This window comes from Nomascus leucogenys, chromosome 4 (assembly GCF_006542625.1).
Source record: "Nomascus leucogenys isolate Asia chromosome 4, Asia_NLE_v1, whole genome shotgun sequence".
Lineage (NCBI taxonomy): Eukaryota > Metazoa > Chordata > Mammalia > Primates > Hylobatidae > Nomascus > Nomascus leucogenys.
The window spans coordinates 77,063,592-77,183,422 of record NC_044384.1 but is presented as its reverse complement, the minus strand read 5'-3'; the positions used below and the strand labels follow the sequence as shown (position 1 = coordinate 77,183,422).

The 119,831-nt window shown below is 46.6% G+C and overlaps 7 protein-coding genes, 1 long non-coding RNA gene and 2 pseudogenes across 15 annotated transcripts; 5 read left to right on the top strand and 5 right to left on the bottom strand.

Moving 5' to 3' along the window:
* Positions 1-4,910: 4,910 nt before the first annotated feature.
* Positions 4,911-13,203, top strand: BTBD18 (BTB domain containing 18). Its single transcript, XM_003275327.2, has 3 exons — positions 4,911-5,168; positions 5,471-5,642; positions 10,572-13,203. The coding sequence occupies exons 2-3, from the start codon at positions 5,519-5,521 to the stop codon at positions 12,587-12,589; spliced, it is 2,142 nt and encodes a 713-aa protein (XP_003275375.2). The 5' UTR covers positions 4,911-5,168; positions 5,471-5,518; the 3' UTR covers positions 12,590-13,203.
* A 466-nt stretch (positions 13,204-13,669) lies between these two features.
* Positions 13,670-15,903, bottom strand: SELENOH (selenoprotein H). Its single transcript, XM_012497014.2, has 4 exons — positions 15,264-15,903; positions 15,029-15,174; positions 14,751-14,881; positions 13,670-13,845 (listed from the first exon to the last, which is right to left on the bottom strand). The coding sequence occupies exons 1-3, from the start codon at positions 15,383-15,385 to the stop codon at positions 14,781-14,783; spliced, it is 369 nt and encodes a 122-aa protein (XP_012352468.1). The 5' UTR covers positions 15,386-15,903; the 3' UTR covers positions 13,670-13,845; positions 14,751-14,780.
* Positions 13,841-27,798, top strand: LOC115834763. The gene is made up of 3 exons (XR_004029668.1): positions 13,841-14,274; positions 16,162-16,164; positions 27,763-27,798. It is a non-coding gene; the product is annotated as an uncharacterized LOC115834763 (long non-coding RNA).
* TMX2 (thioredoxin related transmembrane protein 2) lies at positions 16,005-38,444 on the bottom strand. Of its 4 annotated transcripts, none has more exons than XM_030810843.1 (8): positions 38,160-38,444; positions 19,401-19,461; positions 19,041-19,233; positions 18,539-18,615; positions 18,199-18,305; positions 17,928-17,993; positions 17,708-17,837; positions 16,005-16,870 (listed from the first exon to the last, which is right to left on the bottom strand). In XM_030810843.1, the coding sequence occupies exons 3-8, from the start codon at positions 19,120-19,122 to the stop codon at positions 16,724-16,726; spliced, it is 609 nt and encodes a 202-aa protein (XP_030666703.1). In that variant the 5' UTR covers positions 19,123-19,233; positions 19,401-19,461; positions 38,160-38,444; the 3' UTR covers positions 16,005-16,723. The 4 variants fall into 4 exon arrangements, with proteins under 4 accessions (XP_030666703.1, XP_030666701.1, XP_030666702.1 ...); XM_030810841.1 differs by having other exon boundaries at positions 19,041-19,154; positions 38,160-38,438; XM_030810842.1 differs by lacking the exon at positions 19,041-19,233 and having other exon boundaries at positions 38,160-38,438.
* Positions 34,178-35,248, top strand: LOC105737810 (annotated as a pseudogene).
* A 199-nt stretch (positions 38,445-38,643) lies between the features above and the next one.
* MED19 (mediator complex subunit 19) lies at positions 38,644-47,233 on the top strand. 3 transcript variants are annotated; one of them, XR_004029667.1, is made up of 5 exons: positions 38,644-39,003; positions 45,716-45,972; positions 46,130-46,226; positions 46,310-46,643; positions 46,842-47,232. XR_004029667.1 is itself a non-coding variant. In XM_003275329.4 (5 exons), the coding sequence occupies exons 1-5, from the start codon at positions 38,736-38,738 to the stop codon at positions 46,908-46,910; spliced, it is 786 nt and encodes a 261-aa protein (XP_003275377.1). In that variant the 5' UTR covers positions 38,644-38,735; the 3' UTR covers positions 46,911-47,233. The 3 variants fall into 3 exon arrangements, 2 of the variants coding, with proteins under 2 accessions (XP_003275377.1, XP_012352460.1); XM_003275329.4 differs by having other exon boundaries at positions 46,549-46,643; positions 46,842-47,233; XM_012497006.2 differs by having other exon boundaries at positions 46,310-47,233.
* A 2,522-nt stretch (positions 47,234-49,755) lies between these two features.
* ZDHHC5 (zinc finger DHHC-type containing 5) lies at positions 49,756-83,940 on the bottom strand. Of its 2 annotated transcripts, none has more exons than XM_030810838.1 (12): positions 83,592-83,940; positions 78,291-79,454; positions 68,926-69,047; positions 62,507-62,664; positions 60,954-61,126; positions 60,720-60,822; positions 58,563-58,654; positions 57,371-57,503; positions 54,924-55,047; positions 54,097-54,209; positions 51,506-52,365; positions 49,756-51,066 (listed from the first exon to the last, which is right to left on the bottom strand). In XM_030810838.1, the coding sequence occupies exons 2-12, from the start codon at positions 78,392-78,394 to the stop codon at positions 50,901-50,903; spliced, it is 2,148 nt and encodes a 715-aa protein (XP_030666698.1). In that variant the 5' UTR covers positions 78,395-79,454; positions 83,592-83,940; the 3' UTR covers positions 49,756-50,900. The 2 variants fall into 2 exon arrangements, with proteins under 2 accessions (XP_030666698.1, XP_030666699.1); XM_030810839.1 differs by lacking the exon at positions 83,592-83,940 and adding an exon at positions 83,539-83,557 and having other exon boundaries at positions 50,498-51,066.
* Positions 83,941-87,338: 3,398 nt separating this feature from the next.
* Positions 87,339-87,641, bottom strand: LOC105740323 (annotated as a pseudogene).
* A 3,463-nt stretch (positions 87,642-91,104) lies between these two features.
* On the bottom strand, positions 91,105-100,884 carry CLP1 (cleavage and polyadenylation factor I subunit 1). Its single transcript, XM_030810837.1, has 4 exons — positions 100,848-100,884; positions 95,100-95,641; positions 92,883-93,510; positions 91,105-92,206 (listed from the first exon to the last, which is right to left on the bottom strand). Exons 3-4 carry the CDS (start codon positions 93,486-93,488, stop codon positions 91,535-91,537), a joined length of 1,278 nt encoding a protein of 425 aa, XP_030666697.1. The 5' UTR covers positions 93,489-93,510; positions 95,100-95,641; positions 100,848-100,884; the 3' UTR covers positions 91,105-91,534.
* A 2,453-nt stretch (positions 100,885-103,337) lies between these two features.
* YPEL4 (yippee like 4) lies at positions 103,338-108,176 on the top strand. 2 transcript variants are annotated; one of them, XM_030810835.1, is made up of 5 exons: positions 103,338-103,597; positions 105,973-106,297; positions 106,470-106,513; positions 106,859-106,967; positions 107,190-108,176. In XM_030810835.1, the coding sequence occupies exons 2-5, from the start codon at positions 106,157-106,159 to the stop codon at positions 107,277-107,279; spliced, it is 384 nt and encodes a 127-aa protein (XP_030666695.1). In that variant the 5' UTR covers positions 103,338-103,597; positions 105,973-106,156; the 3' UTR covers positions 107,280-108,176. The 2 variants fall into 2 exon arrangements, with proteins under 2 accessions (XP_030666695.1, XP_030666696.1); XM_030810836.1 differs by lacking the exon at positions 103,338-103,597 and adding an exon at positions 103,613-105,792.
* The last annotated feature ends 11,655 nt before the right edge of the window (positions 108,177-119,831 follow it).

Genomic DNA, 119,831 nt, shown 5'->3' with positions numbered 1-119,831 from the left:
GTGTGTGTGTGTGTGTGTGTGTGGTGCTGTTGTTGCTGCTACTGACAACATCTAAAATCTGTCCTCCTTCTGCTAAGTTTCATGTCTTTCACTAATTGCTTCTTCTTCAAAGTAAGACAACGGCAACCAAAAATGTTTTCTGTTCTTTGTTTATTTCTCCATCTCAACATCAGAGGCCTCCGCCTCGGGGAAATAGTACCTGACTTGGAAATGCACTCCCCACACCACCATTTCAACCAACAACCTCAAATCCTTTTTGAAAAGGTGTTAGATATCAATAAAGACATTTGGGCACACTGTACCCTCACCCCTCTATGTTTTGTCCCTTTGCACGTTCCCCTTGTCTTAGGCATTTTTCTTCCTTTCTACCTCCAGTTGGCCTCAGTGGGAGCTGGTTCATTTCAATTCACCCCAGTTTGTCACCAGCGGCTTTGGATTCAGCCATTCTCACCCAGAGCTGGACATCACGGAGCATCTACTGAGGGGCAATGACTGAAGCCACGGCCCAGGTCCTAACATACACAGGGGAAAGAACTGCTGTCCAGAATTATACCATGGATTGGCATTCTCTGTAAATATTTAATCTTGAGATAATTAGGCCAGGCACGGTAGCTCACACCTGTAATCCCAGCACTTTGGGAAGCCGAGGTGGACGGATCACCTGATGTCAGGAGTTTGAGACCAGCCTGGCCAACATGGTGAAACACTATCTCTACTAAAAATATAAAAATTAGCTGGGCATGGTGATGAGTGCCTGTAATCCCAGCTACTTGGGAGGCTGAGGCTGGAGAATCACTTGAACCCAGGAGGCGGAAGTTGCAGTGAGCCAAGATGGTGCCACTGCACTCCAGCCTGGGCAACAGAGGGAAACTCTGTCTCAAAAAAAAAAAAAAAAATCTTGAGATAATTTAATTTTTAGTATCATCCCTGAAAACAGCTGATTCCAGTCAGGAACTAGGCTAAATAAATTGTCTCTGGTCTGGGCTCGGTGGCTCACGCCTGTAATGCCAGCACTTTGGGAGGCCAAGGTGGGAGGATCGAGTGAGCCCAGGAGTTTGAGACCAGCCCAGGCAACGTAGGGAGACCCTGTCTCTATTTTTTTTTTTTTTTTTTTTGAGACGGTGTCTTGCTCTGTCACCCAGGCTGGAGTGCAGTGGCATGATCTCGGCTCATTCCAACCTCTGCCTCCTGGGTTCAAGCCATTCTCCTGGCTCAGCCGCCCCAGTAGCCACCCCAATGTGTGCCACCATGCCCAGCTAATTTTTTTATTTTTAGTTGAGACAGGGTTTCATCATGTTGGCCAGGCTGGTCTCAAACCCCTGACCTCGTGATCCACCCGCCTCGGCCTCCCAAAGTGCTGGGATTACAGGCATGAGCCACCGCGCCCGGCCAACCCTGTCTCTATTTTAAAAAAGAAAAAAAAGAAAAAAACAGCGAAAGAATGAAAGAAAGAATGAATGAAAGGAAGAACACACAAAAGAAAGAAAAAAAGAAGGAAGGAAGGAAGGGAGGGAGGGAGGGGGCAGAGGAGGGGAGGGGAGGGAGGGAAAAGAAAAAAGGAAAGAAAGCAAACAAGAGAAAGAAAGAAGGAAGGAAGGGAGGGAGGGACGGAGGGAGGGAGGCAGGGGGAAGGAAGGGGAAGGGAGGGAGGGAAAAGAAAAGAAAGCAAACAAGAGAAAGAAGGAAGGGAGGAAGGGAGTGAAGGAGGAAGGGAGGGAAGGAGGGAAGGGAAAAGAAAAGAAAGAGAGGCCGGGCGCGGTGGCTCACGCTTGTAATCTCAGCACTTTGGGAGGCCGAGGCGGGCGGATCACGAGGTCAGGAGATCAAGACCACAGTGAAACCCCGTTTCTACTAAAAATACAAAAAATTAGCCGGGCGTGGTGGCGGGCGCCTGTAGTCCCAGCTACTTGGAGAGGCTGAGGCAGGAGAATGGTGTGAACCTGGGTGGCGGAGCTTGCAGTGAGCCGAGACTGCGCCACTGCACTCCAGCCTGGGCAACAGAGCAAGACTCCGTCTCAAAAAAAAAAAAAAAAAGAAAGAAAAGAAAGAGAAGAGAACAAGAGAAAGAAAGGAGGAAGGAAGGGAGAGAGAGAGGGAAGGGGAAAAAGAAAGAGAAGAAGAAGAAAAAGAAAATCAGTCCAAGTGCGGTAGCTCATGCCTGTAATCTCAGCACTTTGGGAGGCCGAGGTGGGTGGATCACCTGAGGTCAGGGGTTCGAGACCAGCCTGGCCAACATGGTGCAACCCTGTCTCTACTAAAAATACAAAACTTAGCTGGGCATGGTGGCGCATGCCTGTAATCCCAGCTACTCAGGAGGCTGAGGCAGGAGAATTGCTTGAACCTGGAGGTGGAGGTTGCAGTGAGCCAAGATCACGCCTTGCACTCCAGTATCGACAAAAAGAGCGGAACTCTGTTTCCAAAAAAATAAAATAAAATAAATAAAAGAAAAACAATTAAATCAGCCAGGCATGGTGGCACTCGCCTATAGCCCCAGCTACTTGGGAGGCTGAGGTGGAAGGATTGCTGGAGCTCCAGAGGTCGAGGCTGCAGTGAGCTGGGATCGCGTCACATCCTGGGCAACATTAATTACCTTTTTTTTTTTTTTCTTAGACTGAGTCTTGCTCTGTCACCCAGGCTGGAGTGCAGTGGCGTCATCTCGGCTCACTGCAACCTCTGCCTCCCGGGTTCAAACGAGTCTCCTGCCTCAGCCTCCCGAGTAGCTGGGATAAAAGGCACGCGCCACCAGGCCCAGCTAATTTTTTGTATTTTTGTAGAGACGGGGTTTCACCATGTTGGCCAGGCTGGTCTCTAACTCCTGACCTTGTGATCCGCCCCCCTCAGCCTCCCAATGTCCTGGGATTACAGGCGTGAAGCACCGCGCCCGGCCTAATTAACATTTTTTTTTAAATCGTCTCTGTGAGGATAATGGAGACAGTTCGTGGGGGCGGGGAGGGGGGAATTTCTGCAAAACCCCTGGGTCATTAGTTCTCCAAGATTTGGGGCTGGAGTGGAATCAGTGAATTAACTGAATTCAGAAACTGCCCAAGGACCTTATTCCAGAACATCTCCGGACTTAGGAGATTTCTAAATTAGCGATATGGGGGACCTGGTGTTACCAGACCCATCCAGAGACTTCCTCCACGAAGCCTGAAGCGCTCCAGGCAGAGCCAAGGGCATCTACTGCCTCTTCAAGGGGAAGACGGACATGACCCTTAACCGCCTTGGCGCCTGCTCTACTACAGCATCCCTACCCTCTTTTTCGGTGTGTTTTCATGGAGTGCTGAGGGAGACGACGGCTTTCACAAGTTTCACAAGAATTCCTGGGAGACGACGGCTTTCACAAGTTTCACAAGAATTCCTCCCTGGCGGGCCCATCCCCTGCCTCTTGCAGCCCAGCCATCTTCCCTCAGCCCTCAAGTCCCTCGAGACTTAGCCTCCCGCCCAAAGCGCTCCTCCTGCTCTGATTGGTTCTTCTGGGAGCCTTCGGCCAATGGGGATGACGTATGCCAGTGGACGTAGGCCCGAGGGCTCGGGAGGAGGAGGGGCGTAGGGCTCTGCGACGCGCAGCGCTCTAGGACGGTGGCACGAGGTGTGTGGCGCTGGCCGCGTGGCCTCACAACCCTCGCTATCACTACCACCCAGTGCATGTGGGTGCTGAGGCCCACAGGGATACAAGGGCGCCAGGGGCTGCCTGCAAAGTCTGTGCTGACGGAGGTGGCCGTGACGGGAAGTCCTGAATTTGGGCCTGCCGGATCCCCACGCTCCATTCCCAGAAACCCTTGCGCCTAGAAGTCTTTCTTCAAAGGAGTTGGGCCAGGGCACCCAAGCGTGCGGGGCACCCCGCTTTGCAGGGCTCTCCCTGAAGCCCTGCTTTCTCCGCCAACACCGATTCCCTTGCTTCTGGACAGAGAGGTGAAGCACTCAGCCCTTGGCCCACCTGTGCTTCTTTGCTCAGCCTCCCGACTCAACGCTGGACATTGAGAGGAAGCAAGGCAGGCTGGACAGAGGACAGGCACAGAGAAGGCAACAGGAGCAAAGTCTACCAACAAGCTATTTCAGGTTGGGTCTGGGGGCAAGGCCAGGCGCTTGTGGATTGAGAAGCTTCCCCAGGGCCCTTGCAACAGCTGCCATCCTCCATCCACATCTCTCTTACTGGGATGGGAATTTTTTGTTTTTGTTTTTGTTTTGAGACGGAGTCTCGCTCTGTCGCCCAGGCTGGAGTGCAGTGGCTCTATCTGCAACCTCTGCCTCCCAGGTTCAAGCGATTCTCCCACCTCAGCCTCCCGAGTAGCTGGGATTACAGGCGCCTGCCACCACGCCCGGCTAATTTTCGTATTTTTGTAGAGACGGGGAGTCACCATGTTGGCCAGGTTGGTCTCAAACTCCTAACCTCAGGTGATCCACCTGCCTCGGCCTCCCAAAATGCTGCGATTACAGGCGTGAGCCACCTCGCCCGGCCAAGCCTGCCTTCTCTTAATTTACCTTTTCACTCTTCTTTCCTGATAGTTTTGACGTGAACTGTTCGGACCCTCAGTGCTGATAGAAAACTGCATTCCAGGAAAGGAACACAGCTGTGCAGTGAGTGGGGGGGTTTCGGAGCTAAAAAGCTGTACATAAGCCTGAAGTCAGAATACTCAGTTTGTTTTGGGAGGGGTAAAATGCTTAACTCTTCTTGCTCCATTGTTAGCCTGGTAATTAACTATACAAACGTAAAGGCCAAATTCTTTGCCTACCACCAGGGTCAGTCAGGCTCGCTTTGGTCAAGTACACCCAGCCAAGGGTGGCAATGTCCTTGGTTCTGTGAGAGACCTTCCCGCAGAGTCAGAGGCTTCTCTTCTTTATTGTGCACCCTCTGCTGGTTAGTGTGATACAGTGAGCTCAGAGAAAAGAAGGCGCATACGATTTACTAGATAATTCTATACCCAGTAATGTTTCCTTAAAAGTGTTAAATTGAAGATTATACCTATGGAGCTGGGATGTGGTGCTCAGAAAGAATATAAGTAGTCAGCATTGTAGCAGTTGAGTCTCAGTGGTAATGGAAATGAGGAAGGTTGAAGGATAATAATAGTTACCATTTGGGGCATGGTAGTTATTTTGTGCCAGGCACTCACTGTGCTAAGCAACTTTACCTTCACTGACTCATTTAATCTTTAAAACAACCCTACAAGGTAAGTACTATTATTCCATTTCATGGATAGGAAAGTGAGACTCAGAAGTTAGGTCAGCTGTGTGAGATTATACAGCCAGGCTAATAAATAGAGCCAAGACCCAAACCTAGGCTTATATCTGAGTTCCCACATGTAACCACTATGATAATTTTCTTTCTTGAGATATCCTTGGCACAATTTCTGGGCTGATGTTTCCTCAGCTCATACTATTATCTCTCACTTTCAAAATTCCCCTGCCATTTCAAAGACAAAAAACAAATTAGATATAACCATGCCTCTGAAATGTATTATCTCACCTACAGGAGTCTGATCTGTGAAAACCTAGAAGGTTTGTTAAGACTCTTGCCAACATGTGCTCTCCTGCCAGTCCCAAAATCCTATACAGGAACCCCCGGTTCCTCAGGTTAGCTTTTCTGCAGCTTCATCACCAGCAGCAGAGTGATGTGTTCTGTGATGTCCTTCTGCAGGCAGAAGGTAAGAGAGTGGTGGGAATTCAACTGAAAACTCACCATAGAATAAGATAAAATGAGTTCAGGGCCAGAGGGTAAAGGACAAAATCAGCAAAATGTTATTGCCTATGACCACTGTAAACTATTTGGTAAAGGGCTGTTTGTTTCTAGGACAATTACTATTGTTTTCAAGAGTGAAATTGTGACTTTGCTTCCTCTTAAATAATGAATCTAATTGTAGTTTTATAAGCAGATACATTCTATGTAACATGGATAATATTCCAATGGGAAGGTTGTGAAGATTAAGAGTTAATGTGGGTAAGCACTTAGAATAGTGCTTTTAATATACTAATCACAATATGTGTTAGATGATACTATTATGTTTTCCTTTTTTTGAGAGTCTCACTCTCTTGCCCAGGCAGGAGTGTGGTGGCAGAATCACAGCTCCCTGCAACCTCCACCTCCTGGGTTCATGTGATTCTCATGCCTTAGCCTTCTCAAGTAGCTGAGATTACAGGCATGCGCCACTACGCCCAGCTAATTTTTGTATTTTTAGTAGAGATGAGGTTTTGCCATGATGGCCAGGCTGGTCTCAAACTCCTGGCCTCAAGTGATCCACCCGCCTCGGCTTGCCAAAGTGCTGGGATTATAGGCATGAGCCACCCCGTCCGACCCTTTTCCCATTTTCTTTTCTTTTTTTTTTTTTTTGTTTGTTTCTTTTTGAGACAGAGTCTCACTCTGTCACCCAGGCTGGAGTGCAGTGGCACAGTCTCGGCTCACTGCAACCTCCACCTCCCGTATTCAAGCAATTCTGCCGCCTCAGCCTCCCGAGTAGCTGGGACTACAGGTGTGTGCCACCACACCCAGCTAATTTTTTGTATTTTTAGTAGAGATGGGGTTTCACTATGTTGGCCAGGCTGGTCTCGAACTCCTGACCTCATGATTCGCCTGCCTCAGCCTCCCAAAGTGCTGGGATTACAGGCGTGAGCCACGTCGCCCGGCCTGCTTAATTTCTTTAATCTTCAAATTGATGACTTTTGTTGTTTGTTGCTAGAACTAAAAATGTATAGATTATTTCCACCCCTTCACTTCACACTGGAAATGTTAATTCAGCATAAAGTAGACCCTGATATATAATGTACAAGGCCCAAGATTAGGAGTCAGAGTTACTAAGTAGATCCTGATTTATAATGTACAAGGCCCAAGAAATGGGCAGGTAACTTCATCTCTCTGTGGCTCAATTTCTTCATTTATAAAAAAGAATTATGATAACCAATACTGTATACCACTCTACAGTTTGTGGAGTATATATAGTATAGTGTCTCATTTGATTTTTTTTTTTTTTTTTTGAGACTCTTGCGCTGTCGCCCAGGCTGGAGTGCAGTTGCGTGGTCTCAGCTCACTGCAGTCTCCACCTTCTTCTGGGTTCAAGCGATTCTCCTGCCTCAATCTCCTGAGTAGCTGGAATTACAGGGATGTGCCACCATACCCGGCTAATTTTTGTATTTTTTAGTAGAGACCGGGTTTCACCATGTTGGCCAGGCTGGTCTTGAACTCCTGACCTCAAATGATCCACCTGCCTCGGCCTCTCAAAGTGCTGGGATTACAGGTGTGAGCCACAGCACCCGGCCATGTCTCATTTGATTCTAACAGTCTTGTAAGAGGAGCCTTAGCTACATGGTTCCAATTCTACGTATGAATGAGTTGAGGACTACAGTTAAGTGATTTGCCTGCTGCTTCTCTTAGTAAGTGCAGAGTTGAGATTGACTATTTAATTCCAAATAAAGAAAAAAAGTATCAGTTGCCTGTTGTATGCTAAACACTGCTAGAGTGGTCATACAAAAGTTCCTCTTCTTAAGGAAATCTTATAAGGGGAAGACATTCAAAAATCCAGTGCATTCAAGTAACTGTACAATATATTAAAAATATAATTGGGTAAGTATAGGCAGACTTAAGAGGATAAAAAAGGAACATCCTTCCCAGACTTGAGGAGACTGGGAGACAAGGGTTAGGAAACTTTTCTTGGAATAACCCCTTAGGTGAGATCTGAAAGACAAACAAGTGGGAGGAAGCAGGGAAAGATTTTTCCTGGCAGACAGCAGCATGTATACAGGTTCAGAGATGTGACCACGGGTTTGTTCGTTATTATTAGAGCAGACTGTAAAAGGTGTATTGACCAGAGAGGAGAAGAGAAATTAGTAAACATGTGAGGTCTGAAGTGTCATGCAAAGGAAGTAGGTATTTCAGGACACTGGGAAACATACTGAACAGTTTTATGCAGGAGGTTATAATCTGATACCTGCTTTAGAAACAACATTCAGCCTGTTGTTCAGAAACAACATTCAGCCATTATTGGTTACTGAGCCTAGATAGGCAGCTGTTTCATAATCCAGGAGAGAGGGGATGATGGCCTGAATTAAGGCATTGACAAGATAAAAATAGGAGCTATTAAAGAGAGTTTACAAAAGTTGGGGAAGTGGTTAAGGGCATAGACTCTGTAGCCAGACTTTCTGGCTCAAAATCTTTTCTTTTTTCTTTTTTTTTTTTTTTTTTTTTTAGAGACGAGATCTCACTGTTTTGCCCAGCTTAGTCTCAAACTCCTGTGCTCAAGTGATCCTCCCGCCTCAGTCTCCCAAAGTGCTAGGATTACAGGTGTGAGCCACTGTGCCCGGCCTCGAATTCAACTCTTGTCCCTGCTACTTTGCAGTTGTAAGCATGTTACTTAACTATGCCTCAGTTTACTCATTTATAATAACAGTAGCTACTTTACAGGGTTACAGTGAAGATTAAATAAATTAATATTAGTAAAACACTTAGAATAATGCCTGATGGCACATAATGACTCAACAATATTAGCTTTAAAAAAACCTGATGTTTAATTAGAGGCTGGGCACAGTTGCTCATGCCTATAATCTCAGCACTTTGGGAGGCCAAGGAAGGAGGATCACTTGAGGCAAGGAGTTCAAGACCAGCCTAGGCAATGTACTGAGACCTTGTCTCTAAAAAATAAAAATAGCCAGGCACAGTTGCAATCCCAGCACTTTGGGAGGCCAAGGCAGACAGATTGCTTTAGCCCAGGAGTTTGAGACTAGCCTAGGCAATATGGTAAAACCCTGTTTCTATTAAAAATACAAACAATTAGCTGGCTGAGGTGGTATATGCCTGTAGTCCCAGCTACTCAAGAGGCTGAGGTAAGATAATCACTGGAGCCTGGGAGGTTGAGGTTGCAGTGAGCTATGATTGTGTCACTGTGCTCCAGCCTGGTTGGCAGAGCAAGACCCTGTCTTAAAAAAACAAAACAACCCTGGCTGGGCATGGTGGCTCACGCCTGTAATCCCAGCACTTTTGGAGGCCGAGGCGGGTGGATCACCTGAGGTCAGGAGTTCAAGACCAGCCTGGCCAACATGGGGAAACCCTGTTTCTACTGAAAATACAAAAATTAGCCAGGTGCGGTGGCAGGCACATGGGAGGCTGAGGCAGGAGAATCGCTTGAACCCAGGAGGCGGAGGTTGCAGTGAGCCAAGATCGCACCATTGCACTCCATCCTGGGCCACAGAGCGAGACTCCGCCTCAAAAAAAAAAAAAAAAAACAAAAACAAAAAACCGTGATACTTAATTAGATGTGATGGGTAAAGGAGGGAAAATTAAAAATGACTTCTGGTTTTCAAGCTCAGGCAACTGGATGAATATGATGCCTTACTTTGAAATAGAAAATCAGAGAGGTTTTTTGGGGTGGGGAATAAGTTCATTTTCTGGAAAAGCTGCATTGAAGGTGCTTGTGAGGCATATATGTAGACATGCCAGCTGTGGTATGTTTACTCCCTCAGGAAAGAGATCTAGGCAGAGGTATGGATCTGGGAATCATCATCAAGCCTTTTGTAATTAAAGCCATGGAAGAAACGGAGTGAGATTGCCTGGGAAGTACCCATTAAATGAGGTGGCTCAAAACAGACCACTGCCTGGTAGGCAGTGGCTAGAGCACAGCAGATCGTCCGCCTCCATAGCTCTTTCTGGTTAGACCACAAGTTGCTTCTATAAAAGTTTTTGAACTCTTGTGTGAGTCAAATTAAATTCAGCAAGAATGTTGATCCTCTATTTTGTGTCAGGCACTGAATATATCTCAGTGAGAAAGACAGATGTGGTCCCTTTCCTCACAGAGTTACAGCCTAGTGAAGGAGATGGATAATTACAATACAGATAGCTAAGTGCCATGATGGCTACAGAGTACCTCTGCCCAGGAACACCTAACTCAGACTTGTGGTGGGGTGGAGGAAGGCTTTTTTTTTTTTTTTTTTTTTTGAGACAAGGTATAACTGTGTTGCCCAGGCTAGTCTCAAAGTCTTGGACTCAAGCAATCCTCCTGCCTCAGCCTACCTAGCAGTTGGGATTTCAAGCATGTGGCACTGCACTCAGCCCTAGGAGGCTTTCTGAAGGAAGTGATGATAAAGGTAGATTTTGAGAGTAAAGAAACAAGTTAGCGGGCTGGACACAGTGGCTCACGCCTGTAATCTCAGCACTCCGGGAGGCCGAGGCGGGTGGATCACCTGAGGTCAGGAGACTGGCCTGATCAACAAGGTGAAACCCTGTCTCTACTAAAAATACAAAAATTAGCCGGGTGTGGCAGCGTGCACCTGTAATCCCAGCTACTCTGGAGACTCAGACAGGAGAATTGCTTGAATCCGGGAGGTGGAGGTTACAGTGAGCTGAGATTGCACCACTGCACTCCAGCCTGGGCAACTGAGCGAGACTGTCTCAAAAAAAAAAAAAAAAAAAAGCTAGGCAAAAGGTAATGGCAGAAGGTTCCGGGCAGGCAGAATAATTTTTTTCTTTTACTTGAAGTCCCATGAAAGGAAAATAAAAGAAGGGGCAGTACATTGGGGTAGTAATGTCTATGCTTACCCCATGAACATGCCAGTCTACCTGAGATAACAAAAGTATTTGGGTTTCCCTTCAGGTGAGGCAGTTCCAGCTCACTGCTGCATCCTGTCGGCTTGCAGCCCCTTCTTCACAGAGCGCCTGGAGCAGGAGAGGCCAGCTCAGGGTCGGAAGGTGGTGCTGGAGCTGGGTGGCCTGAAGATCAGCACACTTAGGAAGCTGGTGGACTTCTTGTATACCTCAGAAATGGAAGTATCTCAAGAAGAAGCCCAGGATGTGCTATCTGCTGCCCGTCAGCTCCGTGTGTCTGAGCTGGAATCCCTTCAGCTTGAGGGTGGAAAGTTGGTGAAGGCCCCACAGGGCCGAAGACTGAACCGAGAGTGTTTACAACCAACAAGTGCTGCACCAATCTCTGCCAGAGTGGTGACACCCAGCCACCACTCTCACACCCCACTGCCTGCTACTCAAACCCCTTGTCCTCTTGGGGCAATAAGACTGAAGTCCTTGGGGAAGGAAGAGGGGCCCCAGGAGAACAACCCACAGAATGCAGACAATTTGTCTGGCACTCTTCTGCTCAAGAGGAAGGCCAGAGCCTGCCCAACTCCACAAGAAAAAAGCTCTTCACCATCAAGCCATAGTCAAGAGCCTAGAGAGAACAAGAATGACACTGCCCTTGATCCTACAGTGCTCTCCCCACCCAGCTTGTACCCCTCTGTGGACAAACACCTGTTGCCCAGAAAGATCAGGCTCAGTCGCTCAAAGCCATCTCCTGATATATGTACATCAAAGCCTTCCAGCATTTTAAGTGGATCTAGCTCAGTGCCTGCAATCCCTGGCCGGCGTCTTTGGCGGCAGAGGAGTGTAAATAAAGAAGCACCAGAGGACAAGCCAAAAACAGGAAGAGCTAGTCCTCTACAGAGCACCCCAAGCCCATCTGGTCTGGGAAAGACAGGTGGGAGCAAGAAGCGGAGCCCTGACCTCAGGACACCTAACTCAGACTCTGCAGAGGAGGGGCAGGTTGGGAGAGTTAAACTTAGGAAGATTGTCAATGGGACTTGCTGGGAAGTGGTACAAGAGACTCCCCTCAAAAACTCTCAAGATAGCCCCCAGATCCCGGATCCCGGAGGAGACTTCCAAGAGCCTTCAGGAACTCAGCCATTCTCCGCTAATGAGCAGGAAATGTCATCTACGAGAATAGAACTGTGTCAGGACTCCCCCGTGTGCACTAGGCTACAAGACATTTTGGTCTCCGCTAGCCACTCCCCAGACCACTTAGTGGTGAAGTCAGAGTTTGGGTCCAGTCCAGAACTGGTAGAGAAGGAACCTATGTTGGCTATTGACTGCAGAGAACCCTATGCATTTGACACAGCTCTGCTGGAGCAGCCCTGTGAGGCTGAGGAGTACCGAATCACAAGTGCTGCTGCCACCAGTGAGCTGGAGGAGATCCTGGACTTCATGCTCTGTGGCTCAGACATTGAACCACCTATAGGGTCTCTGGAGAGTCCAGGGGCTGAGGGCTGCAGAACCTCTACCTACCATCTGACAGAAGCAGGAAAGAACTGGATTGAAGGGGAAGAATGGTGTCTACCAGACATGGAACTCTGGCCCAGGGAGCTCACAGAATTGGAAAAGGAACCTGCTGGTGAGAACAGAGAGCCAACTGAGCTCCTTAGCCCCCTTGTCATGCCCTCTGAGGTGAGTGGAGAAGTGCTTTCAGTAGGAGGCCGTTGGACACCAGACCTTGAAATTACCAGCTCCCAGCCACTGGATGGTCAGGAAGACAAACTTCTCCATGTCAGCTCCCTTGATACTCCCCAGAGGTCTTATGGGGACCTCTCATCTCCCTGCTCAAACTGGGTGGAGACTGGGCTGGAAGTCTCCTTGACTACAGATGAGTTATTATACCCTTCTCCCAAGGCAGGCAAGGAGGTATCTGGTCACTCTGAACTACTAGGCTCAATTCCTGCCAGCTCTGAAGAGGAAGAGATTGATGTGGTGGACTGGACAGCAGAGGGGAGGCTGGTACCCACTAGTGTTCCTTCCGTGTGGCCTGACCCTTCTTCAGAGTCAGAAACAGAGGTAGATATACTAACATAGTGGAGGGGGGAGGGCAGGTTAGGGGCCCTGGGAGGATGGGAAGTGTTAGCTAACAAAAGGCTTACTGGCAGAGAAGCTGGCACGTGCCCTAGGCACAAGAGGCAGGTGTACTCTGGCTCTTTGTAGGTCCCTTCCTCCCTTCCCTAAGCCTCAGAAGCCAGGCAGAAGCCAAGGGTACCATAGATAGAAAATTATGAACTTGTACCATCTTTGTAATCTATTTTCCAGTTAGTGACAACTGAAACAAACTGTGTGCTCCCCAATTCTAGTGGGTCATAGGTAACAGCCAAGGCCAGGTCTCTCAGGTCATAAGGTATCCAGTCTCTGGTAATTTAGGAAAAGCTGAGAAAGAACACCCTCTGTGGTGGGGTATTGTTTAAGAAAATGTTCCAGAGGAAGGTGTGAAGCAGTGTTGGGTGGAATACTAAGTGGGTGGGAGTGATGGATGCTGTCCAGCACCTAAAGTGGGGCTTATTCACTGCCAGTATTAGGAAGTCTAGCTAAAACCTCTGCAGGGGCCAAGAAGATGTACTTCCATCATTACTTCCAAAAAGTAAGTTGAAAAAGATACAGTTGCTTTTTTAAAAAATAAATTATTTACTTTGCTCCCATAATTTTTACAAATATTTCTCATGTTTTACCAGAGACCCTAAAAGTTCCAGGTCAGGCCAGGTGCGGTGGCTCATCATGCCTGTAACGCCAGCACTTTGGGAGGTCAAGGCAGGCATATCACTTGAGGTCAGGAGTTTGAGACCAGCCTGGCCAACATGGTGAAACCCCGCCTTTACGAAAAATAAAAAATAAATTAGCCAGGCATGGTGGTGTGCACCTGTGATCCCAGCTACTCAGGAGACTGAGGCAGGAGAATCGCTTGAACCTGGGAGACAAAGGTTGCAGTGAGTGAGATAGCACCACTATACTCCAGCGTGGGTGACAAAGTGAGACTCTGGCTCTTAAAAATTTTTTTTGTTAAAGTTCCAGGTCACATGGCTATCTTGGGCTATGAAAAATAAGGACTCCCAACTCAACAAGGCTGGCTTTGTCCATCCCTTAAGATTAAGTTTTACTCTATTACTCAAATACTTTATTTCAACTTTTATTAAACCAAATCCAGTAACTTTTACAATGCCTTACTAGAGGGTTGCCTCATAACTGAACCTTCATTTCTGGTGGGGAAGAAACCATGGCTTCAGGCACATGACTGAAGTTTAGGCATGTTCCATCATTAATGTTCCAACATCACCAGGGACACAAAGCTGCAAAAATGAGAAGGGAAATAAGGTTAGAGAAAGGATCCAGGCAATCATAAGGACTGAGGAAGACATGTTCCCCAACCCTGGAACTCACAAACCCTGAAGCTCAAGGATTGCATCCTTCCTCCAAATCTCACTCAACATAGTAAGTGCAGAACATGCCAAAGCACTGTATGAAACACTAGGGACAAAGACAAGGTCAAAATCCTTGTAACCACATGTGATGGTATTGTAGTGTAGTGTTAACACAGGGAACAGTAACAGAACACCCAAGAACCAAACAGAAGAGTGTAGGGATAAGCATAAATGACGTAACATGAAATAAACTTCTAAATGGAAAACTTGTCCATACCCCCAGGGCAACAGTCAACTACAGTCTTCCAAAGGACATAAATTGCACTTAGGGCACACTAGACAGAAAACAATACTGTGGTTTTTTTTGTTTTGAGATACCCAAATTTTATTTGTATAATTATGCTTCTTTTCTTTGTTCAATTGACATACTTTCTATAAGCGATATGTAGTCAAAGTTTTATTTATTTATTTAATTTTTTTATTATACTTTAGGTTTTAGGGTACATGTGCACAATGTGCAGGTTTGTTACTATGTATCCATGTGCCATGTTGATTTCCTGCACCCATTAACTCGTCATTTAGCATTAGGTATATCTCCTAATGCTGTCCCTCCCCCCTCCCCGTTTTTTTTTGTGTTTTTTTCTTTTTTTTTTTTTTTTTTTTCAAATAGACGGGGTCTCCCTATGTTGGTCATCCACTCCTGCCTCGACCTCCTAGAGTGCTGGGATTGCAGGCGTGAGCTACCCACGCCAGGTGGGTACTTGTAGCCACACCAAGATCAATGCCTTCTCTTCCTCAAAAGCGGTCGCACCCCCCCACTTCCCATTTCAGACCTCAGCATGAGGACTTCTACCCAAATCTCCCTACGACAGGTACTTCTTCAACTCTTCCACCACCTCTTGAGGCTCAGGGAATTTGAGTTTGCGTGGGGGCCCCTTCTTAATCCCAGTCCAGAGCTCCGCACCTGAAAGGACAGAATGAAGCGAAGTTACAATACTTCGGAACCCACGAGCGCGTCTCTGAAGTCACGAGACTGCCGCGGTTTCTAAGAATAGCGCTTCCTCTCTTCGGAACCCACGTCCCTTTCCCCCACACCCAGGTCCCCACTCACTGCTGCCGTCCGGGCGCAGCAGCGTCACCTCGAAGCTGCCCCTCCGGGGCTTCGTCGGGTTCACCTTTACTGGAAGCTCTGGGGCCTCCAGGCGCAGCGCCTGGCTCAGGGCCGCGGCGTTGCGCCCATAGACGCGTCAGCTCGTGCTAGGGAGAGACGGAGAGGTTAGAAACCGGAGCCCCTGGCCCCGCGGCGCCACTGTTCCCTCTACCCCGTTACTCTCCAGGCCCCTCACCAATGCTCGATAACAACGGTCGCCTCCTCCATTCCCTCCCCGCTGTTCGCCAGCTTCTCTCGCTTCTCGGCTACGGCGACCACCGCGGCCTCAGCCTTCCGCTTCCTCCCGCGCGGAGCCATGGCGCCTAGAGCCCGGCCGAGAATGCAGCGGGACTGGTGGGTGGAGGGCGGAGACGCGACCACTGAGCGGGAACTGGGCAGCGAAGAGCGCAGCCCGGAAGCTCCGCTCCTACAGCGGAAACCTCTCTCCAAGCAACGGAAAGCGTGGCCCGCAGCACCCACGTGGCCTGGAGGCGGACCTTGGGGCACAACCACTTTGCAAGCAGAGAGCGGGGAAGTGTGGGAAGCGCCTGACGGAACCACCCATCACTTCGGGTCGACGGGACAGGGGACGCTGGGATGGTGAACACAGCAGGAAGGGGCGGAGACTAGGTCCGACTGCTAGCCTCGCTTCGCGCAGTCTTTTCTGTACCTTTGCGTCGCGCTAAATGTTGTGTGCCACCATCCGCCGCCAAACGCCCCTCCCTGGCAACCGCGGGCCAATTCCAAACTAAACCCACCACCTAACATGTGGCCCCTATTCCAGACTTATGGAAACTAGCCTTCTCCAACTCTTGCCAGTCCTGGGGATCAATGCCCGGCATTTGGTGAAACCAAATAGGATGGCCTTTGCCGTTAAGATGGGCAATTCCTCTGCAGTTGCCAGGCATTTCTAATACAGAAACACACAAAGGCGCAATCAAAAGGAAATCCCAATCATTTTATTATGGAAAGCCATCAACTGGGTGTGGGGAGTAGGTCAGAGGGTTAGTGAAAGTCCAGAGAATTTCTCCAAGTCCTACCACACAAAGGAAAGTCAAGCCTCTATTCACCCCTTCTCAATCCCCACAAAATAGGGGGTTGTTCAATATTGTCTTCAATGATAAAAACTTTGTGGTTAAAGGTTTCTCCTTAGGACTAGTGACAAAGTTAGGCTTATAATTTTAATGAAGACCATAAACCAAGCCAGAAGGGCTTAAGGAACCAAAAGTCCTTGGGGGAAAATTCTTAGCGTTCTATACCCCAGCATCTTACCTTAGGGTTAAATCTAGGTCTAACCAGGCTGTGCAGGTCGACTAAGAAGGAATAATGAAACCACAGTTTCATGGAGAAGCCATGGAGATGTCTGAATAGCTGATAAGCAGTTAACACACTGACTCAAGCTCGGAGGGAAACCATTTCCCCCTCCATCGTAGGATCTCTTTCTTGCTCCAGTGAAACAGTTGGCCACAGCATGGCAGGCCTTTCTGTAGGGTGCCGGACAATTCCCTAGATGCCTCTTTAAAATCAGAAGCCGCACCCTGCCCCACCCAGTCACAGCCAAAGGGAAAATATAAATAAAAGGCTGTAGCCTCAGGCTTGTGGTTATGGAAGGAGCCTGGAATTGACAAGAGAGGAAGCAGTGCCAAAGTGAGGATCTTATTTATCCTTCTTGCTTTCCCCATCTGACATTGTGGTGGGGGTTGAAGCCACAGGCTGCTCCTCAGGGATATTGTCTCCAGCCTTTGATAGCTTCTTGGCCCGCTGGTATAGCTCATTTAAGTTAAATTCTCGGATCACATTCTCCTGCACAAAAGAGATGCACACATCAGGATCTGGGTTGGAAGGGAGAGTAAAGAGCCTGGGAAGTAAGAGGTATTTTACACAAAGTCTGGGAAAGGAAGGAGTAAGCAAAGGACAAAAATCTTCCCTAACCTTCCTCTTTTTTAGGTACCCAGAAAAGTCAACTAATAGTTAAATACCCATTATGTGCCAATCACCGTGCCAAGAATTATACCTAAATTATTTAATGTAATCTGCAAAACAACCCTGTAAGCCAGGGGTTATTACCTCCAATTAACTGACAGGGAACCTAATACCTACAGACAATATGTGCAGCGGCCTTCGAGACAGAATCTTTTTTTTTTTTCTGATGGAGTCTCTTGTTGCCCAGACTGGAGCGCAATGGCGCAATCTCGGCTCACTGCAACCTCCACCTCCCGGGTTCAAGCGATTCTCCTGCCTCAGCCTCCCAAGTAACTGGCATTATAGGCATGCGCCACCACACTCGGCTAATTTTGTATTTTTAGTAGACACGGGGTTTCTCCATGTTGGTCAGGCTGGTCTCGAACTCCTGACCTCAGGTGATCTGCCAGCCTCGGCCTCCCAAAGTGCTGGGATTACAGGCGTGAGCCACTGTGCCTGGCCTGAGACCAAATCTTAACTAATGATTGTTCCCCAGTACTAGCAGGTCTGGCACATAATATATATTTGCTAAATGAATTAATACATGAGGTCTAGTAACTAGTCCACACCCTCAAAGCTAATGGGCAAGTGGCAGAGCTGTGAATCAAACCCGGGTAGGGCTTGAAAGCCCACCTACTGTTCTACACCCTTCATGCACCTGCCTTTCCTTTCAGGTACCTCAGAGAAGGTCCATGAGACAGCCCGTCCTTTCTTGTCAATCTGTGGCCGCCGCATTACCTCCTTGCCACCTTGGAACAGGATCAGGGTAGGGAGTTGCTTGGTGAGGGGTGATGTGCTCACTTTGTACCTGCAGGGCCCAGAAAGTTCTCTAAATGTTCCTGTATGTATCACTCAAAGTGATTCCCTGCTCAGACCCTCTGCCCAGGTCTTTACATACCGCGTACTAACATCGGTATAGCGTCCAACATCCACCTTCCCAAAATTTAGCCCTGTACAGTTGTACCTGAAAAGAATATATTATTTAATATACTGAAAAAAAAATGGATCAAGGAAAGTGGAAGTATAGATATTTAAGAGGGGAGAGGGAGATGCCTTTGGTTGCCATGTGTGAAAATCAAGGCCAAAAGAAAGAAAAAAAAAAGCCAAAAACAGTGAGAGGGAAGGCACAGCATCTCCATTTCCACCATCCCTCCCTTTGCAATACTCACTTAAGGGAGAGGTCAGCATAGATAGGGGCAAATGATTGGCAGTCATTAGACCAATTGGCAAAGAACTCCACAATCCAAGTGACCCTCTTGTCCCGTTCTAGTTCCTCCTGCCAAATACAGGGAAGAAAAGTGAGCTGGATCCACATAGCCTCCTGGGAAGGTTCAGACTTTAGCATCTAATTCCTCATCCTGGCGTTCCCTCTCCCCCGGCTCTCATAATGAACCACAGTGCCCTTGACATCCATTTTGAAGCACTGTTGTTCCTCCTAGTGAATGGAGAGCACAACTACAAAATCACCCACAACGGACCCAAGAAACAGAAAGGGGAAAGAGCACTCACATCAATGGTTTTATCACTGAAGTACTTGATATACTCAGGGCCCATATATAGAGGGGGTTTGCACGTCATCAGGAACACTAAACACAGAAAGAAGATGTCGAAGGAAACATAAAAAGCCTTACACAGGGTATTTACTTCCAAACCAACCCAAGCATTTCAGCCCCCAAAGAATATACACTTGTGGATATATGTAGACCACCAACACATTCTACCTCTACAAATACAGTCTCTGTAAACTGTTATCATCTGAGCTACATACCCCCAAAGATTATACACTTGTGGATATATGTAGACCGCCAACACATTCTACCTCTACAAATACAGTCTCTGTAAACTGTTATCATCTGAGCTACATATATAATTAATTAGGTATGAGATATGGAAGAAGGGTATGGAGAAACATGTTTGGGATTGCAACTGTTGGAACTGTGGTTTCCACAATCAAGTCTATCAACACAGTCTTACAAAAAAAGAAAAAAAAAAAGAAAGGCAGTTTCCTCACCTATGCAGAGTGTGATGTAAAGTAGGCCCATGCGAATATCCAAGCGGAAGAAAAGAATTGCGTTGGCCACTTTACTAAACATGAAAATGTTGCCTATATGTTGCTCCACAGTGACTGAAACACAGAGATGTCACACAGGTCAGGCTGGGCTGTGCACTCCTATATCCCATTCTTTGTCCCTCTTCATGGGGCACTTTGAGATAGGAGACAGGGAGGGGATAGAAGTCCAAGTTCAAATTCAGCCTTGGAATTAAACGTAGGACAAATTTACCAAATGATTGCCACTCTCTTAAAATGAAGGAAAGCACCTCCAAAGGGCGTTAGATCTAACCTTGAGACTGAGAAGTGGGCTAAACTTACTGGATCTGCGGTTCTTCATCATCACAATGGCACTTAGAAACATCAGGATCTCCACTTCTCTCTGGAACAGAATCGAAGTATTATAACAGGAATGCAGTGACTAGAGCTAATTTAGGTGGAAAAGGGAACTAAATATGTAATAAAAACCAATAGCGATCCAAACTGGGAATGGGAACAATAAAGAACTGCAGTTAGGTAAGGTGTACAGGGATAAACATCAGTCAGAAGACCTGGATTCAGGTTCTACTCCTGCCACAAACTTGCTGGTGCTTTTCTTTTTTCTTTTTGAGACGCAGTTTCACTCTTGTTGCCCAGGCTAGAGTGCAATGGCGTGATCTTGGCTCACTGCAACCTCCGCCTCCCGGGTTCAAGTGTTTCTCCTGTCTCAGCCTCCCGAGTAGCTGGGATTACAGACACGCCACCACACCCGGCTAATTTTTTGTATTTTTAGTAGGGACAGGGTTTCACCATGTTGGCCAGGCTGGTCTCGAACTCCTGACCTCAGGTGATCTACCCGCCTCGGCCTCCTCCCAAAGTGCTGAGATTACAGGCGTGAGCCACCGCGCCAGGCCTGCGGTGCTTTTTCAACAAAGCACTTAATCCCTTAGCTTTGGTTTCCTCAACTGAACACTATTTCAAAATGCTACTGGGGGATTAAATGAGATAATAGATTAAAAAGAGTTGTATAAAGCATGATACTGTATAAAATCGTAAGATTATTAAAATCAACTCAGTGTGACACTGGTAGAATAAAACTTTTCCAGGTAAGTTTTCTTGATAATAGCCCATTAATATAATATCTAGCTATTCTATATGTTTAATTTTTTTTTTGAGACAGTCTTGCTCCATCGCCCAGGCTAGAGTGCAACGGTGTGATCTCGGCTCACTGAAACCTCTGCCACCTGGGCTTGTGTTTCTCCTGACTCAGCCTCCCAAGTAGCTGGGACTACAGGCGCACACTACTGCACCTGGCTAATTTTTGTATTTTTTGTAGAGACCGGGTCTCCCCATGTTGCCCAGGCTGGTATGGAACTCCTGAGCTCAGATGATCTGCCCGCCTCGGCCTCCTAAAGTGCTGGGATTGCAGGTGTGAGCCACCGAGCCCAGCCCCCATTACTTAATCATTCCTCCCCACCCAATATCATCGTGATAATCCATGTACTTTTGATATAATTTGAGAGCTGAAAGGGGCTTTCAGAGCTCTCAAAAGCCCTTTCCAATACTCTTGTCTTACAGTTTTCTCACCTTCTAGAACAACCTTCTTGTCCAACCTGTGGCTCACATGCAGCCCAGGATGGCTTTGAATGGGGTCCAACACAAATTCATAGACTTTCTTAAAACATTATATTTTTGATTTTTTTTTTTTTTTGCTCATCAGCTATCATTAGGTGTTAGTGTATTTTATGTGTGCCCCAAGACAATTCTTCCAATGTGGCCCAGGGAAGCCAAAAGATTAGATACCCCTGTTCTAGAATGTAACCACCAAGTGAGCAAGTGAGACAGACAATAAACATGACAAAGACACTGAGAAGTAATACAATTCTAAGCCCTGAAGTGACTGAACAGACTCCCTCTTGGCTAAGGGGACCCCAGAGAAACCTTGAAAACTGAGTTCTCGGCCATGACAGGGTGTGAGGTCAGACACACCTCTTTATATCCCTTCCGTCACTTACCAACATTAGGCTTTCTTTAACAGAAAGTTAAACAGAAACCAGCCCTCTGAAAAGACTTGCTCCACCTGACATCAACCAACTGCCTGACACTGCCCCTCCCTTTTGCAGTTAGGACAAAACAACTAACCAGCATTGCCTCCTGATAAGAAACCAGTGACCATGCAGTGGATCTGGCCAGGCTAAGGAGAATGCAGAGAGAGTTTGTGTCCTCTGCTTCACCTTTTGACTTGAGAGGGCTGAAAACTCCACCTCAGATCATGGTAACATTACCACTTTTGAACATGGGTCTTTTGGACAGATATGAAGCTCAACTGAGCATGCACATGTTTCTCCTTTCATAAATATTCATGACTCTGCCGATAGCTTATTAAATATGTGTATTTGGCCACCCTGCTTAGCATAAATTCCTGTTTCCTTTACCCCTCACTCCAAGTGTCTGTTTTTAGCTTCTGAGCGGAGGCTATGCTTCCCTGCCTGACAGGATAGCCTGCAGGCTGCAACTTTTTATGAGAAATAAAGCTCTCCTGGCCAGGTGCTGTGGCTCAAGCCTGTAATCCCAGCACTTTGGGAGGCTGAGGTGGGTGGATCACCAGAGATTAGAAGTTCAAGACCAGCCTGGTCAACGTGGCAAAACCCCATCTCTACTAAAAATACAAAAAAATTAGCCGAGCACGGTGGCATACACCTGTAATCAAAGCTACTCAGGAGGCTGAGGTGGGAGAATCGCTTGAACCTGGGAGGCGGAGGTTGCAGTGAGCCGAGATCGTGCCACTGCACTCCAGCCTGGGCAACAGAGCGAAACTCCATCTCAAAAAAAAAAAAAAAAAAAAGGAAAATAGGGGTGAGGGAGTATGATAGACTTTAGTAAATATTATACCTGAGGCAGAAATTAGGAAAGTTTTTTTTTTGACAGACTCTTGCTCTGTTGCCCAGGCTGGAATGCAGTGGCATGATCTCGGCTCACTGCAACCTCTGCCTCCCAGGTTCAAGCGATTCTCCTGCCTCAGCCTCCCGAGTAGCTGGGACTACAGAGGCCCACCACCACGCCTGGCTTTTGTATTTTTGTAGAGATGGGGTTTCACCACATTGGCCAGGATGGTCTTGATCTCTTGGCCTTGTGATCTGCCCGCCTCGGCCTCCCAAAGTGCTGGGATTACAGGCATGAGCCACCCTGCCCTGCCAGGAAAGATTTTCATGAATGAAACTAGGTGGGTTAGAACTGGGAATGAAAGTTGTGGAAAGATTAATTTTATTTATTTTTATTTTTTATTTTTTTTGAGACGGAGGAGTCTTGATCTGTCACCCAGGCTGGAGTGCAATGGCACAACCTCGGCTCACTGCAACCTTTGCCTCCTGGATTCAAGCAATTCTCCTGCCTCAGCCTCCTAGTAGCTGGGATTACAGGCACCTGCCCCCATGCCTGGTGAACTTTTGTATTTTTAGTAGAGATGGGGTTTCACCATGTTGGCCAGGCTGGTCTTGAACTCCTGGCCTCATATGATCCACCTGCCTCGGGCCTCCCAACGTGCTGAGATTATAGGCGTGAGCCACTGTGCCTGGCTGAAAGATGAATTTTAAAAGAGAGTTGTAGTTAACCAGGAGACCAAAGGTAGGACCAAAAGAAATTCTCTAAGGACAGAAAATGGTCTATGGAGGGACTAGCTATTGCTACTGCAAACTTCATTTCTGTTCTTCCCAGGCATACTGCAGCTAGACTCTCTCCCTATCTCTTTGCATCCAGGTAGAACTGTGTGACTAGTACTTGAGAATGGAATGTGAATGAAAAGTGATTTACCACTTCTGGGTTCAGGCAGTTAAGAAAGGGTGTGCCCTTGCATTCCTTTTTTTTTTTTTTGAGACGGAGTCTCTCTGTCGCCCAGGCTGGGGTCTCGGCTCACTGCCTCCGCCGCCTCCTAGGTTCACGCCGTTCTCCTGCCTCAGCTTCCCGAGTAGCTGGGACTACAGGCACCCGCCACCACGCCCGGCTAATTTTTTGTATTTTTTAGTAGAGACCGGGTTTCACCGTGTTAGCCGGGATGGTCTGGATCTCCTGACCTTGTGATCCGCCTGCTTCGGCCTCCCAAAGTGCTGGGATTACAGGCGTGAGCCACCGCACCCCGCCTGCATTCCAGCTTTTCTTCATTTGCTGGCTGGATGATGCTGGGATGACCCAAGGCCACAGGTTGAAGACAGAATGAGCCTTGGGTTCTAGGATGACTCTATAATGCAGAGCTCTTGGTTGTTCTATTTAATTGTTTTAAAACTTTTTATTATGGATAATTTGAAGCATACAGAAGAGAGGATAACTGTATGAACCTCTATTACCCAGCTTCAACAGTAACCAACATTTTGCCACTGTGATTTCCAATTCATATATGCCACCCATTTTTTCTTCTTAGAGAAACTTAAAGCAAATTCCACCTATATCATTTCATCTGTAAATTCCTCACTATCAGCTGCGTGCAGTGACTCACGCCTGTAATCCCAGCACTTTGGGAGGCCGAGGCGGGTGGATCACCTGAGGTCAGGAATTCTAGACCAGCCTGGCCTACATGGTGAAACCCGTCTCTACTAAAAACACACAAAAAGTCAGCCGGGCGTGATGGCAGGCGCCTGTAGTTCCAGTTACTAGGAGGCTAAGGCAGGAGAATCGCTTGAACTCGAGAGGCGGAGGTTGCAGTGAGCCGAGAAAGCGCTATTGCACTCCAGCCTGGGTGACAAGAGTGAAACACCATCTCAAAAAAAAAAAAAAAAAAAAAAAAAAAAAAAAAAAAAATTCCTCACTGTGTCTTACACATGAGGACTTAAAAAAAAAAAAAAAAACACAACCACAGTTATCACTGACACACTGTTATGCTGTGAAATATATAGTCATGTGCCATATCATGACATTTTGGTCAGCAATAGACCATATATACAACAGTGGTCCCATAAGATTATAATACCATATTTTTATTGTACCTTTTCTGTGTTTAGATATATTTAGATAAATACTTACCATTGTGTTGAATTGCTTACTAGTACAGTAACATGTTGTGTAGGTTTGTGCCTGGGAGCAATAGGCTGTGCCATAAAGCCTAGGTGTGTAATAGGCCATCTAAGTTTGTGTAAGTACACTCTTATGATGCTCCCACAAGGACCATATGGCCTAAGGACACCACATGATTAGCAGGTTAGGACTTTCGGCCCCACCCCCTCACCACCAGGCTGAAAGTTCAGCTGATCACCAATGGCCAATGATTTAATTAGTCACACCTATGTAATGAAGTTCCACAAAAACCCAAAAGGATATGTTCCAGGAACCTTCCTGTGTTCAGCTATCTAGAAGCTCTTAGAACCTAGTCCCAATCAGCAAGGTAAATAGATGAACCATGCATTTTCCAGAAAAACAAAAATTGGCTATTAACCCTAAGCATTTTTTTAAAATTCTATCAGAGTAAGAATAAAATATAAAAACTTCCAGCATTTTGCATATTATACAGATAAATGAACTTTATAAAAGGTCTCCTATACTTATTAAAAATCTTTATTACTATGCACTTACATTTTGGGGTCCCATTTTCATTGAAGTGGCATCAAATATCAAATGAAAGATCCTTTGAAATAGCAAGGCTACATTTGAGCTAATTAATTATACAGTTTGGGAAAAAGAGGAAGCAGGAAAAGGAAGGAGGAAAAAAATAAGGGAGTGGGTTCTGATAAAGGTAATGACTCATTTTGGGGGCTGGAAAAAGTACAAAAATTCTGGATGATGCGCCTTCATCTGAGCACAGATGTTGCTTATAGGGACACAGGTAGCCTCCCCTCCACCTTCTAAAGGTTTGCTGAAAATGAGCTGACAAAAGGCAGATTGACAGGAGAAATTAACAACGCACATGGAAACACTAGTAAAAAGAAAAAGACACAACAAAGAGAGAAAAACCACTGTTGGTCTCCTTTTCCTTTCCAAATTTAAGATTAATGGGAGAAGAACATTTGTATGATTAGTCTTAGGTGTAGCGACTTTGATATGTTTTTGGTATGAATATTCACATTGTCTGATTCTTTTTCTCCCCAAAATAGTCTTTTTCTCTTATTATATCTTCCTGTGTTATTTTGTCATAGAGTAGGGTACCATAAAGTACAACATCAGAATAAAGCCCCTGTAAGCCTATTGGTCAAGCTGGCCCTCCAGACTGGTGGGTGAGTTTTAAAATTCTTATCAGAATGGCATACAAATTGTGCTGTGGGTCCCCAAAATAAAAACCAGATGAGGTTTCCTTCTCATCTTATGTCCTTGGAAGCTTGACTTGTGACCAAGTGGGAGCTTCTTGGTCTCCACCACTTGGAGGCCTTATTTTTGGGTGAAGTCCAGTGGCCAGTGTTGACGAAAACAGTCAAACTCTGTAAAATGTTTTAAGAGATTTATTCTGAGGCAAATATGAGTGACCATGGCCTGTGACACAGCCCTCTGGAGGTCCTGAGAATATGTGCCCAAGGTGCTCTACAGCTTGGTTTTATATATTTTAGGGAAGCACGAGACATCAAATACATTGATTTGATTTTTTTGGTCTCAAAAAAAAAAAAAAGGCTGGGTGCAATGGCTCACCCTTGTAATCCCAGCACTTTGGGAGGCTGAGGCGGGCAGATCACCTGATGTCAGGAGTTCAAGACCAGCCTGGCCAACATGGCAAAACTCCGTCTCTACTAAAAATACAAAAATTAGCCAGGCGCAGTGGCACGTGCTTGTAATCCCAGCTACTCGGGAGGCTGAGGCAGGAGAATCGCTTGAACCCGGGAGGCAGATGTTGCAGTGAGTGGAAACTGCACCACTCCACTCCAGCCTGAGCGACAGAGCGGAACTCCATCTCAAAAAACAAAAAAAAAACAAAAAAAAAACAAAACCAGAAAGAGTGGCACTTTTAAGATATCAATCTGACGAATGTTAAAGGAAACACATTACAGAATTTAAAAATTTCTTGAATTAAAAATAACTCAATATTTGTAATAAAATCTTGTTTTAACTAATTTTTGTGTTAGTGCATTTTTTAAAATATTAAAGACTAATCTCTAGAAAGATATGATTTCCTTTAATCATAGCTAACTGAATTATACAACCCCTTTAAAAATTCCTTCTTACTAACCTTATTATGACTTACACAGATCATTCACAATGGTTAGGCTGTTTTACCCTAAATATCTCTCTCTCGAGCAACCCAGTTATTTTATTTGAGGGCAAAAATTCACTCTTCAAGATTCTTGTTTTTTTTGTTTTTATTTTTGTTTTGAGACACAGTTTCCCTCTTTTTGCTCAGGCTGGAGTGCAATGGTGCGATCTCAGCTCACTGCAACCTCCGCCTCCTGGGTTCAAGTGACTCTCCTGCGTCAGCCTCCCGAGTAGTTGGGATTACAGGTGCCCACCACCAATGCCTGGCTAATTTTTGTATTTTTGGTAGAGACGGAGTTTTGCCATGTTGGCCAGGCTGATCTCGAACTCCTGACCTCAGATGATCTGCCTGCCTCGGCCTCCCAAAGTGCTGGGATTACAGGCATGAGCCACCATGCCTGACCTTTTTTTTTGTTTTTTGTTTTTTGTTTTTTTTTGAGACAGTTTCACTCTTGTTGCCCAGCCTGGAGTGCAATGGTGTGATCTTGGCTCACTGCAACCTCCACCTCCTGGGTTCAAGCGATTCTCCTGCCTCAGCCTCCCAAGTACCTGGGATTACAGGCGCCCACCACCATGGCTGGCTAATTTTTGTATTTTTAGTAGAGAAGGGGTTTCACCATGTTGGCCAGGCTGGTCTCGAACTCCTGACATCAGGTGATCCACCCGCCTCGGCCTCCCAAAATACTGGGATTACAGGCGTGAGGCACCGTGCCCGCCACATGCATATATATATATATATATATATATATATATAATTTTTTTTTTTCTTTTGAGACAGAGTCTCGCTCTATTGCCCAGGCTGGAGTGCAGTGGCATGATCTTGGCTCACCACAACCTCCGTCTCCTGGGTTCAAGCGATACTCCTGCTTCAGTCTTAGTAGCTGGACTACAGTACATGCCACCATGCCTGGCTAATTTTGTATTTTTAGTAGAGAAGGGGTTTCACTATATTGGCCAGGCTGGACTCGAACTCTTGACCTTGCGATCCAACCTGTCTCGGACTCTTTTTTCTTAATGCAAATGTGCACAAAGACCATATTACTTCCATTTTATATCAACTCTGGTAAGTAGAGGTGCCATAAAACCTATGGAGGACCCGAAAAGGGGACATTCTCCTCATTTTCTCCTTATTCTTAGATTTGTTTCTTGCCTTTTTTTTTTTTTTTCTCCTTAGAGGAGCTGAGCTGTAGCCTAGGGTTCTTGTGTGGTGGATCGATGCGTGCTGCTTGCGGGCAGGACTCCACAGTGTCACCACTGAGTTGCTTCTGCCCTCTTAAGTGTCTCTCTCCAGAGGTCTGTGACCTCTGAGAGGGCTCAAAACGCTGGGTGATCAGCCCTTATATGCGTTTCCTGGATGAGCCATTTTTTAAATTAATTGTTTTTGGGGGATTTCCCTTTAGGGCCGCTGTACGTCTTGGGGGTCAACCCCCTGGACACTCCCACGAGGCCCCCAGTCACCCAGGGACACCTATCAGCTGGGAAGAGCAAACACCCTTTCTCTTCAGAGCTGAAAAACTCAGTCTCTGTGAAAACAACAGTTCAGCCGGGCGCGGTGGCTCATGCTTGTAATCCCAGCACTTTGGGAGGCCGAGGCGGGCGGATCACGAGGTCAGGAGATCGAGACCACGGTGAAACCCCGTCTCTACTAAAAATACAAAAAATTAGCCAGGCGTGGTGGCGGGTGCCTGTAGTCCCAGCTACTGGGGAGGCTGAGGCAGGAGAATGGCGTGAACCCGGGAGGCGGAGCTTACAGTGAGCCGAGATTGCGCCACTGCACTCCAGCCTGGGCGACAGAGCGAGACTCCGTCTCAAAAAAAAAAAAAAAAAAAAAAAAAAAACAAAAAGAGTCAAACTCTGTAAAATATTTTCAGAGATTTATTCTGAGCCAAATATGAGTGACCATGGCCCACGACACAGCCCTCAGGAGGTCCTGAGAACATGTGCCCAAGATGCCCTGGGTACAGCTTAATATTTTAGGGAGGCATGAGACATCAATCAAATACATTTAAGAAATACATTGGTTTCGTTCAGAAGGGCAGGACAACTCAAAGCGGGGCTATAATAGGTAAATTTAAACATTTTCTGGCAGACAATTGGTTGAGTTTGTCTGAAGACCTGGGATTCACAGAAAGGAATGTTCAGGTTATGATAAAGGATTGTGGAGGCCAAGTTTTATTGTGCAGAGGAAGCTCTCAGCAGACTTTAGAGACGGCAGGTTGTAAATCGTTTCTTATTGGACTTAAAAGGGTGCCTATCTCTTAGTTGATTATTTCCTGGATCTGGGAAAGAAAGAAGGAAGGAAAACAAAGGCGAGAGGGGATTCTCTATACAATGTGGATTTTTTCCCAGAAGAGAATTTGCAGGGCAATTTCAAGGTATGGGAAGGAAACAGATTTTGGGGTAAAACATTTTTAGTTTCTTCCTTGTTATGCCAGAGTCAGATTGGAAAGTAAGTCACAATGGATATCCAGGGTTAAATAAAACCCATCTGATGAGAATTTATGGTTTTTAGGGCATGATTCTCCAGACCCCTTAGAAAGGAATTTGGGCAAGATAAAAAAAAATCACGGCTTAGTCCTCACTCCCCTCTCTTGGCCAAAAAGCATTCCACAGAATGTATGTGTAGGCCAACAAACACCAGCAAGTCCCAACGTACTAGGAAACCTCATTCCTAGAGTTGTCTGATTTGGCCATCTGGCAGGGTCCCACAGGACTAGGAAGGCTTGTTTCTAGAGTCCTTTGATTTGATGGTAATAGTTTTAAATATTAGCGATTTGGATAATGGGGGGAGGACATGGTCTGACCTGATGTAATAGTCAATTGTTTAAGGGGTGAAATGGAGTCAGGCTTCGTCTAAAAAAAATCCCGGATCAGATCTATTTTCTGAGCTATTATGATCCGGGTCTTTAACTGTGCCTTTGCCTTTTGCTGTATCTAGCATAATATTTACAAGAAATGCCTAATGCTAATATAATAACAAATATCATAAAGACAGTGAAGATTTGGGCGTTCAGAGTTATAGGTAGAATCTGAGGGCAGTAAATAACCCAATCAGCCAGGAAAAACCCTGCATGCATCATCATAGTCTTTGAATAGACTTACAGTGTGTTTATACTCCTTAATAAGGGTTATTTAAACCCTGTGATAAATCTTATTTGAAAATTGTGATACCAACATTATATTAGAATGTAATAAATTTAATCTCTCTTCTGGCCAATTTATCTCCATAGGTATAGCATCCTGAGGGAGGATATAAATTAAATGGGAGAAATGCCTGGTCCTTGGTGTTTAAATTGTTACAGACTTATTAAAAGTAGAAAGCTATTTTTCCCACAAATTTTGTATTGCACCATATACTGGTATCTGGGAGAAAAGGTTTTGTCACCGGAAAAGTCATATAATTCTACAGTGTTTTTTCCTCAGCAGGACTCCCTATGGCTGAGGGCCTTAAAAGTCAAAAGACTTATAGTCAATTAATTGTTTTAGGCCATATAGGAATGGATGTGGACAGGCATTCATTACTTCTTAAAATTATTAAGTAAAAAACAAACAAACAAACAAAAGCTGACAATAAACCCAAAAAACAAAGTTACAAGACGACTTTTTTTTCTTTTTTTAATCTTATTTTTTATGGAGACGGAGTCTGGCTCTGTCACCCAGGCTGGAGTGCAGGGGCATGATCTCGGCTCACTGCAACCTCCACCTCCCGGGTTCAAGCAGTTCTCCTGCCTCAGCCTCCCAAGTAGCTGGGACTACAGGCACACGCCACCACGCCTGGCTAATTTTTTGTATTTTAGTAGAGATGGGGTTTCACCATGTTGCCCAGGGTGGTCTCGAACTCCTGACCTCAGGCAATCCGCCCACCTTGGCCTACCAAAGTGCTAGGATTACAGGAGTGAGCCACCACGCCCGGCAGACTGACTTATTTTTAACTTTTATGTGTTGAGCTACTATAAGCTTGGTTTCTGTTACAGACTTATAGCAATTAGCTATACAAAATATAAGCATCACTCTGAAAAATGATTAAAAATATGTATATATACATATCTATATCTGTAGATATATTTATCTTCACAACTTATAATTTGGAGTATTATACCCAGGAGGCTTTGTTCCATGGTATTTTATAATGTTAGTAAATATTTTTCCTTAATTTTATAGTAAGCAGAAAATTTCTATGGTTGGGGTGGATGCAAAAGTGACACATAATAGTTCAGAAAGCAACCAATTTTGTTTTACCAGCTGTTTGGGCATTTTTAGAACCCCCTTCTTGATTTGGAGGGTTTAATCTTGACCTTTTTTTTTTTTTTTTTTCTTCAAGATAGAGTCTCGCTCTGTCGCCCAGGCTGGAGTGCAGTGGCACAATCTCAGTTCACTGCAACCTCCACCTCCTGGGTTCAAGCGATTCTCCTGCCTCAGCCTCCCAAGTAGCTGGGATTACAGGCATGCACCACCACACCCGGCTAATCTTTGTATTTTTAGTAGAGACGGGGTTTCATTCTGTTAGCCAGGCTGGTCTCAAACTCCTGACCGCAAGTGATCCACCCACCTCGGTCTCCCAAAGTGGTGGGATTACTGGCGTGAGCCACCTCGACCAGACAATCTTGACCTAATTTTATCCCTCAAAACCAGCCCTTATAACCTCATGAGCCCTGGCCTAGAGGGAGGCAGCTTGTATAGTTTTAGCAGCAGAGCATTAGCAGTGAAACAGATCCAGGGTCAGTGGGATACCAAATGAGGGAGATTCATGTTTCTAGTCTTCAGAATACCATGATTTCGGTTTCCTTGGAAGTAAAACAGGGAGAGATAAATAATGGCTTAATCTGCACTTAAAAAGTTAGGGCTTAGTTTTTGGCATCAGCCCCGATAAATGCTCCACACAAAAGGCTATGCAATGGAGGATTTACATGAGCAGATGTACGTCTTCGGTTTTACAGTACTAGAAAGGGGAAAACATCCCTCAAATCCCCCAATTAGATATAGAACCCATTTTCTTTTTTTTTTTTTTTTTTTTGAGACACAGTTTCACTCTATTGCCCAGGCTGGAGTGCAGTGGCGCGATCTCGGCTCACTGCAACCTCTGCCACCCGAGTTCAAAGTGATTCTCCTGCCCCAGCCTCCCGAGTAGCTGAGATTACAGGTGCCTGCCACTGCACCCAGCTAATTTTTGTATTTTTAGTAGAGACAGGGTTTCACCATCTTGGCCAGGCTAATCTTGAACTCTTGACCTTGTGATCCACCCGCCTCAGCCTCCCAAAGTGCTGAGATTACAGGTGTGAGCCACCACACCCGGCCTTATAGTACCCATTTTCATAAGACATTTAGGTAAAAGGGGTTACAACTACCTTAGATAAAGCTTGTTTAAACATCTTACATTTTACAGTTCTATTAACCTGTATGTTTTTATGTTCTGGTCCCAGGAAGCCTTTTTTTTTTTAATCCCCAGACCATTTTACCTTTTCTGGTGCAAAGGGTTTGGGTTCCCAGCATGGGGTTGCATCTGTAAGACCTATGAGGGATAGGATATTTGATAAGGCTTCTTAAACAGACCTATGATTCTGTGGGGGGGCACCCATGTAAAATGGGCCCTCTTAACCTCCAAATTTACCATGACCTGGGTAATAGACATATTTTGTGGGAGGATATCCCAGTTATCATCAAGCTAGTGCAACATGGCTTGTATATGAAACATACTAACTGCTTCATCTGGGGTACTTCACTTGGTATTTTAAAGGGAGAGTTGGGCAGTTCCCTTCTCAGGGCAAACAGACCTTATAATGGCATTATCTGGCCCACTAGGCTGATTGCTTTTTCAGGAATAAACCCACTGTGCGTTTGGATCATATATACTCAGTGACTGTTCAGTAATGAGTTGTGGGTCCTGCGTTAATCCAAACAAGCTCTTAAATTCTGTAGCATTTAAAATTAAGAATTTTGTCCTTAAAGCAGTTATTTTTACAATCCACTAAAGTTTTTTTTAAAAAAAGAAGCTGAATGATACCAATCTACAAAATGGAACAATTCCTTTACATTACACCCTTTGGTTTTAAATAGTTACTTGGTTTTGCCCTTCCCCTATATTGACTATTTTCTTGGTAACCACAGGGCTCAGAGTTTTGCTGCCCTGGCTTGTTTTGTTTTGCTTTAAAAAAAAAAAAAATCCATTTAGTTTTATCTGTATAATTTTCTTCATTATAAAGCAACTCTTAGCTTATTATTATTATTTTTTGAGACAGAGTCTTGCTCTGTCGCCCAGGCTGGAGTGTAGTGGTGTGATCACAGCTCACTGCAACCTCCACCTTATGAGTTCAAGCAATTCTCCCATCTCAGCCTCCCGAGTAGCTGGGATTACAGGCACATGCCACCACGCCCAGCTAATTTTGTATTTTTGCACAGATGGGGTTTTGCCACGTTGACCAGGCTGGTCCCGAACTCCTGACTTCAGGTGATCCACCTGCCTCAGCCTCCCAAAGTGCTGGGATTATAGGCTTGAGCCACTGCACCCCAGCCAATGAAATTTTAATGAAAGCATATTTTATGTTTCTACTATCTTAACTTCTAGTAACCCAAATTTCCAGTGGGGAAAAAAAAAACTTGAGGGTTTAAACGTGACTTGAAGATTTTTAAATTACTGGAGAGTTTTACCAAGGTTATGTAAATTAAAAGGCATCTGAGCTAGCTTTTACCAATGTGATAAGCACTTACATTTTTTAAATTACTTGATTAGAGCTCTTTCAAGTAGAGTTTGGTAGTGAAGTATCACTTCTATATGACACACATAAAGATACAGATATAACAGGCATGCAGAATAAAAGCCATGTTCAAAAGATACTTTGCCTGTTTTCAAAAACAATTTTTCTCTCTTACTTTAGATAATTAGTAAAAGTTACAGGACACAACAAAAGGTGAAGGAGAGAGACATCTTTCAAGGCCTTTTCAAAAGAGAAAGAGGGCCGGGCGCAGTGGCTCACGTCTGATTTTATTGTCTCAACTCTTTTATCTTTTTCTTCTCCTTTTTAAAACATTCCTTCACTGAAGCTGGGCACAGTGGCTCACACCTGTAATCCTAGCACTTTGGGAGGCTGTGATGGGAGGATTGCTTGAGCTCAGGAGTTCGAGACCAGCCTGGGCAACACAGTGAGACCTCCTCTCCAGAAATGATTTTTAAAAATTAGCTGGGCATGTAGGTTGGCACATGCCTGTACTCCCATCTGCTTGACAGGCTCAGGTGGGAGGATGGCTTAAGTGCAGCGGGTTGAGGCTGTAGTGAGCTGCGACCATGCCACTGCACTGTAGCATGGGTAAGAGAACAAGACCCTGTCTCCCCCCTCAGTTTTTAAAATTAATTTAAAAAATAAATAAATAAAATTACTTCAGTGAGAAGGAAGAAGTCTCAACACTTATTGCCTGGTTAGTCCTGGGCAAGTCCAATCCAGGGAAGGCCTACCTGGTGTCTCGAATTAATAGGTCTATGATTAGCAGCCCCCCACGTATTGGTGGGATACTACAGGAACCACACACATAAACACCATCCTTAACTGTCTATGACAACAAGAGTCTTTCGCTATCTTAGCCTATTTTTGAAAGTGAATATTTTGGGGGAATGTGAGGGTTATATCATCTGGTATTCTGAACCTAGAAAATTACCTCTGAGACTTTCCATGAAAAAGGCTTATTGGCTTAAGTCGCTAAGTAAATTGGCTTTATTTAAAAAACATTTTAGGCCAGGCATGGTGGCTTATGCCTGTAATCCCAGCACTTTGGGAGGCCGAGGCTGGTGGATCACCTGAGATTGGGAGCTTGAGAACAGCCTGACCAACATGGAAAAACCCCACGTCTACTAAAAATACAAAATTAGCTGGGCGTGGTGGCACATGCCTCTACTCCCAGCTACTCAGGAGGCTGAGGTTGCGGTGAGCCGAGACTGAGCCATTGCACTCCAGCCTAGGTAACAAGAGCAAAACTCCATCTCAAAAAAAAAGAGGGGGGGTTGTTTCAGAATAAATGAATGGAGGATAACAATGATATAGATAAAACTAAACAGACATAAAAAGTTGGGCAAAGAGGCTTTGCTGCCACCACCAGGAGCCCTGTACTATCAGCCATGGTCAACCCCACCATGTTCTTCAACATCACCGTGGATGGTGAGCCCCTGGGCCGCATCTCCTTCGAGCTGTTTGCAGACAAGTTTCCAAAGACAACAGAAAACTTTCGTGCTCTGAGCAATGGATGAAAAGGATTTGGTTATAAGAGTTCCTGCTTTCATAGAATTATTCCAGGGTTTATGTATCAGGGTGGTGACTTCACATGCCATAATGGCACTTGTGGCAAGTCCATCTATGGGGAGAAATTTGATGAGGACTTCATCCTAAAGCATACAGGTCCTGGCAAGGTCCATGGCAAATGCTGGACCCAACACAAAAGGTTCCCAGTTTTTCATCTACACTGCCAAGAGTGAGTGGTTGGATGGCAAGCATGTGGTCTTTGGCAAGGTGAAAGAAGGCATGAATATCGTAGAGGCCATGGAGCGCTTTGGGTCCAGGAATGGCAAGACCAGCAAGAAGATCACCATTGCTGACTGTGGATAACTCTAGTAAGTTTGACTTGTTTTGTCTTAACCACTACACCATTCCTTCTGTACTCTCCTCTCAGGAGAGCACCCCTCCACCCCATTTGCTCGCAGTATTCTAGAATCTTTGTGCTCTCACTGCAGTTCCCTTTGGGTTCCGTGTTTTCCTTGTTCCCTTCCATACCTAGCTGGATTGCAGTTAAGTTTATGATTATGAAATAAAAACTAAATAACAACAACAACAAAAAGCTGGGGAAAGAAAATAAAGAATGAAAACAAATTCTAAGAGATTATAAAAGGTTTATGGAAATTTTATCTTGTGTAGTCAAAGCTGATCAAGATTAGACAGATTTGTTTGTAAAGTTTATTAAAATCAGCTTTAGTATTAAAAGCGCATTAATACATATATAATATATATATAAAATAAATATATTTTTATTTTATTTATTTATTTATTTTGAGACAGAACTTTGCTCTTGTTGCCCAGGCTGGAGTGCAATTGCATGATCCTGGCTCACTGCAACCTCTGCCTCTCGGGTTCAAGTGATTTTCCTGCCTCAGCCTCCAGAGTAGCTGGGATTACAGGCACCCACCACCACACCCAGCTAATTTTTTGTATTTTTAGTAGAGACAGGGTTACACCATGTTGGCCAGGCTGGTCTCAAACTCCCGAGCTCAGGAAATCCACCTGCCTCAGCCTCCCAAAGTGCTGGGATTACAGATGTGAGCCACCACACCTGGACAAATGTCTTATTTTCAAGGAGGCTCATGGAAAGCATGGGAAGAATTCTGACAAATACAGGTTTCTGATAACTTTGAAACTGTATAACTGGACTGGGTAAAAATTTCCAAAGTCTAATGAAAAAAGAAAACTGGACTCATAAAATTGCTAACCTCCAGACTAATGTTTTCCATTTTTCACCCACTCTTCTGACTTAGAATCACTAAAAATTAAGACTGCCTTTTTTGGCTTGGCGCAGTGACTCACACCTGTAAATCCCAGCTCCTTAGGAAGCCAAGTCAGGAGGATCCCTTGAGCTCAGGAGTTCAAGACCAGCCTGGGCAACATCAAGAGACCCCCACCTCGAAAAAAAATTTTTAAAAATTAGCCAGGTGTGTAGTGCATGCCTTTGGTTCCAGCTACCTGGGAAGCTGAGGTGGCAGGATGGCTTTGCCCGGGAGGTTAAGACTACAGTAAGCCATGATCACACCACTGCACTCCAGCTTAGATGACAGAGCAAGACCTTGTCTCAAAAAAAATCCAAAAAACTAAAAACCTTGCCTTTTTCCTAAGGCCTTACCAGCTAAAGCTAGTCAACCTGGCTTTGAAAAAAAAAAAAAATCACCACAATAGCTTATATTTGGACAAACTTTACACACAACCTACAATCTAGGAAAATAGATTGCTATTAATCTTCCCAACTGACTGCCCTCCAGACTCTAAAGAAACTAGTTTATAGACTATACCAGATATTAAGCTTTGTCTTGTTCCATAGAAATGTCTCTCTTATTAAATACCTGTTTGCCTACATCATATACAGAGGCCTAGCTTTGAGAACTCACCTACAATGCCATCTCCTGAAATGAGACACAACAATTTAATTGAACTGGCCTATCCCCCAAAATGAGAGACTGGTTTAATGCGATCCTTTGCCGCTCAATTACTAGCCCAATTTCTCTCTCCACAGACACCAACTCAGCTTATAGTGAAACTTCTAAGGAAGTTTCAGACAAAGGAAATAAAGGAGACCAGGGACTCACCCCAAAAGATGGCATCCTGTATGCTAATTATCTTAAATTAAAGGTCCCTGGATACCAGCAGATACTGGAAGCAGCTTTACTCTGATAACTACCTTATCTGCCTAAAGTCCAGACCTGTCACAGAACACAACAATTACTCTGGTCTCTTTCCTGAGTTTTCATTAACTTATCTCAGTACAAGAAGAAAGACTGAAGCCTGTCAACACACCTGGACAGATTTTTGTCAGAAACCATTGTCTGCTCTGCAGGCCCAACAGTCATTGTTCCAGGCCACTGTATGTTCTCCAGGCCACTGAATCACCCTAAAAATCATTTACGATCCACCTTAAAATCACCCACATTTTCCCATTTCCCATATTACTATGAAGAAGGGTATATAAGCATCTGTACCCCACTGGGTCATTCTCCTGCAATTCCCTCATGCTATGCACGTTAACATAAGATTTCTATGCCTTTCTCCTATTAATGTGCCCTTTGTCGGTTGATTTTTCAACAAACCCTCAGAGAGCAAAGGGGAAGCTTTTCCTTGGCCCCTACATGCTATATGGCAGAGGGCAAAGTGCTTTAAGTTCATGTTCCGAACAGTCCCTCCACCCATACCAAGGAAGCACAGCAAGGAGCTTGGGACACTTCCCAAAGAAATCCCAAAGATTTCTTTACAACGTATTTTTTACAATTTCTTTACAGTAGCCCCCACATTTTATCCACTTTCGCATCCTCAGGATCAAGCAGAGTGCCTAGAGTGTATACTCTAGAAATGTTTATTGAATTAAGAAGCGGCTGACAGTGTTGTGCAGGTAGTGTGGCCAAAAGAGCAGTTTCAAGTCCCAGGCACTCATTAGTTGTATGACCTGGGGCAAGTCGCCTAAATATACCGAGATCCATTTCTTTTTTTTTTTTTTTTTTTTTTTTTGAGACGGAGTCTTGCTCTGTCGCCCAGGCTGAAGTGCAGTGGCGCGATCTCAGCTCACTGCAAGCTCTGCCTCCCGGGTTCACGCCATTCTCCTGCCTCAGCCTCCAGAGTAGCTGGGACTATAGGCGCCCGCCACCACGCCCGGCTAGTTTTTTTGTATTTTAGTAGAGACGGGGTTTCACCGTGTTTGGCAGGATGGTCTCGAACTCCTGACCTTGTGATCCGCCCGCCTCGGCCTCCCAAAGTGCTGGGATTACAGGCGTGAGCCACCGCACCCGGCCGAGATCCATTTCTTTACCAATGAAACAGGAATACTACTACTTGCCTTGTCTACCTTACTGGCTCCTCAGGAGGCTTTACATAATAAGCGGCACTGTAAAACGTTATACACGTGTATGTACAGTTTTGATAGGGCTGTTTATTAGTCTCAATGGTGAAATGGAAAGAAACCTGGACTCAACAGTCAGAAGCTGTTGGGCCATTGTGCAGGAGCTACCACTAACAGGTTCCGTTTTCCCATTTTAAACACAAAGTTTAGACTCGACGACGGTTCGGACCCTGCACTTAATAGTCTCTAAGTCCGCTACAGGCTCGGAACCTCAGGTGTCCTCAGAGAGGTAAACCCCAGGGTTCCCAGATGCACCTGCAAGGGCAGGGAAAGTCAAGGTCGCGGGGTACTAAGACGCGGGAGGCTCACCCAGTCAAAGTCACACGGGTTACCATCTTCGCGTTGGGTGGGCAGACCGTGGCAGAGCGGCGGCAGTTTCCTCACGAGTAGGAAGGCAGCAGAGAGCAGGGCCGACAGAAGGTAGTAAGGTTGTGCGAGCCATCGTGAAAGTCGCGGCACCGAATACACCAAAGCAATTAGAGGTGCCAAAACCGCCATCTTTTCGGCCGTAAGGGCCACTGCTCGCCAGCGACGTAGGTCTGGCCCCGCCTCCCCCACCATAACGACTGCTATTGGGCTATATCGCAAACGTACGGCCTCTAAACCCGGATGTAGTTCTCTAAACGCTGTGGTAGGTCAGAACCCAAAAAAGAACTTAATATCTCATTGGTTAGTCTAGTTGTCGCTTTATCCGCCTAAGTCATTTTATTGGACTGTAGCAAGCGGAGTTAGCAGAAGACTCTAATAAGGTTAAATAGCACTTTCTGAACGTTCTCATAAGGCGACGGAAGTAGTTGTAGAAACAAGGTAGGTGGTGCCTGAGGCATCCAATGACAAGCGGCTCCTTGAGAAAGAGGCGGGGGTACTCCTTGAAAGCATTGTCCAATGAAAATTACCAACGCCAGACACCGAGACAGCGCCGGGGCGGAGGGTACGATGGAGAATTTCACAGCACTGTTCGGGGCTCAGGCTGACCCACCACCGCCCCCAACCGCACTCGGCTTCGGACCAGGAAAGCCTCCACCCCCGCCACCGCCTCCTCCGGGCGGGGGACCCGGCACGGCCCCGCCTCCCACCGCGGCCACGGCCCCTCCTGGCGCAGACAAGTCAGGAGCTGGCTGTGGCCCTTTTTACCTTATGAGGGAACTGCCAGGTGAGTACTCGGCCTTGCCAAAGCCAGCCAATCAAATCTTAGAGAGGCGGTGATGGGCGTGGCTCTCAGCCGGCTGGCGGAGGTGCGAGGTAACCTAGGCAACGCATACCCGGACTGTGGAGCCCTAAGTCGGAAGGGCTGTTAGGATTCACAAGCAGAGGGATGACTTGAATTCAACCAGGATAAGTTGAATTCAACCAAAGGGATGAATGGCGGGCAGGGGCGCGGTGCATCTCCGTTACTGTCTTTTGCACCATGTCCAGGCTCTGTCCCTGACACTGGTTTACGTCTCCCTAAAAAATGACCTAGGGCTGGGCGCGGTGGCTCACGCCTGTAATCCCAACACTCTGGGAGGCGGAGGTAGGCGAATCACCTAAGGTCAGGAGTTCGAGACCAGCCTAGCCAACATGATGAAACCCTGCCTCTACTAGAAACACAAAAATTACCTGGGCGTGGTGGCGTATACCTTTAGTTCCAGTTACTCGGGAGGCTGAGGCGAGAGAATCGTTTGAACCCCGGGAGGCGGAGGTTGCAGGGAGCCGAGATTGCTCCACTGCACTCCAGCCTGGGAGAACAAGACTCTGTCTCAAAACAAACAAACAAAATCCAGGGTTTGAGTTTGGAACTCGAGAGGCCTGATTTAATATCTTTGGGGACCCAAAGTTTTAGTTACAAGTCTCCCACAGACTTGCTATTGGTTTGGGGCAAGTTTCCATTCTTCCTTCTAAGGTTCTAGCATTTCCTGGTCTGATCAAAGGAGGGATAAGAATCGAACCAAACTCTTTTCATTCAAAAAATTATTTTGTTGAGTACCTATGTACCAAACACTTTTCTAAATGCTGGAGACAGTTGTGAACAAGACTGACAAGATACTTGCCTTTTTTGGGATGTACATTTCAGTGGAGGAGGCATTGTAAACAAGATAATGTCAGAAAGTGGTTAATGCTAGGAAGAGAAAACATGATAAAGAATTGAAGGTGGCCGGGCGCGTTGCTCACACCTGTAATCCCAGCGCTTTGGGAGGCCGAGGCAGAATCCCTTGAGCCCAGGAGTTTGAGACCAGCCTGGGCAACATGGCGAGACCCAGTCTCTACAAAACATACAAGATTAACCTGGCGTGGTAATGCATGCCTGTAGCCCCACCTACTCAGGAAGCTAAGGGAGGAGAATCGCTTGAACACAGGAGGTCGAGGCTGCAGTGAACCAAGATTGTGCCACTGCACTCCAGCCTGGGCAACAGATGAGACCCTGTCTCTTAAAAAAAAAAAAAAATTGAGGGGCAGAACTACTTTAGCTAGAGCGGCCAGAGATGCTCTCTTCACATAGCTAACATTTGAACTAAAATGTAAGCATAGACAAAGGGCCAGCCATGTTTGGACAGGAGGGAGAGATAATTCTAGATACAAGAAATGAGGTCAGAAACCCTGATGTGAGAAAAAGCTTAGAATATCTAGGGACAGAAAATCAGCTGGACTCCAGTGAAGTGAACAAAAGGAAAGAGTGTTAGGGAGAGAGATGAAGCTGGGAGAGTTAAGCAGAGGCTTTTATAAAGCAATAAAGGCATTTAGATTGTAAATACAAAAGGAAGCCATTTTAAAAAAATTTTTTATAGACACAAGGTCTCACTGTGTCACCCAGGCTGGACTGCAGTGGTACAATCATAGCTCACTGTAACCTCCAATTCCTAGGCTCATGCTGTTCTCCCACCTCAGCCTTCCAAGTAGCTAGGACTACAGGCATGCACCACCACAGTTGGCTAACTTAAAATTTTTTTGTAGAGACTGGGTCTTACTGTGTTGCCCAAGCTGGTCTTGAACTCCTGGCCAACAGCAGTCCTCCCGCCTTGGCCTCCCAAAGTGCTAGGATTATAGGTCTGAGCCACTGTGCCCAGCCAAGGAAAGCCATTTTAACACAGGAACTTGGTCAAATGTACTTATTTATAATCATTTAAGCAGCCACATGACAAGTGGGGAAATTAGTCAGAAGTTACTGCTCAGTAGTCCAGGAAAGATAATGGTTTGAACCAGGGCATAGCAGGGCATAGAGAAGTAAATGGATATAGGATGTTAGAGGTAGAGCTGACAGGGTTGAAAAGTTGAATATAGGGCCAGGCGCTGTGGCTCACACCAGTAATCCCAGCACTTTGGGAGGCTGAGGTGGGAGGATTGCTTGAGCCCAAAAGTTTGAGACCAGCCTGGGCAACATAATGAGACCCCATCTCTACAAAAAATAAAAATAAATTAGCTAGGGATAGCAGCATGCACCTGTAGTCTCAGCTACTTAGGAAGCTGAGGTGGTAGAAATCACTTGAGCCCGGGAAGTTGAAGCTGCAGTGAGCCATAATTGCGCCACTGCACTGCAGCTTGGATGATAGAGGAAGACCCTGTCTCAATTAAAAATATATATTGTATATAGAAGTGAAGGAAATAGAGGAATTGATGCCTTTTTAAGTTTTTGGCTTGAATAATTGGGTGTATGGGTTCGGGGACTTGGAAGATGAGGAAGGAACAAGTTTGAAGAGGTGGAAATCAAGAGTTATTTTGGACATGTTTGGTCTCCAAGATGCCTTTTTTTTTTTTTTTTTTTTTAAACAGAGTTTTGCTCTTGTTGCCCAGGCTGGAGTGCAATGGCACAATCTCAGCTCACTGCAACCTCCGCCTCCCGGGTTCAAGCAATTCTCCTGCCTCAGCCTCCCGAGTAGTTGGGATTACAGGCATGTGCCACCACACCCAGCTAATTTTTTATTTTTAGTAGAGACGGGGTTTCTCCCTGTTGGTCAGGCTGATCTCAAACTCCCAACCTCAGGTGATCCGCCCACCTTGGCCTCCCAGAGTGCCAGGATTACAGGCGTGAGCCACCACACCCGGCCTCCCAGATGCCTTTCATTGTCTCAAGTCTTATTTCTACATCATGACTTGAGGGAAATAGCAACAAATATTGGTATAGTACTTTGAAGTTCACAACACACTTATATGCAGTAGTATTTAATACTTAGAATAGCCCTTTGAGGTAGCATTACTATCTACATTTTATAATTGAAAAAACTGAAACATGGAGAAGTTGACATCCCTTTGATTAGTTAGTGGTTGATGTCCACCAGTGGTTTCTTTTCATCTTTCTTTTGCCTTCCCTATTCTGATTGTAGCTATTTGTTATCAGTCAGTTGACAGATATTGATTATCTGTTCTGGGCAAATGCTGGGTGTATGAGGCGGGTGAGATGGAGAGAGAGATTAGTAATGCTGGTCATTGCTTTTCAAGGAGTTTAGTTAGGAATGTAAAATTTGTGGTTTAAGGATAGTGACTATATTTCCTGTCAACTCCATCTCGTTTTGTGCTCATGCCTCACAACAGCAATTAACAATATCTTAGCCATCAATATTAAGAACTGCCTAATGGTTTTCAAAGTGTGTTGCTATCCACAATGACAGTGAGAATAAGATGTCACTTGAGCTAGACCTCAAATAATTCATGTTGGTGAAGAAAAATTAGGAAGAATTTTCCTAAGATGAAATAATGTGAGGGGTGTTTTTTTGAGGCGATAAGGAGATCCATTTGGATGGATTAGAAATTTTGCATAGAAGAGTAGTGGTTGATGAGGCCCCAAAGCTAAGTTGGAGTAAGATGTAATTAGCCTTGAGTGCCAGTCAGAGGAATTTGAGCTTTCTCCTGAGGGCAAAAAGAAACCATTAAGATTTGTGAACTGAGGAGTACTGCTTTCCAAAAATATCTGGAACATGTGGGTGCCATGGATTGAAATAGAGAAGCCATGAGTGATGTTGGCAAGATTTGGAATTTCAAAACAACTTTTTTTTTTTTTTTTATCTTGTTGGGCAGGTTGGTTCACGCCTGTAATCCTAGCACTTTGGGAGGCTGAGGCAGGCAGATTGCTTGAGTCCAGGAGTTCAAGACCAGCCTGGGCAACATAGGGAGACCCCTGTCTCTACAAAAAATACAAAAATTAGCCTAGCATGGCAGTGTATGCATGTAGTCCCAGCTACTTGGGAGGCTGAGGCAGGAAAGTAGTTTGAGACCAGGATGCAGAGATTGTAGTGAGCTGAGATCGTGCCATTACACTCCAGCCTGGGTAACAGAGCGAGACTGTCTCAAAAAATAAATAAATAAATATAAAAAGTAATCTTTGTAGAATAGTCAAAACTGGAATTTGAACTCTCAAGTTAGAGTTTAGAAAAAACACAGACTGCCTTCTCACCTGAGCCTTAAGGATAACCATCTGGACAGAGGAGAGCTGGTGGAGGAGGGGAAATTCAGAAGATTGTAATGGCAAGAGGCAGTGCCCAGAGTTACGAGGAGAGATACTGTGACATTGGGTCTCCTGCCATTACCCTCACTCAGTCTTCTGAGTTGTTTGGTAGTAAAGGGAAGGAAAAGGATGAAGTAAGGCCTAGAGGTATACAGGGAAAGTGCCTTGTTTATTTAATAAATATTTATTAAGCACCTAATGTGTGTACTGTGCTGGGTACTAGCGATACATGAATGAACAAGACATTGTCTGTGCCTCCAAGGAGTTTACAGTTCAGTACCTCAGTTTTCCCAAGTGAATGATTATAAACAAGCCATTTTTGTCATTTGTACCCTCTGTGTCTATCGTAATTACAAATGAAGTTGTAGTTAGCCATTTCTACCCTTGCTACTAGGTCTTTATTAAGTTACTAACAAATGTAATTTTTTAAAAAAGACTCAGCCATGCAGTATTTATATAGATAGTGCCTTGCGTATATATAATACTTTTTTTTTTTTTTTGAGATGGAATCTGACTCTCCCACCCAGGCTGGAGTGCAGTGGTGCAAACTCAGCTCACTGCAACTTCCACCTCCCAGGTTCAAGCAGTTCTCCTGCCTCAGCCTCCCGAGTAGCTGTGACTACAGGCGCATGCCACCACAACCAGCTAATTTTTGTATTTTTAGTAGAGATGGGGTTTCACCATGTTGGCCAGGCTGGTCTCAAACTCCTGACCTCAGGTGATCTGCCTGCCTTGGCCTCCCAAAGTGCTGGGATTACAGGCATGAACCACTGTGCCAGGCCTGATACTTTATGCTTTTCAGCATATTTTCATTTGAACCTTGGGAGAAAATTATGTGTATGTAAGATAGTTATTATTCCATTCCACAGATAAGAGGAAACTGAGGCATGGAAGACAGCCAGAATAATTCTAGTTGCCTGACTTGTTTTTTTGTTTTTGTTGTTTTGTTTTGTTTTTTTGAGACAGGGTCTCACTCTCTCGCCCAGACTGGAGTGCAGTGGCCTGATCTCAGCTCACTGCAACCTCCGCCTCGCAGGGATTACAGGTGTGTGCCACTACTGTCCAGCTAATTTTTGTATTTTTAGTAGAGACGGGGTTTCACCGTGTTGGCCAGGCTGGTCTTGAACTCCTGACCTCAAATGAGCTGCCTGCCTCGGCCTCCCGAAGTGCTGGGATTACAGGAGTGAGCCACCGCGCCTGCCCATTAGTTGACTGACTTCTAATCAAACATTTCTTCCTGGACACACGCTGTGGCTCACACCTGTAATCCCAGCACTTTGGGAAACCAAGGGGGGCAGATCACTTGAGGTCAGAAGTTCAAGACCAGCCTACCCAACATGGTGAAACCCCGTCTATGTTAGAAAAAAATTAGCCAGGCATGGTGGTGTGTGCATGTGATCCCAGCTACTTGGGAGGCTGAGGTGGGAGAATCACTTGAACCTGGGAGGCGGAGGTTGCAGTGAGCCAAGATCGTACCCCGCTGCACTCCAGCCTAGGCAACAGAGCAAAACTCCCGTCTCAAAAACAAAAAACATTTATTCCTTTTAGGCAAGGCATCATACTCAGTATCATGAGGAAGAATAAAGATGTTGGTAACAAGTTAGGCAGTGGTAGCTAGAAAAATCTCCCAGTTCTTTTCTTATGTAAAGGTGATTAGTGTTTCTTGCTAGTAAAAAAAAAAAAAAAGTCCTTGACAAGACCCTTAAGTCACTGGGTCACATTTGGCCTTCTGAGCATGGTTGTAGCTGAGCCGCTAGGTCGTATTTTCCTGGCTATGTCAGAGAATATAATTTTTCAGTAATACATTTTATGAGAAGCACTCAGAACAGCATTTACCACGAAGCAAGCATCATGTAAATCAACTCCAGTTAATCTTAAGAGAGTGGAGTGTCTCCTTCATTGGGCTAGAGCAGTTCCTGTCTCTGCCCTATTGGATTTTTGCCTGTTTTTCCCCTTCCCATTGGAACCTACCATTGTGTTGTATTATATTTTTCATGTTATTTACTTTTGCTGTTTTTTTTTTTTTTTTTTTTTTGAGACAGCGTCTCACTGTCATCCGGGCTGGAGTGCAGTGGCGCAATCTCAGCTCACTGCAACCTCCACCTCCTGGGTTCAAGTGATTCTCTTGCCCCAGCCTCCTGAGTAGCTGGGACTACAGGCATGTGCTACCACACTCGGCTAATTTTTTGTATTTTTAGTAGAGACGGAGTTTCACCATGTTAGCCAGGATGGTCTCGATCTCCTGACCTCGTGATCCACCCGCCTCAGCCTCCCAAAGTTCTGGGATTACAGGCATGAGCGCCCGGCCTGCTCTGTTTCTTTAAAAATAAATTTTAAATTTTAAAATCTGCACTTAAAAAATTCCTTATTTAGGTTAATATATAGTCCTTCACTCCCTGGGTCTACTTTGAAGACTGATCTTTTTTTATTTTTATTCTGCGTTGTCTAGGTAGCACAGAACTGACAGGCAGCACGAATCTGATCACACACTACAACTTGGAACAAGCCTATAATAAATTCTGTGGGAAGAAGGTGAAGGAGAAGCTAAGTAACTTCCTGCCTGACCTGCCAGGGATGATTGATCTGCCTGGTTCCCATGATAACAGCAGCCTCCGCTCTCTCATTGAGAAGCCCCCTATTCTCAGTAGCTCTTTTAATCCTATCACAGGGACCATGCTGGCCGGCTTCCGCCTCCACACTGGCCCGGTGAGTCCTGTTGGAGGAAGAAGGCAAATGGGGAGGCCTAAACATGGAGATGGTTTTTCTCTCCAAGTCTGTTCCTACATAATGGAGCAGAACGGACGATAGGAGCAGGAGAGATTTCCTCCCTCTACTCACCTGGACCTTCCTTTGGTTCCTTCAGTTGCCGGAGCAGTGTCGTCTGATGCATATTCAGCCTCCCAAGAAGAAGAATAAGCACAAGCACAAACAGAGCCGTACCCAGGATCCTGTCCCCCCAGGTAAGAAGCAGTTCTATTCAAAGCAAAAAAAAAAAAAAAAAAAAAAAAACCTGACCTTCTGAATCTGGTTTGAACTTCCATAGGTAAACCCAGTTAAGTTCCGTATGGAGCTCTGGACTCCTAAATTCCCCTGAAGAAGAAACCAGTGTACTGTGGTCTCTTGGGACTTGGGACAGGGACTCTAGCAGCACCTCTGTATCCTTTCTGGCCATTTGGACAAAAGCAGTTGCCCCAACTTGGGATTTTCCTGTAGTCTTCAGTGGTTCATAACAGTAGAGGATTTTGAGCTTTACAGGTGATAGGTACCTAATGTCTCCTACAGAAACACCATCTGATTCAGATCACAAGAAGAAGAAAAAGAAAAAAGAAGAGGATCCTGAACGGAAAAGGAAGAAGAAAGAGAAGAAGAAAAAGAAGGTAGAGTAGAGGCCTATTGCCACAACCCAGTGAGTTTCCCCAGATCTCACCCCTGTCCTAAATACCCTAAAGAGTTCTTTGCCTCAAGTTGGACCTGAGATTGAAAACCCAAGGCAGGTTGCAGGTTTCTCCTGTACAGCCTGATCAAAGCCAAGGCTAGTTCCTAGTTGTTCTTACCCTTCCTTCTTTCTCCCCCAGAACCGACATAGTCCAGACCACCCAGGTATGGGCAGCTCCCAGGCCAGCAGCAGCAGCAGCCTACGCTAACGGGACCACTGGACTCTTTGCCAGGATGGCTTTTCCTGCTGTACTGAACCTGCTGATAAAAGCTGCCTTCCAGGCTCTTGGACACTGCCTTGGGAGCATCCTGCAGCTGGGACAGAGGCCAGCTCCTGTTGGGCTCAGTTGAGACTAAGTAAATTAGGAGAGAGAGGGACATGCTTTTGTAGGCTCATCCCAGTTGGTTTTCTCATGGACATCTCTTCCTCTCCCAGGAAGCTTACAATTTTCTTCTCTCTCTTTTGTGCAATTTGTCTGATTTAGGACTTGTTCTTTCCTTAAAAAAAAAAAAATTACATATATCAAACTGGCTGAAGTGTGACTGCCTGTTAAGAGGTATGTGTCTTTCTGTGAATCAGGATTTAAGACAAGGCATTGCTAAGACTTGAGGGGATTTGGGTCTTGTCATTACATGATCTCACTAGCAGGCAGGGAACCAGCCAAACTGAAAAGTGACCCAAGCTTACTAATACTCCACAGCAGACACGTGACACTCTGCCCATTATGTTAAGAACCAAGCGCCTTGGTGATCTCAGGCTCCATCTGAAGAGCTGATCCAGGTAGGGCTCAACAGTGTATTCTACGTCAATTTTGTGTCAAAACAGAATAGCCAACAGAATAGCCAACTGAAAACCCATGTGTTTCAACAAGATTGGTTCTTAGGTCAGAAGCCTGTGATCTTTTGAGATGAACTTCTGGCAAGCAAAGGTAAATGCTTCTCTTCTCTTTACAAGAACTTTTGACCTGCTTCGGTCCTTAGTTAAGATAATAAAGTTACTTAGCTGATGTGAAAACATTTCTAAAACAGCAACAAAATGTAGCCTAAACTATCAAAATGTAAAAAAAAAAAAAAAAAAAAACAAAACTTTTTTTTCCAGCTGGTTAGGTAACTGAAAACATCCATGAGAAAACCTGAATTAATGTAATCTGACTTTAAATTTAACACACAGTTAAAATCTGTTGCCGTGAAAGCCAAAGTTGTTCCTCAATCAGTGGGTGGAAAACCACTCATTCAGCTGGTTTAAATCCAGGATTTCAGAGTAAGAGTTTGCTGGGTTTTTTTTGTTTTGTTTTGTTTTTGAGACGGAGTCTCGCTCTGTTGCCCAGGAGTGCAGAGGCATGATCTCGGCTCACTGCAACCTCTGCCTCCTGGGTTCAAGTGATTCTTATACCTCAGCCTCCCAAGTAGCTGAGACTACAAGTGCGTGTCACCATACCTGGCTAATTTTTGTTTATATATACATATTTTTAATTTTGGAGAAAGAGTCTTGCTCTGTCACCCACGCTGGAGTGTAGTAGTGCAATCTCAGCTCACTGCAACCTGCGCCTCCTGGGTTCAAGTGATTCTCCCACCTCAGCCTCCCAAATAGCCAGGATTACAGGCACCCATGACCAACGCCCAGCTAATTTTTATTTTTAGTACAGACGGGGGTTTCACCATTTTGGCCAGGCTGGTCTTGAACTCCTGACCTCAGGTGATCCACCCGCCTCAGCCTCCCAAGGTGCTGGGATTACAGGCGTGAGCCACTGCACCCAAATAAGAGTTTTTATATATATATATATATATATATATATTTTTTTTTTTTTTTTTTTTTTCCTGAGACGGAGTCTTGCTCTGTCACCCAGGCTGGAGTACAGTGGTGCAATCTCAGCTCACTGCAAGCTCCGCCTCCCAGGTTCACACCATTCTCCTGCCTCAGCCTCCCAAATAGCTGGGACTACAGGTGCCCGCACCACGCCAGGCTAATTTTTTGTATTTTTAGTAGAGATGGAGTTTCACCGTGTTAGCCAGGATGGTCTCGATTTCCTGACCTTGTGATCCGCCCGCTTCGGCCTCCCAAAGTGCTGGGACTACAGGCGTGAGCCACCACGCCCGGCTAAGGGTTTATATTCTTAAATTTTGAGTAATTAAAGGGTTCTGGTCAACTGCTTGAGATTTAGCATCTAAGGATACCTATTTAAAATTAGAGCACAGCTTTTGTCCAATAAAAGGCAATATATCTAATTGAACTGACACCAGTATCTAGTTAACCTGCTTTCAGCAGGCTTTCATACCTGTTACTATTCTCACCTTTGGCTGTTTCCAGAATTAGCTTTACTTTCCAGAGACTAAATCCTGTATTAAAAAACTGTAGCTGGGCATGGTGGCTCATGCCTGTAATCCCAATGCTTTGAGGCCAGGGCAGGAGGATTGCTCAAGGCCAGAAGTTTGAGACCAGCCTGGGCAAAATTGGTTGAGAGTCTGTCTCTACCAATAAAAAAAAAAAATTAGCTAAGCATGGTGGCATGCAGCTGTAAGTCCTAGCTTCTCAGAAGGCTGAGGTGGGAAGATCCCTTGAGCTCAGGAGTTTGAGGGTATAGTGATCTGATTGTGCCACTGCCCTACAGCCTGGGCAACCAGAATGAGGCCCCGTCTCTTAAAAGAAGAAAGAAACAACTTTTAAGAGTTCTCTAAGCTTTCAAATAACAAGCAGTTTTGGTGATTTCAAGAGACCTTTTTTCAGGAATTTTTGAATTAAATCACCCAAATAAAAACAGGACCTGTTGTTTTTAGAAATGGGGTCTCTCTCACTATGTTGCCCAGGTTGGTCTGGAACTCCTGGGCTCAAGTGATCCTCCTGCCTCAGCCTCCTTCAGTGCTGGGATTACAGGTATGAGCCACCGCACTGTGTCTCTTTTTTTTAGTTGTTAAGTGGCTAATTTCATTATAGTCTTGCCTAAAGATGGGCTGGGACCAAAGAAGTTTATGAGGTTGTCACTGATAACTTCTTCCCACCAGAGATCGTTCACCCTGCCTCAACCAGACAAAATAACACAAGTCAGGGGGCGCTGGTTAGATCAGGATTTCTTTTTATTCCTCGTTGGTTTAAAATGGCTAATCAGAATAAAAAATAAAAGGGCCTCTTTGTGGAGGCTGGGATCTCCCCTATTTAGAGGTTAGAACCCAGGTATCCCCTCTAACCAGCACCATAGTGAGGTGGGCTGAGGGGTAACCCCCAAGGGACAATTGGAGGGGCCTAGACCTGCCACTCCTTCTCTCTATCCCCCGTTTTTGGCATGTGATGAAAAATATTGCTTTTTGGATTCTTCTCTCCTGGCCTTGGATTTTAAAATCAAGTTAACTGTGTAAGCTAGGGGAGGCTCCAAGGGGCCAGTAGGAGCCCACTCTAATCCCTCCCCCAAGGAGGGGATTATCCAATATTGTTGAAGCTAGGCCAAGTTATTTTCCTGATCTCCCACCACCACCAGTGTCTTTAAGTTTTGACCCCTTTCCTAGGAAAACTAAATGCCAATGAGCCTAGAAAACTAACTCTCCTCTCCAAGTCCTTCCCTCTTGTGACCCAAATCCCAGACTTGCCTCTCCGCAGGCTTCTTCCTGATCATACTTAGCACCAGCAGAGGATGCTATTTCCTTAGTTAGTAACTGGGACAAATGAGAGGGAACCACAGGGAATAGACTGACTCTCCCCTCTTTTCCTGCTGGTCCGAGGAATGGGAAGAGTAAGATCCCCCTCCATATATGTATCCCTCCCTCATTTTCCCATCCCAGGATAGATATATAATTTCTTTGATATTTATAATATATATATATATATTATATGTACACACACACCTGGTAACGCAGAAGAGGAAAAAAATAGAATCCGTAACAATAATAAAAAAAATTATTTCTGGTTTAAAAATGATCTGGTTCCCTCCAGGGCGAGCAATTGCACAAATGTCCACTGAGTCTGGTCCAGGGATCAAGGAAGGGAAGGTCTTAAAAGATAAAAGGGGGGTTGCTACCCCAGTCTCAGGGCCCCAACTCTCCGACTCCCCAAGCCCACTGCATTTTAGAAAACACTCCTCATCCTCTTGGAATCGGTGGTTTAAAAAACGTCCATGCACAGGAGGGGAGCCCCTTGAGGGAAGGAAGGTGGCCACCTGGGGCCCTTTGGTGTAGGCGCAGAGGCGTTGGGGAGGGGAGGCGCCGAAGGCTCACACCGAAATCTCATAGGTGGTACCACCAACCCCTGACACCTTCTTGACTCCTCCCCTCGTGGGGCTACTGAGAGGTGGCTGGCCTGGGCCAGGGGAGGCTGAGCCTAAGCTCTTGGGCTGCCCGTTGGATTTGCTGTAGGCGGTCTTCAGCTGTACTTCATCTCTGGAAAGAAGAGACGAGACAGTTGTCAGGAAATGGGACACAAAACGTCGGAGGCAGTTTCAAAGGTTCAGAGAAAAAAATGATGTTCTTTTCTATATCCATACTTTCTTATCCAAATGTTCCCCTTTATTGCCCTGCTTAAAATAAGCCTGATTCCCAATCTCTCCTATTTACTACTACTCTCTAGTAACAGCTATCACATGTACTTACTCCCAAGCAAATACTTTTAGGAAGATAGCATTATGGAAAAAGTATTAATCTTCAGTCTCTTAACAGGAATTGCCCATGAAGGCAGGTAGAGTCAAAGTGAAAATAAAGAGCTACCAGGATACCCCCGGGTCCACCTACATTAGGATGTACAACAGAAGCCCTGATAGCTTTTGCAGAGCAGTATGCTAATTTGAAATTATCTAAGGGTCAGGACAGTACTAATACTTACTTGGGTGTCAGTAATGGCTGCAAGGCCACTTCTTCTGTCTCAGAGACACCAGGTTGGGCTTTTTGGCTGCTGTAAGACATCGATCGGCCCAGGTATGGGGCTGTTGGGCCCGGTTCAGGGGACGCTACTCCCCGGCCCCTGAGCCCATCTGGCTTGCCAAAACGGGGGACAGCTGGGCGTCCCAGTGGAGTCTTGCCCAAAGGTGATCTCTTTGAATCATCTGAGGAGGAACTAGTACGAGGGGCATGGCCTGAGCCTGGTGTTGACTGAATGCCTGAGTCCCCCAAGCCTGGTTCTTCCTCACAGCCTGGGAGTGGGGGTGACTGGCGCAGCAACTTCTCTCGTTCCTGGAGAGAGGCCACAATGTGGCGTGACAGATTGTCGTAACGGACTGGTGAGGGCTCTCGGTGTGTTGGGCCAGTTGGCACCAAACGTGGGTGCCTCTCAGCTTCCCGTTGCTGGGCCAGCCTGGCTGACAGGAAGGGAGAGGTATAGCCTAAAGGTGGGTCTGGCTCAGGCCCTGCCTGCACTGACTCAAAATCAGGGCTGTCTGAAGGTGTGAGCAAGCTGTCATAAGACAGGCTTCCATTGCGTGTCTGGTTGGCCAGGCTCTTATAGGAGGTGGAGGTGGTGCCCTCTGAACGAATGGATTGCAACTGGCCCAGCTCAAAGCCTGTGCCCTGGGCTGACTTGAGGCTGGAGGAGCGTGAGCCACTGGATAGTGGATCGAAGTGAAAACTTTTGCCAAAGGTAGGAGAACGGAAGCTCTCTGGTTCCAAACTGGGCTCTGAGCGGTAGCTGGGATGACGGCTGCTCTCTGCAATTGAGGTTGGCTCCTTCAAGCTGTCCCCACGACTCAACTGAGGAAGAAAGCAAAGCAGGCTCTTAGTGCTCCTTTTGTGACAGAAGCTAGACCCCAGAGCTCAAGGAGTTGGTCAAAAAGAGAATTATGTGCCAGTAATATGCTTAGAACTCTTCCATGCATTACCTGGGTTAATCCCTCAAGAAAAACTGAATTCAGGCAAATATCGTCTCATTTTCAGATACAGAAAGCAAGGCATAGAAAGGTTGAGTATCTCGCCCGTGGGCAGAACTGGGTTATAAACTTGAATCAAGCACTAATCTATTATGCTATATTGCCCAGTCTGATGAAGGACACAGTATCAAGGAGATTCAGTTCCACGAATGCCAACAATTAGTGAAATGTCCTTTGTTTTCTTCTCTTCCCTTCTGCCTTTCCTTCCCCAATCTTATTTTTTTCCCATAACAGTTGGCGTGTGTGTGTGTGTGTGTGTGTGTGTGTGTGTGTGTGTGTGTGTTTTGAGACAGAGTCTCACCCTGTCGCCCAGGCTGGAGTGTGATAGTGCAATCTTGGCTCACTGCAACCTCAGCCTTCCAGGTTCAAACGATTCTCCTGCCTCACCTTCCCGAGTAGCTGGGATTATAGGCGCCCGCCACCATGCCCAGCTAATTTTTGTATTTTTAGTAGAGACAGGGTTTCACCATGTTGGCCAGGCTGGTCTCAAACTCCTGACCTCAGGTGGTCTGCCTGCCTCAGCCTCCTAAAGTGCTGGGATTACAGGCTTGAGCCACTGTGCTTGGCCTTTTTTTTTTTTTTTTTTTTTTTTTTTTTTTTGACGTGGAGTCTCACTCTGTCACCAGACTGGAATACAGCAGTGGGATCTTGGCTCACTGCAGCCTCCGCCTCCCAGGTTCAAGCAATTCTCCTCCCAGGTTCAAGCGATTCTCCTTGCCTCAGCCTGCCAAGTAGCTGGGACTACAGGTGCATACCACTATGCCCAGCTAAATTTTTTTTTTTTTTTTTTTTTTGAGACGGAATCTCACTCTGTCACCCAGACTGGAGTGAAGTGGCACAATCTCGGCTCACTGCAACCTCCACCTCCCAGATTCAAGTGATTCTCCTGCCTCAGCCTCTCGAACAGCTGGGATTACAGGTGCCCCCCACCACGCCCAGCTAATTTTTGTATTTATTTGTTTTTTTGAGATGAGGTCTTGCTCTGTTGCCCAGACTGGAGTGCAGTGGCGTGATCTCGGCTAACTGCAAGCTCCGCTTCCTGGGTTCACGCCATTCTCCTGGCTCAGCCTCCCGAGTAGCTGGGACTACAGGCACCTGCCACCACGCCTGGCTAATTTTTTTGTATTTTTAGTAGAGACAGGGTTTCACCATGTTAGCCAGGATGGTCTCAATCTCTTGACCTCATGATTCACCTGCCTCAGCCTCCCAAAGTGCTGGGATTACAGGCGTGAGCCACTGTGCCTGGCAATTTTTGTATTTTTAGTAGAGATAGGGTTTCACCATATTGGCCAGGCTGGTCTCGAACTCCTGATCTTGTGATCCACCGGTCTCGGCCTCCCAAAGTGCTGGGATTACAGGCCTGAGCCACCACGCCTGGCCTAATTGTTGTATTTTTAGCAGAGACGGGGTTTCACCATGTTGGCCAGGATGGTCTCAATCTCTTGACCTTGTGATCTGCCCACCTTGGCCTCCCAAAGTGCTGGGATTACAGGAATGAGCCACTGTGCCCGGCCAGTTGGCATGTTATTACCCCACCTCTTAGAGTACTCAGTACCTTGGCGCTGGAGGAATGCGGCATGGCAGCTGACGTACTGCTGCTACTGTAACCCGGCCGATACTTGTACATGGTAGGTGTCGGGGGGCTGTCCTTGGCCAATAAGCTGCTATCTGCAAGAAAAAAGGCCAAGGGGGCACTACTTTACAAGCGATTTTTTGGTTTAAGAGACAGGGTCTCACTCTACTGTCCACGCTAGAGTGCACTGGCAAGATTATAGCTCACTGGAGCCTTGAACTCCTGGGCTCCCACCTCAGCCTCCTGAGTAGCTGGGACTGCAGGCATATGCCACCATGCCCAGCTAATTTTTTTAAATTTTTTGTAGAGACAGAGTCTTGCTATGTTGCCCAGGCTGGTCTTGAACTCCTGGGCTCAAGCAATCCTCCTGCATTGGCCTCCCAAAGTGCTGGGATCACAGGTGTGAGCCACTGCATCTAGTCCATGAGTTGTTCACTTTATCTGCCTACCTTGTCCTTAAGTACGACAAGGTAGGAATAGATATACCCTTCGCTGAAATCAAGACTTTTAAAGACTCACACCAGCCCAGAAATCAGGGTGGGTAAATGCACCAAAAAGGTCCTGTGATGTTCTCTGGTCTGCCTAGAGGCTGACCATTTTCCCGGCAAAAGTCCCATTCACTGCCAATAGCTAAATGGCATCTCTTCTCTTTCAGTTGCAAAGTGTCACAAGTACCAACTGTTGGGTGTTTAAAGTCACAACACGAGTAATATCTCCCAGCCCTTGCCTGTCTTCTACAGCTCATACGCAACCTTCTCAATCCTGCCCCTAGTTCTAGTATCTTGCAAATCAAGGCAGCCCTTACTTACCCTCATTAGTAGCCAGGCCAAGGTGTGTTCGCAGCCCCGTGTAACGGCTCAGGTCTGGCTTAGGAGGAGGTGGAGGTTCAGCATCTGCAGACTGGCTCTCTGTTATCTCCAGGCTTCCCTTAGACTGGATTGATGAAGGGAGGGAAAATCAGATTTAGAAACTGAGCATTATGGCAATTCGAAGTATTAAATTGGTATAAGAGAGAGGTATTTGGGAGTCAATTCTCATGTATTTTTTTTTTTTTTTTTGAGACAAGGTCTCACTCTGTTGCCCAGGCTGGAGTACAGTGGCACGCATGATCATGGCTCACTGCAGCCTGCAACTCCTAGGCTCAAGTGCTCCTCCCACCTCAGCCTCCCAAGTAGCTGGGATTACAGGCACATGCCACCACACCCAGTTAATTTATTTTACTTTATTTTGTAGAGATGGGGGTCTCGCCATGTTGCCCAAGCTGGTCTTGAACCCCTGGCCTCAAGCAATACCACCCCGCCTTGGCCACCCTAAGTGTTGGGATTATAGACATGAGCCACTGCCTATCATATATTTCTAAACTATACTGGAAGACAAGGCACAAGAATCAGTTTGGGTATAGTATTAGATGAAGAAAATTTTTTTTTTTTTTTTTTGAAATGGAGTCTTGCTCAGTCACCCTGGCTGGAGTGCAGTGGCTTGATCTCGGCTCATTGCAACCTCTGGCTCGCAGGTTCAAGCGATTCTCGTGCCTCAGCCTCCCAAGCAGCTAGCATTACAGGCATGTGCCACCACGCCGGGCTAATTTTTTTTTTTTTTTTTTGAGATGGAGTTTTGCTCTTGTTGCCCAGGCTGGAGTGTAATGGCACGATCTCGGCTCACTGCAACCTCCGCCTCCTGGGTTCAAGCAATTCTCCTGCCTCAGCCTCCGAAGTAGCTAGGATTACAGGCATGTACCACCATGCCCAGCTAATTTTGTATTTTTAATAGAGACAAGGTTTCTCCATGTTGGTCAAGCTGGTCTCGAGCTCCCAACCTCAGGTGATCCACCCACCTCAGCCTCCCAAAGTGTTGGGATTACAGGCATAAGCCACTACGCCCAGCCAGAAAAATTTTCTATTTTTTATTTTAGTCTATTTTAGAGATGGAGTCTCGCTATGTTGTCCAGGCTGGTCTTGAGCTCCTGAACTCAAGTGATCTTCCTACCTCAGCCTCGCTAAGTGCTGGGATTATAGGCATGAGTTACTGTACCTGGCAGAAGAAAGGGTTTAAAAAATGTTTTAGGCCGGGCGTGGTGGCTCACGCTTGTAATCCCAGCACTTTGGGAGGCCAAGGCGGGCGGATCACGAGGTCAGGAGATCGAGACCACGGTGAAACCCCGTCTCTATTAAAAATACAAAAAATTAGCTGGGCGTGGTGGCGGGCGCCTGTAGTCCCAGCTACTCGGAGAGGCTGAGGCAGGAGAAATGGCGTGAACCCGGGAGGCGGAGCTTGCAGTGAGCCAAGATCGCGCCACTGCACTCCAGCCTGGGTGACAGAGTGAGACTCCGTCTCAAAAAATGTTTTAATTCTGTCACTTATTTGCCCATTTAAACCAACACCTACTTGTTTAGCTCCTGCCATCTAGCTGTAAGCTATTAAGTCCTATGGAACTTAATAAGACATGGAAATGAATGAATTCATTTTCTATTGTTAATGAACTTAAAGTCTAATGTAGGGCCGGGTGCAGTGGCTCACACCTATAATCCTAGCACTTTGGGAGGCTGAGGGGGTTGGATCACTTCAGGTCAGGAGTTCGAGACCAGCCTAGCCAACATAGGAAAACCCTACCTCTACTGAAAATACAAAAATTAGCCAGGCGTGGTGGTGCATACCTGTAGTCCCAGCTACTCGGGTGGCTGAGGCAAGAGAATCGCTTGAACCTGGGACGCAGAGGTTGCAGTGAGCTGAGATCATACCACTGGAGTCCAGCCTAGGTAACAGAGCAAGACTCCCTCTCAGAAAAAAAAAAAAAAAAAAAAAAAAAAAAAAAAAAATCTAATGTAGAAAACAAGATTTGTATTTAGGTAATTTTAACACAAATTAGTAAGTGATAAACACTATAAGAAATATGGGCCAGGCGCGGTGGCTCATGCCTGTAATCCTAGCACTTTGGGAAGCCGAGGTGGGCAGATCACCTAAGGTCAGAAGTTCGAGAGCAGCCTGGCCAACATGGCAAAACCCCATCTCTACTAAAAATACAAAAATTAGCCAGGCAAGGTGGCAGGCACCTGTAATCCCAGCTACTCAGGAGGCTGAGGCAAGAGAATTGCTTGAACCTGGGAGGCAGGGTTTGCAGTGAGCACCACTGCACTCCAGCCTGGGCAACAGAGCAAGACTCTGTCTCAAAAAAAAAAGGAAACTAAAGCAAGCTTCCATCTCTTTGCCTTGGGTGAGACTTCCATGTTATTTAGCTTGACTTCCCTAAATTCCTCACCTTTGTTCTCCTCAGCTCTCCCTGGATGCCATTATCCATGATCTTCACAGTTATCTGTCCATCTGAAACTTCTGGTCGAAGGAAGGGAGGTCTGATTACAATTGTCTTCTCTTTCTTTGGTCTCCCCAAATACCTAAGTGTTGAGAGAGAGAGAGAGAGCTTTCATTCATTTATTTTAAAGTATCTACTGTTTGTGTAAAGCATTTTTATTAGGTTGGTACAAAAGTAATTGCAGTTTTGGCCATCACTTACTTAGCAATAAACAGAATTGATTCTGTGAAGGTCTGCAGCAGGACTAGGCCTTTGTGAGCAGATACCTAGCTCAAGGAAAGCACTTTAGAGTGTATCTTATTCACCCTCAATTCTCAAAGATTTGCCTTAATACCTGAAGAATATCAATGGAATTCACAATGTCCACTAAAGCAGGGGTCCCCAACCTCTGGGCTGCAGACCAGTACCAGTTCGTGGCCTGTTAGGAACTGGGCCACATAGCAGGAGGTAAGCAGTGGGCCAGTGAGCATTACCACCTGAGCTCCATCTCCTGTCAGATCAGCGGAGGCATTAGATTCTCTTAGGAGTGCAAACCCTAGAACCCTGTTGTAAACTACACATGCAAGGGTTGTATGTGTGATCTGAGCTCACTGCAACCTCTGCCTCCTGGGTTCAGGCAATTATCCCGCCTCAGCCTCCCAAGAAGCTGGGATTACAGGTGCCTGCCACCTTGCCCAGCTAATTTTTGTATTTTGAGTAGAGAAGGGGTTTCACCATATTGGCCAGGCTGGACTCGAACTTCTGACCTCAAGTGATTCGCCCACCTTGGCCTCCCAAAGTGCTGGGTGTGAGCCGCCACACCCAGCCATGAGAATCTAATGCCTCATGATCTGAGGTGGAACAGTTTCATCCTGAAACCACCCCACCTCAGCCCCCATCTGTGGAAAAAGTGTCTCCCATGAAACTGGTCCCTGATGCCAAAAAGGTTAGGGACCACTGCACTAAAGGATGGGCATGTAGGTACTTACCATTCTAAGATAGAGTACTTACCATTCTAAGATAGAGTGGGTACTAACCATTCTAAGACAGAGAACCCTTCCTGAAGGCTGTCTCCCACCAGACCCCTCCTTTACCACAACAAACCCAAAGAAGATAAAAGTTCTGACCAATGGTAAACACTAGACCAAAGGGATAGGTGTACCTGGGTGCTGGAGAACTGCAGAGAACACGGCTGACATTGTTACAGCAGCCATTGGTGAAGGGGTTCACACCTCCCCGGAATTTACCCGTAACCTAGAGGGAGGAACAAAATACCAGGTTAGAAGATGAGACCTTGACTTCCAAAGGCCAAAATACAAATCTATTATAAATTATTGTGCACTCACTATCTGAGGGATATGCAAATGAGTAAAACACAAGAAATTTATATATGTTACGGTTAAGAGCAGGCAATCTACAGTCAGCGTCCTTAGTTCAAATCCTAGGTCTACGTCATGGTTGCTGACCCAAAACCTCAGTTTCCTCATGTAAAATGGGATAGCTTTCTAAATATTGAAAACTAAGATAAAGAATAAGCAATTAAGGGCTGGGCGTGGCGGCTCACACCTGTAATCCCAGCACTTTGGGAGGCTGAGGCAGGTGGATCACCTGAGGTCAGGAATTAGAGACCAACCTGGCCAACATGGCAAAACCCCATCTCCACTATAAAAATATATAAAAATTAGCCGGGCGTGGTGTCAGGCACCTGCAATCCCAGCTACTTGGGTAGCTGAGGCAGGAGAATTGCTTGAAGCCAGGAGGCAAAGGTTGCAGTGAGCCAAGATCGCAATTAAGGTTAGCTACTATTATATGCACAAAAATCATTGCACTATAAGCTTCTTGAGGGCTAGCCCAAGTCTTTCATTGTTTCTATAAACTCAGAGCCTAAATTCTCCAGTATCCAGTGGGCATATAGTAAATGTCTGTTAACTAAGAAATGGCCTCTATTCTTTTTTTTTTTTTTTTTCAGGAAGATCTTAAATATTTATATGCATATGAACATATATATACATATACATATGTCTTGCTACACTTTAAATTTAAAAATCTATTAATTTTTGACAAACTAAAGAAAGAATACTATCATTTGGATACCAAGTTCTATGGTGAGTATTGTTTGAAAAACTATCATCTTATTCTTTATGCTATATTGTCTAGTTTTAGTTTGGTTTGGATCTCTCAACTGATATTTCAGGTGATGGTGCCAAACCATCCAAGACTTTCTTTGGAGATAGACATTATTTTGTTATAAAATATATTTTAGGCCAGGCGCGGTGGCTCACGCCTGTAACCCCAGCACTTTGGGAGGCCAAGGCGGGCGGATCACGAGGTCAGGAGATCGAGACCATCCTGGCTAACATGGTGAAACCCCATCTCTACTAAAATTACAATAAATAAATAAATAAAAATAAAATAAATAAATAAAAGATATTTTAGCACTTTGGGAGGCTGAGGTGGGTGGATCACCTGAGGTCAGGAGTTCGAGACCAGCCTGGCCAACATGGTGAAACCCTGTCTCTACTAAAAATACAAAAATTAGTTGGGCGTGGTGATGCACATTTGTAATCTCAGCTACTTGGGAGCCTGAGGCAGGAGAATCGCTTGAACCCAGGAGGCAGAGGCTGCAGTGAGCCAAGATCACGCCACTGGATGCCAGCCTAGGTGACAGATCAAGACTGTATCTCAAAAAAAAAAATATTTTAGGGCAAAATTCAGCCTTTATCTCTATTGTCTTAGCATCTCTTTGAGAGTATCTTTATTATTATTATACTTTCAGCTCTAGGGTACATATGCACAACATGCAGGTTACATATGTGTACATGTGCCATGTTAGTGTGCTGCACCCATTAACTTGTCACTTACATTAGGTATATCTCCTAATGCTATCCCTCCCCACTCCCCCTGTCCCACAACAGGCCCCAGGGTGTTATGTTCCCCACCCCGTGACCAAGTGTTCTCATTGTTCAATTCCCACCTATGAGTGAGAACACGCAGTGTTTGGTTTTCTGTCCTTGCGACAGTTTGCTCAGAATGATGGTTTCCAGATTCATCCACGTCCCTGCAAAGGACAAGAACTCATCCTTTGTTATGGCTGCATAGTATTCCATGGTGTATATGTGAGAAATGGCCTCTATTCTTACATGGCCTCTACACTTACATGAGGAACTAGGACTACCTCACTCCCTACCATTAATCTCTACATAATCATGAAAAGTATTCATTAAGCATCTCTTTGTGGAAGCACTACACTGCACCCTAATCAGAAGGCTAAAGAGACATGACCTGCTCTTCAGGGGTCTCTCGTCACTTCTCTCCGTACCTGTTCATTGGTTGTGCGTCCCCTGGCCACCAGCACCACGTGAAATCCCGTGAGGCCAGCTACAGGGATGAAGAATAAGCCAGCCACACACATTACTGCCATTCTGATGCCAAACAATCAAGGAGAACAGAGCAACATGATCTCACTTTCCCCAGCCCCTACTGCAGCCATTTTCCCTTTAGCCCTCATTCCTCCCCCTTCCAGTCCCACAACCTAAAAGGCCTTGAAGGATACGTGACAGCCGTGCGGACCCCTGAGAGTTCCTCTATGTGGTAGAGGACATAAAGGAGGCCAAAGCCAAACACACCCATAATGTGGGCTGTCAGAGAAAGGAGGAAAAGGAAGAAATAACGGTAGTTCCGGCGACCAATACAGTTATTCACCCAGGGGCAGTGATGATCAAATTCCTAGGGACAAAGAGAGACAGATGAGAGGCATCCCTGGACCATAGCATTAAATTACTTCTGTCAAGAAGAGAAACAAATGGCAGCTAAGTTTTGGTTTTAGTAATTTATGATCATGGTCACCAATTAGTTCAAAATTAAATCCAGTTTATTTTGCTCTATAAATCTGCAAGGGAGACCTTCCAGAGGTTGGTCAAAGGCCAAGGCCAAACCAGGTGTAGTGGTGCACACTTATAGTCCCAGCTACTTGGGAGGCTGGGGCTTGAGCCCAGGAGTTCAAGGCTGTAGTGAACTATGATGACTGCCTGTGAATAGCCACTGTACTGGGCAACACAGCAAGACCCCATCTCTAAAAAAAAAAAAAAAATTTGGCCCGGCACGGTGGCTCACACCTGTAATCCCAGCAGTTTGAGAGGCCGAGGCAGGTGGATCACTTGAGGTCAGGAGTTCGAGACCAGCCTGACCAACATGGTAAAACCCCATCTCTACTAAAAATACAAAAATTAGCTGGGCGTGGTAGCGTGCGCCTATAATCCCAGCTACTCAGGAGGCTGAGGCAGGAGAATCAGTCGAACCCGGGAGGCAGAGGATGCAGTAAGCCGAGATTGCGCCATTGCACTCCAGCCTGGGCGATAGAGCTAGACTCCATCTCAATAAATAAATAAATAAATTAATTAATTAATTAATGAAAAGGCCAAGGCCAGCTCTCAACGTTTATCCTATGTGACCAAGGAACTCTTAAAAGTGACGAATGTCAGAAGTTTTGCAGAAACATCAAGATTCATGAGAAAAGAGGATTGGAAGGAGGATTTGGCAGATAACTGCTTATAGCTAAATGAAAATGGAATGGAAAAAGGACAAGGGATGCAGAAGGACAGGCAGGAACAGAACTACAACAAATTGAAACACAACAGGATGATTTTCTGGAAGAGAAAATGCAAAGCCAGAATAACCAAAAATGAGCCAATAGATAGAAGGCTAGAACTATAAATCTTGGTTGTCAAGAAAGCCTACACCCTGCTGGTGCAATGGCTCATGCTTGTAATCCCAGCACTCAGCAGTCTGGGAGGCCAGGGCATGAGGATCACTTGAAGCCAGGAATTTGAGACAGTCCAAGCAACACAGTGAGACCTCATCACTACAAAAAGTAAACATAAAAAAGAAAGCCTATGCCCACATTGAGTTAAAGCTTCCCTCCTGCAATAATATTTGTGCTCTGCCTCTCATGTTATGTCATTATTAACACCATTTGACAGAGCTGGACCATGTGTCCAACATAGTTAGACAGGACTATACCACATCGAAAGCTAAGAATCTATTATATGGTTAGGATGAAGACAATGAAGGTTAAGCATGAAGTCCTACCCCACCCAGGGTGCTTACCTCCACACAGTTGTCACAGACACTGCAGTGGGAACATCGAGGGGGACGGTAGAAGCGGCAGGTGGCACACCATTTCATGCGCACCTGGATGCCCTTGATCTCCACTGTTTTGTAAAGGGGAGCTCGGAAATCATCTTCCTTGTCCTCATCCTCCTCAGCTGTAGAGAGGAAAAGTCAATTAAAAACAACGATGCCAGAACTGTAGTAAGTGCTAGGGATCCAGTGATGTTTAAAATATAGCTTCTGCCTTTGAGGAATTCACAGTCTAATGAGTGAGACTAGGAACTAGGAACTATAAGACTGTGAGGTCAGGTCTTTATACAACACTATGGGAACACGGATGAGGAAGCAATTTATTCTGCATTGGGAAGTGAGGTTCGAGATAAAATGACTCAAGAGGTAGCTCTCATATGCAACAGCTGGTGTTATTTGGTTTAAGTATATGAATATATTTTAAAGAAATAGTTTACATATCAAAGCACATACATAATAAGTTTGCGTAAGAGTTCAGTATCTACATTTATATGAGTGAACTATAGCAATCCAAGAAAGGAACTAACATCAACCTTTTTTTCCAGGCAGGAATCCTTTGCCCAGCCAACCATGGTGGCTCATGCCTGTAATCCCAACACTTTGGGAGGCCGAGAAGGGCGGATTGCCTGAGCTCAGGAGTTCAAAACCAGCATGGCCAACATGGTGAAACCTCGTCTCTACTAAAAATACAAAAATTAGTGGGGTGTGGTGGCGTGCACCTGTAGTCCCAGCTACTCAGGAGGCTGAGGCAAGAGAATCACTTGAACCCAGGAAGCAGAGGTTGCAGTGAGCTGAGATCACGCCACTGCACTCAAGCCTCGGCAACACAGCAAGACTTCATCTTCATCTTAAAAAAAAAAAAAAAAAAAAAAAAAAAAAATCCTTTCCCAAAATGTCTTCCCCACTCTATAATTTTCTCTACATATACATATTTCAGTATTATTTGTTGCACAAGCATAAATGCCCTTTCTCTCAATTTTCAGCTATCAGAAACCCACCATCCCATTTCAAAACTTAAAAGACATTATTTGCCTTCTTATAGTTAGCATTTTTTTTTTCTTGAGACGGAGTCTTGCTCTGTTGCCCAAGCTGGAAGGTAAGGGCGTGATCTTGGCTCACTGCAACCTCCACCTCCCCGGTTCAAGTGATACTTCTGTCTCAGCCTCCCAAGTAGTTGGGATTACAGGCGCATGCCGCTTCGGCGGCTAATTTTTTGTATTTTTAGTAGAGATGGGGTTTTACTGTGTTCCCCAGGCTGGTCTCAAACTCCTGAGCTCAGGCAATCCACCTGCCTCAGCTTCCCAAAGTGCTAGGATTACAGACATGGGCCACCACACCCAGAGCAATTTTTATTATTAACCTAGAAAAAAAAAAAAAATGTGAGAAGGAAAAATTAAATAGATGATAGTGTGGGATTAAAAATTAAGTTTTCAAGTTTTACTGATTTCTTTACATAGCATTTTTTCATATTTACATCACAAGAAATGCTAGGTAAAGAACTGTACAGCCGGGTACAGCGGCTCATGCCTGTAATCCCAGCACTTTGGGAGGCCAAGGAGGGCAGATCACTTAAGGCCAGGAGTTCAAGACCAGCCTGGCCAAAATGGTGAAACCCCATCTCTACAAAAAATATAAAAATTAACCAGGGGTGGTGACACACGCCTGTAATCCCAGCTACTTGGGAGGCTGAGGCAGGAGAATGGCTTGAATCTGGGAGGCAGAGGTTGCAGTAAGCCAAGATCATGCCACTGCACTCCAGCCTGGGTGACAGAGTAAGATACTGTCTGAAAAAAAAAAAAAAAAAAAAAAAAAAAAAAACCCACACAAATATATACTGCAGATACATGGTATACATAAATATACACATATATTTTTTAAGTCTTCAAAATATTGCAAGGATATATACCACAATACAACAGTAGTTAGCTCTGGTCTGTGAAATTATAGGTAATGTTTTGCCTTTTTTATACTTCATACATAATGAATGTGCACTACTTATTAAAATATTTAAATAAAAGATTTCTTCTTTTGGTCCGGCACAGTGGCTCATGCCTGTAATCCCAGCACTTTGGGAGGCCAAGGCAGGTGGATCATTTGAGGTCAGGAGTTCCAGAGTAGCTTGGCCAACATGGTGAGACCCCATCTCTACTAAAAATACAAAAATTAGCCAGGCATGGTGGCACGCTCCTGTAATTCCAGTGACTCGGGAGGCTGAGGTAGAATAATTGCTTGAACCTGAAAGGCAGAGGTTGCAGTGTGCCAAGACGGCGCCACTGCACTCCAGCCTGGGCAACAGAGAGTGAGACTCCGTCTCAAAAAAAGATTTTTTTCTTTTAAAGGGAAAAAATTCAAATGCTATTTTTCTTTTTTTTTTTTTTGAGACGGAGTCTCACTCTCACCCAGGCTGGAGTGCAGTGGCGCGATCTCGGCTCACTGCAAGCTCCGCCTCCCAGGTTCACGCCATTCTCCTGCCTCAGCCTCTCCGAGTAGCTGGGACTACAGGCGCCCGCCACCACGCCCGGCTAATTTTTTGTATTTTTAGTAGAGACAGGGTTTCACTGTGGTCTCGATCTCCTGACCTCATGATCTGCCCACCTTGGCCGCCCAAAGTGCTGGGATTACAAGCGTGAGCCACCACATTTTTCTTTTAAGAGAGTCTTGCTCTATCACCCAGGCTACTGCGACCACAGCTCACTGCAGCCCTGAACTCCAGGCTCAACTGATCCTCCAACCTCAGCCTCCCAAGTAGCTAGAACTGCAGGTGGGCGCCAGCATGCCCAGTTGAAACGCTCCTTATTTTGAAATGTCTGATCCTTCTACATCATCATCTACCAGAAGTGATCTCTTTGATTACTCTTACAACTTACACAATGTATTTGTTTTTTGTTTGTTCGTTTGAGAGGTAGTCTCGCACTGTCGCTGGAGTGCAGTGGCGCAATCTCAGCTCACAGTAACCTCCGCCTCCCGGGTTCAAGCGATTCTTCTGCCTCAGCCTCCCAAGTAGCTGGGATTACAGGCATGCGGCACCACGCCCGGCTAATTTTGTATTTTTAGTAGAGACAGGGTTTCTCCATGTTGGTCAGGCTTGTCTCGAACTCCCGACCTCAGGTGATCCACTCACCTGGGCCTCCCAAAGAGCTGGGATTACAGGCGTGAGTCACCACAGCCGGCCCACAGTGTATTTGTTTATAGAGGTGTCTTCCTATCTTCCTTTCTAGTCTGAGCTATTTGAAAGGAATTACCTTTTTATTTTTTATTTACTTTTCTTCAGATGGAGTTTTGCTCTTGTTGCCCAGGCTGGAGTGCAGTGGGACAATCTCGGCTCATCGCAACCTCCACCTCCCAGGTTCAAGCAATTCTCCTGTCTCAGCCTTCCAAGGAGCTGGGGTTACAGGCACGTGCACCACCATGCCTGGCTAATTTTTATATTTTTAGTAGAGACGGGGTTTCGCCATGTTGGCCAGGCTGATCTTGAACTCCTGACCTCAAGTGATCTGCCCTGGCCTCCCAAAGTGCTGGTATTACAGGCGTAAGCCATCACGCCCAGCCAGCAATGACCTTAAATACATCACCCCAAATGGCCATCATAGTGCCTTCCATATTACATCAATAAATATTTGATGAATGAACATTAAAGGCTCATTAAAATAGCCTTCCTTAGCTTTAGGGACACAAAGTTCTTTTCCCTCACCCAATCTTTGAAGGGAAGTCACAAACGAAGCACAATGATGTAGGCTTTGGGAGCACAATGAGGTTCTTTTTTTCTTTCTTTTTGAGACGGAGTCTTGCTGTTGCCCAGGCTGGAGTGCAATAGCGCAATCTCGGCTCACTACAACCTCTGCCTCCCCTGCTCAAGCAATTCTCCTGCCTCAGCCTCCCAAGTAGCTGGGATCACAGGCACCCGCCACCATGCCGAGCTAATTTTTGTATTTTTCAGTAAAAATGGGGTTTTACCATGTTGGCCAGGCTGGTCTTGAACTCCTGACCTCAGGTGATCTGCCCACCTTGGCCTCCCAAAGTGCTGGGATTAAGATGTGAGCCACCATGCCGAGCCTACAGTGAATTTCAGAAAAACTTCATCTCACCAGAGTTGCTAGCCTGAAACTACTTGTCTCACTCTTGGCAAAATAACCTCACATTTGAGAGGAAAACTACATGTCATCAGTGACAACCTTTGTCAACTTATTTTCTTTCTACCTTTTAGTCCACTGATGATGGTTCTCTCCCCTCCTATTCCAGAAACAGCCTACTTCTTCTGCAAGCATAACCTTCAGATACGTACTGGAAAGCATCTCCTTCCTCTAAAAGTCCAATTTCAATTATCACCTTTCTTCAACCTCAGCTTCTCTCTCCTCTGGTTCCATCTCTTCACGCTACAAACAAGCTAAATTCTGTATCCTAAAAAACTCTCTCCTCCCATAAGATATCAAGCAATTCTCCTGCCTCAGCCTCCCGAGTAGCTGGAATTACAGGCATGCGCCACCACGCCCGGCTAATTTTTTGTATTTTTAGTAGAGACGGCTTTTCTCCATGTTGGTCAGGCTGGTCTCAAACTCCTGACCTTGGGTGATCCGCCCACCTCAGCCTCCCAAAGTGCTGGGATTACAGGCATGAACCACTGTGCCTAGCCAGCTTACTTCTTAAAAGAGTAATTTTGGGCCAGCTGCGGTGGCTCACGCCTATAATCCCAGCACATTGGGAAGCTGAGGCAGGCGAATCACAAGGTCAGGAGTTCGATACCAGCCTGGCCAATATGGAAACCCCATCTCTACCAAGAATAGGTATAGGAAAATTAGCTGGGTGTGGTGGCCCACGCCTGTAGTCCCAGCAATTCTGGAGGCTGAGGTAGGAGATCACCTGAGCCCAGGGGGTCAAGGCTGCAGTGAGCCGTGATTGCACCACTGCACTCCAGCCTGGGCAACAGAGTGAGTCCCTGTCTCAAAAAAAAAAAAAAAAAATTATTTCTTAGTTACCAAAAAAATGGGAAATTTGAGTTTCCATACTATTGGAGCTCTCTAATTTCTAATACTGCCAACCATCGGCTACTTAATGAATTTTCCTTAGTTCCTACTTTGTTCTATTTCTCCTCCTCCTAACTCTTCTTAATCCTTCTTCTATGGCTCTTCCTCCTCCTCTGATCGTTACAAAAATGTCAGTGCTGATCAGGTCTAACCTCAGTTCTTTCATAATCTCACAGTATTTTCTCTGGACAATCTTACTCCTGTTGTTTCAAATACCACATGGATGAAGATTATTAAATCAAGGTCTTCAAACACTGACTATTCAATTGCCCACTGGGTAACTCTACCTGGCTGATTCAAGTATATCAAATTCAACATGTCTAAGAATATTTATTCTCTGTCTTCCCTCCAAACCTGTTTGACATTCTTGTATCTCATATTCAGGTTTATAAAAATCAGTATCCAACTTATCTCCCAGTTATGAACCTTGAAACTACTCTAGATAATTCCTCCACTTTCTCTCTCTTGCCAAATAAAATCATGAAAAGTTATGAAAAATTGTTGAGTCTACTACTAAAAAATCTGTAAATCCAGCCTTGAATTCAAGTTCTCATCTGGTTTATTTCCACAGCTTCCCAAAAGGTAGCTGTAATTCTTACAAGAATTATTTTTCTAAAAGGAATTCTGCTGTTGAATCCTCCAATTAAAGACCTCTTCCTATCCAAAGGAAAAAGTATGATCTATTTAACTTAGTATATAAAGTCCTTGACAATTTGGCTCTGGGTTTACCTCTCATACCTCTGGTCACAACATGCATAACATCCTCTAGCCCCACTAAGTTTGCCATTTCATGGCTACAAGCTTCTGCATGTGCTGTTTCCTCTGCCTAAAAATGCCCTTCCCTCCTATATTCTACTTGGTAAAGTCTTTCCCACCTATTTTCAGCAGCATTTCCCCAATTTATTTGGGCAAAATATGTTCTCATATTTCTTTGTTCTCAATTTTTTGTATTCTCACAGAACCTTGCTCTTGCCTCCATTATAGTCTGCATCACACTGTTATAACTGTCTTAATTCACTGTGGGTATTATTGTACCTAAAAATAGCATCCAACCCATATGCTTTAAATAAATTTCTGCTGAACAAATAACTAAAACTCAAAGATTTGACCCAAAGTGAATCATAGGACTAGAAGTTATGACACATATTCCTGAAGACCCTGACCTGATTTTCATCATCAGAAAATGATAAAAGTATCCCAAAATCCCCGGACTTTAAAGCCCAGGATCATCTGCGTATGCTCAAATCTTTATTTTTCATATCCCAAAATCCCAGGACTCTTAAGGCCCAAGATCAACTGCGTATAGCCAAATCATTATTTTTCAAAGGCAGTGTAAGGTGCTTCTAAGAGAGAAGCAGATCTTACCTCGAGGGAAAATCCCTGGGTCCATGAAGGTGGCCATGCTGAAGTTAGCCAACACAAAGAGAAACATAATTGCATTGTAGATGGGCACTGCAGGTGACACATACAGGCTTAGTCCTGGACACCTGCACAGACAATAAAGAAAATGAGGGGTTGCCTCTAATATTTTGGACATGAACCATACATACAAAAATCTATAAAGACTTAGCCCCCTACCTATAGATAAATCTTGTGTGGTTTACCTTTGCCATCCCAAATTATTATCTTCATCTTTCCCACCAAGTGAGTCTAGTTTCCTATGGGAACTGCTCACTTTAGATAAAAGTACAAGACTCAGAATCTCTCCCATCTTAACCCCTTGCACTAAGGTCTTTGTGCTTCAGATTCATTCTTATCCTGTGGATCTTGCCACGTTTTGAGATCTGTCCTTATCTCCTTTCTAACCGGACATGAGAACCAGGTACTGACTATGTAACTGATACCAGCTACACTCCCTTCTCTGGAGCAGCCTGAGGTTTCTGGATCCCAGCCATGTCCCACTGACCTGCACATTGGCCCAAAGCATGGGATATCACCTACCTTTCTAGCCCCCGCTCCCCCTTGCCAGGTGACTCTGAACCACTCAAGTGCCTAAAGTTTCTTCATTGCATTGGATATGCCTGAGAGTTTACTCAACTAGAGGCTAGTTGTTAAGGTTGGGAAATTCTTTTAAAACACACAGATGAGAATGGATATCAAGACACAGAAGTAAACCCTTTGATGTCTAAAAATGAAGCAGGAATAGGGGAGGATAGAGACTATCAGACCAAAGAAGTCCTCAATTTTGCAGGAAAAAGAAACTACCCAAACATACCCAGTATTCCACAGCAGTCAACTCAAGAGACATGCTTTAAGGTAACTTTTCTTGACCAAAAAAACAATTCTCTAGTCCAGAATTAAACTCAGTTTCTTTCAGGATTTGAATCTACGTAGGAATGCTTCAAGAGCTCTTCCTTTCTCTGCTGATTTCCTGGGAGCTGGAAGTTTTGGAAGAACCTGATATGCTGCTTATTTTGTCAGTAGTATCAAAAACTCTCGTCTCAGCTCAGGGAGAACTTCCCACTACCAAGACGGTGGATAAATACTCTAATCTACTTTGTGGCTGAGAACTTAATCTCCAGAATGAGGACAGCATCTGTCCTTGTCCCCTTTATCTGGACTAGTCAAAGGAAAGGAAGAACTCACTGAAGGAAAGGAAGAAGAGGACAGGAGAACAAGACAGTATATGATTCCAGATAATTAAACCACAGCAGTCCGGGATTCTGTGAAGAAAAGATATCTGCACCCACCAAAACAAAAAGCACAGCCCTGAAACTGACTCAGAGCAGTGTGGAAGAACTCAGTTCCTTAAGGAGATACAAGCAAACCAAGACAAGAGACAAAAATGTCACAAAGTATCTCACAAATCTTTACCACCACATCTATTTATTCAAATTCCATTCAGCCATTCATTTTGAAAAGTTTTTAGTATTTATTATATGCCAGGCTTTTTAGATAGTAAATATCAATTAGCTGTTTGGTTCTCTTGATATGTCAGTACACAATTAGAAGACAAAATATCGAAGCTGGAGCGAGGGCATCAATTTCAGGGACTAAACAGACCTTCAGTCATAGTTCTACACTATCCTCAAAGAAAGCCCCCCATGGAAGCTTCCTCCTCTATGAGTTCTTTGGTTCAGAAAAGATGTCTCCATACAATGGCAGGGTTTGGAGTGGAATATAAGCAAAAAGAAGAGTTCCTGTACCGCCTCACCCCAAAGCCTGACCTCCTAGGTTCCTTAAGAGGGAGGGAGAGAAACTGAAAACCAGTCATCCAGGTCAGAGCCCCTCCCTAGTACTATGTTGTCACTTCAATTTCCGCCTGGGGAAGAAGAGAAAGGGTGACTCACTTGACTCCTACAGCCTGGGAAGATAATTAGAAGGGAAAAAGAAATTAAATCCTTAGAACACTGAGGTGCCCATGATTTAAAAGCCTCATTCCTACAACTGGCCATTGTGGCCTCTTGAGCTTCTGAAAGAAATATTCACCTTAGTTTCCATCTCTGAGAGAAACTGAGAATAAGAACAAGATATGAAACCTCTTGCAGGCCCATATCAATCTTTCTGACTCGACTCTTTCTTTTGTTTTTTGAGACAGGGTCTCGCTGTCTTGCCCAGGCTGGAGTGTAGTGGCAAGATCACAGCTCACTGCAGCCTCAAACTCCTGAGCTCAAGTGATCCTCCCACCCCAGCCTCCCGGGTAGCTGGGACTACAGATGCACACCACCACGCCCGGCTAATTTTTTGTAGAGACAGGGTTTCACCATGTTGCCCAGGCTGGACTCAACTCCTGAGCTCAAAGTGATTTGCCCGCCTCAGCCTCCCAAAGTGCTGGGATTACAGACATGAGCCACCATGCCCAGCTGGTTTCATTTTTAAGCAAAGCAACTCAGTTTCTTGGGGATCCTGCCAACCTACCCCTGGATGATGAACTTTACCCTACAACCCTCTGGATATCAACTTGGTCCAGATAAAGTGTGTAATCCTGGAATGGAATTCCAGTATCTGTTGCCAAAATAAAGTTTGCCCCCACAGTGCCAGAATCTAGAAATGATGCAAATAACAACTTCCTGGACAATATTTGCTCCTAGATTCACAGAACCATTGCTTCCAATCAGCACTATAAGGGAACACCCCACCAAGGAGAGGCATGTGTGAGCAGAGCCTGTTCTTGCCATATCCCAAATTCTGCTTGATTTAAGGAGAGGCTTTCCGTTGCTATGGTACTTTGCCAGATTCCTAGGTGACCACCCCAAGTGGCCTGTCTGAATCTGTTGCCTTTGATGGAAGATGAGGCCAGAGCTCAGAAAAGGAGTTGTTGGGGCTCGTCCTTAGACTATGGCAATAATCATAAAGCTCTAAAAGCCTAGGGAGTGGCCACAGCCCAGAAGGCTGGCTGACTCATTGACAGGACTACCAGACCTATACCATCTCAGGTAGAACAGGTTCTTCTGCCCATCCATTCAGCACTCCTGTTTTCAAGGCCAAATAAAATTGGGAGAGTGGGGCCAGGTATGGTGGCTCACGCCTGTAACCCTAGCACTTTGGGACACCAAGGTAAGTGGATCACCTGAGGTCAGGAGTTCGAGACCAGCCTGGCCAACATGGTGAAACCCCATCTCTACTAAAAATACAAAAATTATCTGGGCATGGTGGTGGGCACCAGTAATCCCAGCTACTGGGGAGGCTGAGGCAAGAGAATCACTTGAACCTAGGGGGCAGAGGTTGCAGTGAGCCGAGATCGCGCCACTTCACGCCAGCCTGGGCGTAAGAGCCAAACTCCGTCTCAAAATATATATATAAAATAAAATAAAAAACAAAAATAAAATTGGGAGAATGGATTCCAATATCCATACTCCTGAAACCCTGTTTCAGAGCACTCCCTAACACATCCTATTACAAAAAATGGTTAAGTTCTTAGAAAGAAACACAAAGTAGGAGTCCAGAATCTTTGGAATTTAATCCTGCCTCAATTAATACTTCTCTATGCAAGGCCTTGGGTAATCCACATGAAACTCTCCAACCTTTTTACTTCAGCTACATAGTACAAATATGAGAATGAAGGAGAAAGATCTTCATTCAAAAGACATTAGAATTCATTTTTTTTGAGACAGGGTCTCGCTCTGTCACCCACACTTGGCTCACTAAAATTGCCTCCCAGACTCAAGCAACCCTTCAGCCTTACCCTCCCAAGTAGCTGGGACTACAGGTGCATGCCACCATGACCAGCTGACTTTGCTTATTTTTTTGTAGAGACAGGTCTCACTATGTTGGCCAGGCTGGTCTCGAACTCCTGGGCTCAGCGATCCTTCCGCCTCAGCCTCCCAAAGTACTAGGATTACAGGTGTGAGCCACTGCTCCCAGCCTCTAGAATTCTTTTTTTTTTTTTTTTTGAGATGCAGTCTCGCTCTGTTGCCCAGGCTGGAGTGCAGTGGCGTGATCTCGGCTCACTGCAAGCTCCGCTTCCCAGGTTCACGCCATTCTCCTGCCTCAGCCTCCCAAGTAGCTGGGACTATAGGCGCCTGCCACCACGCCTGGCTAATTTTTTTTGTATTTTTAGTAGAGAAGGGGTTTCACCGTGTTAGCCAGGATGGTTTCGATCTCCTGACCTCCTGATCTGCCTGTCTTGGCCTCCCAAAGTGCTAGAATTCTTTTTAAACTAGCTGGCTTGATACTGAGCATTCAGTGGACAGAAGACAAAAGAAAACATTATTAACTATCACCATCATTATCATTATCAATTATTCCAGCTCTACCTTCCCCTATATGAAATACTAGGAATTCAAGGACACTTAAAACAGAGACACTAAGCTCCTAAAGAATAGCTCTATGCATTCCACCCATGCCTAGCATATTGCTTGAGCATATGACTAGTGTTCCTTGTTGATGAGAGAAGGCTGAAATGAATGTTCCACTTCCTGCCCATGGGGATCCTCATTTAGAAATGCTTTCCTCAAGATTCCATGAGAAATCAATTTCTCCCTTTAGAGGGGGGCAACCCAGTTTCTCTGAAAACACCTGATTTGTGGTACCCAGACTTTCAACCAGCTGAAGGTGAGACGTAGGACCTGGGCACTTATTCCTGGATAAGAAAACAATGTAAGAAGGAAAAGGCACAACCACTGCTCCATTAATGTGCTAAATCACAAGGCTGCTCCCACTCAAATCAGGTGCTAATATCTCTGCAGTTACAGGGGAGGGGGGACCAGAGAGAACTCCATGGAGATTGGCCAACTTCCTGTGGGTAAAAGGGTTGGAAGAGGACTGAGGCAGAAACTGAAAAGCCGCAAGCTGTATTATGGATGGGAGCCTGAAAGACCATCATGGATTTCCATACAACTCTGACTTTATCCTTCCCTTAGAAGATCACGTGAAGTGGCCAGGTGCGGTGGCTCACGACTGTAATCCCAGCACTCTGAGAGGTCGACATGGGTGGATCACCTCATGTCAGGAGTTTGAGGCCAGCCTGGCCATTATGGTGAAACCCCATCTCTACTAAAAATACAAAAATTAGCTGGGCGTAGTGGCAGGTTCCTGTAATTCCAGCTACTCAGGAGGTTGAGGCAGGAGAATCACTTGAACCCAGGAGGTGGAGGTTGCAGTGAGCCGAGATCACACCACCACACTCCAGCCTGGGCCACAGAGTAAGACTCCATCTCAAAAAAAAAAAAAAAAAAAAAAAAAAAAAAATCATGTGAAGCAGAGATCTTATCCTGCCCCCTCCCCACCAGCTTTAGAAATGGATAAAATAGGGGCCAGGCGTGGTGGCTCCCAGCACTTTGGGAGGCCGAGGCGGGTGGATCACGAGGCCAGGAGATCAAGACCACCTGGCTAACATGGTGAAACCCTGTCTCTACTAAAAATACAAAAAATTAGCCGGGTATGGTGGTGGGCGCCTATAGTCCCAGCTACTCAGGAGGCTGAGGCAGGAGAATGGCATGAACCCAGGAGGCAGAGCTTGCAGCGAGCCAAGACGGCGCCACTGCACTCCAGCCTGGGCGACAGAGTAAGACTCCATCTCAAAAAAAAAAAAAAAAAAAATCACGTGAAGCAGAGATCTTATCCTGCCCCCTCCCACCAGCTTTAGAAATGGATAAAATAAGACCTTAACTGGACTAATTCACAGTTTGATGAGACTTTAAACAAGATACAATTCAGTGATTCCAAATGGTGTTACCAGGAGCACTAGAAGGTCTCAGGGGATCCTACAGGGTAAAGAGGCAATACCAAGGGGCTGGGCCTCTACATGCCAGCCTCACTTGAACCAGAGCAGCCCTAATTTTTATGTGGTTTTTTTTTTTTTTTTTTTTTTTTTTGTATATAAGATTTCATTTGAAAAAGGGTCATGTTGCTTAAACAATCTGCTGTAGGTCAACATTCTCATTATAGACAGGAAGATCTTAGGTCCACAAAAGTTAACAGACTTTACCAGAATCAATCTCCTGACCTCCCCCAAAGAGTGCTTATCACACTTACCTAGGACTGCCCCTCTGCCAGTCAAAAAACAAGATTAAACTAAGATAGATAAACATCCAAGTAGTTATCCTAAATGAAGTCTAGTAACTAACTGGGAGGTAGAAGGTTACTTCAGCAGACACTCTCCCTCCCCAATAGTGAAAACAGAAAAGAATTAAGACAGGATCCCCACTATTCCTTAGTTCTAGTGCTGGACAAATTCAGGGAATGAGAGGGATTAGGGTTCCGGGAGGAAGGCCTCAACTGTTCTGTTCAAGATTCTCTGGGGCAGAAGATCACTATTTCTTTGACGCGAACTCAACTAGTAATTTCTGCTCATCGCTTTCCCCAACTTAACAAACATGGAAGGTAAATTGTTCCTAATTAGTTGAAGTCTACATGCCTCCACTAATTATGTCTGTTACCTGAAAGGGACTCTCCCTCCTACTCACAGTCCTCTATATCCCAAAGTAATTCTCACCTGGGGCTTCTAATAATGTAGTTAGTTGTAGCCTAGTGAAGAGAATAGGAGGATGATAGAGTAGTTACAGATTTACAGCCCCACATAGGAGCTAGTTCAGAGAGCTTTCCTCTTGCCTCTCCATTTGAAACCCTGAACTCTTTTTTAGGTTGTATGGTTTTAAACAGGGGATTCTCCAAAGAACTGAACCTCGAAAGAGGTAAAATAAATGAGAGGATAGTTTTTAAGAACAGTGGTGCCTCAGCCCAGATACATGCTTATAGAGGAGATATTCTAGTCAGATGGAGAAGAGGAGATGAGAATTTCAGAATTACCCGAGCTAGGTGCTAGAGTAAGATAAACAGGGTGTTTATGCCCCTACAAGGTGAACAGGGGAGATGCTTAGGAAAAGACGGAGCCCAGAAATTTGGTCCTGTGGAAACTAGCGCCGGGGGAAGGAACTCCAGCTATGACTTAGGATTCTTCTAACTTTGGATGAGAGGCAATAATTCCAAATAGGGTCAATATTGTCCTCCAAAATCCTCTTTCCTAGAGCTAAGAGACCATGGAATAAGGAGGGCTCCTACTTTACTGGCACCAGGGAATGAGAAAGTAGGTTAAACAGCTTCAACTATCAGTTGAGAAAATGCCTATGTCAGGACAACTCTTTGTAGGCAAACTGGTATAACCAGTCAAACACTTCAATGGTTCCAGATTAGCAAATTAAAAACAAGGATTCTGCTTGCCCTATCTCAAGAAGAGGGAGCTTGAAAGACAGAAATCACTTAATCCCCTCAATTTCCTTCTCCAAAGGCTTTGCCTCTTAAAGGAAAATAGACCCTCCCCAATTGAGCAGAGCTAAGGATGTCAAACTGGTCTTGCACATACCCCTCTTGACCCAGAACCAAAATTGCTACAGGATACTAAGATATAAATAATATAAATGTCCCTTGGTTAAAATTTTGATTCTACTTACTGGCCATATTAGCAAAAACCAAAATAAGTTCTGACATCAAAGACTCACCCCTCTTTCTGGTAGTAAATGCATGAAGAAGGACAGAACACTGAACATGTTGAGTTTAAGCAAGAGGAAAAGATTATGAAGAAAATATTAAGTCAGAGAAATGCAGGCACTGTCTCTAGATCCTTGAGAGACTGCAGCAGGTATGCTCAAGCTCAGAGCTGGGGGCCAAAAAAATCTACAACTTCTCTGCTTCAGAGGAGGTGAGAAGTAGGATGGTGTTCATGCCTTAGATAGTGATTCTTTCTCTCCTTCTTTAAAAACTAGAGAAATACATCAGTATTACTTTGCTGACTCTTTAGACAATGTGACCCACATTTTTCAGAATATCTTTTGGCTTCTAAAGCTAAATATGGGGAGTTTTCCTACCCTCCTACCTCAGATTTAACTTCTGTGTATAATTGCCTCCACCCCAACAATCTCTACTTCAATGAGCCCAAGTGTTTTTATTCCCTACCACTTCAACTCACTTCTTCCTCTTTCCAGCAACCTCATGTTGCTCTGAATAACACTTCACAACCAGGTTTGAGCCTGAACCATGACAAAGTAATTTCCCAGAAGATCCAGCATGCTCTGATGATTCCAAGAGCTGCAACTAGAGCGCTAAATCAATGACTCAACAGTATAAGGCTCAGAAGCCTGGTACATGTTAATTTATAAACAGGTAACAGCAAGGATGCTTTCCAAATGGTCAAGAGCGTAAAAAAAAAAAAAAAAAAAAAAAAACCTGAGGAAAAAGGGAAGGGTAAATCACTCAGTCTCTTCCAATAACAAGTAAATGAACAAAGTCTGAAGATCAAAGTGAGAATGATGCAGATCCTAGATCCTAAATGGGAAATTTTTTCATACCAACTGCTTTTCCCAACAGAACCAAGTAATGGGAAAATTACTGTCATTCCCTCGGCAGAAACTAACATAAAGGGACTCTTTTAGGACTCTCTTCCCAAATACAACTTACCCTTTCCTTCCTCAGTGGCCTTCACTTCTCCAGGCTTCTGCTCTTAAGAGTACAAAGAAAACATCTGGGTAACACTAAAAGCCAAAACTCTCTCATTGGTGTATCTTATAAATCAATTCTGAAATTTTCCAGTACTCCCAGTTTCCACCATCTCAAACCTTAAGCTTCAGACATCGTGGAAAAAAGCCATTAGCATTTAAAAAGTCTTTAGTCGGCCCAGCACGGTGGCTCACACCTGTAATCCCAGCATTTTGGGAGGCCAAGGTGGATGGATCACTTGAGGTCAGGAGTTTGAGACCAGCCTGGCCAATATGGTGAAACCCCATCTCTACTGAAAACAAAAAATTAGCCGGGTGTGGTGGTTGGCACTTTTAATCCTAGCTACTAAGGAGGCTGAGGCAGGAGAATCACTTGAACTCGGGAGGCGGAGGTTGCAGTGAGCCGAGACCATGACATTGCACTCCAACCTGAGTGACAGAGCAAGATGCTGTCTCCAAAAAAAAAAAAAAAAAAAGCCTTTAGTCTAGTCTAGTTCTCTTTCTTATAGAATTGACTGCTTAAACTGCTTTAAGCCTCTCTGGTGGTTTCCTCCCACTTCCTTCCTAGTTTAGGATCATCTAATGATGGAGCTGGGTAGAAAAATATGAAGACATCTACGATTCCAAAATAAAGGAGGAAAGGGTAGGTAGAAGATTCAGCGAAGTAAAACTGGTAACAAGACTGAAAGGACAGGCTTTTTCTCATTTTTCTTACATGTCTCTGGGATTTGGATTTACCTGTACCAGACACTGAGGCCTCTCAGCCACTTGGCTTTGCAAAACTCAAGAGAAAGCATATCTCCTCACTTCCCATGGAGTATCCACCCACCCAAACACCCCTGCTGGGAGAAAACTCACGTAAAGGCAAAGAAGAGTGTCGTAGCTCCCACTAGGAAGATGGCGGCTGCAGAGACCGGGACATACTTGCTGGGTTTGAATCTCTTTCCAGACTCTGCGGGCATGTTGGAGCTCTGATGGGAAATCTGCCCTGCCGCATAGCCCAGGCCCACACAGCGGCAGAACAGACAAGAAAATGGGAGGAGGGAAGCAACAGAGAGGAGTACAAAAGAAAACCAGGGAAACAGAAAACGTTATCACCCTTCCCCCTCCCAAACAAAGCCAAAGGTCAAAAGATCTCAAATGAAGGAAAGCACATGGGAGGGGGAAAGGTGATTCCAAATGATGAATAACCACCTCCCCAGAACAAGGCAGAAGGGAAGATTAAGAAACACAACTTGTACAGTTTAAAAACTGGAGACAAACAGTAGGCTGTACACATGCAAATGGTTGCAGGCGGAAAACATGGAGAGTCAGACAGGTCAAGATACAGCTCATGGATGGAGGCAGGTCTTCAAAAGAAGGAGAGAATATCAGGGTATGGCAAAAAAAACTTTGGGCAAAGAAAAATTCTTCTGAGGAGATACTATAGTACCTCCACGACTACAGTTCCATAAAATGTGAGCTGCACCTAGAAGAGGTGTGCCCTGTGTTTCTATTTCAATCCAAGAAGGAACCTGAGGCCCCTTCCAACTTTAAGGAGGAGCTGTGTTTACTGCAGTCTTTGTCTCTTTTAGGTAGTCTTCTCAATGCCACCACTCCCACAGCCTGACTTCACCAGGGCTTGTAGTCTGGCAATGGTGGTTTATTTCTCTCTTGATGGCTAAAGCTGGACAACAGCTGTTGTAAGTTTGAGCTGTAAATCCTTTTCTTTGAAGGGGCAAGGAAAACAGGGCAAGCTTGTCTGTCTTCAATCTCTTCTTGTTACTCCCAAGCCCTTTAAGGGCTCTGTTTCCTACAGAGTTCATGTAAAACTAAAGGGAAACTTAAAATCCTTGAAGCCATGTTCTTCCCAATAGGCAGAATAAGATGAAGAAATCAATTCCACTTGATGACACTTCAAAAGTTTACTGTGGATGAAAACGAAGTTCCAAAGATGTCCCTGTTTCCAGACTAGTCAATGTCTCTTCTTTCTTCAGTCTTCAGCTTTCCAGATGCAGAGTTCAACCGGTTAATGTGTCTCACCTGGAGAAAAACAAGTATCTTTATCAGAGAATTCTTTCGGGGTATTTCTTAGACACCAAGGCTAAAATTCCACAGGCTGCTGTTAAAAAGTACTTTCTGAAAGAAAGACTGTTTTCCATTTCACTTACATGTATGTGGGTAAGAAAGGACTCTAAATTGAGAGGAAAACTGATTGAGAATCCTTTGCTCTGTTCAGATTGGAAGGAGAACATGGCTTCACCTGGCCAAAGGACATCGAAGGACTAGCTCTCGTAAGGGGCCATCTCACCGGACACAGATGGTGTAACAAATACCAAGAATATCAAAATCACAAACAAGGGCACAGCAGTGAAGGGCAGTCCTAGAACAAAGATTTCTCTTTGGACAAGAAAAATTAACCTCAAAATTAGGAAAGCAAGTTTCATTTTCTTTCTCTGTGTTTCTCTTGCTCCTCTATGCTTTTTAGTTACAATCCCAAAGAGGCAGAAGCTGAATTTTTGGTCTTCTGGAACCACCCATTAGAACACTGGGTAAGAAATGTTCTTGCAGAGAAAGGCATGATGCCCTCTGAGAAACTGAATAAGCATAGGGTTGGTCCTTTTTTCCCAATTCAACAGTTTATTATTCCCATATTGGCCTAAGGTAACTGAGCCCCACCTGCCCCAATATGATTAAAAGTAACAATTATTTCTGTTAAAGACAGTAACAAACTAACACCAGCACCTTGGGATTTTATAAGATGCTTTTCATCTGGTGATCTAAAAGCATTTTACTCACATTATCTGGTGACGCAGTCCCTTATCCCACTCTTTAAAATTGAAGGCTACAGAATGCCCGAGGACAGTCCACTGAATCACCTCAGGTTCAGAACTCAAGAGGTCACATGCCCCTCTGGTGACACAAACCCTTTCTACCTTTTCATCCACTACCTGCCCAGAGATGATAACTTAGAATCTGCAAGCAAAAAATTTTAAGTTAGAATTTTAAAAGAAAGCAGTTTTATTCCCTTCTCTACTAAAAATACAAAAATCAGCTGGGCGGGCACCTGTAGTCCCAGCTACTCAGGAGGCTGAGGCAGGAGAATCACTTGAACCCAGGAGGCAGAGGTTGCAGTGAGCCACTGCACTCCAGCCTAGGCAACAGAGCAAGACTCTGTCTCAAAAAAAAAAAAAAAAAAAAAGAAAAAAAAGAAAATCAGAAGATTCAGATAACAAAATATAAATGTGCCCTATAATTTACCACTTCCTCTCTCACTTATGGCATGGAAGGCAAAAGTGCCTTCCCTTATGATTCATTTCTCTCTTTAAAATTAGGGTTTCTGGCCGGGCGCGGTGGCTCAAGCCTGTAATCCCAGCACTTTGGGAGGCCGAGGCAGGTGGATCACGAGGTCAAGAGATCAAGACCATCCTGGCTAACACAGTGAAACCCGGTCTCTACTAAAAATACAAAAAATTAGCTGGGCGTGGTGGCGGGTGCCTGTAGTCCCAGCTACTCGGGAGGCTGAGGCAGGAGAATGGCGTGAACCCAGGAGGCGGAGCTTGCAGTGAGCGGAGATCGCGCCACTGCACTCCAGCCTGGGCAAGAAAGCGAGACTCCACCTCAGAAAAAAAATAAATAAATAAAATTAGGGTTTCAGAGGGCCAAACAGCAGTATTAGAATACAGTGAGCGCCCAAAGACTCTAAGAAACTGTTATAGTCCTAGAAAACATAAATCCTCTCTAGTCCCTGATTTAATGATTATTTAACTCTCAGTTTGCTACAGGAATTGAGGCCTAACATTTGGAATGTAGGCCTCAGTAACTTTGTTAACAAAAGCAAATTCTTGATTTGTAGACAATATGTACTCTTTTTTTGAAACAGAGTTTCCCTCTGTCACCCAGGCTGAAGTGCATGGTGTGATCTCAGCTCACTGCAACCTCCGCCTCCTGGATTCAAGCAATTCTCCTGCCTCAGCCTCCCGAGCAGCTGGGATTACAGGAAGGCACCACCACGCCCAGCTAATTTTGTATTTTTAGTAGAGACGGGGTTTCATCATGTTGCCCAGGCCGGTCTCGAACTCCTGACCTCCAGGTCACCCAAAGTGCTGGGATTACAGGTGTGAGACACCCTGCCCAGACAATATGTACTATTAAAGCAAACTTTTCCCTCAAAATCCCAAAGACTAGAAAAGATGGAAAATTATACTACTTAAATTTTATCTAGAGTAGAATATCATTTAGATACTATATATTATTTCATATATTTTCCACAGGAAAAAAGTCACATGGACTAATATTGACATAGTAATAGAGAGTCATGAAAGGCCATGCAATTTTGGGAGTATAATACTGGGAATACAAAAGAGATCAGCATCTGAGATGCTTGGGGGCCACACAATAGAAGGGAAATCATAAAACCTAAGAATTCATTGGGTATAAATAAAGATGAACCAATTCTTCGCAGAAGGATGTGCTGCAGATAGTAGGATGAAACCACGAGGGTGAGTGTGGTTCATCAGAGTCAACAGTTCGAATCCATACTAGTATCAAAAAAGTATACAAGAATATGTATGCCAGCCGGGCGCGGGGGCTCACGCCTGTAATCCCAGCACTTTGGGAGGCCGAGGCGGGCGGATCATTTGAGGTCAGGAGTTCGAGACCAGCCTGGCCAACATACCAAAACCCTGCCTCTACTAAAAATACAAACAAATGAGCAGGGCGTGATGGGGCGTGCCTGAAATCCCAGCTACTAGGGAGGCTGAGACATGAGAACCGCTTGAACCCGGGAGGTGGAGGTTGCAGTGAGCCAAGACTGCAGCCACTGCACTCCAGCCTGGGCGACAGAGCCAGACTCTGTCTCAAAAATAAGAAAAAAAGTAATATGTATGCCATATTGAGGCACAGAGTAAACTATGAAATGGAAATATATATATGTAAAACAAACAATACAGGATATGTGGTCTGAAGGCTTTAATAAGGTTTAATACAGGTATTTCCTTAAATTGGTGGATACCAGCAGTACCAAGGACAACACAACTATTTTTTGTTGAAATAAGTGGTGTAACAGTACAATAGAGTAAATCTAAATACACAGTAATGGAGGTACCATGGAATAATTCACATGTCAAGGTATGGGAGAAAGAGCCAAGAAGTTTAATGTGGGTAGCCAAGAAGTTTAATGTGGGTGTTATCATTATATACCGAGGTAGCAAAATACATGGCAATATAATTTTGTAAACATTAAGTTTATACAATGGGTGATAATGAGCATTCTGAAGATATTTGATCCAGGACAAAGGGATACTGAGATAAAAGGATGATATGCAAATGTTAGATTAACTTGGTCAAGATGGCATTAACCAGGAAGTGAAGAATCCAAGGCAGAAAAATAGTCTAGCGTATAACGTATATGTGATCCTACAACTGCCTTCACAACTTTTAGCAACTTTCTTACTTCTTATTTCAGTGTTTCATTTGGCCAAGTGGGTAAAACACTTTCCACCTCCCTGCCCCAAAAAGAAATTTATATAGGTAAAATATTGACAAACGCATTCGAGCTCCACTTTAAAAAGTACAAAGTACTAAAAGCATGGAGCACTCGGCTGGTGGCGGTAGGAGGAGGAAGCGGACGGGTGAGACAGAACAGGTAACAGGACGAAGCATGAGCCAAAATAAGTATCAGCAGAGTGGAGCGATGGACTCGAACCGCAGAGCGGTAAAAGGGAAACAGCACCCGGTCCCCACCACGGGACTGGGGCAAGGAGAATCACCCGTTGGAGCAGGGCTGACGACCGCTGAAACTGAGAAGAAGGAATCCACGGCGGCCAGGCCCACCGAGGTTGAGAGAGCGGGCTGCGGGGACCGCAGAGCCCGAGGGCGCAGGGCCGGGGGCGGAAGGGGCGGCGGCTGGGCGCCAGGCACCGGGGACCGCGGTCTCGAGCTGAGTGGCCGTCTCTAACCCGTTCCGAGCCCTGGCGGTCGTGGATCCCCGGCCTCCACTCGTCGTCCGTTTCCAGGGCCCACGGGTCCCGCCGCGGTTGGAAGACCCGGCCCGGAGAAGACATGGGGCCTTAACCCCCTCCCCGTCGTCGGTCCCCCTTCCCTAGAGGTCACCCTCCCCTCCCACCTCGCTGGTCCGGCACTTCCGGTTCCGCAGGGACCGGTGTCCTCCACACTCACCCCCGAGCCCGGTGCCCGTCACCACCGCCGTCGTTGTCACCGCCGCCTCCCGGCGGTGCCGTCCTGCCTCAGAGAAGCAGCGCGCGGCCCCCGCACGCTCCACGCCCGCCCCGCTGCCGCGCGCTCCCGCCAGGCTCTCGTCTCGGAGCCGGCGCGCGGCCGTTGCCCTCAGTGCCGGGTCTCGAACCCTTCCCGCGTTCCCATTGGCTCCCTGGTCCGGGCTCGCGCGACGTCTCGCGCGGCGCACGTTTGTCTCATTCATGCGGCTCGCGCTGCCGCACCCACCCCCGCTCACTCTCCCATTCACCCATAGCCCCCACCCCGACTCCGATCTGGGGCGTGCGCGCGAACCCTGGCGACCGCGGCGACCTCGCGGCCTGATTGGCTGTAGCAACACAGCGGCGTACGCACGCGAGAAGACGAGAGCGCGCACGTAAGGCCGTGGGGTTGCGGGGACAACTAAGAGACAAGGATTGGACTAATGCACAGGAGTCAGGAATGAGGAAATGGCCAGATGAGTCTTCCCTTCTCTTGCGTCCTGTTGTATTCCCACTGAATCCAAGCAAAAACTCTCGGAAATAAGAAAAGAATTATGTGTGTGTACTAGAAGTACTCAAAAGCATGCAGCTACCTTCTCGAATTCAGCAACCCCTCTCCTACTGAGGTGGTACAGTCCAGACAGGCTTCCTGCGCAGCCAATTACCGGCGACTCTCGCCGCTTCCTGCTTCAGCCCCTTCGCGTCAGATTGGCCAACCATTTGGTGACTAGGCCTCCCTCTTCTCCTTCCCACCTCCTTTTTTTTTTTTTTTTTTTTTGATGGCAAAAACTTTATTTAAAACAATCTTGCTGGAGAAATCTTCAGTCCGGCGAGGTCGCTGGTCTGGGCAGAATCCAGGGTGATGGAATGCTCTGGGCTGTCTCCCACATGAAGGGGACGCCCGGACTTGAAGAGCCAATGTAGGGCGAGGCTCCTTCCAAGGGCCGGGGAGGGAGATGAAGAAGAGCAGGCGCCAGCCTTGGAGCCGTAGCGCTAACCGTGAGAGGGAAGCCTAAGGAGCACGCGACCTGAGGCGGTGGCAGCACCCTCCCGCCCCCGTAGTGCGAGCCGGGAAATGAACTCCCTTAATTCCATTAGTTTCCCACTGCCACACGTGGGATGGGCGCCCGCATCCCTCACCTTACCCAATCCTAGAATACAAAGCTAGAAGTAAATGGTTCTCTAGAATAGCTACTGTCCCTGGCGAGCTAACTCTGCATAGGTCATAGTGGTACACTTTGCCCTGATTAGCCCTAGACAGCTGTGAACCAATACCAATAGCAATGCCCCGTATTCTCTCCCCATTCAGCTCGAGGCTATTTCTTTTTTGGAAAGCAACTCTGGCTATTACATAATGGCCCCTCGAAAAGGTGTTTCACAAGCCATTTCCCTGAAGCCGAGGCCCCTCACCTGTAAAATCCTGAGGACTGTCCTCGGGTTTGGTCTCAAATGTCGCTGGCTTTACTGTGGTTCTGACACTTTAGCATTAGGCAGCAAGGTAAAGGATAACTACCTTCTCCTGTTTTCTGGAGTCTAGTTCCTTCTCTGACCTGGCATATATTATCAGTTCTAGTTTATTCTTGTTAACAGCGTCAATCCAGCATTTATTGCAACACACTTGAGAGTTGTTTATAACGACTTTATATTTTTAAAACTCTTTAGACCTGGCCTGTCGTGGTGGTTCACGCCTGTAATCCCAGCACTTTGGGAGGCCAAGGCAGGCGGATCACGAGGTCAGGTACTACCGAGACCAGCCTGGCCAACATAGTGAAACTCCCTCTCTACTAAAAATACAAAAATTAGTCGGGCATGGTCGGGGGAGCCTGTAATCCCAGCTACTCGGGAGGCTGAGGCATGAGGATTGCTTCAACCCGGGAGGCAGAGGTTGCAGTGAGCCGAGATCACACAACTTCACTCCAGCCTGGGCAACAGAGCAAGACTCTGTCTCAAAACAAAACAAAAACCTCTTTAGACCATATGAAAGGTAAATTATTGAAGATACAATATTGGTATTTTATTTTTTACTTTTTGAGAGGGAGTCTCACACTCACCCAGGCTGGAGTGCAGTGGCGCCATCTCAGCTCATGGCAACCTCCTCCTCCCGGGTTCAAGTGATTCTCATGCCTCAGCCTCCTGAGTAGCTGGGATCACAGGCATGTGCCACCACACCCAGCTAATATTTATATTTTTAGTAGAGATGGGGTTTCACCATGTTGGCCACACTGGTCTGGAACTCCTGACCTCAAATGATCCTCCCACCTTGGCCTCCCAAAGTGCTGGGATTACAGGCGTGAGCCACAGTGCCCGGCCTGATATTGGCATTTTCTACCTGTGAGCCATGTTTCTTTAAGATGAAGTCGGCTTTCATTTTTCTGTTGCAATATTTTTCTTGGATTTTTAGACTTTCTGATTTCCTCCACTTCACAAATTAGGCATTTTTATTTTCCTTTCAGCTGTCTAAGAACTTGTAAATAGTGGTGTCTCTTGGCTAGACAGTGTTTAATGGAAAAAAAAAAATCAGTCTTCCACCATCCAGCCAAACTCCCCTGGGATACTAGCTTGGATTGCCAAGCTTTGTTAGGTGGATGAGCACTAACAGAGGTATAATCACTATCCCAAAGTTGAAAGACAGAGATTCCACTTGTCCAGTTTTCCTTGGGATCACTCAAGGTATTTCTTGGAAAGAACGTTTAATAGAACATAAGGTTTAAAGTGCCAGCTACTTCTGAAAAGTATCCAGAGTAAAATCTAGGCTAAAACAGTGGGATATCCAGACCACCCAAACTTCAAATTAATATGTTTATCAATTAATACCCTATAGGTTTTTGTTTTTCTTTTTTGAGACTGGGTCTGGCTGTGTCACCCAGCTGGAGTGCAGTGGAGCTATCTCAGCTGACTACAACCTCCCCCTTCCATTCTCAAGCAATCCTCCCACCTCAGCTTCCTGAGTAGCTGGGACTACAGATGTGTGCCACCATGCTTGGCTAATTTTTTAAGATTTGTATAGATGAGGTCTCACTATATATTGCCCAGGCTGGTCTCGAACTCCTAGGCTCAAGTGATCCTCCTACCTCAGCCTCCCAAAGTGCTGAGATTACAGGCATGAGCCACTGCACCAGGCCCTTTACAGTTTTTCTAGCGTAGCTTATCTACACTTTTTCAAATTGTCTTCAGTTGCATTTTCTTATGCCTATAGACGGCAAACCACTGGGTCATTTTTAGTTCAACTCACTAGTAAATAAACATGCAAACAAGAACAAAATGCTGCCCTGGGGGTTAGAAGCAATCAGAGAGGAATGCCCTGCCTTTCAGCACCAAACAAACAAACAACCTCTTTATGTTTGTTTGTTTGTTTGTTTTGTTGAGACAGGGTTTCACTCCTGTCACCCAGGCTGGAGTACAGTGGTGTGATCTAGGATCACTGCAACCTCCATCTCCCAGGCTCAAGTGATTCTCCTGCCTCAGCCTCCAAAGTAGCTGGGACTACAGGCACATGCCGCCTCACCCAGCTAATTTTTGTGTTTTTTTTTTAAATTCATGAGCTATTTATTAAAATTAACACATTTAGGGAAAAAATCAATACAATGTGTACATCATTACTGAAAACTGTATACCATCATACAAAAAAAATTTTATTTGGAGAAACTGTTTTCTAATTTATGGCAAGTTTTACTTTCATAAATAAAACCATAGAACACCACAATCTAGTTCAATCTTCAAGGCTGGCCTGCTGAGCAAGGAATGTTCTTATTCTTTGTAGGAGCTCCTTCTTTACACTGTCAAGTACCAGGGCTCTGCCTTTTGGAGTGATTTCAGCCACCAAGTCATCAACAGTAATGTGTTCTAGTCTTTTTTCTTTAATTACCTGTTTACAGTGTGCCTTCAACTGATCCTTCCGGCCACATTCAATTAATTTAGCTCTCAGCAACTCTTTGAAGCATTCTCTTTCTCCAGTTTCTATCAACTTTTGGTTAATGGCTCCTCTCATCTGCGCATCTTTGTTCATCTTGCTAACCACACTCTTCGGCTGCCTGGACTTAGACCCTCAGTAGCATGGGCACCTAAGCACACAGAAAGCTAGAACATGCATTTCCCAATTTTCATGTTTTTAGGGTTTCACCAGGTTGGCCAGGGTAGTCTCCAACTGCTGAGCTCAAGTGATCCACCTGCCTTGACCTCCCAAATTACTGGGATTACAGGTCTGAGACACTGCTTCTGGTCAACCTCTTTGTGTTTAAATACTGCTATCTTTCCTCCTGTCCTTGTGAAATGTCTCTGTATGTGTTAAAGGGTAGTTCTTCCCTTTGTGCTGTGGATCCTATCTCCTTTGCTCCTGCATTTTTTTTTGGTGCTGGGGGATGGAGTCTCGCTCTGTCACCCGGGCTGGAGTGCAGTGACGCGATCTCAGCTCACTGCAACCTCCGCCTCCCATGGACAATTAATAGCTCATATTTAACACTGCCAAAAACCTCGAGTTTCCCTTGTCCCTCAGGGGGACAACTCCCTGAGTTTCCCCAATCTCATGTCTAACCTAGTGTGTCCTGTTAAAAAAAATCCAGGATGCATCCTTGATTCCATCGTTTTCCTCACCACTCCATTACAAAGTCCTGCCTTCAGAATATCCTCTCACCAGCTCTACCTCTGCTGCCCTAGTATTTCATCCCCCACCAGTTCTCACATTCGCGCCCTTACAAAACTCTCCTAATTATTGTCCTTGCTTTTACACTTGCCCTATAACCTACTCTCCGCAAAGCAGTGATCTTTTCAAAATTTAAAGTAATCAGCCAGGCTAATCCCAGCACTTTGGGAGGCCGAGGCGGATGGATCACTTAAGGTCGGGAGTTCGAGACCAGCCTGGCTAACATGGCGAAACCCCATCTCTACTAAAAATACAAAAATTCGCCAGGCATGGTGGCGCATGCTACTCAGCTACTCAGGAGGCTGAGGCAGGAGAATAACTTGAACCTGGGAGGCAGAGGTTGCAGTGCACCGAGGTCATGCCACAGCACTCCAGCCTAGGCAACATAGCAAAACTCAGAAGGAGGGAAGGAAGAGGGGAGGGAAGGGGAGGAGAGAGGAGAGGAGGTGAGGGAAGGAAAGGAAAGGAAGGAATAGGAAGGAAGGGGAAGGAATGAAAAGAAAGAGAAGGAAGGAGAAGAAAAAGAGAAAGAGCAGGAAAGAGAGAGGAAAGAGGAAAGGAAAAGAAAGGAAGAAGGAAAGGAAAGGAAGAAAGAAAGAGGGAAGGGAGGGAGGAGATCAGCCAGGCGTGCTGGCTCATGCCTGTAATCCCACACTTCGGGAGGCCAAGGCCGGTGGATCACCTGAAGTTGGGAGTTGGAGACAAGCCTGACCAACACGGAGAAACCCCATCTATACTAAAAACACAAAATTAGCTGGGCATGGTGGCGCATGCCTGTAATCCCAGCTACTCGGGAGGCTGAGGCAGGAGACTTAAACCTGGAAGGTGGAGGTTGCAGTGAGCCAGATTGCGCCGTTGCACTCCAGCCTGGGCAACAAGAATGAAACTCTGTCCCACAAACACACACGAAAAAAAAAAAGAAAAAAAGAAGATCAAATAATACTCTACTTAACTACCCCTCACCCCTGGTTCCCATTGCTCTTAAGAGTAAAATCCATTCTTAAACCAGGCGCTGTGGCATGAGCCTGTAGTCCCAGCTACTCAGGAGACTAAGGTGGGCGGATGACTTAAGCCCAGAAGTTCAAAGCCAGCTTGGGCAACATAGTAAGACCCCTCCCCCCATCTCTTTTTTTTTTTTTTTTTTTTGAGTCGGAGTTTCGCTCTTATTGCCTAGGCTGGAGTGCAGTGGCGTGATCTTGGCTCACGGCAATCTCCACCTCCCAGGTTCAAGCAATTCTCCTGCCTCAACCTCCCAAGTACCTGGGAGCATGTGCCACCACGCTAGGCTACACTTTTTTTTGTATTTTTAGTAGAGATGGGGTTTCACCATGTTGGTGAGGCTGGTCTCGAACTCCTGACCTCAAGTGATCCACCCACCTTAGCCTCCCAAAGTGCTGGGATTACAGGCATCAGCCGCCACGCCCAGCTGAGATCCCTATCTCTTAAAAAGAAATAAAAAATCCTTTTTTTTTTTTTGAGACAGAGTGTCCTTCTGTCACCTAGACTGGAATGCAGTGATGCAATCTCGGCTTACTGCACCTCCACCTCTCGGGTTCAAGGGATTCTCAGCCTCCTGAGTGGCTGGGGTTAAAGGCATGGCCACCACCCACCGCACCCGGCCAAAAAAATCCATTCTTCACCCTGGTTTACAAAAGCCCTACATTATCTGGTCTTTGCTGCCCCCTCCAGCCTCATCTTGTACAGTCTCTCTTGGTTCACTACGCTTTAACCACACTGGCTTTTCTCTTCACCAAACTCACCAAGCTTGTTCCTTTATTAGGGTTTTGCAGTTTGTTTTCACCAGGAAGGTTTTGCCCCAGACTTCACAGAGCCATTCAAGTCTTAGCCCAAAATGTATGCTCAGGGAGGGCCTTTCCTGACCACCCAATCGAAAGTAGCCTCCAGCCACTCTGTCTCATATCCCCCAAATTTAAGTCTCTGCATAGCACTTGCCTTTTTAAATTTGTTTATTCTATAATGTAAGCTCCATAAAACTTTTGTCTATCTTGTTCCCTATCTAGAATGGCTCCTGACAAACAGTCGGTCCTCAGTAAACATTTATGGAAAGAAGGAATGGATGAATGGCATCAGATACTTAAGTAATCCAAGTGCAAACCAGGGACACCAAACAATCATTTGCAAGAGATCAAAAAGAATGGGCTTTCCCAGCTTCTTACCACCTGAAAGCTCAAGTTACACTTTGACTTAGGGCCTAGTTCCAATCAAATAGACAAGAAGGATAGCTGTACTGGAAGGAAAATGAGCTATCTCTGGAAAATGATTAGATACGAAATCTCATTCCGAGATTTCACCAGCCTCTAACTCCCCACAGTAAATCCAGCACTGACAGCAGATTTACCATCTATTTACCTAAGTGCTGAGGAAAGGGGAACTATCATAAGAACTCACGGCCGGGCACAGTGTCTCACACCTGTAATCCGAGCATTTTGGGAGGCCGAGGCAGGCAGATCACGAGGTCAGGAGTTTGAGACCAGCCTGGCCAACATAGTGAAACCCTGTCTCTACTAAAAAAAAATACAAAAAATTAGCTGGGCGTGGTAGCAGGCACCTGTAACCCCAGCTACTTGGGAGGCTGAGGCAGGAGAATCGCTTGAACCTGGGAGGCAGAGGTTGCAGTCAGCCAAGATCGTGCCACTGCACTCCAGCCCAGGTGACAGTGGGAGACTCTTACAAAAAACAACAACAACCAAAAAAAACTCACGTGGCTCACAGGTAGGTTTCTTGGTTTTCCCCTCCTCCAAGCATTTTAGCAATAAATCATTCCAATGATGTTTCTATAACGCTTAGGGGAAAAAAAATAAATTATACCAACTTCTATGATATGGCAAAAATATTTATTAAAATGATTTTTTTTAAGTTTGAACTTTATTGGAAGGAGTCCCTCTAATTCACACTTTCATCCTAGATAAATGGGTAAGAACCATATATGGAATATAAAGCACTGATTTTTAAAAACCACATAGTAGCACAGTGAAAGAAATGCAATTCTCCAGGGTCTTAGAGAATTCAAAGTGGCATCTTAGGTAGTCTAAGAAACCAATTACAGTCTCATGGTTTTCCTTTTGGTTCAAGATTAGAAGAGTCAGGTTACCACTACCTGTTTTTGGAGGTAGAATATGAACTTTCTACTAGTCCACAGTTTACTGGTCAGATGGCCCCAACAGAGTCTCTTATCTCAGCCCATCTGCCTCTAGGGGTGGCCAGAAGATCTCTGTGTCCCAGGCAGCAAGGCTTCCTGCTGATCTCTACTTCAGATCCATGAACCGGATATCCATGATGAGAAGGAAGTTCTTAGGCAGTGGGCGGGGGGCTGGAGACAGAACAGTAAACACCTGATGCTCCAGGTCCACACTGGTCACCACAATGAAGCCAGCTACACTTGTCTCGGACAGGTTCTCCTCTGTACCCTCGGCAGTGCTAACACTCAGTAGGTGGTGCACCATATCTCGCCCAGGAGTGACAGGTACTAGCTTGAGCTGATTATCCTCTTGAGACATGCCCAAAGGTAAACAGGAGTCTGGGATGGTGGGTGCCCCAACTTTGTAGATTTTCACATCTGAAAATTTGACATTGAAGGCATGGGGATAGAAACAACCTCGGAATCCATAAAAATACTCACGGATACGCTCATCCCTACATTCCCGCCGGAAGTCCTTGGAGCGCTCCACCACACCCCCAGATTTAGGGAGCAGCACAGTGCGTACAAAGTGGGGGAGGTCCCGTTTCAGTTCATTGTACAGTCGTTCTTGATCCAGAACCACAACGACATCCACCTCAAAAGCTGAGGCTGCATGCACCAGAGCCTGGTAACCAGAGCCCTTGACCCAGCCACAGGTGTTAATGACACAGCCACTCACAGATGCCCTTCGGTTCACCTCACACCTTTGGTTGAACACATCTGCTAAACGAGATGTAATCTGCAAAAGAGAGGATCGAGGTAAGAACAAAAACACCCAGACAAACCCATGGCTACTTTGTTCCTCTTTAGAATAAGTGCTATTAGATATAAGAAAAATGACTTTTTTTTGAAATGGAGTCTCACTCTGTTGCCCAGGCTGGAGTGCAGTGGCGCGATCTCAGCTCACTGCAACCTCCACTTCCCGGGTTCAAGTGATTCTCCTGCCTCAGTCTCTGAACAGCTGGGATTACAGGCACCAGCCACCACGCCCGGCTAATTTTTGTATTTTTAGTAGAGACGAGGTTTCACCATGTTGGCCAGGCTGCTCTCCAACTCCTGACCTCTGGTGATCCACCTGCCTCAGCCTCCCAAGTTGTGGGATTACAGGCATGAGCCACTGCACCCAGCCTGAAAAAATGACATTTTTAATGGCTGTAGTTTTGACACCATAACATGAATTTTTATGTTGCTGCTTCTGCCTCCTGTTTTATGCCCTAAGTGAAAATCTAACAAATTACTAAGAATAGATCCACAGAAATATTTAACAATCTGAGACTGACATATTTGGAATTGCCTTTCTAAAGTAATGCAGCAGAAACACCAGCTGAGAAAATGCAGTGTTAACTAGTAAACTTCCCCATTTTCCTACCCTAATAGCAGCCCTTCCCTCCATCCCACCTTTCTCTGGCTCTGACCTTATTATAAAGCTTGATGTTAGTGCCAGGAGTGGTGGAACCAAAATGATACACCAGAGGGGCCTGGATAGAGAAACCCTCTTCAACGTCTGCAGGCCGCTCGATGTAGAGGGCCCCCATGGTACCAGGGATGGACACAGAACCCTGGCCCACATCCAGCTCCACATAAGTGGGACGGCGGCCCAAACGCACTGCATAGTTGAGCAGAAGGCGACACACTGTAGACTTGCCCACATCAGTGGGGCCCACTACCATCACTCGGGGACCTCGCTCTTCTTCCTTTTCCGCTTGCCTCCGCATCTGTTCCAAGGCTGTGTGAGTGTTGAGGTAAAGCAACATAGGAGTGTCCTTGGAGACATAAGCCACCTCAGTGCGGCCGCTCAGTTGCACAGAACAACCATGCCAAGTGAAAACAGCCACCTTGGCACCAGCATCAAAGGTGAATTTCTTGTTTCGGGTCAGCTCTGTGCCAAAGATCTCTGCCATGCCAGTCAACAACTCCAACTGAACTGACTGAGATGCCTCCACCTCAAAGCGAAGTTCTGTTTCTCGCTCTAGTTCAAATTTAGTGGTTGGCTTCTTATCATCATTAGCCTCTTCTCCCATCTCTTCTGTATAGCTGCTGTGCCTAGAACACAAATTAAATATCAGACCTAATTATAAGTCAGTCTTCTGTTACAAAAACATCCAATGGGGCCAGGCGTGGTGGCTCACGCCTGTAATCCTAGCACTTTGGGAAGCCGAGGTGGCTGGATCACTTGAGGTCGGGAGTTCAAGACTAGCCTGGCCAACATGGTGAAACCCCGTCTCTACTAAAAAGACAAAAAAATTAGCTGGGCATGGTGGAGGGTGCCTGTAATCCCAGCTCTTCGGGAGGCCATGGCAGGAGAATCGCTTGAACCCAGGTGGCAGAGGCTGCAGTGATCCGAGATTGCGCCACTGCACGCCAGCCTGGGCAACAGAACAAGACTCCATCTCAAAAAAAAAAAAAAGAAAAAAGAAAGAAATCAGCCAATGGGCCAGGCACAGTGGCTTAGGCCTGTAATTCCATCACTTTGGGGTGCTGAGTTGGGCAGATCCCCTGAGCTCAGGAGTACAAGACCAGCCTGGGCAACATGGTGAAACCCCATCTGTACAAAAAATGCAAAAATTGGCCAGGCCTGGTGGCTCACGCCTGTAATCCCAGCACTTTGGGTGGCCAAGGTGGGCGGATCACCTGAGGTCAGGAGTTCAAGACCAGCTTGGCCAACATGGTGAAATCTCGTTATTTACTAAAAAATACGAAAGTTAGCCAGGCATAGTGGTGGGCGCCTGTAGTCCCAGCTACTCAGGAGACTGAGTCAGGAGAATCGCTTGAACCCAAGAGGTGGAGGTTGCAGGGTTGCAGTGAGGTGAGATCGTGCCACTGTACTCCCGCCTGGGTGACAGAGCAAGGCTCTGTCTCAAAAAACAAAAACAAAAACAAAAAAAAACCAAACAAAAAAACCAAATAAATAAATAAATAATAAAAACATAACAATGAATGTTTCCCCTTACCTTGCTTTAATTCTCTCCATATTTCTTATCACCATATATTGTGTCTTCCCCGCCTCCCCCACCCCAAAATGTAAGACTTAGGCATTTTTGTTTGATACTGTATACTGCTTAGAATAGAGCTTGACAGACTGTAGGCACCTCAATACATTGAGTGAATTAACGTCTCAGACATCAGAGAAAAACCATACCTACAGATTGACAGATTTAATTATATCACCCGCCATCACTCTATTGGTAAACTCCAAACTTGAGAAGGTAACAGATGCCCAGACCCCAAACATCTTAGTCAACAGGAAAGGGCGTCTGCAATACGGATGCAAAGCAGAGGACACCGGGTTTGAACTCAGAAAACAGCCTAATCCTCGGCTCTGTAACTACTAGTAGTGTCTTTAGACAATCACTTAACTTCTCTGAACCTTTGAAGCTGTCGACTGGAAGCACTTACACTTCCTCAAATACAGTGTTGTTCTTGGGGTTTATAGGAATTGTGGGAGGAAAAAAAAGCACTTCATAAACTAGAAAACGGCAAGGAAACGATATGAATTATTTCTGATCCTGGACTGCAGCTCCAGGTTTAGCATTTGTCCCAATCTCCCCAGACACCAAAATCTCCCCAGACACCAAAATCTCGCCAGACCCCAAGGAGGCGACAGTTGCGTTCCTGCCCTTTTTTAAACTCACCTACGCAGCCAGGAGCCCAACAGGTAAACCCAGAAGGTCCTCCCGTGCAGAACTTCAACCAAATTACAAGCGGTTCTTGCCCGGACCCACGCCGGAAACAAACGCTGTTCCGCACTTGCGCCGTGAAAGGACGCGCGGTCGCGCGCTGCCCTTTGGGATGTGTAGTTTGCCGGGGAAGCCGAGAGCGGGTGCACTCGCTATGCCGCTCGGCCTTCTGGGAGTTGTAGTCAAAGGATTGTTTTGAACGTGACGCCAAAGGTGGGCGGGGCGGCGGTTGTCATTATTCGTGCAGCCGGAGGGAGGGGTGAGGAGGCGTGGCGATTGCGCCCCCGCGCTGGGCAGGGACAGGTCGAGGGACCTGGCTTCGGCGGTGCGCGTCTGCGGCGGGAATCTCGCCCCAGATTTCCTGCTTCCCTGCTGCCCAGGAAAGAGAAGGGAGGCCCGGAAGAGAGGGAGACTCACTGTCTCGGTCTAGGTCCCGCGACGGCCTGCTTGCCTGGACAAGCCACGAAGCACAAAATCCTGTTTAGGCAGGGGGAAACCTAGGAGTAGAGAAAGCGCAGGAAGACAGCCCGACAGAGGTTGCACCGAGCTGTCATCTCCCACCTGACACAGTGCTTGGCACATGGAAGGCATTTCAATTTTTTTTTCCTTACTAAAAGAATAAAAATCCGATGATTTCTTCCAGCTACAAGTCAGTCATTACCCAACAACCTCTCTCCCACTAAACGAGGATTTTTGTTAGGCACTCATTTCCCTCCATAAATCCCTGACAGTTACAGGTCAGTCATTTGCCCCGCAGCCAACAGGTTCCACCACGTCTATAATCCTCTTTTTACTAACTTGGGCTTTGGAATCTTATATTATTTGCTCTACTGCTTACATCACTGTGTGACTTTGAGCAAATCACAGGCTTCATCTCTCTGAGATCGCTTTTTTTTCTTTTTGTTTTTGAGACAGGGTCTCGCTCTCTCGTCCAGGCTGGAGTACAGTGCCGCGAACATGGCTCACTGCAGCCTCGACCTCCTGGGCTCAAGCGTGACATCGTTTTTTGTCTGCAAAGTGGGGATAATAACAGTGCCCAACCTCCTAAAGTTGTTTTGACGATTGCAGGAATGTGCCTGTAAAGTACTAAGTACAATGCCTGTAATATAGAAAAAATCTGATGTCAGCTTTTACGTTTTTATTATAGGCTGGGGAGAAGGGGCTATAATACCATTCATTCGTGCAATACTTAATATTTTTCAGATCCCTTTCAGGCATCTTCTTTTACAGCCACCCTGTAAAGACAGCTTTATTATATCCAATTTCAGATGGGGGAGGAGACTAAGATAGGTGCAGGGGTTTACCCAAACATTAACAGCCATTGGTAGAGCTAGGACTCAAACCCAGAGTTTTTGAGTCTGAGTACAGTTATAATAATAGTAAACATTTAGGCCGGGCGCGGTGGCTCATGCCTGCAATCTCAGCACTTTGGGAGGCCGAGACGGGCAGATCACCTGAGGTCAGGAGTTCGAGACCAGCCTGACCAACATGGTGAAACCCCATCTATACTAAAAATACAAAAATTAGCTAGGCGTGGTGGCGGGCGCCTGTAATCCCGGCTACTTGGGAGGCTGAGGCAGAAGAATCACTTGAACCAGGGAGGCGGAGGTTGCAGTGAGCCGAGATCACGCCACTGCACACCAGCTTAGGCAACAGAGTGAGACTCTGTCTCAAAAAAAAAACCACATTTATATACTGTTATATGCCAGATACTGGTCTATGGACTTCTCAGGTGTAAATTCATTTAATCGTAGCCAGAATCCTATGCAGTAGGTACTATAATTGTCATCTCCACTTTACAGGTGAGTACTTTTTTCAGTCCAGCTCACGTAGTTAATTCATATTGAGGAGACTGGGAAGATTTTCTGGTTCGCTAGAAAGATTTTCTCCTGCTGGCCCTACTTAGCAGCACTCCCCAAGCAGTGCCATCCTCACTTATCACTTCTGAGTTTTTCTTTGATGGTTTGCTTTAATTATTTCATTCATTCAACATATATGCATTAGCTTTTTTTTTTTTTTTTTGAGATGAGGTTTTGCTCTGTTGCCCAGGCTGGAGTGAAGTGGCACAATTTCAGCTCACTGCAACCTCTGCCTCCCGGGTTCAAGTGATTCTTCTGCCTCAGCCTCCCAAGTAGCTTGGATTACAGGCCCGTGTCACTACGCCCAGGTAATTTTTGTATTTTTAGTAGAGATGGGGTTTTCACCATGTTGGTCAGGCTGACCTCAAACTTCTGACCTCAATTAATTTGCCCGCCTCAGCCTCCCAAGTGCTGAGAACACAGGCGTGAGCCACCACGCCCAGCCTATGCATTAGTTTTTCAATTAACTATTGGGTGTCCCCTAATCTTCTACTCTTCTTTAAAAATTCAGTTCCAGTCTTCCGTTTGCAAATTTTCTCCCTGAGTGGGCTTATCCTTGTCTTTTTCCATGCAATCTATCTCCCCGATCTGTTTCTTTGCCTCTACTATCTCCCTTGAGGCAGTTTCTTCCAGTTACCTGAAAGTTATTTTTATTTGGATATTGTATAACCATCTCAAGCTGAACTTAGGGAAAAGAACCTGTCCTTTCCTTTAGACTGCTCTCCATTTTGTTTCTAAAATACAGAAAGAATCAGGACACAACATTTAAAGCATCTGTGCTTGACTACACTCTCTTCTCTCACTTTTTTTTTTTTTTTTTTTTTTTAGATGGAGTCTTACTCTGTCTCCCATACTGGATTGCAGTGGTGCTATCTCAGCTCACTGCAACCTCCATCTCCCAGGTTCAGGCGGTTCTCCTGCCTCAGCCTCCCAAGTAGCTGGGATTACAGGTTTCCACCACCATGCCCAGCTAATTTTTCTATTTTTAGTAGAGACAGGGTTTCACCACGTTGGTCAGGCTGGTCTCGAACTCCTGACCTCAGGGGATCCACCTGCCTCGGTCTCCCAAAGTGTCGGGATTACAGGCGCCCGGCTCTTTTCTCAGTTTTAATCTTTCATCAGCACTCCCGCCATCTCCACCCCACCTCCAAACAATACTGTCTTCATATGTTCTTATTCTCCTCTCCAGCTAGATCCTTGATCATTTTCTTTTTGCTTCCAAACTTTCTTTATTTCTTTCTTTCTCTCTCTCTCTTTCTTTCTTTCTTTTTCTTGAGACATAGTTTCACTCTTGTTGCCCAGGCTGGAGTGAAGTGGTATAATCTCGGCTCACTGCAGCCTGCGCCTCCCGGGTTCAAGCAATTCTCCCACCTCAGCCTCCCAAGTAGCTGAGATTACAGGCGCCCGCCACCATGCCCAGCTAATTTTTGTATTTTTAGTGGAGAAGGGGTTTTGTCATGTTAGCCAGGATGGTCTTGAACCCCTGACCTCAGGTCATCTGCCTGCCTCAGCCTCCCAAAGTGCTGGGATTATAGGCATGAGCCACTGTGCCCGGCCTGCTTCCAAACTTTCAATACAAGCTGGGCCCAATGACTCACGCCTGTAATCCCAGCCCCTCAGGAGGCCAGGGTGGGTGGATCACTTGAGGTCAGGAGTTCGAGACCAGCATGACCAACATGGAGAAATCCCGTCTCTACTAAAAATACAAAAATTAGCCAGGCATGGTGGCACATGCCTGTAATCCCAGCTACTCAGGAAGCTGAGGTGGGAGAATCACTTGAACCCAGGAGCCGGAGGTTGCAGTGATTCTCGGATCACGGCATTGCACTCCAGCCTGGGAAACAGAGCGAGATTCCATTTCAAAGAACAAACAAACAAACAAAACAAAAGAACTTTCAATCCATGCCCTGAAAACTAATCATCTGCCTTTTCCCACTTCTCATTTTTCTCCTCAACAATTGCTTTTCAAATTCTTTTTTCTTTTTTTTTTTTTGAGACGGACTCTCGCTCTGTTGCCCAGGCTGGAGTGCAGTGGCGCAATCTCGGCTCACTGCAAGCTCTGCCTCCTGGGTTCACGCCATTCTCCTGCCTCAGCCTCTCCGAGTAGCTGGGACTACAGGCGCCCGCCACCACGCCTGGCTAATTTTTTTGTATTTTTAGTAGAGATGGGGTTTCACTGTGGTCTCGATCTCCTGACCTCGTGATCCGCCCGCCACGGCCGCCCAAAGTGCTGGGATTACAAGCGTGAGCCACCGCGCCGGCCTTCAAATTCTTTTTCTACTTTTATTTCCCCTCTCTTCTGCTGCCCAAACAAGAGCACTTCTCTCTTCTTTCTTTACCTAGCTTTTTCTCTCAATTCCAAATCTCTAGTGCTATCCCTCAAGACAACCACATTGTCTTTTCAGAATTTACTTTAAACCCCAGAATCTTCCCTGATTAAATATTTAGAATTCCTTTTTATTTTCAGGCTCAACTAGTAATGTCTCCCATTACCCACATTTCCCTGCCTTAACTTTTTTTCCCTCTTTACGTGTGAGAAGAAAAACAAACCACCCACAAGCACTGCTTTCTAGAAGTCCCTATCTTTGTCGTACTTCATTTGCTAAATGCTAGCCTCTGTTAGAAATCAGGGTTTTTGTCTTAGGGGATATGTTCTGTGTTCACATACTTTAGTAACATGCACAGGACAGCACCCCATGAGAAATGAATTCTGAGTCAAATGAAATTTAACTGGAAGCTGCTAGAAAAATAGCAACAAAATATGTAATTTCTTCACAAGACAAAAACTTGGCATGTGTCTCTTGAGATATCAGAATTTAATAATAAATCCTCCCTGGGTTTTGGGGGTCATACACTGAGAATGCTGTTTTGGTTTCGCTTTTGTTTTTTGGGTTTTGTTTTTTTTTTGAGACGGAGTCTCCCTTTGTTGCCCAGGCTGGAGTGCAGTGGTCCCATCTTGGCTCACTGCAACCTCTGCCTCCTGGGTTCAAGCGATTCTTCTGCCTCAGCCTCCCAAGTAGCTGTGATTACAGGCACACGCCACCACGCCTGGCTAATTTTTTGTGTTTTTAGTAGAGAGGGGGGTTTCACCATGTTGTCTAGGCTGGTCTCGAACTCCCAACCTCAGGTGATTCGCCTACCTCGGCCTCCCAAAGTGCTGGGATTACAAGGCGTGAGCCACCTCACCTAGCCAAGAATACTTTTTTTTTTTTGAAACAGAGTCTCGCTCTGTCACCAGGCTGGTGCGATCTCGGCTCACTGCAACCTCTGATTTCCTGTTCAAGCGATTCTCCTGCCTCAGGTTCTCGAGTAGCTGGGATTACAGGCACATGCCACCATGTCCAGCTAACTTTTGTTATTTATTAGGGATGGGGTTTCACCATGTTGGCCAGGATGGTCTCTATCTCCTGACCTTGTGATCCACCTGCCTCGGCCTCCCAAAGTGCTGGGATTACAGGAGTGAACCACCGCACCTGGCGAGAGTGTTGTTTTAAAATGACACTACTGGTTACTGCCTATCATGTGCCAGACACTTTTCAGGCATTTAAATGTTATCTCACTTTATTTTGCATCTCCATGAGCTAATAATAATAAATATTATCAGCTTCATTTAGCAGAAGAGTAAGACTAAGGCACAAAGAGTATCGGTAATTTGCCTAGTGGTTCCTGCCGAGTAATTGGCAGAGCTAAGAGTCTAATTCAGTCTCTTTGAGACCAAAGCCAGACACTTGGTTCATGTCTGAAGATGCAACTCAACTGCTCTATTAATCAGGGTCTCTAGAGGGATAGAACTAATAGGATAGATGTATATATAAATCAGAGTTATTAAGGAATATTGACTCACATAATCAAAAGATGAGGTCCCACAATAGGCTGTCTGCAAGCTGAGGAGCAAGGAAGCCAGTCTGAATCCCAAAGTTGAGGACCTTGGAGTTCAATGTTCGAGGGCAGGAAGCGTCCAGCATGGGAGAAAGATGTAGGCTCGGAGCCTAAACCAGTCTGGTCTTTCCACGTTCTTCTGTCTGCTTTTATTCTGGCCTAGCTGACAGTTGAGTACATTGTGCCCATCCAGATTGAGGATGGGTCTGCCTTTCCTAGTCCAATGACTCAAATGTTTATGGCCTTTGGCAATACCCTCACAGACACACCCAGGAACAATACTTTGCATCTTTCAATCCAATCTAGTTGACAATATTAACCATCACAAGTCCACCCCTTGTCAACTTGAACCCATACACGTCTCCTGAAATTATACATGATCTTCAAATAAAGACGATAATAAGGTCATAATTACGCTTAACATAATACAGCTATCCTCCGTACAACTGGAAACACACCAATCCCCAACCCAAATGCTATTACATAGAGTTAACAACACTTAAATGCTGATATCAAGTCAGTAAGTCTTATGTCACATGATAAAGGCAAAAGAAAGGAAATAAAATGAAGATTTTTTTTTTTTTTTTTTTTTTTGAGACGGAGTCTCACTCTTTCACCCACTCCGGACTGCAGTGGCGCGCTCTCAGCTCACTGCAAGCTCCGCCTCCCGGGTTCATGCCATTCTCCTGCCTCAGCCTCTCCGAGTAGCTGGGACTACAGGCGCCTGCCACCACGCCTGGCTAATTTTTTGTATTTTTAGTAGAGACGGGGTTTCACCGTGGTCTCGATCTCCTGACCTCGTGATCCGCCCGCCTCGGCCTCCCAAAGTGCTGGGATTACAAGTGTGAGCCACCGCGCCCGGCCGAAGATATTTTCTTAATACAAGTGTATATATGCACAAATATGTTCCTAACAAAAGGAGGAGGAAATACTCATGACAATTACAGTCCTCATTTCTGCAACTGGTCACATGGTCATAGTTTGTATTGATGACTACCTTCTTCGACTACCCATTCTGTATTCCGTTTGCCTTTAGCAAGCACCTCAGCAGATTATGTTTTTTTTACCTGGTGGAGTGACCCAAACCTTCATTCCTGAAGGGTTTGGGCCACTGGGCCATTTGTGGGTTTTTTTTTTTTTTGAGACGGAGTCTCGCTCTGTCACCCAGGCTGGAGTGCAGTGGCACAATCTCGGCTTACTGCAAGCTCCGCCTCCCAGGTTCACGCCATTCTCCTGCCTCAGCCTCCCGAGTAGCTGGGACTACAGGCGCCTGCCACCACGCCCGGCTAATTTTTTGTATTTTTAGTAGAGACATGGTTTCACCGTGTTAGCCAGGATGGTCTCGATCTCCTGACCTCGTGATCCGCCCACCTCAGCCTCCCAAAGTGCTGGGATTACAGGCGTGAGCCACCGCGCCCGGCGGGTCTGGGCCATTTGTAATCCCACCTGGATTGGGCTGTTGTAGTTTCCCATTGACCTTAATCACAGGGCACCGTAATATTAAGAGACGCCCTACGAGATCTCCTGTATTCCACGCATACTTCCTTACCTCCATTGTGGAGTAGTAGACTGATTTCATCTTGATAGTCTGGGTCAAACACTGTAACTCCCTTCTTAGCCAGTTGACTTAAAGGTAAGAAGAGCCCAAAGTGGCCAGGTGGCAATCTTAACTTCCAGTTTAATGGAATCATTGTTGTGTCTCTTGGTGGCAGCGTTCCTCCCTCTGGAACTAAGACCTCTAGGCCAGCAGAACATAATGCCACGGAAACAACTGCTATTTTGGAAACATCTAAATGCACCGGTCTGCACTAGGCATTGCAGTCCTGGGATATAGGGAGGAATTTCCCAGAAGGCCTGTCTCAGGAAGTTTACAGCCCAATAGAGGACTTCATATAATGTAGGTATCTCCATTCATGAAGCACGCATAATTTGGAGGTAGCTGTTAAGGGGTTCCTGCATGCAAAATGTCATATTGGGTCTATGACTCTTTCAGGAGTATTAAACCAAGGCTTTGAGGCTTGGTACAAGTTTGGGGGCACAGTTTGCCATCCATGACAATTAGTACATCTGTCTTTTCCCTGTTTCAGGGCTGGTGTCCAAGCTGAAATGGGAAAGTGTATCATCTTAAATGTGTGTGTGCTCCCTCACTCTGTATCCATCTCTTCCTTCACCAGCCTTGCCACCTCCTTTCCTCCAGCCCTGCCACCCTCACTGCATCCTTGCCCAGCCCTATCTTTCCCCCAGGTTCTTCCTATCTCCTTGGCCACACTGCCTTCCTCCTTAACAACCTGCCTCTTCCCTTGCCCACCATCGCCGCCTTGTCCCTCGGTCCCCACTCCTCTAGCCCCGTCCCTTGATGCCTACCCCTTCCCTTCTTTCCGACCCGCCTCCTGTGTCTCCCAGCCCTGCTCTGACGTGGGAGGTGAGGGGGGGGTGGGGGGGATGGATGACTCACAGTGTTATGATGCAGTTCCACAACACACAGCCACATTCACCCACAGACCGAGGTACAGAACGAGAGACAACCTCTGCCCCCCCAGCAGCTGGCCAGCTTTGCAGCCCCCGTCTTGAGCCCCCAACTACCCTCCCCCCACCCACCCCCATCCCCTTCCCAATTGAAGGAGCGGAAAGAGAAGAGAGAAGAGTGAGCAGAGAGATTGAGAGATTGAGAGAGAGAGAGAGAGATAGACGGAGATCTCTGGAGCAGACCTCAAGGTGAGGGGGCAGCCCTTCTCCAAATGAATTTTTTTTCTCTTTGCAAATTTCCTCCTCCTGCTGCGTGTTGCTTTCTCCCCTTTGCAAAAGCATTATTCATCCACCCTTTGTCCTCCCTTCCCCCTCCCCGCTGCCTCCGCTCCTCTCTCTCGGTTCCTCCATCACTCTCCAAGCTCTGACGATTCCCGCACTTATTTCCCGGCAACTTTGGCTGCAGCATCAGGCATCACTGTTTATTGTTTTGCTGCTGGTGCAGACCCCCAAAGCCTGCTCTGGGAGCTGGCGGTGCTGCTAATTATTTGGACTATACCATACTGAGAATACCAGCCTGGGGGTGCCAAAACCTCAGAGCAGATGAGAGAATCCATTGTGAGCAGGTGTCCCCCTCCCTTTTCTTTTCCCCCCTGAGAAGCACGAGATTCGCACCTGGTTCCTTCAGCCTCCGCCTCGGCGCCTCTGCTGTCAGCTGTCAGTTGCCCCCGCCAGCCCTCCCTCTCCCCTTCCTCCTACGGTCCAGCCCCGTCTCACTTCAGGGGAACGTCTCTCCCCAGCACTCGGCTTGCCTTTGTTTTTTCTCCAGTCATTTGCCCAACTTGCTTCTCCCTGTGATCCGAGATGGGTGAAAAAATGACCCCTACTCCCCTTTCTGTGATTCTCTGGCCTTCTGTGCAGCCTCTACTTGGCTCGACTGGGAATTAGGGGAGAGGGAGGGAGGCGTGACGGCCAGAGGCTGGAGAAGGAGCTCAGGATTGGGGACCCAAGCTGCCCCATTCCCCATGCCCCTTGAAGAAGGTGTTTCAAGGTGGTGCATGTCAGAGGGGAACTTGCAGGCAAAGTTGAAGGCAAACCTGTGAAGCAGAGACTGAAAGGTGGTCTCTTGGCGAGGAGGGCCCGTTTCCTGCAGCCGGAGCCCAATGTCACCCTGAACTCAGCCCAAGGTGTCTTCCTGGGGCCCAGCCAGGAGGAGAGGACCTGAAACTGAAGATAGTCTCTATGGAGGTTTTGCGGAGAGACTGCCTGGCGGCCTTCAGAGAGAGTGGAACAGCTGGGTGCTTGTGGCCACTGCGGAGGACAGGACGAGGAGATCCTGTATGCCCTGGCTAACCGGAGCCAACATTGCCTCTTCTCTGCTTAGTGCTCTACCATTGCCAGAGTGCCCAGCTGGCATCTCTGAACCAGACTTAGGCTAACCACCCACAGCGGGCTGGGAAGCCCTATGAAGGAGAAAGCAGCAGCTCACCTGCTTATCGGAGCCAACAGGGGCCACCTCCCTTCTTATCCTCTGCCTCCAGCACCTTCAGCCACTCGGAGGCTGGCGCGTGGGCAGAAGGCAATCTTCCTCTATTCCTAATCAGAACCCAGCAATTACTTCATCTTCAGTCACCCACAGAGTCACTGCTGTTTGTCCCTGCCCCTGGGAGAAGGTAGAAAGAAACATTTTCTGCCTTGTGCCCCAAAGCACAGCTGTTAAAAATAAGAGTCCCCCTTCTGCTGTTCATTGTGGCCATTGCTCTCACCCTACCACACAGCCCTGCCCAGCCCAGGAATCAGGCTTCTCTGACAAGCTACCCATTTCCCATTGGCTCCAGCTGTCAGATTGCCTGAAGAAAATGTATTTTCTACCTAAGTCTTTAACCAAGGGCTAAGGCAACAGTTAGTAAAGAATAGGAGAGAGAAAGACCAAGGGGCCCAGAGGCTGGAAAGACAGGCAGGTGCTTATTCTGGGCCAGAATGAGTGAACCAAGGTGCAGGAATGGGCGGCCACATGTGAGGGCTTTGGTACTGTTGGAAACATCTGTAAAGTTCTAGTGAAGAGTCCCAGAGCGCAGGACCCTGACCTCAGGAGAGAACTGAATCAGGGTTTGTATACCTGCCTGCATACTCTCCCTCCCCAAAGTGTATAAAGGACAAATTGTATTGCAAACAAAGACCATGTAAAAGAAAGACCTTCAGGCATCCCCAACTCTTAAAAGGCTCTGATCCCCTGAGACAGTGCCTACCAATGCCTGTGCGATGCAGAGCCTCACGAAGAACTGAAAACCAAGGAGAGGGCACTTGCAGATGACGTTGCTCCCATGGCAGCGTCTGTGCCCGTGGGCTTCTCTCTGTGGAAAATGGTGGAGGCTGCTTCTGCCCCAGGAGGGAGAAACACCGACTCCCTGGCTTTGGCGCCAGAAGCCTGGATCGGCTGCCAGGTTTGCTAGAGCAGGATGGGGATCCAGGGGACAGGGCGACAATGCAACTGGATGCCGAGGGGGGTCGATGGTGATGGGGGAAGTAGAGGTATGGGTGAGCTGAGCCCCTTTTCCTCCATTCCCTCAGGAGGGGTCCACCTGAGATCGCAGCTCCCCTGATGTCCTTTTCCCTCTTCCCAGGTGACTTCTATTTCTATCTGGTTCTCGTCTGGGGGGGCCCTGGCCGGGCAGCCCCCCAACACTTCTCCTGCCCTGAAACACGGCTCTAGCCAACCTGCTCCGCTGCTTCACCTGCGACCGTCTCTGCGGGGGCTGCACGGCGCCAGCCCCTCCAGCCCGCCAGGGCATTGTCCTCCAGCCCGTCATGCCCAGCTGTGACCCCGGTCCGGGCCCTGCCTGCCTCCCCACCAAGACTTTCCGCAGCTACCTGCCCCGCTGTCACCGCACTTACAGCTGTGTCCACTGCCGTGCACACCTGGCCAAACACGATGAGCTTATTTCCAAGGTATGCGAAGCGGGGACCTGCCATTCCCCTCCTCTCGCGCACCAGGCTAGCCTGAACGTCACCCAGGGGTGAGGCAGCAAAGCTCTTCCTCTCTCCCACACACCTCTGCGGGGATTCAGGCAGTGGGGCTGAGGGCTGCTTGGTAGTCACTGTCTGTCCTATGTCTCCACAGTCCTTCCAAGGGAGCCATGGCCGAGCCTACCTGTTTAACTCCGTGTGAGTCTACCTCTTTCCTTGTGCGTGTGCTTGTGCTTATGTGTGAGTGAGTAATTTTCCTCTGTGGAGAAAAGGGGGAATCCATCATGTGATCTTGTGCCTTCAGTCTTTGCCTCCCCTTTTGCAAAGGGGGTCTCAGTCTGAAGTTCTCACATGGGGAGCCCGGGGAGAATTGAAATCATAACGTTGGAAAAAGAAGGCCCAGGCTCTAGTCTTAAAGGGGTGGATTATCAAAGGCAGGGGCTGTCCAGTTCTCTCCAGATGGAAGTTCCCTTGTGCTGTCTGGGGACTGGACTGACAGTGCAACCCCACTGGGTGCTGGGTCCTTCCTGTTTCCTGAGACAGGGTCAACGTGGGTTGCGGGCCAGCTGAACAGCGCCTCTTGCTCACGGGGCTCCACTCGGTAGCTGACATTTTCTGTGAGAGCTGCAAAACCACACTGGGCTGGAAATATGTAAGTACCTGAGGAAGAGGGTCACCCTCTACAGTGGCAGTCCCCATGGCCCTTCAAGCCCCAGTGACCATATCAGGTCCTCGCGTGGTCCAAAGAGGAAAGAAAGAACTAGTCACTGGGTTGGGCTAGGTGGATGACCCTTGGGGTGGGAGCCATACAGGTGACAGTGGAGCCTGGAAGGAAACTGCTTTGTCCTACAATCACTGCTTTCTCCTTCACCAGGAACAAGCTTTTGAGACGAGCCAGAAGTACAAGGAAGGGAAATACATCATTGAAATGTCACACATGGTGAAGGACAACGGCTGGGACTGAGGGGCTCAGGCAGGCTGTGCCCTTCCTCCGCATGCCCCTCCCTCCCCTCGGCCCTGCCAAGCAGTCTATACCAGCATGAGTACTGCCCCACCCCTGGGGGAAACCTGGCTCCAACCAACCCCTCCCCTGCCTCCACCATATCCACTACCAGGCACCCTTCGGAACAGGGGTCTGGGGGTACCCCAGGGGTATTAAGGCTCAGGAGTGGGCAGCAGTCAGGGAGAGACAGAACTGGGGGAAAGGGATGGTTGTGGGTCCTTCTGTTCCCAAGATCCTGAACACTGAGGCGATGGCAGGGTGTAGACTCAGGCAGAGAGGATTGTGGGAGGAATCTCTTTTTGCTCCACCTCTTTTTGAGTGAAGAGAGGACAAACCTTGGGTCACAGGGCTAGTAGATCATGGACCACAGAATAGCAGATGAGAAATGGCTTGGGTTGGAGTGAAATTTTGGTCTCAGACACCAGGAGAGACCAGAGTCTCTGAGGATGAAGTTTCCCAACCCTATTTGTAGGGAAAAGGACTTGGGTGCAGGGAAAACTCCCCGGCCCTGGAAAATAGTAAAATAATCAAAGGGTTTTCCATTTCACTCCACTTGTTAGTTTATCTTGGCACTGAAGAGGCACTTTCGAGTATCTAACTTTTGCCATTGGGTGGGGTGGGGACAGCTGCTCGCGGAACAGCCCCCACCCCCAGTCGGCTGCTTCCAGAGTAAGCAGTCTTTATGGGCTTTCTCTGAGGCCCAGTCACTGCTCCTGGGACCCAGTCCCCTGGAGGGGAGGTGGAAAATCAGTGCTACGGGGCCAGTCTTTCCCGTGGCTGCCACCAGCGAATGAAACTTTTGTATGATACATAAAGTGCTTGAGTCTATTTTTAATAAAAAGGGAAAAAGCAACTTGAGGCAACCTGTCCTCTTTCTTTCCCCGTGCATGTACCCATAAACTGTCCCCGTCTCTCACACACACACATACCCGCCCCGCCCCACCCACTCAGGCCTGTCCCTTTAGACCACGAGGGGGCAGCAGTTGCCTTGTCTATGGCAAGACTACTGCTTGAGCTTTTACCGGGGAATAAACGTTCAGGTGAGGTTTTGCCTCAGTAAGAGGGGTGGGTTTTGTGAGCTATTCAGCGAGAGCATCCAAAACCGCTTGTGTCTGCTGGCACCCCTGACAGTAAGTCCATTTTGCCTAGATCCAGGATCGGGCAACTGAAAGAGGCTCATCTCAGAATACGGATTTTCTTGAGTCCTGTGGCTTTTCAGCCTGGTTCTGTAATGCTCTGGTCAGTTCATGGGCACACTTAAGGCTAAAAGGAAAATCAGTCAGCCAAAGTGCTGCCCTGGCAGTTAATGGGAAGTGAAACAAAATAGCTCAAAAATTAGGCCGGGCGCAATGGCTCATGCCTGCAGTTCCAGCACTTTAAGAGGCCAAGGCTGGTGGATCACCTGATGTCAGGAGTTTGAGACCAGCCTGACCAACATGACAAAACCCCGTCTACTAAAACTTCAAAAATTAGCCAGGCATGATAGCACGTGCCTGTAATCCCCGCTACTTGGGAGGCTGAGGCAGGAGAATCGCTTGAACCCAGGAGGCAGAGGTTGCAGTGAGCCAAGATCGTGCTGCTGCACTCGAGCCTGACGACAGGGCGAGACTCCGTCTCAAAAAAAAAAGACTCAAAATTGCAACATCAATGCCACCATGTGGCCCAAGGGGCATTTTATTGGCAGTGATATGAAATCCCTACTGTTGTTGGGTGCCCAACAGTTACAGGAGAGACCATATACATCATAGAGATCATTTTTTGGTAAGCTATAATATTCTTCCCAGATTCATTCATTAATAGTCCAGATATTTATAAAGCACCTATTACTTGCCCGGCATTGTGTTAAGCACTGGATGTTAAGCACGTGGTCAAGATAAGGCAGCTGTGGCCTGACTTCCTGGATCTTTCTGTCCAGTAGGAGATGCAATAACCAGGCAATCCCAGTAGAAGATGATAACAAGGGCTCTAGGCAGGGACGTAGTAGAGGAAGCTTGGGAGCTCATCGGAAAGGAACTCAGCCTACATTTAAGAAGTCAAGCAAGGCTTCACAAAAGTGATGACTACAATGGTATTTGAAAGATAAGAAGTTAGGTAGGCAAAGGCAAAAGTGATGGAAGTATTTCAGACAGAGGGAACTGTATGTGTCAAGTAACTTAAGTTTAGTTAGTTGAAGGAAATAAAAGTTTCTTGTGGGCTGAAAGCAGTGGCTTATGCCTTAATTCCAGCACTTTAGGAAGCCAAGGCTGGAGGCTTGCTTGAGGCCAAAGTTTGAGGTTAACCTGGGCATATAGCAAGATCTTGTCTCAAAAAAAAAAAAAAAAAAAGCCATACCTGCACCTGTAGTCTCGACTACTCAGGAGGCTGAGCAGGAGGATCACTTGAGCCCAGGAGGTTGAGGTTGCAGTGAGCCATGATCATGCCACTGCACTCCGGTCTGGGATACAGAGCAAAACTTTGTCTCCTCAAAAAAGTTTCCTGTGGCTGGAGTATAGGCAGTAAGTGGGTGAGAGATGAGATGAAAGGAAAGACAAGCAGGAGCCATAAACTATTTAGGGAATCTAGATTTAATCCCAATGGTATTAGGGAAATATGGAAAAATTTTTGTTTTTTAGAGTGGAGTGGCAGTATCAAATGGCTATTTGTGCCCACACAAGAGGCTCAAATAGAAGTTTTAATAGACTGGAGAAAATAAGGCACATATGGCAGGGTGTGGTGGCTCACACCCGTAATCCCAGCACTTTGGGAGGCTGAGGTGGGTGATCACTTGAGGCCAAGAGTTTCAGACCAGCTTGGGCAACAAAAATTAGCCAGGCATGGTGGCACATGCCTGTAATCCCAGCTACTCAGGAGGTTGAGGCAGGAGAATCACTTGAACCTGGTAGGCAGAGGTTGCAGTGGGCCGAGATCACGCCACTGCACTCCAGCCTGGGTGACAGAGCGAGATTCTGTCTTAAAAAAAAAAAAAAGTAAGGGAAATAAAGCTAACTGTATCATCTCAAATACTGTTGTGATCAAAACAGAGAGGCTGTCTGGGCAGGAGAGAAGAGGACTAGAACTGGAAGGCACAGAAGTAAGAGGGCAAAGGAAAAAGGCAAGCCGTGGAGAAATGTCCAACATCCCCCAACTAAGGCCTCAGGGGAGCCTGACCCATCTTTCAGTTTCAACATGCCTAGTGATGCCAAGATCCCTCTCAGGGTCCAGCAGAAGACCTCAAAACCCTATCCCTCTTGGACCCATTTCTTGCAGCAAGGTTTAGGAAGATTTCTCAAGTCCCAAACTCTGCTCTTGAAAACGAGGCACAAACTAGCTGCCTTCTTCACTTGATATTAGCCAAAAGACCAGGAAGTAAAACTAGCTGCCTTCTTAAAGAAGTTCCCCAAATATTCCTCTCATTCAATTTATTTTAACAAGTTTTAATTAAGCCTACTAGGTGCTGTGGGAGACAGAGAAGTAAATGGCAGAGTTGTTGCTCTCAGATTTCTTTCTTTTTCTTTTCTTTTTGAAACGGAGTCTCTCTCTGTTGCCCAGGCTGGAGTGCAGTGGTGCAATCTCTGCTCACTGCAACCTCCGCCTCCAAGATTCATTCAAGAGATTTTCCTGCCTCAGTCACCCGAGTAGCTGAGACTACAGGTGTGCATCACCACACCTGGCTAATTTTTGTATTTTTAGTAGAGATGAGGTTTCACCATGTTGGCCAGGCTGGTCTTGAATGCCTGACCTCAGGTGATCTGCCTGCCTCAGCCTCCCGAAGTGTTGGGATTACAGGTGTGAGCCACCACGCCCGACCTCAATTTCCTTGTAGTTGGTCCTGGAAGAATCATTCTGTAGGTAGATTCAAGAGATTCTATTAATCTTTAAGATTAATAGAATGGGCAACGCTGTCCAAATCTTGGATGCCCAGACAGGTGTGCCCTCAAGCAGCATTATTATCAAACACCCCGTGACCAAGAGGGAGTGGTGCTGAGAAAGGCAAGTGCATTCAGGGAAGGAGTGAGGTCTTTCCATGCCTCATGAGCCAGGGAAGGAGCTGCAGGTATGGGATGCCAGGAGCACACAGGTCCTTTTCCTTGGGGAGCAATCCTTTCGAGTTAACCCCTTCTCCTTTCTGGTGCATTCCTTTTTTTCTCAAGGAGGCCTACTCTGTACCTAATAGTGATTCTCCTAATCTTTTCCCACTCACTCTTCATTCCGGGCTGAGTCTGGGAATGCTTATTCTTCTTAGCCTAGGAGTTGCCACCACTTCTGATGCTTAAAGGCTTGAGGCTTTGGAAGATACCCTCATACAACCAGCAGATGGCATCAAAACCTTCCACCCCTCAGCTCAGGAAATCTCCCAGTTTAAAGAACCTATTCAGATCTCTCCAGATGGGTCTACAAAAAGATGAGTGAGCTGTCAAGACTTAACACAGGGTTGTATCTAGGCTTTGTAACCTAAGAGCTACACAATCTTAGCCAAACTGTTTAAACCTTTCTGACCCTCAGTTTTTTCATCCATAAAATGGGGCTGTTACCTCCCAAAAAGTTATTAGGTTTCACAGTAACGGAGGCAGTGTCTATCACAAGCACTGCATACAGAAGTAGTTCCATAAATGTGAGCTATTAGTATAACTACCAAGTGAGGCTTCCCAGATTCCCACCAGGGTAGCTGACTGGTGCCCAGATGGGAGAGGAAATTGCAACGCTGAGGAGGCAGCCAGCGCTGGGTAGCACTACACGGCCAATGCCCTTTTAACATTGCACTGCTAGTGACAGGTGCAGACAGTAGCACAATGTGAAAAGAGCTCTGGCCAGCAGCAGAGGCATGCCGGCCCTGCCTCCTCACTCCTTCTCCCAGTCCCTGGCCCACTCAGCTCACGGGCTCCCTCTGCCCCTTCTTTGCTTCAATACAGCTTTTTTCCCTTTTATTCCATTCTTAGTGTTAATTCTATTTTTTCACCACTCTTCCTTTTGCCTTCTTCTTCACCAACTCCCCGACCCCCAGCACAGAGACCACCTTTTTCTTGGAGGTTTTGGCATGGGAAGACAGGACCCACTAAAGCAGCTGCAGGGATACTTCGGGCTTGATGCTCAGTCCTCAAAGAAAATGGCTATTAGCAATCCCCAAAGTCTGGAGGTCACTTGTATGAGGCTGTGTTCATCTGGATTTGCATTTCTGCTAGCTTCCTTTCTAGAGAGCAGCTTGCTGTCCAAGACTACAGAACCTTCTACTCTTCTCTAAGTTTCCATCTCCTTTTAAATTTAGATAAAGGGGAGCTCTAGGCCTCAAGGCAACACTCTCAGATGACCTTCCAGGACCAGAGAGGTGGGAGCCTGTAGTCAAAGCTCCCCACGCAGTAGAGAGAAGCTTCCAGGCGGGAGATGAATGCTCCTGGTGAAGCCCCACCCCCGCATCTCCTTTTGGAGGTCCTGAAAGCACCTTGCAGATTCAGCATTAAAATGGTGACGGTGATTCGCTCACAGTTACTGAGAGTTAGGGATAGGCTTTCACTGGCAGTGGGATTCAAATCTGAGTTATTTCCTGTCTTATCCAGGGACCCTTGGTTGGGGAGTCTTCAAGCTCATCCTAGCACTTCCTCATCCTATCCAACCCTAAGGGGGCTTAAATCCAGGACAAACAGTCCCCGGAAGATTAACACCCAAAGCCAGAAAGCTGCCCTGGAAGGACACCTGGATATCTGGAGGCTCAGACCCAGGCAGGCTCTATTGTGGCACATTCCAGCTAGGGCCACAGCCCCGGAGCCCAGCTCCAGTTCTGACCCAGTGAACTTTGTGCAGCCCAGAGAAACAGAGGTTGGAGGGTGATTTCTCCAGTGCCCTGATCAACAAAGGCCTCCCAGGCGACGATGTGGCCTCTGGGAGATGCCTTCTTCCCTAATCCACAGCCACCATAAGGAATAGAGGGCAGAATTCCAGTTGGGAGCTCTTCCTCTGGGCTTCCCCTCTAGCCTCGTCCCACTCCCTCAGGAAGCAGGAGACGTGCCCTCCCGCCCTCCCCGGCAGAGTTTGTTCCCGTAATCTGCAAATATGGGGCCCTGCCCCACAGTTTTAATGGGCAGAAACCAAGACCCCCTCGAGGGTCAGTCACCTCTCTGCTCTGGGGTTGGGCAAACCAGGCCCAGCTGGGAACTGGATCACACCAACAGGGGGCAGAGGGGCAAAGATAAGGCTGCACAGCAAGCTTCAGGGAGGCCAGGGGAAGATTCTTCCCCAAGAAGTTTCCAGGTCTCTCCTTAGGGAGTGCAGGGAGAAAGGGCCAAGAGCCCCTCAGCTCTCACACACCCAACTCATTCCTGAGGAGCAGGCCCAGCGACTCACCAGCCAGCAGGACCCCTCCCCCACCTTGGGCTCAGGAGCCAGCCCCCAGCTCCTTCCAGAAGCGAGTGTAGAGACCGAGGAGGAAATGGGGGAGGGGAGGCCCCGGCTCAAGTTCTCTCCTCTCCCCCTCCTCATTGGCCACCATCTTCCGGCCCCTGCCCCCAGAGCAGCAGGGGATGGGGCCCAGCCTGTGGAAGGGAGAGAAAGGGCAGGTGGGGGGTTAGCTGGAGCAGCAGGGGCAGGGGGCTGGCCCCAACTGTCTCCTCCCACCCCCTCCTCGCAGCCATGGCGACGGGAGGAGGAGACCAGGAGGGTCCTGAAAGCCATGTTCTGTGAATGGGATGAGAGAGGCAGCTGGGAAGTGGGGGTGAGGGGCGCTCTCCTTCAACACCCAACTGTGCTCCCCCCCAACACACACACCTCGAGGCTGGACCACACAGGCGCACGTACACCCCCCCCCCAACACACACAAACTCTCAGCCATACTTGCTGCACAACTCAGCCCTCACTACACATCCAAACAACAAGAACTGGAGTGTGAGCGCACGCCCCCCCCCCCCCCACACACATCCCCGCATCCCTCAACACCCCACAACTATCAGCTCGAAAACCAGCCTCACACCCCCCCACCCCTGGCTCACCCTACAACTTCTGGAGGTGCAGAACTCCCTGCCCTGCTCCAGCCCTTCGGCCCCTGGTCCCCCTGGAACACTCCACGCCCTCGCACACAGCCCAGGTGGAGACAGATGGCCCAGCTCGGCCGTGCCCAGCGGAGCCCCCAATCCCTACGCCACCACGCCCCCCACTGGAAAATGACAGTGAGGCCACCTCAGAAAGACACGCCTGGTGCTTCCCAGTTACAGTGTTTCCAAAGGAAAAAATAGAAAAGATGCCCACGAGTGGAGAATGAGGAGGGAAAAAGGAAGACGAGAGAAAGAGCCCAGACCGTCCCCCTCCCTTCCCCAAGAGAGAATAAAACCGAAAATCGGTGTCGTTACCCTTCGGGAAGCTCTCGATACCTACACATTGCTCTTCGTTAGGATCCTCTGCCTGCCACCTCCTTCTTCCCGGGCTCTTTCTCTGCCCTTCCCTCCCTCTTGGCTCCCCTCCCTGGCCTCGCTCCCCGTAGCTCACGCCCTCTCGCACCCCGCCAGCCCCTCTCCCTGGCCGGGCTTGGATCCCCAGCGGCCGCCCCGCCACCCGCCGGCGGGGACCGAGGTTGCGAGGCCGGTGGGCCGCGGAGACCCTCTCCTCTGCCGATCTCGCTCTTCCCCCCTCGCCCCCTTTCTCCTTCCACACTCCCTGCCGTCCATCTTGAATACTTGGGATTCTTGAATGGAGTGAGCAGGATCCGCTCCCCCAGGCTCCCATTGGCTGTGGGTTAACCCTTTTGAAACGAGATCCTCCCTCCCATTGGCTGCCAGGCTCCCCTCTTCTCCCCCAACCCCCATCCCCTCCGCCTCCCAACAGTCCGCGAGGTCAGGGCGCTCCCGGAGCCCCCTCCCCTGGCTTCTCACCTCCACAACCCCCGCACCAGGACGCCCCTCTCCCCGCTCTTTCCGTCACGCCCCCCACAGGGCTGCAGGTGAAGGCAGATACAGTTCCCGCCAAATGCAGCCCCAAGGTGGGGCTGGCAGAAACCCTGTTCCCAAATGCCCCTCTTGCTGGATTTGGAGACCTTGGAAGATAGAAGGGGCGCAATTTCCTGCCCGTCTCCAACCCCTCCTTGACCAGAAGTACTTCTCCAACAGGGGATCCACTCAGTCTTTCAGCCTCACCCAAGGCGGTGGGAGAACGTTCCTGAACGCCCGCGCCTCTTGGGCTGGCCAGGAAGAGGGCAGCTCTAGAAAGAAGATCTGGGGCTCTTCACCGAAGCTAATTCCCCGAGTGCCGCAGGGCAGGCCTGACCCGATCAGGAATGTGCAGCATCTGGAGCTCCGCTCCGTCAAAAACATCCCCTCAGACCAGCCCTGCCCCGCCTGGGCCAACGTGCTGTGTGCCCACAAGGGGCTCTGAGGTCGGGGAGCCCAGAGGGGAGGGCGGCAGCAAGGACGAGGGCGATATGTCAGGCCTTGGAGTAAGGTCCGGGGTTTTAGGCCTAGATCTGCCATTAAGACGCTCGGCGAGGCTGGGCGCGGTGGCTGACGCCTATAATCCAAGCACTTTGAGAGGCTGAGGTGGGAGGATTGCTTGAGCCCAGGAGTTCCAGACTAGCCTGGGCAACACACTGAGACTCTATCTCTACAAAAAATAAAAAAATTAGCTGGGCGTCGTGGTGTGGCCTATGGTCCCAGCTACTAGGGAGGCTGAGATGGGAGGATAGCTTAAGCCTAGGAGTTCCAGGTTGCAGTGAGCTATGATGGGGCTCGGTGGCTCATGCCTGTAATCCCAGCATTTTGGGAGGCCGAGGCGGGTGGATCACCTAAGTTCAGGAGTTAAAGACCAGCCTGGCCAACATGGTGAAACCCCATCTCTACTAAAAATACCAAAATTATCCAGGCTTGGTTGTGCTTGCCTGTAATCCCAGTTACTTGGAAGGCTAAGGCAGGAGAATTGCTTGAACCCAGGAGGCAGAAGTTACAGTGAACCGAGATCAAATCATTGTACTCCAGTCTGGGTGAAAAGAGCGAAACTCTATCTCAAAAAAAAAAAAAGAAAAAAAAAAGCTTGGCGAGGTCATGTTTCCTTTTTAGCTTCAGTTTCCTCGTTTGCAAAACGTTGGTCTAGGACAGCGCAGTCCTGATAGAAGTTTCTGTGAGAAGATGGAAATGTTCTATATCTGCATCATTGTAGAAAATTACATATATCGTGGTCCCTTTTCAAATAAAATGCCTCAGATAGGCTTGGGTCCACAAACCACAAAAGAACAAGATCCATTAAGCCCCTACCTTAATAGCTAGCCTCTGCTGGTTGGGGCCCCTTAGCTGCCCTCACCCGAACCAAAGAGTTTAGTTTAGCTTGAAAGATAGCTAACTTTATCAGCTTGCCTTAACTACCTGGGTCATAAGTCAAATAGTTAAAGGACCCCCAAGATGGCTGCAATGCATTATGGGCTGCAACAAAATGCAACCGGGCAACCCTAAATAAAACACCTAAAGCCCCAACCCAACAACCAATAGGCGACGCTGGGGAAGATTGTGATCCCATAGTACTCAGCCTATGAGGAACGGGGGGAGGGACTTGTGCACTAGGGGATAAATTGCTTGTTGTAACTGTCCTGGGTGTGCCTGCCTGCCAGACACCTGATCTTGCAAGACTGTCATTAAAAGTCTCACTTTTGCTGTTCCTTGTGCCTCTAGGTCCATTCTTTGGGTTTAGATGCGTGACATGTTTCTCTCAGTCATCAAACAATATGGTAGCCACTAGCTACATGTGACTGTTGAGCACTTAAATGTGCTACAGTGACTGAGGAAGTGGCTTTTTAATTTTATTTCATTTTAATTACTTTCATACAGCCACATGAGGCTAGTGGCTACTATATTAAACGGTCTAGAAAATCTTTGTGGTATTGCTAATAAGAATAAAATTCTATGACCCTTTTGTTTTTTTTGGAGACAGGGTCTTGATGTGTTGCCCAAGCTGGAGTTCAGTGGCGCCATCACAGCTCACTGAAGTCTAGACCTCTTGGGCTCAGGTGATTTTCCTGCCTCAGTCTCCCAAGTAGCTGAGACTGCAGGTACGTGCCACCACATCCAACTATTTTTTTTTTTTTTTTTTTTTAAGAAAGACTTGCTATGTTGCCCAGGCTGGTGTTGAACTCCTGGGCTCAAGCAATCCTCCCACCTTGGCCTCCCAAAGTGCTGGGATTACAGACATGAGCCGCCACACCTACTGGCCCATTTTATGATCCTTTTTTTTTCTGAGACAGAGTCTGGATTTGTTGCCCAGGCTGGAGTGTAGTGGCGTGATCTGCAACCTCTGCCTCCTGGGTTCAAGTGATTTTCCTGCCTCAGCCTCCTGAGTAGCTGGGATTACAGGTGCACACCACCATGCCTGGCTAATTTTTGTATTTTTAGTAGAGATGGGGTTTCACCATGTTGGTCAGGCTGGTCTCAAACTACTGACCTCGTGATCTGACCACCTTGGCCTCCCAAAACGCTGGGATTACAGGCGTGAGCCACCGTGCCCGGCCATGAGACACCACGTCCGGCTCATTCTGTGATTATTGCTGGGGAAAAAAAAAAATCCTTTCTTTTCATCCTCAGGCATGAACTTCTCCAGGTCCAAATCACAAATAATGAAGGGCATCACTTCCCAGGAAATGAGGTTCAAATTCCTGTCACCTTTGTCAGGAATCCTTTCCTTATGAATGTCAACTACTTTTCTGAGAAGGGAGCTGAGATACACCCACCCCACTACACAATGAAAGACTGTGGCTAAAAGGGAATTGCAGGTTTGTCCAACCTTCTTGTTTTTCAAAAATAGAAACCAAGACGTTGACAGGGGTGGGGATAGGGGCTGTCACTTGCCCAAGGACAGTCAGGACAGCAGGTTGATGTGTTTGCTCATGAGTTAACATGCACCTGTAAACTTAGTCCATCTCTTTGGGGCTCCTGTGGGAGCACACACATACATGTACATCATTAAGTTCATTCAAGAAATGTGCTTCTCTGACCTTGGCCAAATGAGAACCGAGATTTAAGGGCCAGATGGGTCCTCCAACTGGCATGGGGAAATCCAGAGCTCCTGGGTATGCCAGGATTACAAGAAGATGGACAGCCCAGAGCCCACTCCCTGAATATGGTTGAGGGACCCCCTTGTGGCATTGCCACCATGAGAAGAGGAAGCTGAGGGGCGGGAGAAGAAGGACTCTGAGTTTATCCTTGGACTGACCAAGAAACAGAATTAGCTGGGGTTTTTGGAGGATGAGGAGGGCAGGGTGCCCAGGATTTTGGCAGCTATAGGCTATGACTTATGTGTATAGGGCCCTAACCTAACAGAGAGAGAACCACTGCCGGGAGTTGATAAAGGAGATGGCTGCACTGGCCTGAGCTTATACAGTGTTTGTCCAATCTTGCTTCTGGAGAGCCTTTGCCTGGGTAATGTGCATGAGGGGAAACACAGAGCTTGCTGGGACATGGCTGCTATCTTGAATATTTCCTTACTACTAGGAGACATTGCTAAATGACTGCTCTGGTGAGAGATATAAGGAGTTCAGAGAAAAGGATTGCTCCCAATGGGGAATGGAATCCAAGAAGGCTTCCTGCAGGAAGCAGCATCTGAGACTTGAAGAACAGAAAGTATTTAGACACAAGAAGATGGGAGAAAGGAAGACAAGGAAATGCCAAGAAGAGAGAACAACACAAAGGCTGAGAGGTGGGGAAATGGTGGGATTGGCTGGAGATTCAATGGGAACCTAGGGTGTCTGAAAGGGAATAGAAAGGAAGAAAAGGCCGGCCGGGCGCGGTGGCTCACGCTTGTAATCCCAGCACTTTGGGAGGCCGAGGCGGGTGGATCACGAAGTCAGGAGATCGAGACCACGGTGAAACCCCGTCTCTACTAAAAGTACAAAAAAATTAGCCGGGCGTGGTGGCGGGCGCCTATAGTCCCAGCTACTCGGAGAGGCTGAGGCAGGAGAATGGTGTGAACCCGGGAGGCGGAGCTTGCAGCGAGCCGAGATCGCGCCACTGCACTCCAGCCTGGGTGAGAGAGCGAGACTCCGTCTCAAAAAAAAAAAAAAAAAAAAAGAAAGGAAGAAAAGGCAGCTGGGACAGATCATGGAGGGCTTGGACACATCTCTCCAGCCTCTACTCTGCTCCAAAGACATCATTTTCCTTGAACATACTTTTATCTTTTTCCTCACCAAGACACACCCCTCAACTATTCATTCAGCTGCCCCAGGGCCTCCATGCTCAGCTCTCTGCCTCTTCTGCCTTAGTCTACGGGCCAGTCTGTGTTCCACAAACATCCTTCCCTGGGCAAAATGGGCTCCAGTTGCCCAGTAGAGAATGGACTCTCATTGGTGCCTCTCACTTCAGTCTCCTATCTCTGGATTCCCAGTGTGTAGGTATGAGCTGCATGAAGGACCCTCCTTTTTCACTCACCACCTTCCAAACCCCCGCATGGCCCCCCCCCTTCTCAGGAGAGTCAAAAATGGAGGCCAGGAACAGCTAGACATGGTCCAACCTGTTACAGGAGTGTAAAAAATGCACCCAGGAGCTACTTGGCTCCTAGCCACCCTACCCCACCTCCACATTT

What these genes read in the sequence shown, in the direction of transcription:
- BTBD18 (XM_003275327.2), top strand. Translation starts at nt 5,519, where the DNA reads ATGTGCTCTCCTGCCAGTCCCAAAATCCTATACAGGAACCCCCGGTTC. An exon ending in TGTCCTTCTGCAGGCAGAAG is followed by an intron (nt 5,643 to 10,571) that starts GTAAGAGAGTGG and finishes GTTTCCCTTCAG; the next exon opens with GTGAGGCAGTTCCAGCTCAC.
- TMX2 (XM_030810841.1), bottom strand. Translation starts at nt 38,411, where the DNA reads ATGGTGGGGGAGGCGGGGCCAGACCTACGTCGCTGGCGAGCAGTGGCC. An exon ending in TATACCGATGTTAGTACGCG is followed by an intron (nt 17,838 to 17,927) that starts GTATGTAAAGAC and finishes TGGGCCCTGCAG; the next exon opens with GTACAAAGTGAGCACATCAC. An exon ending in TCTCATGGACCTTCTCTGAG is followed by an intron (nt 16,871 to 17,707) that starts GTACCTGAAAGG and finishes TCTTTTGTGCAG; the next exon opens with GAGAATGTGATCCGAGAATT.
- MED19 (XM_003275329.4), top strand. Translation starts at nt 38,736, where the DNA reads ATGAAAATTACCAACGCCAGACACCGAGACAGCGCCGGGGCGGAGGGT. An exon ending in CCTTATGAGGGAACTGCCAG is followed by an intron (nt 39,004 to 45,715) that starts GTGAGTACTCGG and finishes TGCGTTGTCTAG; the next exon opens with GTAGCACAGAACTGACAGGC. An exon ending in TCCGCCTCCACACTGGCCCG is followed by an intron (nt 45,973 to 46,129) that starts GTGAGTCCTGTT and finishes TGGTTCCTTCAG; the next exon opens with TTGCCGGAGCAGTGTCGTCT.
- ZDHHC5 (XM_030810838.1), bottom strand. Translation starts at nt 78,394, where the DNA reads ATGCCCGCAGAGTCTGGAAAGAGATTCAAACCCAGCAAGTATGTCCCG. An exon ending in GAGAGCTGAGGAGAACAAAG is followed by an intron (nt 55,048 to 57,370) that starts GTGAGGAATTTA and finishes TCATCAATCCAG; the next exon opens with TCTAAGGGAAGCCTGGAGAT. An exon ending in TGGCCTGGCTACTAATGAGG is followed by an intron (nt 54,210 to 54,923) that starts GTAAGTAAGGGC and finishes TTTTTCTTGCAG; the next exon opens with ATAGCAGCTTATTGGCCAAG.
- CLP1 (XM_030810837.1), bottom strand. Translation starts at nt 93,488, where the DNA reads ATGGGAGAAGAGGCTAATGATGATAAGAAGCCAACCACTAAATTTGAA. An exon ending in ACATCAAGCTTTATAATAAG is followed by an intron (nt 92,207 to 92,882) that starts GTCAGAGCCAGA and finishes TCTCTTTTGCAG; the next exon opens with ATTACATCTCGTTTAGCAGA.
- YPEL4 (XM_030810835.1), top strand. Translation starts at nt 106,157, where the DNA reads ATGCCCAGCTGTGACCCCGGTCCGGGCCCTGCCTGCCTCCCCACCAAG. An exon ending in ACGATGAGCTTATTTCCAAG is followed by an intron (nt 106,298 to 106,469) that starts GTATGCGAAGCG and finishes ATGTCTCCACAG; the next exon opens with TCCTTCCAAGGGAGCCATGG. An exon ending in GCCTACCTGTTTAACTCCGT is followed by an intron (nt 106,514 to 106,858) that starts GTGAGTCTACCT and finishes TTCCTGAGACAG; the next exon opens with GGTCAACGTGGGTTGCGGGC.